The sequence below is a fragment of the Oncorhynchus mykiss genome, chromosome 24 (genome assembly GCF_057628025.1).
Source record: "Oncorhynchus mykiss isolate SJ-2025 chromosome 24, ASM5762802v1, whole genome shotgun sequence".
NCBI lineage: Eukaryota > Metazoa > Chordata > Actinopteri > Salmoniformes > Salmonidae > Oncorhynchus > Oncorhynchus mykiss.
Genome location: NC_143045.1, coordinates 5,819,054 through 5,963,232, shown reverse-complemented (window position 1 = coordinate 5,963,232; position 144,179 = coordinate 5,819,054). Strand labels below are relative to the sequence as shown.

Sequence of the window (144,179 nt, the reverse complement as noted above, 5' to 3'; positions counted from 1 at the left end):
GCCTACCTGTATTTCAATCACAGGCATTTGGGCTCCCTAGTGGCGCGGTGGTGTAAGACACTGCATCTCAGTGCATGAGGCATCACTGCAGTACCTGGGTCGTGCTCTCTGCTCTCGTGCACCGCACGACAACTGGCTGTGATTGGGAGTCCCATAGGGCGGCGCACAATTGGCCCAGATCACTTTTGTGAGCTAACATAGCAACTGTTTAGAGCAGGCAGGCTCCCTATATATGACATATACTGTGAGGTGAGTCAAAAGGAACACACTACAATAATTCACAAGGGCTACATAGGGAACATAACCAATACCATTTTTTTTAATGGATTCTCGTAACAATTAAGTTAACATACGCTACGCAGTGTATGTGAATTGGTGCTCTCTGCTCTCGTGCGCCGCGTCTCTCCGTGTGATTCTTCTTCAGATGTGTTTGAGTTGGGTTATTTCAGTGGTTTTGAGAATCTCTACGTGTAAAAATCTCCCAGTTTGAACTTGATTTTAGACTTTGTAGATTTGCAATGTAACGTGTTACCATGGAAGCATGCATTGAAAATGAAATGAAACATTACCCGTTCAAATAAATTAAATAAGTAATATATTAATGTGTTAATGTTAGCCAATACTATTTTAACACACTATATTGTAATGGTGATTGGCTATTATTCAGCAGGCGTGTTTGGAGTGATGTCCAACCCCCACAGGTGCCATCTTAAATTAGACTGCATGCCCATTGTTTCAGGAGGGTTGGCGGGTCATTCCACGAATAGAGTACATTTTGTGTCTCATTGATATTTTCAGTAGAAAAAAATACTGCACCAATATTGAATTTTATTAGCCTGCAATTCAAAAAATAAAGGCCCCTTTAATATAGACCACGTGGAAAGGTTCCTAAATCAACAGTTTGACATATCCCTCATCATGTCTTTCCAACCTAGGGGGAGATTTTAACCCACAACCCCAACATCTCTTCAAGTTTTCACCATGGTGTGATACCTGAGGTGAGTTCAACAAGGCTTCTGTTTGCGGTGACATGCTTCCAGAGTAACAATTTCAGTTGAGCAATTTGAATGAATGTTCCAAAATGTTATGGTGAAACCTTTTGTAAAGTATTACTGTGTCTTTTTAGTGTAAATAGTCAAACTGGAAAAAGACTTCGCTATTCCTAAATATAGTAGAAAGTCTACATGGCCACTTGATTATTTTCAGAGGTAGTTTAGACCCGAAACAGACACTTATGTTCGTTGCGCACTACCTTCTCAGACTGTTAACTAATGTTAGCGAACGGTCACGGCTAACACAAAACAAATGGAGTATATTATCAGACGTTAGCGAGCGTTTACAAACTATTTCCCTTGTTGAACGCACCTCTGGTGCACCTCTTAGTGTCTGGGGACTGAAGGGAGGGTTCTTCAGCTGTTAACGGCACAATTGGCCGTCTAGTTCACTCATTATAGAAGTTCCACCTGACCTCCTATGAGAAGTGGCTTATAAAGACATGGTCAGTGGGAGTGTGAACTTCAATTGTAGTACCAGCATCCATTCTGAACATGCCAACCGAAGAGGGAGAATTGAATGAGGTCAACCTTGAGCACGCTTTCAGCAATCCTGCAACCTTTTCTGCAACCTTTCTGCAAACAAGCTGAAAATAATCTTAGACCAACCATTTTGGAAGAACTTTCCAATATCACACAGGATAAACTTTGTGGTCATGATGCACATTAAAGCAATCAGACAATGAGAGACTGTAATATGTCCCTACACCATTATGGTCCATCAATTTCAACTGAACCTATTAGCTTTAACATGGTGGATTTAAGTGTCAAAGCTATTGGCATCCCTAAAGATTCTTACAAAAAAACAAAAAACAAATCTGCATTGAAATTCAACTTTTTAAAGTTCCTCTCAGGTTAAGGAACTGTATTGTGGCCTTCAATTGCTTCCTGTTTCGTCGGGGTATAAAAATGAGGTAACACACGTAAAGTCCATTTGTCATCCATCGCCATGGGGAAAGGCAAAGAATAACAGCCATTGTTCAGGGAGGTTGATGATGAATTTTCCCTGATAGTCGGAGGGAAACATTTTAGGACCTACGGTATGATTTATCTGCAGTGTCTGTGTGATTTTAATGTTTAATTAAACATGTTCCTTTCAAATTACAGTCTGGATTAACAATAACATGTTTCTAACTAACTGACCAGGTTCCATTGTTTAAGTCGCTCCTATGGGATTCAATGAATGAATGGCTTTATCACAGACACATCTCTAATTAAGTAGAGGTGTGTGCTATGCATTGATATGACAGATACTTTATGTTCTGTGTGGATATATTGTGGACAGTATGAACTCCTTAATACCTTATCACCTGTGGTTTGTGTTGGTGACCTGCTTCATGACACAAGAACATTAATCTATGACCTCTTTGAGTGTCTTCAATAAGGGTTTGGGGCCAGTCACAGCACTGAAACGGCTCTGGTCAAAGTCGTCAATGATCTCCTACTAGCGAATGGAGAGGACAATGGGAATCACCTGAACAGCCCAGGCCTGTTTCAGGTCCTACCTGTCGGACAGGCATCAGTTTGTGACCCTGGGGGCACTTCCAATCCTGAAGCTGTGCATCAGAAGAGAAAATAACTCATCCCGGCCATGAAAGCTGCAAGAGCGCGTGGGGACATTGCTTACATCCGCTTCGACAGGCTCATTGTCCACCCTCCATCCCAAAACCGTAGAAAGGATTAAAGAGCCAAGCCTATGGGTTCATAGCTTCAACCTCGCAGCAGACACACACACTTACACACACCAATTTATTAATAGACTGCTGAATGTTTGTTTTCTTCTTCTTGCTTTATTATAAAAAAATATATATATTATGTCTATCTTTAGAGACGCTACCCAGGAAACGGCTGAAAATAGCCCATCAGATAACATTCATATATTAGCCATTTCTGAGACTCACTTTTATAATTCCTATAATGATGCAGCAGTAGCAATTCAAGGATATACAATCTATAGAAGAGACAGAAATGTATTTATTTATTTTATTTAACTAGGCAAGTCAGTTAAGAACAAATTCTTATTTACAATGACGGCCTACCAAAAGGCAGAAGGCCTCCTGCGGGGGCTGGGATTATTATTGTTATTATTTTTTTTATAAAATATAAATATATGACAAAACACACATCACGACTAGAAAGACCTAAGACAACAACATAGCAAGGCAGCAACACATGACAAAACGAAGATGGTAGCAACACAACATGACAACAACATGGTAGCAACACAACATGTTAGCGGTACAAACATTATTGGGCACAGATAACAGCACAAAGGGCAAGAAGGTAGAGACAACAATACATCCCGCAAAACATACACAACTGTCCATGATTGAGTCTGTGAGTGAAGAGATTTGAGATTCGACTGTCCAGTTTGAGTGTTTGTTGCAGCTCGTTCCAGTCTCTAGCTACAGCAAACTGAAAAGATGAGCAACCCAGGGATGTCTGTGCTTTGGGGACCTCTAACAGAATTGCTTATGGGGAAGGTGTTGCTATATATATTTATATCCCTGTAATTGTTTTTGAGAATATATAATGTTAAGTGTTATTGAAGTGTTGTGGTTCATCTAAAGCCTATTATTTTGGGGTGTTGCTATAGGCCACCAAGTGCTATCAGTCAGTATCAGAATAATGTGTGTGAAATGCTTGATAGTGTACATTATGTGATGTAAACAGATAGATCTACTTTCTTGGGGACCTGAATATTGACTGGTTTCCATCAAGCTGTCCGATCAAGAGGAAGCTTCTCACTGTAATCCAGTTTGGGTTATTAATCCACCTACCAGGGTGTTTACAAACTACAGGAACAAGAGAATCTGCATGTATTGATCACATTTTCACTACTACTTTTAAACTGTGTTCCGAAGCTGTATGCATAACTATTGGATGCAGTGATCACAATATAGTGGCTATATCCAGGAAAGCCAAAGTTGCAAAACGGGTTCATAAAATAGTGGATAAGAGATCATACTAAAGGTTTTGCTGGGACTCTTACGTGGATGTAAACATGTTTTTTTTTGATCTGATGTGATTAATAAAGAGCATCCAGATGCTGCACAGACATTGCTTCTTCCAATAATTGATCAACGTGCACCTGTTCAGAAACTGACTGCTAGAACTATTAAAGCTCCGTGGATTTATGAGGAGTTGAAAAACTGTATGGTTGAAAGAGATGGGGCGAAAGGAGTGGCTAATAAGTCTGGCTGACTTATTGCAAATTGAGGAATGACGTGACTAAATTTTCCAAGATCAATGACATAAAGAATGATGTACGGGCAGAAAGACAAATTCGTTGAATTTGGCAGCTATCACAAAACCATTTGATGTCTATCACAAAACCATTTGATGTTACCAATTATTTGAATGATTACTTCATTGGTAAAGTGGGCAAAATTAGGCAGAAAATGCCAACAACGAACAGTGAGGCATTGAAAAAAAATGAAGTGTAATTTTGAATTATTGTTATGCTCAATAATGACAATTCTCCTGGCACTGACAACTTAGATGGAAAGCTATTGAGGATGGTAGCTGACTCTATGACCACTCTAATCTGTCATATCTTTAATCTGAGTCTAGAGGAAGGTGTTTGTCCTCGGGCCTGGAGGGAATCCAAAGTAATTCCGCTAGCCAAGAGTGATAAAGCAGCCTTTACTGGTTCTAACAGCAGACCTATCAGCTTGCTGCCAGCTCTTAGCAAACTGTTGGGAAAAATTGTGTTTGACCAAGTACAATGCAGTTTATCTGTAAACAAATTGACAACAGGCTTTCAGAATGCTTATAGAGAAGGGCACTCAACATGTACTGCCATGACAAAAATGACTGATGATTGGTTGAAATACATTGATCATAAGAAGATTGTGGGAGCTGTTCTGTTCATTTCAGCTCGGCCTTTCAGTGCATACAAGGCGCTGATGCGCGCACCTTTGGACCATCTACATTTTTTTTTAAAGTCTAATAAATACATTTAATTTACACCATCACAATGAATCCATTATTTATTTTAGTCAGGTATGAAGAAGATATGTTTCAGAAGAACAGAATAGGAGTTGGCCTACATTGTCTGACTACGCTCCATGCCATAGGCTGTAGGCTTGTTCATTTAGCTGACAAGATATGCAGATATGCGTTATAAGTCCTGTGCCATTATTTATAGTAAGAAGAATATAATGAATGAAATAGAAAGGATATTTTTTCCCATTACAGAGCGACTGCGCATATGAAGTGGCTATGTTGAGCATAAAAGGGATCATTTTAAATAGGTCCTATGCTAAATTTACAGCTATTTATTCAAACGTTGGAATGTCTTAGAAATCAAAACATGAAATCAAAACATGTATGGAATGCATGAGGCAACTATACGGTCTGTTGAGGAGTTGAGAAAGTAGAAGGAAATAAAATGCCTGCGCTCTGTTCCTTCCCTCAGGCTGCACAGCTGTTCTCTTATCAAGTGATCATGTTTTCACCCATCAGACAATTCTCAACTTACTCTCGACTTTACTAATATTTCGATTTAGAATGGCCCGTTATCAAATAGGCAGGAACAGGGACACGGGAAAAGATACATGTCAACTATGTCCTCGGAACAGCGAATGGAAGCCACGTGATTTCCCACCGGTCCAATTTGTAGGCCACCACGGATTTATAGCGGAGGAGCATGTGCTTAATATGAGCAGATGAGAAATAAATATAAGAGAACGTATTTCACTCCACTCGTCAACCACCGTTTGAGGAGCATGCTCTCGCTGCCCCGACAGGTGATATTCCGCCCAAACTCCGTATGCCATGGGCTCTCCAACCTTGTTCCTGCTGCTACCCAGGGCTTAATTTGGGAAACCAAGTAAAGTGTGTTCGGAAACATCGACACTAACATGTTTTTGCAACAAAACATATTTCACTAAACTGTTGAAAGGAATAGGAGAGGAGAGAGAGGAGGAGAGAGAGGAGGGGATGGAAACGCAGTCCACACTCAAAGGCGATTACTCAAATGTGTTTAATTACAGTACAGTACAGACTAGACCAATTATGTACCAAAACATCTTAAATCAGTTTTGGTGTATGATTTATGCCATGCGGTAAGCTATGTATTGTATAATGTATACTTCACTTGTTTTTTTCAGGTTTTGGGCTCATAAACCTATGCATATGCATAAGGTCTAATATCCATCTGGTGTTTCTAATTAATCATCACCTTTGAAAGCGATGTCCATTTCATTGTGTTAGGCTTTGAAACATCATCCATAACAACCATGTTTTACACTGTTTCATCTTGCTGCTGAACTTCTTTCTTCAAATAGATCAGCACAGCGAGGTGAGTTTTAAAAGTACTATAGGCCTACAGATTTGATGATATATGGTGGATGTGATTTTCGAAAGTGTTTGCATTGACGTCAGTGGGACAATAGAGCCCCAAATTCCAGGTCTTTAGGACCTGATGGTCGTTAGTAAGTTGGGTACTACCAAAGCACGTCCAGAGTGCATAAAAGGAGATTTCTGCTGTCATGACTCATGATTGCCAGTGTGGTGGTAACACAGTCACTGCAAAACCTCTAATCATAACCTGTTGTTGAGAAAACGTATGTTTTATGGTTTTTCAACCTCTGCAAAATTGGGGATTCAGAGCTGTCTATATAATAGAATTGAGTTTTTTTTTAATGGAAGTCACTCTAATGTCAAACATGTAGAGCGTGGTGTACCGCATGACAGCTCTCTAGGCTCTCTTTTCTATTTTTACCAATGACCTGTCACTGACATTAAACAACGCCTGTGCGTCTATGACTCAACCATATACAGTGGGGAGAACAAGTATTTGATGACACTGCCGGTTTTGCAGGTTTTCCTACTTACAAAGCATGTAGAGGTCTGCAATTTGTATCATAGGTACACTTCAACTGTGAGAGACGGAATCTAAAACAAAAATCCAGAAAATCACATTGTATGATTTTTAAGTAATTAGAGAGAGGTATATCCATAAAAAAAGAGATGCTTTGCTTTTTTGATACCACAATCCAAAAAGCAGGTTCTGCAAGCTATAGTTTTGTCTTGTATGGATTATTGTCCCGCCATTTGGTCAAGTGCTGCAAAGAACGTCCTTGTTCAGCTGCACCTGGCTCAGAACAGAGCGGCACATCTTGCTCTTCATTGTAATCAGAGAGCCAATATAAATACTATTCATGCCAGTCTCTCTTGGCTAAGAGTTGAGGAGAGACTGACTGCATCACTTCTTGTTTTTATAAGAAACATTGTGTTGAAAATTCCAAATTATTTGCAAAATCAATTTACACACACACTTGCTCCACCGAGCATGCCACCAGGGGTCTTTTTACAGTCTCAAAATCCAGTACAAAACCATGAAGCGTACAATATTACATAGAGCCATTATTGCGTGGAACTCCCTTTCATCTCATATTGCTCAAATTAACAGCAGACCCGGTTTCAAAAAAGCAGATAAAACAACATCTCATGGCACAATGCTTCTCCCATATTTGACCTAGATAGTTTGTATGTATGTATTGATATGTAGTCAATGTGTGCCGTTTTTAAATGTATGTAGTTCTGTCCTTGAGCTGTTCTTGTTTATTCATGTTCTGTATTATGTCATGTTTTATGTGGACCACAGGAAGAGCAGCTGTTGATTTCGAAACAGTTAATGGGGATCCTAATAAATACCAAAATACAAAATCCGCCCATGCTCCTGTCCGCCAGGGGGTCCCCCAAGGCTCAGTCCTAGTGCCTCTCCTTTTCATTATCTATAATCCGACCCCTCTATCAAATCATCCATCAAAACAGTCTCCAATTCCACTGTTACACGAATCTATGTTCACCCCTAACCATCTCTGAGACACTTGAACATCAATAAACTCTCTAAAATAAATACAATCATGGATGAGCTGAAACTTTCTGAAGCGCAACGGCTATAAAACAGAGGCCATGTTGATGACCCCCAGATCGCTCCTGAAGAAGGTGGAGGAGTTTGGCCTTAACATTGACGGCTCCTCTATCAGTCATCCCGCCCCTCAGTTGAAGAACCTGGAGGTCATCCTTGATTCCACATTCTCCTTTGATGTCCACATCAAAGCCATCACAAAATCTGCCTTCTTCCGTCTTAAGAACATCGCCAGTCTCCGCCCCTCACTTACCGACTCAGCTGCTGAAACCCTTACACATGCCTTCATTTCATTATGCCTGGTCTATTGCTCTCCTGTATGGACTCCCTGCCAGCTCCCTCATCAAACTTCAGTATATTCAAAACTCAGCCATGAGACTCCTCACCCACACCAAACCCTGGGAACACACCACACCCTCCACTGGCTTCCAATAAAGCTCCTAACCTACAAATCGCTGCATAGCTTGTCTCCCTCCTATCTCTCCAACATGCTACACATCTACACCCACAGTCCTCTGACTCTGGCGTACTGGTCACCCCCCTCACCAAAATCCACCTCTTCAGACTAGCATTCAACCTCTAAAGCCTGGCAGGCTTTGTCTGTGGGACAACAAATCCAAGTCAGCCCGTGCTCATGGTTCTGACGGGGGAAGTGAAATGATAGGCTACAATGACTTTGCTCATGATGCATGTTGCAAATGACATGTAACAAGACCTTGAGCGCATCGGACACAAAACACTGATGCAAATGTAACAACAGCACAACAAAATAGGTACCTGTTAATTACAGGATAGACACTTGTGGTTTAGCTGCACCAATCCAAGCAGCGAAACATGTAGTGAATCAAGGCGATTGAGGCGATGATGGGGGGGGGGGGGGGGGGGAGCTCAAAATAAGTGAAAATTTACAAATTATCCAATGGATTGTGTTCATTTTCAACAACTAAAAGTGGAGGTGCAAAAGCATAAGTTTGCTCAACCTATTTCAATTTGCTCCATGGCTCAGGTAACCAAGTCTAGGCTATGGAAAAAAGCTATTTGACTCAGCTCATTCGTGACTCGCGAAGAGGAAAAACTTGCAGGTGATTCTGATTAATTAATCAAAAATGCCATGCTGGTGGGTGGCAACATTCAAATAGAATTAATGTTAACTGAAAAGTACTGGCACGTGATGTCATAGGGGAAACACACGGCACGGATTCCCCCCCAAAAAATATAAGTCCCCACTTCAAGCACAAATACATTTGCACGTTTGTCATTCAGCAGACACTCTTATCCAGAGCGACTCACAGTAGTGAGTTCATCCTTTTTTCATAATTGTCCCCCATGGGAATCGAACCCTGGCATTGGACGCGCCGTGCCTTACCAACTGAGCCCCAAGGGAGACCATATCAGACTTTGACTAAAACGATATGAATTCAACTGTTGTACAACATCAGGGGGTAAGCTCTAGGCATCGTATTTCACCTGAGAAAAAAGTGCATTTCCATTTACTTTAAAGTAGCCTCAGGATTTGAACTGCCTTGATAACCTCTCCTCTGTTGTTGTTGTTTTTCCCCCAGGTATTATTGATCTTGCTCTTATTTTTGGTGCCATGTGCCTTTTTTTGTAATGCACTTGGCTTTTGGTATTGTCATGTTTATATTAGCCATTTTCAGTTTTACTCTGTAAGTGTCCTTGGGTACCTTGAAAGGCGCACATAAAATGTATTATTATTTTATTGTTATTATTTGTATTACCATTACTTTCATTATTATTATCTCATCTCTGGATGCGTTGGCTGATACTGTATCCCCCACTAAGAATGTTATATCACAATACTCAAATGTATTCCACATGAGTGATTTTCATTTCAAGAGGTGTAATCCTTTTCCTCCACCCCTCTGTTGATTTCAACAGGCACAGTCAATCCCTCCCAGGTGGTGAAGACAAAGTTAAACATCCATAAATCACAATGCTTTGGGGGGGGGGGGGGGTCAGCATTTTTTTTTTATTATTGGAGAGGAGGATGTAGTTAATGGCTTGTCGTCAGTGTTATGATGAACTTGGAAATGTGGGGGATTTAAAACGAGGGTTTGAATCCGTCTTTGGGAGACTTGTGTAACCGATTTCTGCACAGCTCTGTAATTTAGAATTGCCCGTTTGTATTAATGTAATAGCTTTCTTCTTGTCTTTCCTACCCTCCCCTGACCCCCCTCCCTCATCGACCTGTGTCCCCCCTGGCCTGCGCGACAGCCTTTTGCCATAGCGTTTGATCCGAGAGTGACGGGCCGTGAAATTAAGAGTCACAGTAATGTAGCTGAAAGGTGCCCTGCTCTGAAATGTCTAAAAGAGATGAGTGTGGGACAATTCATAATTCATAGCATTCCTTTGTGTCTGTCCTCTTATAATGGGTCTTTAAACAATGTTTATGGCTTTGAGTGAACACAAGAGGAATATCAGAATGCTTATAGAGAAGTGACAAAAACAGAGCAGGATTGACACACTGCCAGTTTCCTCAGCCGGTCTAGCCTCAGTCAGAAACATGGTTAAGGAGTAATCTGGCATGGGTCATTGACGCAATGATTGATTGTGTTCAGTTCTAATTGTTTTGTCATATGGATAATGGAAGACATTTTTTATTTAGTAAACATTGAATAATGTTCGACACAAAGAAATAGAATGACCCTCCTCCTATGCTGCTTGGGGATGCCGATGCCGTTTCTCACCCTTCTCTGCCTTGGCTGAATTTGCATGTCCCCAGCACTAACCCAGACTGTCAGAGCTGATAAATCACCAAAAAGGTCAGCATAGGGAATCTCCCTGGGCACAGCAGTAAGTGCCCGCTGACTTTCCCTGGAATGCAAAACACTGCCAACAATAACCCAGGAAGCCTGGGAGTTACACTAAGACTGCCTTTCTCTGCCACCTAGGCTGCTGACAGCATCGCGACATTGCCCTGCAGGCCCCGAAGGAGACGACTCAGGGAATCCCATTATAAATGTAAATAAAAACAACTCGGGTCCTGATTCAGTTAACCCCTGTGACAGATTCAAATGTTCCTCATGAACCTTCCCTGCGTGACTGGTTTTTACCATCTGTGGCATTATTCTAAATATTATTTGGGACAAGAGAGAATTTCAGATGTGCAGTCAAAGTTTCTCTGCTCTTACCTCCTATTTGGGAGCCAGTCTTTTGTTTTAGGTTATAGCACTGACTTACCCCAACAGACACTAAATCGTAATTACAAATTCCTCCATTTGTTATGGGATTAGGTGTTTGAGCAGTGCATTCTCAATTAGCTGGAGTAGAGGTGTAGAAGAAGCTAAGACAAAGTGTAATCCGCTATGGCTGTGTGCATCCCACGTTTGCCTCAGTCTCCTAACTTCCACCCAGGATTATTCAAGTTCAACTCATTTAAAATGTGAACCACGGCGTCACATACCAATAACTGGATGAGAATACTCATACAGGTGACAGAACGTTTTAGAACTGACATGGCTAAAGATTGCACTGGAGTAAAAAGAGAATAGGCTACTGTATGAAGTCCAACGTCACAATTTTCAGAACCTACTGAACTCTAAATAAAGTGACGTGTGTGTGTGTGTGTGTGTGTGTGTGTGTTGTCCTCTCACAGAAGAGTAAACAAGACAAAGGCCTTCAGAAGTCCGACTGGAGCAGTATGCATAACTGAACAGGCTCCCAAAGCACTCAAAGGGGCACTCAACAAAGCTTCCTTATTTGGTCTTAGCATGACAAACATGTTATGTGTACATACAGTAGTTCATATGTAAATGAACTGCATTCATCTGGAAATGTATGAGCTGTTATCAAAGAAGATGTTGAAATGTGATCCTAGTTTGAGATTATATAGCATGCTGTTGACTAATTAGCATGGTTCAAGCCATAACACATACACATTTTCACGTTAACACAACACATTCGGGGAGGGTTCAAGGTAAACCTTTGAGTATACCTTGAACCCTCCCCGTGACAGAACTCCCTCTGGTCTTCCCAAGCTCTTAGAGAAATTGTTTAGCCTAATATTACCCAAACCCTATTTACCTTCATTAACTTCGCTAACCAGCCTATGGTTATTCCTCAACGTGGCCCATGAAGTACAACAGTCATATATGTTTTAATTTTTGGGGGGGGTTTTTGCATCTTGTGCTCACGCACAATAAATCACCAGGGAGGTAGACGACCCTCAAATAATAATTCCCACGACCATATTACTGTGAAGCCCCAAGGGATTGATCTGGTACAATGTTCCTGCTTACATTTCCTGAGATCTTGTCAGCTGTGCGTCGTCTGTGAACAAAATTGGTATGATGCTATGTCACTGGATTTGTTTTTCCATACTAGCTGATACCCATAACCATTGATTGTGGTGATGCAACCTCCAATAATGATACCTACTGGAAGAAAAAGCACATTTAGTCAGTGCTACCCCTTTGTCTCTTGCCTCAACCTTTAGTCTGAACCTTTGAGATTCCCACATTAAACCATATGGATGCCAGTGTGGCCAGCAGATATTTTTGGTATCAGAATGTTCTGGCATTTCCACAATAGAAACTTCAGGAGGATGTTTGATATGTTTATTTTATTTTTTTACATTTGTATGGCATCACAAACCATTTGTGAAGAAAACAAATAAGCTCCTTTTTAGACCCATACATCAAGTGCTGCTTAATTGATTTGTATTATTTTTGGAGGGGGAGAGGCGGATTATTTAAGATACTGTTTGATACTGGTTTCAGATGTTTTCGGAAGATGGGCAGGGACGCATCTGTCCCAACTTCAGGGGGAAGCTGCTTCCACCATTGGGGTGCCAGGACAGAGAAGAGCTTGGAGTGGGCTGAGTTGCACTCCCATAGGGGTAGGAGGGCCATGAGACCTTAGATGGCAGAATGGAGTGCTCAGGTTGGAGTGAAGGGTTTGAGCGTAGCCTTAGGGTAGGTAGGGGCAGTACCTCTTGCCGCTCCGTAATGTAGGCACCATGGTCATGTAGTGGCTGCGAGCTTCAACTGGAAGCCAGTGGAGTGTGGGGAGGAGCGGGGTGACATGAGAGAACTTGGGAAGGTGGAAAACCAGGTGGGCTGCTGCATTCTGGATCGTTTGCAGGGGTTTTATGGCACAAGCGGGGAGCACAGCCAACAGAGAGTTGCAGATGTCCAGATAAGAGAAGACAAGTGCCTGGATGAAATAGTACATACACAATTTTGGTATCATTATACTCCATAGTGTGCTCTAAAATATGGAGTCGATTCTGAAGTAAGTAACGTCACAAACCAGCTTGAAGTTTGCAACAAAAAGGGAGACAACGTGGAGATAAATATATTTGTTTTTTCCTTAACTAAAAGTACAAATACGACTAAAAATGTTGTGTGTAGTCAGTGGTTGCGCGCATAAATGTGATAATGAGGGGTGTTGAAAGGTGCCAACGCAAACAAACAAAACAGCCACAAAAACGACAACCAAAATCTATCAGTGTGTCTGCATGGAGAGAGTCTCCTCAATGAACGGCGAAGACGTTTATTTATCCTTGAACACACCCGGGCCCAGGTGTGTCCCATGTCGCTGACAACCCTCCCAATTCCTCCCGCAGATATCCTAATAAGGAAAACAAGAGCACAGAGAAAGAATAAAGCAGACAGAGTGGGAGGGTCGCCACGTAATGGTCAGTCACGTAAACATTCAGAAACGGGGCACATGTTAGCAACAAGCACCAACAAAAATAACTCGGGGTCCTTCTCATTAAAGTTTGGCCACATCAACATAAGACTTTTAAAAAAAACATTTATCACTAATTTCAAACTTAACGTTCAGCAATCTTCAACAGCTGTTCTTTAGTACATAATTCTAACAGTTCCTTGGATGGTAAACAAATTAACTGGTCGACGTAAGACACCATAGTCAGAAGTAGATACTTTTTTTTAGTATCTCGCTCTTCCCCTCTAATGAGCACACCAGACCACAACAAGATAAATGACATTCACACTGGGCACCACAGATATATATATATATATATATATATATATGGAGCTTCCCAGAAACCTACAATTCCTCAATGCTAGTCTTCGTGCGGATTTGCGGTGGGTAATTACGCACTGTAGCCCGCTGGCAAGGAAATAAACCATCCATCACGCTGGCAGATTCCCCCAAGCCATGGATGTGCCCCCAAGACAACTGCTCAGTCCACAGACACCACACAAAAATAACAAACAAAATAATCATGCCCAACAAATTCCAAAGTGAAACACGTCACTAAGCCTAACATGGGGAAAAGGGCTATAGCTCCGGGTAGTAAGTATCACTACCCTACCCAAATCTCCCACTGAGGTACACAGCCAATTGTACTCACCTCAGACCAATGTCCCAACAGCAAGTAGAGCAAGAGTCTCCAGCCTGGGCAGGGGCCTGGAAACGAACCAATATACTCTCTCCAACGCAGCACACAACCAACTATCCACCGCAGTGGAAAGTTTACCAAACAAAGGCAACCAAAACTGGGCACCAAACATTACAACTCAAAACAAAGCACCTACAGAGTTTTCAAACATTAACTCCACGTTTTCTCCCAAACACAATCCATTCAAGATCCCGGACGAGCCCCCACTTGTCACGAACCGGCTCAAAGTTTGTAACAAAAAAGGGAGACAACGAATAACATGATGTATTCATTAACTAAAGTAAACTAAATACAATTAACAATGGTGTGTGTAGACAGTAATCAGTAGTGTAAGTGAGTGGTTGCGTGCAGAAATGTGATAATGAGGGGTGTTGAAAGGTGCCAACGCAAATGAACAAAACAGCCACAAAAATTTGTCACAACCAAAACCTATCAGTGTGTCTGCATGGAGAGAGTCTCCTCAATGAATGGGGAAGAGGTGTATTCATCCCGGGACAAACCCGGGCCCAGGTATGTCCAAAGTCACTGACGACCCTCCCGGCTCCGCCCGCCGACATCCTAATAAGGAAAACAAGAGCAAAGAGAGAGAATACGGCAGACAGAGTGGGAGGGTCATCACAGCGATGTCTAGATTCTGAAATACACATTTTGACGTTAATTAATCAACATTACAAATATTACAATTATCTCAAAAGTACCATTTTCGATATTACACATTGTTTTAAACAAAAGTATATTGCATTTCCAGAGAGAGTACTCTGCTACTTTTGAAGTAAATATCAATGATATGAGCACCACCAACACAGTGAATGGTAAAATGGATTTGCTGAATGTGCAATCCTAAAGGAGGGATGTGATTGGTTAATGACCTATGATGTCAATTTCTATGTATAAAATGTATCATATTTTAAAAAAGTACCAGCTCTGGAAATGTGATGTGTTTGAGGAGTATATTGTTCCAAACACTAATGTCTAAAAACAGGATAATTTTGAGATATGCATATTAATATGTTTAATGTTGGATAAATGTACGTATTTACAGATGTTGTCTGTATGAAGTACGGTTTACGGGTAATAGGTTCTTAAATGATGCATGTATAGGTCTAAAAAGAAATTGTGATACAAATGTAAAAAGCATATCAAACATCTTTCATCACAATGAGGTTTACTATGTGAGAATTGCCAGAACGATCTGAGATACCAAAAATATTTCAGGGCCACGCCGGTATGGAATCGCCCATACATACGCCCATCATGCTCAAGCAGATGTTTATGCGACAATACAGTACATTGTAGTTTTCCATGTGTACATGGTGAATGACTTGACTTATAGATTGCAATTTGGCTTTCAAACCTTTTACGTTCACTAGTTGGCTTTCTGGTGCTGAACCATAAAAGGTATTTCTTCTCTGTACTTTGCCCTTAAGTTTTCTCCTCCTCACCCTGTTGCTGTGACACAAGCTTGGGAAAGGGAAAGGTTTCACACCTCAGGCTATGTCCCCTTATTGAGCTTCAAACATCACCAAGTACACAAACACTCTCTTCTAAAGGCTTTAGGACATTCTCATTTAACATGTATATTTAATTGTTTCAGAATTGTTTTAGCTTAGCTCTTGAGCGGAGCATATGGTGCTTGCCTGTTGCCAGTTTATTGTTTCATTAGAGCATACTTGTTGGCAAACCAAGACATTATACTAGTGTTATTCTATAGTCATTGCTGGATTGTCTTACTGTACCTCAGTCAATGTGGCCTTTTACTTTGGGATCATAGTTTGTTCAACCATCATTGTACATGACCAGAAGCACTGCAGCACTTGCAGCTACCCAGAGAATATGAACCGTATTTTCAGGAAAAACAACACAGATGGTACTTGACAGGGATTGTGGCACTTTCTTAGCATGCCTGACAAGTGTTATGGACATTGCTGTAATCAGGCGGCAAACCTTGTGCAGGATACAAAAAGGCAAGCACGCTAATTATTGACGCAGATCCTGTTGGACTTGGGCAACTGCGATATGACTTGAGAACGTTGGCATCGAGAGAAAGCAAGGCAACAAGCCTCCACAAACTTGTTCCGTTTAATGCATTTGTCCTTCTGCCTTACTGGCTCAAATCAAACACTCATCCCCCGTGTCTCTAAACAATTGTTTGGAGGCTATGCACCCTTTCCGCAAAGTTCTGCCCTCAGGAAATCTTCTCTGGATGCCTCGATAGCTGCGAAAGTGCCTCTCTATAAATTGAGTAAATTGGCAAAGCTGGGAGATAAGATCAACAATGCCGCTTGCCTTTAAATCGCTCAGTTGAAAAATCAAGAGCCTTGAGCTGAAAAACAATGACGAAAATCTACTTTGAAGCTAAAGTCTAACACCGGATGAGACTGAAAGGCCAATGCTGTGAAGACATTACACTTGTGCACAATTACATTTGGTAAACCAGATATCAACTAACTGGCGCCAGGGTTGGTACTTTACCTGTCTTATATCAGCTCGCTTGTGCTGAGGTGGGAGGGGTGGAAATATTTGAGGTGTGTCCTTAAAAACGCATGCCAATGTGCCAATTTCATGCAGCGCTACTGGTGACTCACCAAAAGCTGGTCTTAGCAGTAGCGCAAATGGTTTTGGCATCGATTTTCCCAGCAGAGGGGCACAGTAGCGTAATCAGTAGCATATAACCAATGTTTTGTGAATATATCAAGAGCAGCATTTGACAGGAGTGTGAAGGTGAACGGAAAGGCACTGGAGCAAAGAACCACCCTTGCTGTCTCTGTCTGGCCGGTTCCCCTCTCTCCACTGGGATTCTCTGCCTCTAACCCTGTTACAGGGGCTGAGTCACTGGCTTATTGGTGCTCTTCCATGCCGTCCCTAGGAGGGGTGCGTCACTTGAGTGGGTTGAGTCACTAACGTGGTCTTCCTGTCTGGGTTGCCCCCCCAGTGGGCTATACTCGGCCTTGTCTCAGGATGGTAAGTTGGTGGTTGAAGGTATCCCTCTAGTGATGTGGGGGCTGTGCTTTGGCGAAGTGGGTGGGGTTATATCCTGCCTGTTTGGCCCTGTCCGGGGGTATCATCGGATGGGGCCACAGTGTCTCCTGACCCCTCCTGTCTCAGCCTCCAGTATTTATGCTGCAGTAGTTTGTTTCGGGGGTCTAGGGTCAGTCTGTTATACCTGGAGTATTTCTCCTGTCTTATCTGGTGTCCTGTGTGACTTTAAGTATGCTCTAATTCTCTCTTTCTTTCTTTCTTTCTTTCTTTCTTTCTTTCTTTCTTTCTTTCTTTCTTTCTTTCTTTCTTTCTTTCTTTCTTTCTCTCTTTCGGAGGACCTGAGCCCTAGGACCATGCCCCAGCACTACCTGGCATGATGACTCCTTGCTGTCCCCAGTCCACCTGGCCGTGCTGCTGCTCCAATTTCAACTGTCCTGCCTGCAGCTATCGAACCCTGACCTGTTCACCGGACGTGCTACCTTTCCCAGACCTGCTGTTTTCCACTCTCTAGAGACAGCAATGATCGGCTATGAAAAGCCAACTGACATTTACTCCTGAGGTGCTGACTTGTTGCACCCTCGACAACTACTGTGATTATTATTATTTGACCATGCTGGTCATTTATGAACATTTGAACATCTTGGCCATGTTCTGTTATAATCTCCACCCGGCACAGCCAGAAGAGGACTGGCCACCCTTCATAAACCTGGTTCCTCTTTAGGTTTCTTCATAGGTTTTGGCCTTTCTAGGGAGTTTTTCCTAGCCACGGTGCTTCTACACCTGCATTGCTTGCTGTTTGGGGTTTCAGGCTGGGCTTCTGTACAGCACTTTGAGATATCAGTTGATTTAAGAAGGGCTATATAAATGCATTTGATTTGATTCGATTTTTGTCGATGCAGCTTCTGGGAAAAGCTTGGACTCATTATGCCCACTGTGCATTCAGAAAGTATACAGGCCCCTTCCCTTTTCCTACATTTTGTTATGTTCCAGCCTTATTCTACAATGGAATAAATGAATGTTTTTCCTCATCAATCTACACACAATACCCCATAATTAAAAAGTTAAAAGAGAAATGTTTGCACCTTTATTAAAAATTAAAAAACAGAAATACCTTATTTGCATAATTATTCAGACCCTTTGCTATGACACTGGAAATTGAGCTCAGGTATATCCTGTTCCCATTGATCATCCTTCAGATGTTTCTAAAACTTCACTGGAGTCCACATGTGGTAAATTCAATTGATTGGACATGATTTGGAAAGGCATACACACATGTACAGTGGCTTGCAAAAGTAGTCACCCCCTTGGCATTTTTCCTATTTTGTTGCCTCACAACCTGGAATTAAAATTGATTCTTTGGGGAGTTTGTATCATTTGATTTACACAACATGCCTTCCACTTTGAAGATGTGAAACAAACAAGAAGTAAGACCAAAAAAAAAAACTTGAGAGTGTCTCTGGTCTGATGAAACCAAGATTGAACTCTTTGACCTGAATGCCAAGCATCATGTCTGGATGAAACCTGGCACCATCCTTACGATGAAGCATGTTTTTCAGCATCAGGGACTGGGAGACTAGTCGGGATCGAGTTAAAGATGAACAGAGCAAAGTACACAGAGATCATTGATGAAACCCTGCTCCAAAACGCTCAGAACCTCAGACTAGGGCAAAGGTTCACATTCCAACAGGACAACGACCCAAAGCACACAGCCAAGACAACGCAGGAGTGAATGTCCTTGCGTGGCCCAGCCAGAGCACAGACTTGAACCCAATCAAACATCTCTGGAGAGATCTGAAAATAGCTATGCAGCAACACTCCCCATCCAACCTGACAGAGCTTGAGATGATTTGCAGAGAAGAATGGGAGAAACTCCCCAAATACAGGTATGCCAAGCGTGTAGCATCTTACCCAAGAAGACTCAAGGCTGTAATCGCTGCCAAAAGTGAGTCAACAAAGTACTGAGTAAAGGGTCTGAATGTTATGTAAATGTAATATTGACATTTTCTATTTTTAATACATTTGCAAAAATGTCTTTGTCATTATGGGGTATTGTTTGTAGATTCATGAGGGGAAAAAACAATTTCATACATTTTAGAATGAGGCTGTAACTTAACAAAATGTCACTTTAGGAAGTCTAGTTAGGAAGATCAAGTTATTACAATATACCACTTATTGTTTTTCCTTTCTCGTTTTGTAAAAAAAAATTGCATCTTTCGGCCTTAATTTGTGGGACCTAACTGTCAAATTGCAGTAATTCCAATCTCTGTCCTTGGTACTGAATCAACTTGTACCCTAGGCTATTTTCCTATTCGTTTGTTTACCTTTCACGTGGCAAAGTCACTAACAGGCCATATCAACGGCGATGGAAGGCTAATCTTATTATAACGTTAGGTCAATGTCAAATTTTAAGATATTTTGTTTGAACCTTTTATTTAACCAGGAAGGGATCATTCAGATTTGAAATACATTTTTCAAGCGCACCCTGGCCAGGATAGGCAGCACCTAGTCATTACACAATTACAGAGAGACAACATGAAAAACTACAAGTAATCAAGTAAAAACCATAGACATCAACACAGGAGTATAACGGAGCTTTACCGTTGCATTAGGTTTGTTTAAATAGAGCACGCTATATTTTGGTAATGAAAGCAGTAATTGCAGTTGGTGAAACGCCCCATTCACAATAGCTAGAACTTGCTTGCCATGTATTAATGTGGGTAATCTGCCTTGGAACAGGTCCCTAAATATATGTAATCTAGCCCCTAACCAGAGATTCAGCCAGTCCTCTAACAATATCTGAACGCAGATCCTTCCAGGCATTCAATTAAAAGCAGCTGATGATTTGAAGAGTGTTGTCTGTTGGTCTCATGAGTAAACCAAAAGAAACAGAAAACAGGCCCAAGGGCTGATGGTGTTACAACTGATGAATAACACTGCAATGAGCCTCTCCAACACACCTGCCCCTCCCTGCCTGGCTGCTGACTCAATAGTAATCTAGTCTGTCTCTGCCCTAAGGCTCCTCTCATGACCGATGATCGTCATATAACAGACTCTTTCTCAGTGACCATTCCGGGTCCCTGTCTTGATTTTAATCGAGGAATCAACCCAGGAGAAAAAAAACTATTGCTGGTCTCCTAGAGATTGTCTGAATTTTATGCAAGGTAAACGTGGCAAATTCTCGGAATGAAGCTCCCAAGACGCTCGGATGATATTAACATAATGTTCTTTATGAAAAACTCTTTCTGGACAAAAAAAAACATTTACCAAGAGCAGCATTGTATTGCTGTTGTGTGCACTGTAATGTTGTAAGCACAGAAATCGCTGCAACTTACAAGCATCACATTTGTACCATGCATATAATGACGTTAGGTTTGACTGTTACCCTTTAACAAAATCACCTGAGCTCTGTAAAGGCACAATTCCTGTGCAACATTAGCACCACTGTTTGTCTTGCTCCTAGAGTTTATATGCTCTGTGTAGTTATTGATGGACCGTAGGCCGTGAAGCTGGTTTGATTACCACTGGTGCAAACTTCAGCACGTTGCCATTCTGGAAAGCCAATTTCAGCGTGCTGTGGATGATTAGTATTTCACTGCAGTGAGTTCATCATTAACTATGATCCATTCCTCAGTTCCTCTCCAGCATGGAAACGCAGGCCGTAGCTCTCACAGAAGAGATGCATCTAGATGTGTGTGTCTATGTAATTATGTACGGGCTGCATCCATGTCCATCACTCAGCCTACACTGCATGTAAGGGGAGTTCACCTGGTACCTCACGGCCGAGTATGCATCGAGATAGTTGTTAACGTCATTATATGTTGCAGCACGCACCTTGCCTTGCACTCTGCACGCATACGTTCATGAATCTAAATCAATTTCCGCTCCCCGGAATCTGTTGCATGATCAACATAAACATAGTAATATTAATTTTGCTGCAAGTAATATTTGAAAAACAGCACTGTACTATACAGTAGCCATCCATCACTGAAGTGTAATTAGGCTATTGGCTTGGCTTAGGCTTTCCTGGCTGGCGCACACCCTAGAGCTCAGAGCATGCAGGGCATCGCAATGGATTATGCGTCAAACGCGGACAAAATCCACCATTAACTGGCATGAATTGAAAAGAATAAAGGGATATATGAAAAAGCACCTATGAAAGGCACCTGATCCATGGAATGACCACATTCTCCTAACAAACCCTGTGAGTGTTTCAATGATCATTTTGCCAGGAGGTAGCCATCACGTCTGGCACAACTGATTGACACAATTATATTTTCAGTTTTTAGACATGACACACCCATTACATTGAACAACATTTACAATTATAACCTTCTCTTGACTTGATCAAACAGCAGCTGCACCTACATGACTGTATGATACAGCACATGTGTGTAAGTATCACATTAGACATGCAAACATATAACGAAAATATGTACACTGTATACAATGAATTCTACAATTATGTCAATGTTTTCTTTCCTATTGAAAAATAATAGTTGATCTTCTTTTTCCCCTCATACAAAATGCATTATCAATCACCCCACTTCATTTAAAGTCTGTTCCTCCCTTCTGTCTGTGAGGTTCACCGGAGTGAAAAGCCCTTTGCGTCTTTTGGAGATGAGGACTAGGTTGAGAAAATGTTTCGAGACCAGGTTGGAAAATGTTCCACAGCCTGTTCTTGTTGTGTGAGTTAGTGTTAGTTTACCTTCACAATCTAACTACTAACACACATATATGACACGGGTATATCTGAAGGAGACTTTCGCCATGCTGATGTGGTAGCTTCAATTTCATAAACTCAGGCAACCTTTAGAGAACTGTTCTCACTCCTCAGTATCTGCACTTGAAACAAATATTTTGTGACTTTTGATGTGCTTTACCTTATCAGGTACAGTACTCTACTACACACAACCTTGTCTGGTTCTTGGGAATGTTTCACCGTTATCTATGTTATTCCAGGTTTCACCTTATCTTCCATGTTCTCCTGGGACAGTACATACTTCAGTTAGTCTACTCTTCCTTTATCTTACTCTGGTACAGAAACAATAGTGCAGTTTATTTTTGCCCTTGTCCTGACTCTGTCAGGGGAAACCTTAAAACCTTGTTCCAACTTCCTGATCTCAAATCCAGTATTGACTTTTCCTCACCTCCTTATCTTCAATCAATCACTCTTTCATTGCCCTCTCTGAGATAGACATCCGCTGGCAGAATATCTCTTCCATCTCTTCGTCTTCCATTTTCGGATCTCGATTTTTCACTCTGTCTCTGTTCCTCTCCATCGGACTCATTCCCAGTTTCCCAGGGGTAGAATGAATGACCTACCTGGTGAGATATCGAAAGGTCTGCTGAGTTCAATCTATGTGTCACTGAAGGACACCTTTAAAACAGCTATTGGCTTTCCAAAGTTGTCTGATATTCTCAACATTCCCGAAGAACAAAGTTGAACATTAGGGTCAAGGTATTTTACTCACCACAGACAATTCCTTAAAATGTGTTTGTATAAACAAATCAGCTAGTAATTCAGGAAATTGGCATCCATTCGGAAGGATGTCGGCCTCAACAACTGTGTTGACGCTACAGTATTTTGTTGGAATCTATTTGGGTATGTTGCTTTCACTCCATACCATCCACCGACTAGGCAGAAACTCATGCAGACTCCTGTGGAAATCAATGTGGTTAAAAATAAACGAGGCTAATTCTAAATTGAGGGCTTGAGAAGGGATTGATTGATTTATGGCTCAATTGATTGGCATAGAACCTGATGGAGTATGCCAGAGACAATATGCCTGCTACTAGAGACAGATAGTTTAGAGTTAAGTATTTTTTCCCCCCATAAGTCCAACTGGGACTCGAACCCATGCCCCTCTGGTTTTTCCCAAGCAGACATGTTCTCCACAAGAGTGGACTCCCTTGGGGAAGCTGGTAATGCACTTATAGAGGATGTATATATTATTAATCCCTCTTTCTGTTACTCACTCATATCTTCCCACAAGTCACATGTCCTGATAGCCTCATGCCACTTTTGACACCGATGTAGCAAATCCAGGGAAAACCAGATAGGGACTCAAGCCCAGTCAAGGACACTAATCATAAGCTGGAGAAATTGAATTCAATTGGAGGATATTGGAGCTCACCAATAACGGAGTGATTGTATGCTTTAGCTATAGGTTATGCTATAGCCACGCTTCAACTACACTACACGTGAACATATTTATGTCTTGTGACCAACAATTTAGTCAAATTTCCTAAACAAAACAATCTGATTAATTATACGGTCCTTATGAACTTTGGTCCTTGCTCTGACTCAGTGGGTTACTCCCCACTGACTGTGGTTCAATTTCTGAATCATCATTGTATCAGTGTCTGACGCCGAGTACCTAAAAGCAGTCTTCCCTAAAATGAGATCAAAATGGAGAAGAGCCGCTCTGTCACAGAGGTAGCAGAGGAGAAACGTGTCTGAGTGAGTGAGAGACGTGACCTGATCAGAAAAGATTTTCAGACCTAAATCGTGCTGCTGTCCATGCTACTTTGTGAGAAAACGGTGCTGAATTTCTATGCATGCTCGGCGCTGTCCATGGTGCTGAACTGACTAGTGATACAGCGCTTCTGGACCCTGAAATCATGTTTTTTTTTTACCAGTGTGGTATACTTTCTTAATCAATACTAACTTAACCCTCCTGCTGTGTTCTGGTCAAATTGGACCGAACTACACGTTTTCTTTGAAAAATGTAGTTAATTTAATCTAATTGTTATGAGATTCCATGATTTTGTCTACACAGGGCATCTGAACACACAAAACACATTTTGATGATTTTCATAACATTTGGGTGTTTTATTTAAGTTTTGTACACTTGTCGTGTTCCCGGTCAAAAAGGTTGTTAGAAATGAGTGGGTGAGACTACAATTAGTGCATAAAATTGAGTTCAGGCACATGCCCATTCATCAGATGGACACACTTCCTCTCCCAAACCTCCCACATGCATGTGTGTTTGAGCACACACACACAAACCGCACTCCCCTTTTTTGGCTTCCATGGCAACCCCCTTGGGAACCTTTCCCCAATAGAATCTTTCCCCCAAATTAACCACACCTGTTGGCATTCTCACAAAAAAACGCAACCTTGTTTCAATAATATATAGAACTTTTCTTTGAGCTCTGGTATATAAAGCTTTTTTGAGGCCTTGCTCACAATCCATTCTGTGGCAGAACAATGACCAAACAACATACTGTATGTGAGGCTCATGATCATAACTGTGATCATGACACTGATGAGGAGGAGAAAGTCCTTGTTAAACTTTGACTCAAAGTAGTCTGTGATAAATAGCACAATATGTTTCCTCTGATTATTGTTATAGTCAAAATAAGCCATACATTACGTTTTTGTTTACTTTAAAAAACTGGTTGTATGAGCTCAGGACAATGAGAGACCTACAGGCCATAAATAACAAATAGAAGTTAAATTCTTGTGAACATTACAAGTTTTTAAGTTGATAGATCTTTTTAACACAAGATTAGGTGATAATACATGTATTATTATGGATTTATAATCGGCTATAATGGGGTGGTCATTTTGGACCAGGAACACAGAATTAATTAACATGAAACGAACACAACAGGGGGGGGGGGGGGGGGATAAATATATTAGGCTATATTACATTTATAATCTACATGTGTCAGAAAGGATACACATTCCGACCACATATTTTAGCTAATTTCTGAAACATCGCCATCAAATGGCTCTTTGAAAATATAGCGGTTTGCATGTAGAACATTTCTTCAGATTAATCCTATAATTGCGCACATTCAAATAATCCTATAAAACATGTAAATTGAGCACAGTAATCCACTCCCTGCTGTGGGTTGGTTAAAGTAGACGCTTCGCCAAAGCGCACGCATCATCAATAAATGTTGTGCTCTTTTTTTTTGAGGAGGAGGAGGAGTCCTCTGTTTCGTGATCAAGGCTTCACTGTCAATACAACGTGATCTTTGACAACAGTCAATACACTGTCTCTTAAAGCAAAACACCACGCTCGATGGCATGATTTGAATTACCGATTTGTAATCCCATAAACGCAGTACCATTTTGACGATAGAAGTCGGAGGTGTACAGAGTTTGTTGGCCGGCTGCGGCACATAGCTGTGGAGAGAATTTGCCTGGCTATCCAGACTCTTAGCTCCGGCCAAAAGGTACGCCACGCCCACGGACGTTAGTTTCTTCTCCGCGAACTACAGAGCAGCGGAATGTAGTGTGAGTCGTCCGGTTAGCACCAGACACTACCAACTGAACTTCCAGGTCTTCGCTCAAAGGATGTATACCTGATACGGATATCCCTGCCTCAACAAGGCTACTAACGATCGAAGTCGGGGCTCGGATATGATGGACTCAGCAGATTAATTTACAATCACTGCCACTATTTATAATGTCCGTTGTGTTCTGCAGAAAACATTGGGAAACAGGGCTATTCCGTCTGGGTCGGCTCATTTGAAGCTAAAAAAGTAAGAAATGTCAGACTTGGAAATCGCACGCACAGATGCTACTCATTTGGGTGATAATATATGTGGGAACTAATTGCAACGCAACTGCCCTCCTCGGTGCAAGTGAGTGTTCTTTGCGCACCAAGTCCAGAAATCTTGGCTGGTTGTGTTGCTTCTTCACTCTGTTACTGGGGAAGCAGACCGGCGGCAAATCGATGCATTTATTGTTAAAATCTACTCGGGCTATTTACCTCGTGGCATAGCCTCCTGGAGAGTGACATATAACGGAGAGGCAACATCGGGAATAGAGGTAACCATCTATCATCATGATTTCATTGTTTTCTCATATGCATGATTTTCAATCCGGACAAAACATAGTAAGAAAAAAAGTGAGAATTGTTTCTACATATTGTCACATTGAGCTGTTACGTTATAGTAGAGTTCCCCGTGTAATTTCCCTTTTCATGGTAGGCTATTACGAGCTGTGGATCAGGTGTGGTTTGTTTGACTTGGTGGGAGTCTATAACAGAATGCGGCGTAATGGTCTATGGATAGGCAATTGCACCATTCGTTGGGAGAAAGGTGACTACTCTAGTCTTGTTTGACTGTCTCACGACACAAACAACCACAGGAAATGTAGATATGGTCATTATCAAGTTTGTTCCCCTATCCAGATATTTACCACTTACATTCTTTCATCCAATCATCATCCTTCTCTGCCTTGATTTGTGACAAATACGACATGCACTCTTATAGCACACCAAACTGCTTGGCGACTTTGTGAAATAAGCTTCTTACGATTCGTTATAGCCATTGCATTTTCTAAATCGATTCGATTGGGTGTCAAGTCCACTGTGGCCAATGGAGATGGTAGCCTAGAATGTGAAGAAAGTGTTAATTATGAAGAATGCATTGGAAGTTATTTTAAACAACGTTAACTGAACGGAACCTAGCCAACGTGTTTATTTGTGTTGATCCATTTCAAAAAGACAGAAAAAGGGCGAGACCGTGTCTGTAAAATCGATCTCCAATCACCTTGCAATTCCACACGGCTACACAGCATTTATGTTGGGACACTGATGTTCCCCACAACGTCAAGGAGGAAGTTTAAGAAATGCCTCTGCGTATGAGTAATGTGATGACTAATGTGATGAGCAGTAACACAATTTCGTCTCGTCTACTCACGTCTGGTCTAGCCTTTTTTTTGGTTTTTGTATTGCACCGTGGTGGATCTATGTTTCTTCAATAATTCAAAATGACTTTTAATCATTCGCCTCCCTTGGCATTACATAACACAGGCCCACTTTTAATGAATATGTTCCACCTGAGCTACTTGGCTGTTAGCCTAATGCACGTCGTTGAGCTTGTGCAATTCGGCTTTTGGCCGCCGCCCGAGGTCTCTCCTCTTCATTGCCCACTCATGGCTGTGCATTTTTTTTCTCCCACTGATGCAGCACCTGGTTGTATATCCTTTCTACACCTAGCTGTATATCCTTTCTACCGTAAATCCAGCGAGGAGTGTTCTGAATGTCAAGCTGCAGTGCCTGATAATGTCTTATTTTATACTGCAGGTAGGGGGCCACGGAGCACCAGCGCTTTGCAGCTCCCTCCTCACATGAGCTAAAGTCAGTTATGCTTCACATGGCAATGTCCTTATGTCTGTGGAAACAAAGTTAATATGCTACTAAACCATCCAGGTCAGATAGCACGTGCATGTTTGTCTGGTTAGATACAGGTAACTGCCAAAATAATGGAAACACTTGAGCAAATGAAGGATGCAAAGTGTGTTGAAAAGCAGGGCTGTAAGGCCCTGCTACACTACAGCCACCGGGCGTCCGGCGTTGCCATCAGCCGTCAGCAATTGAGGGAATGCCTTCCTTTGAAGTCAATCGAAGCTGCTGTACTGCCCATGTTGCGCTCGCGTTGCAGCGTCCAAGCTCAAGAATGGCCAAGGTTCAATTCTCGATGGCTGACGCGACAGCTCATCCTGTCATTCCTTATTAAAGAAATAAGGAGAAATAAAGTTGATTATTGCATGGCCTCGAGTAGACACGACTGGTTGTTTTTACTAAGATTTATGAAGTCAAGCCACCTTGACTATGTTCACAATGTAAACAAAATCAACTTGTATAATTAGAAGATAATTTAGTACAACCATTAGCAACAACTGAATGAATACTTGCGAATAACTGGACAAAAGCTATTGCACTTATACATAACGGAACAGTACAATAGGGGAAATATAATCTTTCTCTTTGTTTCTGCTCCTCTTCTCTCTCAAAACAACACATTCCTTGTAGCAGGCACCATAATTTGCAAATATATTCATAAAAAATCCTACAATGTGATTTTCTGAATATTTTTTTCTCATTTTGTCTGTCATAGTAGAAGTGTACCTATGATGAAAATTACAGGCCTCTCATCTTTTTAAGTGGGAGAACTTGCACAATAGCTGACTAAATACTTTTTTTGCCCCACTGTATACATACAAACACACTACCGTTCAAAAGTTTGGGGTCACTTAGACATGCCCATTAAAATAACATCAAATTGATCAGAAATACAGTGTAGACATTGTTAATGTTAATGACTATTGTAGCTAGAAACGGCAGATTTTTTATGGAATATCTACAGAGGCACATTAACAGCAACCATCACTCCTGTGTTCCAATGGCACGTTGTGTTAGCTAATCCAAGTTTATAATTTTAAAAGGCTAAATGATAATTTAGAAACCATTTTGCAATTATGTTAGTACAGCTGAAAACTGTTGCCGATTTAAAGAAGCAATAAAACTGGCCTTCTTTAGTTAGACGAGTTGAGTATCTGGAGCATCAGCATTTGTGGGTTCGATTACAGGCTCAAAATGGCCAGAAACAAATAACTTTCTTCTGAAATTCGTCAGTCTATTCTTGTTCTGAGAAATTAAGGCTATTCCAGGCGAGAAATTGCCAAGAAACTGAAGATCTCGTACAACGCTGTGTACTACTCCCTTCACAGAACAGCCAAACTGACTCTAACCAGAATAGAAAGAGGAGTGGGAGGCCCCAGTGCACAACTGAGCAAGAGGACAAGTACATTAGAGTGTCTAATTTGAGAAACAGACTCCTCACAAGTCCTCAACCGGCAGCTTCATTAAATAGTACCAGCAAAACAACAATCTCAACGTCAACAGTGAAGAGGCGACTCCGGGATGCTGGCCTTCTAGGGAGAGTTCCTCTGTCCAGTGTCTGTATTATTTTGCCCATCTTAATCATTTATTTTTATTGGCCAGTATGAGATATGGCTTTTTCTTTGCAACTCTGCCTAGAAGGCCAGCATCCTGAGGGTTGCCTCTTCATTGTTGACTTTGAGACCGGTGTTTTGTGGGTACTATTTAATGAAGCTGCCAGTTGAGGCCTTGTGAGGTGTCTGTTTATAAGTGACCCCAATCTTTTGAACGGTAGCATATATACAGTGATTTCAGAAAGTATTCAGACCCCTTGACTTTTTCCACATTTTGTTACGTTACAGCCTTATTCTAAAATTGATTACATTTAATTTTTCCTCATCAATCTACACACAATACCCCATAATGACAAAGTGAAAACAGGGTTTTGGACATTTTTGCAAATGTATACAAAAAAAATACAAAAATATACCTTAAGTATTCAGACCCTTTGCTATGAGACTCGAAATTTAGCTCAGGTGCACCCTTGAGATGTTTCTACAACTTGATTGGAGTCCACCTGCGGTATATACAATTGATTGGACATGATTTGGAAAGGCACACACCTGTCTTTATAAGGTCCCACAGTTGACAGTGCATATCAGAGCAAAAACCAAGCCATGATGTTGAAGGAATTGTCCGTATAGCTCCGAGACATGATTGTGTCGAGGCACAGATCTGGGGAAGGGTACCAAAACATTTCTACAGCATTGAAGGTCCCCAAGAACACATCTGCCTCCATCATTCTTACATAGAAGAAGTTTGGAACCACCAATATTCTTCCTAGAGCTGGCCACCCGGCCAAACTAAGAAATCAGAGGAAAAGGGCCCTGGTCAGGGAGGTGACCAAGAACTTGATGGTCACTCTGACAGAGCTCCAGAGTTCCTCTGTGAAGATGGGGGAACCATCTCTGCAGCACTCCACCAATCAGGCCTTTATGGTAGAGTGGTCAGACGGAAGCCACTCCTCAGTAAAAGGCATATGACAGCCTGCTTGGAGTTTGCCAAAAGGAACGTAAAGACTCTCAGAACATGAGAAACAAGATTCTCTGGTCTGATGAAACCAAGATTGAACTCTTTGGCCTGAATGCCAAGCATCACGTCTGGAGGAAACCTGGCATCATCCCTATGGTGAAGCATTTTTATTTACCTTTATTTAACTAGGCAAGTCAGTTAAGAACATATTCTTATTTTCAATGAGGGCCTAGGAACAGTGGGTTGACTGCCTGTTCAGGGGCAGAATGACAGATTTGGACCTTGTCAGCTTGGGGATTTGAACTTGCAACCTTCTGGTAAAAGCATGGTTGTGGCAGCATCATGCTGTTGAGATGTTTATCAGCGGCGAGGACTGGAAGACTAGTTATAATTGAGGAAAAGATGAATGGAGCGGAGAGATCCTTGGTGAAAACCTGCTCCAGAGCACTCAGGACCTTGACCCTAAGCACACAGCCAAAACAACGCCGGACTGGCTTCGGGGCAAGTCTCTGAATATCCTTGAGTGGCCCAGCCCGAGCCCGGACTTGAACCCGATTGAACGTCTCTGGAGAGACCTGAAAATAGCTGTGCAGCGAAGCTCCCCATCCAACCTGACAGATCTTGAGAGGATCCGCAGAGAAGAATGAATTAAACTCCCCAAATACACGTGTGCCAAGCTTGTAGCGTCATACCCAAGAAGACAAGGGTGTAATCGCTGCCAAAGGTGCTTTAAAATAGTTATAAGTAAATGGTCTGAATGTAACACTTCAGTTTTTTAAATGTAATACATTTGCAAAAATTTCTAATGAACTGTTTTTGGTTTGCCATTATAGGGTATTGTGTGTAGATTGATGATGAACAAAAGGATTTATTCAATTCAGAATAACGCTGTAACGTAACATAAAGTTGGTAAAAATCAAGGGTTCTGAATACTTTCCGATTGCACTGTGTGTCTGTGTATGTGTCTGTATATATATACACACAGTTGAAGTCAGAAGTTTACAGACACCTTAGCCAAATACATTTAACCTCAGTTTTTCACATTTCCTGACATTTAATCCTAGTAAAAATTCCCTGTTTTAGGTCAGTTAGGATCACCACTTTATTTTAAGAATGTGAAATGTCAGAATAATAGTAGAGCAAATTATTTATTTCAGCTCTGATTTCTTTCATCACATTCCCAGTGGCTCAGAAGTTTGCATACACTCAATTAGTATTTGGTAGCATTGTCTTTAAATTTTTTTAATTTGGGTCAAATGTTTTGGGTAGCTTCCCACAATAAGTTGGGTGAATTTTGGCCCATTCCTCCTGACAGAGCTGGTGTAACTGAGTCAGATTTGTAGACCTTGCTCACACACTTTTTTTTCAGTTCTGCCCACAAATTTTCTATGGGATTGAGGTCAGGGCTTTGTGATGGCCACTCCAATAACTTGACTTAGTTGTCCTTAAGCTATTTTGCCACACGTTTGGAAGTATGCTTGGGGTCATTGTCCATTTGGAAATTCCATTTGCGATCAAGATTTAATTTCCTGACTGATGTCTTGAGATGTTGCTTCAATATATCCACGTAATTTTCCTCCTCATGATGCTATCTATTTTGTGTGCACCAGTCCCTCCTGCAGCAAAGCTCCCTCGCAACATGATGCTGTCACCCCAATGCTTCACGGTTGGGATGGTGTTCTTCGGCTTGCAAGCCTCCCCCTTCCAAACACTTCTATTTTTGTTTCATCGGACCAGAGGATGTTTCTCCAAAAAGTACGATCTTTGTCCCATGTGCAGTTGCAAACCGTAGTCTGGCTTTTTTATGGTGGTTTTGGAACCGTGGCTTCTTCCTTGCTGAGCGGCCTTTCAGGTTATGTTGATTTAGGACTCGTTTTACTGTGCATATAGATACTTTCGAACCTGTTTCCTCCAGCATCTTCACAAGGTCCTTTGCTGTTGTTCTGGGATTGATTTGCACTTTTCACACCAAAGTATGTTAATCTCTAGGAGACAGAACGTGTCTCCTTCCTGAGCGGAATGACGTCTGATTGGTCCCATGGCGTTTATACTTCCGTACTATTGTTTGTACAGATGAACGTGGTACCTTCAGGCGTTTGGAAATTGCTCCCAAGGATCAACCAGACTTGTGGAGGTCTGCAAGTTATTTTCTGAGGTATTAGTTGATTCCATTTGATTTCCCCATGATGTCAAGCAAAGAGGCACTGAGTTTGAATGTAGGCCTTGAAATACATCCACAGGTACACCTCCAATTGACTCAAATTATGTCAATTAGCCAATCAGAAGCTTTTAAAGCCATGACATTTTATGGAATTGTCCAAGCTGTTTAAAGGCACAGTCAACTTAGTGCATGTAAACTTCTGACCCACTGGAATTGTGATGCAGTGAAATAATCTGTCTGCAAACAATTGTTGGAAAAATGAATGGTGTCATGCACAGAGTAGATGTCCTAACCTACTTGCCAAAACCATAGTTTGTTAACAAGAAATTTGTTTTAATGACTCCAACCTAAGTGTATGTTAACGTCCGACTTCAACTGTATAAATATATATATATATGTGTGTGTGTGTGTGTGTGTGTGCTAAGGTGCAGAGAGTCAGTGAAGGTGGTCACTCCAGTTCAAGTGTTCAGCAGTCTGATGGCTTGTAGATTGAGACGGTCTCTGATCCTGTTGTTATCAGACCTCGTGCTCCGATTATCGTCTCCCTGACGGTGAGGGAATGAGCAGCTCATGCCTGGTGTGTGTGGGGTCCTTGATGAGGATGCTGCAGGCCTTCCTCAGGCACCGTTTCGAGTAGATGTCCTTGATGGGTGGGAGCACGATCCCAGTGGTAGTTCTGGAGCGGCGCCTGAGACTGTGTTTTACACCACTATCAACAAAACACCAAACGATGGAATTTCTCGTGGGAGAATGTTGTCACATTCCTCCAACATTCCTCCAGACATTTGTACAATCTATGCCAACGTGCATTGAAGCTGTTCTGGCTCACGGTGGCTCGACGCCCTTTTACGACACTTCATGTTGGTGTGTTCTTTATTTTGGCAGTAACCTGTTGCCCTCTGCATTCTTGCATTGATCCACTCCCTGTGTGTGTTAATGGGTAGGCTGACGTTGGCTCTGCCGAGGATCTGTGTGCATGTCTGGACTGTTATCTCCCTCCTTTTATCATTCTGCTGTGTGCCCGGAGGTGACAAAAAAACACTTGAAATCTTGAGATACGCTGTCCTCAAATTAACAAAGAGTGTATGCGCTCCCGAGGTATTGTATCTCTCGAGATCTATTAGTGCTGTCTGGCGTCCTTTGTCCCGCGATGATGAATGCCAGATTCTCCCCTCCCTCCTCCATCCCTTCTCCCACCCTCTACCCTTCTGTCTCAAAGACACATGAAATGACAGTGCCCTCCGCCCATGTAGTTTCCATGTTGCTGGTGAGGACATCATACCGCCAGCCTGTGGCTGTCAGTGCGAACATGACTCTATAATACGGCACATGGCTGCCCCATCTGCTCCTGGGTTCACCATTTAAATGTGAGAATAGGCCTGGTGGAACATCTTGGCCTCGGAAGGGTTTGTAAGGATTTTCCCGAAATCAGTTGGATCTTCCAGAGATATGATTTACAGCTAAAACTGTATTTTCTACTTGGAGACCGTAAAACATGTAGCGCAAATCATGGCAAGTCGAAAAGGAACTGTTGGATTTAGTTCCTGAAATGTTCCTCCCAAAATGGAGGAGTTCCTCCCAAAATGGAGGAGTTCCTCCCAGAATGAATGTGTCTAAAATGGACACAGTTGGAACAACATTTCACTATGATCGCAGATCAACTGAACGACGAGAGGTGCATGCGTATTCCATGGTGCATTTTGAAATGAATGGTAAAGCGCAATATCGCTTCTGTGTTGAAAATGAGCTCCGTCGCCATTAGTCTGTCGGAGGGTCTCGTTAACGGTTTTGGGAAAATAATGGTCAGAGTCGTTCTCGGTTGAGCAGTGCCTGTAGGCTACAGTGGCCACCGAGGTGCTAGATTTCAGCAGTTTTGGACCAATCACCTGATCTGTTGATAATGCAAGTGTTGGTTCCAGCTTAGTAAGCACTGATTAAACGTGTGTTCTTCCATCCAGTCCTTTAGGCCACAAAGTCTAGCTCGTAGGCCTGGGCTTATCAACCAGGATGGCGTGTTAGCCAAACACTTCAGCGGGGTAATTAAGTCTCTTCACCCCCAAGGATCCCGGTGTCAGGAAAAACCCAACAATGCTCCAAGATAGAGAAGGGGGGGTAAAAAGACAGAACTTCAGGAATAGCTGTATACTAATGTGAAAACTTGGTGAAGTGATGTGATCCTCAAAATGTGCAAGGTGTTTTCATCACATGTGAAAGTGTGCTGAGATGGATGTGTCAGACATGTTTTAATACCTTTTTCCTGGCTTCCTGTTTTTGTACCTTGATGTAGCTGGCGTCTTTGACGAGGCTTCCTGCCAGCTACGCCAGGCAGCCTGGCCTCCATTAGCTGCTCTCATGTTGATCGTTTCACAATGGCTACGCGCTTACTTGCATCGACAGTCAACAATGTGTTGTTGATTCTGTCCCTGCATCGGTTAAATGAGTCTTTTGGACAAGGCTTTTCCAAATGTGTGTTAGGGTTGGGCCTTCTCCAAAAGAAGAGGGCACAGCACCAAATGTGTTTCTTTGATGACATTTTTTGATGCATTTCTCCCTGGGATTGAGGCAGATATTTCTGCACCGGAGTAGGCCTTGTCGTGAGCGCGGTGCTGCATGATGACGACAGGAAGTCCTAATCCCCGGCGAGCATAGGGAGCGTGATTTACAGGAAGTGTGTTTTATGCATGTATAATTATGTTCTACAAAGACTAACATCACAGCCAGCTCCCAGATCCCTTACTTAAATGACACCGCTTTCCCTGCTCATCATGTATGTCAGCTCCACAGTGCTCATAACCCCACTCCCATCACTAGTGCCACCCCTTAACCCCCCCCCCACCCCATCCACTCCATCCAGTACTTAACACCACTAAGTGTAGCTCTATTGCATCACAATGGTCCTTTTTAGCTATGGGTCCACAATTAGCCCAGCATGTCATTTACCAATTGATCCTTATCAAATCAGAAGTCATATTATTATTAGTCATCAGCCCCCCTGTTACCACCCACTGTGATGGAACAGATTTGCATACCAGGCTTATGACTAAAGTGGGGGTCCATCGCTCCCCCATCTCACGCCAGAAGCCATTCTTCAAGATGGAACCTTGGGCTCTATGGCTATTGTTGGACCTGGGGACTGTAGCCTTCTGCATCTCATGGTGGTTGTTACTGTGGCTGTACAAGAAAAAGAGGGAGACCGTGGCATCTGACAATGTATAATTTTCAAATTTCCCCAAAACTTTTCTATTAACAAATTCGTATTCCATCTATTGTACAACTATTATTATCTCGCTAATTATGCCAGTTGTCTATTTGACCTTTCTTATTCGTTTGGGTGACATCAAAGCGAGAGGATGACACATCGATGGCACCTCACTGTTAAAATGTAAGATTGTAATTGCAATAATTTGCTTGCAACGTTTAGGAAGGATCTCATTTGAATTCCAAATTACTAGGTAGGCAAATGAGGGTCTTTCAGTTCCTTTGTGTTTGCCATTTTACACTAAGGTAGAGGTTAAGTATGGGATAATGGGTGAGGGGTTAGGGTTACCCTAACCCTATCATATCTCACTAGGTTGGCTTGGCTACAGAAGATTCCACGTCATTCGCTGATGGATTATGGGGGTTCAAAAAGTCCCACGGCCTGTTATTACACAAGTCAACCTTAAATTCCTACGCCTCGTTTATTTTATCTCAACAGTTGGCCTTCCTTTGACTTCATATCCTGGCCTGTATTCTGTGCTCTATATTCTCGCCCCACCACCTGTCTCTCTCTCTCTGCTGCTGTAACCACTGCCACAGACTGAACTAATCCCTTTCCGAATCCCCTCCGGGGAACAGATCTGGCTCTGTGGGGCTGTTCCTCCTCCTCCCCGGCTGCCGCATTCCGAGGTGACTCAATCCCGCTGCATCCTGCCTAGTGAGCGGCCAGAATCTCAATCAGCCTGCTTCTGACCTCTGCTGCCAGGCAGCTGGATTGCTGCCACTCACTGCCTGATTAGATGGGGGGGGGGGGGGGGGGTATTAATGGATAGCTACTGCACTGTGCCCGGGCTGGGACAGGCCTCACTGCCAGGTCAGCTCCTGTGCTGTACACGTCCAAAGTCACACATTTCTGTCTGGACTTTTTATATTAGCCCTAGTGGGCGCAGCACTTGGCCAGCAACTCAACCATGACACACAGCAATACCCTGTGAATATCAGTGTTCTCCCAATCCCCCTCCCAGCCTAGTGCAGCCTGCCGGGCGGATGATATAAATAACAATGTTCTCTGTCACCATCTGCATCCTCTCCTATCAGACGGTGGGATCTATGCAGACCTATCCCGCTCAGTGTCAGCAGGCCATGACGCCACATCTGGGCCTGCGTACATCCATCCATCCATCCACATTAGCGTTAGTGCTGCCTAGGTTAGTGTGCCGGTCGGGAGGATTCCTGAGCTAAGACTTTACTGACACATCAGGTTGGGATAAGGGGCGGAAAAGGCAGACGGTGGGGGGGGGGGGGTTGGGGTTGGTTATGATCAGAATTATGCAGGTAGAAACACATTCCCGAACTCATTCACCTCAAAGGTCCTGGAGTAGATTGGTCCAGATCTAAATATAAAACATATAAATAACCCAAAAAGCAGAGGATCTATTCATGACAAGAGGATGAGGGATGGGCAGAAACAGGGAGAGAGGGAGAGAGGGAGGAATAGAGTAAACATGTGAGACAGAGATTGAGAGAGAGTTATAGAGGCCAGAGAGAGAGAGTTATAGAGGCCAGAGAGAGAGAGTTATAGAGGATAGAGAGAGAGAGTTATAGAGGATAGAGAGCGAGAGGACAGAGAGTTATAGAGGATAGAGAGAGAGTTATAGAGGCCAGAGAGAGAGAGAGTTATAGAGGACAGAGAGAGAGAGGACAGAGAGAGAGAGAGTTATAGAGGACAGAGAGAGAGAGTTATAGAGGACAGAGAGAGAGGGAGTTATAGAGGACAGAGAGAGAGGGAGTTATAGAGGACAGAGAGAGAGAGATGGAGGACAGAGAGAGAGAGTTATAGAGGCCAGAGAGGGAGAGTTATAGAGGCCAGAGAGAGAGAGAGAGTTATAGAGGATAGAGAGAGGGAGTTATAGAGGACAGAGAGAGAGAGATGGAGGACAGAGAGAGAGAATTATAGAGGACAGAGAGAGAGAGAGTTATAGAGGATAGAGAGAGGGAGTTATAGAGGACAGAGAGAGAGAGATAGAGGACAGAGAGAGAGAGAGTTATAGAGGACAGAGAGAGAGAGTTATAGAGGACAGAGAGATGGAGGACAGAGAGAGAGAGTTAGAGAGCACAGAGAGAGGGAGTTATAGAGGACAGAGAGAGAGATGGAGGACAGAGAGAGAGAGTTATAGAGGACAGAGAGAGAGAGTTATAGAGGACAGAGAGAGAGAGGACAGAGAGATGGAGGACAGAGAGAGAGAGTTATAGAGGACAGAGAGAGAGAGGACAGAGAGATGGAGGACAGAGAGAGAGAGTTATAGAGGACAGAGAGAGAGAGGACAGAGAGATGGAGGACAGAGAGAGAGAGTTATAGAGGACAGAGAGAGAGAGAGAGTTATAGAGGCCAGAGAGAGAGGGTTATAGAGGCCAGAGAGAGTTATAGAGGACAGAGAGAGAGAGTTATAGAGGACATAGAGAGTTATAGAGGCCAGAGAGAGAGAGAGAGAGTTATAGAGGCCAGAGAGAGAGAGAGTTATAGAGGCCAGAGAGAGAGAGAGAGTTATAGAGGACAGAGAGAGTTATAGAGGCCAGAGAGAGAGAGAGAGAGTTATAGAGGCCAGAGAGAGAGAGAGTTATAGAGGCCAGAGAGAGAGAGAGAGTTATAGAGGACAGAGAGAGTTATAGAGGCCAGAGAGAGAGAGAGAGTTATAGAGGACAGAGAGAGAGAGAGAGAGAGAGTTATAGAGGCCAGAGAGAGAGATGGGGTAGGGGAGGGGACTGCTGCCAGCTGCTCCTCTATCATATCCTTTCTGGCCTTGTCACTTGATAACTTGTTCAATTATTTAGTGCTCGACTAAGAAGGAGAGCTGCTGCTGTGGAAACTTCCCCTCAAATCAAATTGTATTGGTCACATACACATAGTTAGCAGTTGGTATTGCGAGTGTAGCGAAATGCTTGTGCTTCTAGTATGTGAACCCTTTGGATTTACCTGGATTTCTGCATCAATTGGTAGTAAAATTTCATCTGATCTTCATCTAAGTCACAACAATAGACAAACACAGTGTGCTTAAACTAATAACACAGACAATTATACGTTTTAATGTCTTTATTTATTAACACACCATGCACACATTCACAGTGCAGGGTGGGAAAAGTATGTGAACCCTTGGATTTAGTAACTGGTTAACCCTCCTTTGGCAGCAATAACCTCAACCAAACTCGACCTGCACAATGGTCAGGAGGAATTTTGGACCATTCCTCTTTATAAAACTGTTTCAGTTCAGCAATTTTCTTGGGATGTCTGGTGTGAACTGCTCTCTTGAGGTCATGCCACAGCATCTCAATCGGGTTGAGGTCAGGACTCTGACTGGGCCACTCCAGAAGGTGTATTTTCTTCTGTTGAAGCCATTCTATTGTTGATTTACTTCTGTGTTTTGGGTTGTTGTCCTGTTGCATCACCCAACTTCTGATGAGCTTCAATTCTTCTTAACCTCATTGAGCATTCTGCGCTGTGCTCTTGGGCCACTCCTAGGGAGAGTAGCAACCGTGCTGAACTTTCTCCATTCATAGACATTTTGTCTTACCGTGGACTGATGAACATCAAGGCTTTTAGAGATACTTTTGTAACCCTTTCCAGCTTTATGCAAGTCAACAATTCTTAATCTTGGGTCTCCTGAGATCTCTTTTGTTTGAGGCATGGCTCACATCAGGCAATGCTTCTTGTGAATAGCAAACTCAAATTTTGTGAGTGTTTTGTATTGGGCAAGGCAGCGCTAACTGACATCTCCAATCTCGTCTCAATGATTGGACTCCAGTTTAGCTGACTCCTGGCTCCAATTAGCTTTTGGAGAAGTCATTAGCCTATGGCTTCACATACTTTTTCCAACCTACAATGTGAATGTTTAAATTATGTATTCAACAAGGACAAGAACAATACAATCATTTCTGTGTTATTAGTTTAAGCACACTATGTTTGTTTATTGTTGTGACCTAGATGAAGATAAGATCAAATTTGATGACAAATTTATGCAGAAATCCAGGTAATTCCAAATTCTTCACATACTTTTTCTTGCCATTGTATAATATAGGGATGAGCAATGACAGAGCGGCATAGGCTAAGATAATATAGAATACAGTATATACATATGAGATGAGTAATGCAAGATATGTAAACATTATTAAAGTGACATTATTAAAGTGACTAGTGTTCTATTCATTAAGGTGACCAATGATTTCAAGTCTGTATGTTTGCAGCAGCCTCTCTGTGTTAGTGACGGCTGTTTAACAGTCTGATGGCCTTGAGATAGAAGCTGTTTTTCAGTCTCTCTGTCCCAGCTTTGATGCACCTGTACTGACCCCGCCTTCTGGATGGTAGCGGGGTGAACAGGCAGTGCCTCGGGTGGTTGTTGTCGGCCTTCCTGTGACATCCGGTGCTATAGGTTTCCTGGAGGGCAGGTTGTTTGCCCCCGGTGATGCATTGTGCAGACCGCACCACTCTCTGGAGAACACTGCGGTTGTGGGTGGTTTTGAGGGTTTTAGGTGACAAGCAACATTTCTTCAGCCTCCTGAGGTTGAAGAGGCGATGTTGCACATTCTTCACCACACTGTCTGTGTGGACCATTTCAGTTTGTCAGTGATGTGTACGCCGAGGAACTTAAAACGTTCCACCTTCTCCACTGTGGTCCCGTCGTTGTGGATAGGGGGGTGTGCCCTCTGCTGTTTCCTGGAGTCCACGATCATCTCCTTGTTTTGTTGACGTTGAGTGAGAGGCTATTTCCCTGACACCACACTCCGAGAGCCCTCACCTCCTCCCTGTTGGCTGTCTCGTCGTTGTTGTTAATCAAGCCTACAACTGTTGTGTTGTCTGTAAACTTGGTGATTGAGTTGGAGGCGTGCATTGCCATGCAGGGAGTAAAGGAGGGGGCTGAGCACTCACCTTTGTGGGGCCCCAGTCTTGAGGATCAGCAAAGTGAGGTGTTGTTTCCTGCCTTCACCACCTGGGGGCGGCCCGTCAGGAAGTCTAGGACGCACAGGGCGGGGTTCAGACCCAGGTCCTCAAGCTTCATGATGAGCTTGGAGGGTACTATGGTGTTGAATGCTGAGCTATCGTCAATGAGCAGCATTCAATGAGCAGCAAACAGCCTACCCGACCACTAGGAAGCCTCCAAAAACACACAACGCCTCGTTTTGTATCACATTCCAATGATACAACTGGGAGGGGACAAACTCAGCTGACCCCCGGCCCCAGTGAAAGTTGTGCACGTGGTACTCTCTGTATCCCGCTTAACCCCTCCCCCCACAGTGCAACGCTCCAGGACGCTCCACTCTCTCTTTGTTCTACCCCCGGCTTTACATCCAAACAGCTGCTACATAAACAAAGGGCCTCCTGATTGACAGAGTATTTATGGAACAAGATGCTGCTTGCCGAGAGGCTCTTATCATGACAGTCTTTTAACCCTGGCCCCAGTGAGAAATTATGCATGCTGTGTTAGCACACAAGCTTGCACACTCTTACAACAGGTTAAACAATTACACAACCCGCTCCTCAAGCAGCAGTGGAGTGCATTAGAGCGGTGGAGCGGCATTGTCTTTGTTGCCCGTTTTCTGTCTGTTTATGCAGATCTATGTGAGGAGGTGGATGCTGCGCTGGCACATTTCCCTGAGTCAGCGGTTCAATGTTCTCCATAGTGTCTCTGCCCCATCGTCACATTGCCCCAAGCGTCCTGCATATGATCCCTGCAACAGCTGTGTGGCTCGGCATGTGTGTGTGTGGGCAGAGGGTGGGTAGACGCTAGCCAGAGGTCAACCTGAGTGCTGAACATATTGAGGACAACTGCTGTGAGTTATTCCGTGCTGATCCATTATACAGTAGCTGACGTGGAGTGTGGTGATTCTACTGGGTGCTGTAAATTGCATGTCTGTAATTAGGTCTCTTATGGGCCTTGACTATCAGGCAGCAGAGGAGATTACTTGCTTGGGGCCACTGTGTCTAGCTAGTTGGAGAAATTCTTTGTCAGCATCTTTTCGTAATTCTAGTCAGTTGAAATCAATAGCATTCTCTTGTTTTTTTTTTCTTACAATTTGGTAATTAGAGAAAAGATCCAGTCCAGAGCCCTGAGTTGAGTTAGGATAGTTTAGGTTAGGCCAGGGCATCGGCGGTAAGGAGGTTAGTAGTGTTCTTGATGGCTTTCACGGAGAGTCGTGAGATCATGCTCATCCAGAGTATGAGCATAACTAAGTTGTACTATATATAGTGCTGATTATATAGAGCATTTCTAGCCATAATTGTACAATTAGACATTCAGAGTACATTACAGTCAATCACAGATAGTGTCTGCTAGCCAAGCATAATTCTAGGTTTCCCCCTGCAAGCAAAGGTGTGAAGTTTGGAGACACCCAGTTGTGGAAAAAGTACTCATTTCTCATACTTGAGTAAAAGTAAAAGTGAAAGTCACCCAGTAAAATACCTCCTGAGTAAAAGTCTAAAAGTATTTGGTTTTAAATATGCTTAAGTATCAAAGTAAATGTAGTTGCCAAAATATACTTAAGTATCAAAGTAAAAGTACAAATGATTAAACATTCCTTATATTAAGCGAACTAGGCACAAATAATTATTTAAAAAAATAATATATATTACAGACAGCCAGGGTCACACTCCAACAGACGCAATTTAAAAACAAAGAATTTGTGTTTAGTGAGTCCCCCTGATCAGAGGCAGTAGGGGTGACCAGTGATGTTCTCTTGAAAAGTGTGTGAATTGAACCATTTCCTGTCCTGTTAAGCATTGAAAATATAACAAGTACTTTTGGGTGTCAGGGGAAATGTATGGAGTCAATTCTCTTTAGGAATGTAGTGAAGTAAAAATAAAAGTAGTCAAAACTATATAAATAGTCAAGTACAGAGACCCCCAAAAACTACTTAAGTAGTACTTTCAAGTATTTTTTACTTAAGTACTTTACACCACTGGATTTACCAACTCCAGGACACATCACTTCTCTATAGTTGTATTTACAGCTCCCATTGAGTTAGTGTACTGTCAAAGTGACAAAGATCTGTTGGCAGATATCGCTCCCCACATCGATATGGGTAACGGGGGCGCATGGTTAAACAGGCTGATTTTCATACGACTTTCATGGCCAGCCTGAATGGAGAAGCCACATTCCTTCTCCTCTTGATGTGTGACAGTATGTCACATTTCATACCAGTTCTCTTATTTATGTGCCCACGGATGCTCCTGTTCTTGTTGCAGTGTGAGATGTGTTTAAAATAACATTAGCATTTAACAGACTGAAAGCAAATAAATCTTTTTTTACACTTTAGACTTATAAGCCCTATTTTTGTAAGGCAAAATGGAATGGTCCTATTACACTAGGACCGTATTTCACACGTTCAGTTTTTATTATTGTTCCCTCGGCTCAAGTTCGCTATGATAATGTTGATGCTTCGTTTAAACCGGTTCGCCAAGTGCACTCTATCAGGTCTCATAGAGTGGAGGCTGGAATGGAACGCATGGCATGGCGTCAGACACACGGAAGCCACGTGTTTGGCGCGCTTGATACCATTCCACTAGTTCCGCTCCAGCCGTTACCACGAGCCCGCTTTCCCCCCAATTAAGGTGCCACCAACCTCCTGCGGAGTCATACCATTTGAAACTCAACACCTTCACATCTCCACTGTAAAAGGTTCCCGCTAACTCTGGGTGGTTGTCTGCCGAGGGTAATGTATGTTCATGGGAACGCGTTGCATATTTAACAAGGGCCGTGTTTTATTTATAGGGCCCTTAGATATGCATGGTTCCTGAGCGATAGGAGTTAACTTCCCCACTTGTTCTTCCTAACCCATACGTACACCCTTAGAAATAATCGTTTTTTTTTTTTTTGCTTGTCTTGTATAACTAAAAAATTATAAAAACTTTAAATAGTAGGTGCTATCTAGAACCTGAACGGGTTCTTCAGCTGTCCCCATAACCCTTTGAATAACCCTTAATGTTTCTAAGTTTAACCTTTCCACGGACAGGTCTACATCAAAATCAAATCAAACGTCATTTGTCACCTGCGCCGAATACAACGAGTGTAGACTTTACCCTGAAATGCTTATGTACAAGCCCTTTAACCCACAGTGCAGTTCAAAGAAGAAGAACATATTTACCAAGTGGAACCCAAAAAAGGGGTTCACCTGGAACCTAAAAGGGTTCTCCTTTGGGGGAAAGCTGAAGAACCCCTTTGGAACCCTTTTTTTTCTTAGAGTGTATAGTTTGTTTGCTAGGACCTAAAGTAGTTTAACCAACAACATCCGCTCCACTCTCGCTGGCTTAACTCGGCTTAGACACAGGTCTAATGCTGTTAACACCATGGATATCCAGGATCCCCTATGTTGGCCTCACTTCCCTTCTGAAATGGCTCTCACAAACAAACTGAAATGGTAAACCTAAATACGTCATAAATAGTGTCACCTGATCATATAGCCAATGCAGCCAAAGACCAAAGCCATTTCCTGTACTGCACTCCCATTACATGTGACCTGTAGATCACATTGCATCACTCCTCATGTCACGCCCAAACCACATACTTGTTTTTCTCTTCATTTCATCTGACGTCTCCTGTTTCATGGCCATACGTGGCTGGGCTGTCACTGGATCTGTCTGAGCCTTTTCACCTTTTGAACTCTACCCTAAGTGCATGGTAACGTAAGGTCTATAAAATGTGTTTGTGAGTGGGATCCAATGGGTCCTAACGGCTGTTATGTAAGAGTGTGTGTGTGTGTGTGTGTGTGTGTGTGTGTGTGTGTGTGTGTGTGTGTGTGTGTGTGTGTGTGTGTGTGTGTGTGTGTGTGTGTGTGTGTGTGTGTGTGTGTGTGTGTGTGTGTGTGTGTGTACATGACAGGCTCGCACCTTGATGTATTCTGTTGCCTGGCTCCCAGTCCTACTTTCCGATGGGCTTGGCACTAACTCAACTGACCTGAGTCTGTGTGTAGCAGTCACATGACAGTTCTAGTTGTGCTGCTAGACTAGCAGAGATGTGATTCGTTCAGAGGGTGACATCTGTCTGCTTTGCTCCCCAGTGGGAGAGAGGGAGAGGCCGTGGTGAGCGATGAGAAGAGATGAGAAATTTACACTGTGATTTATTTCTGTTTGGGGATATCGCACAGGTTGTATTATTTTGTTTAATGCCCTGCCCTTTTTTTTCACAGAAGTGAAGCTTGAGAAAGGGTTGTTGGATTGTATGTGTTCATGGGTAGATGAATAGGCGGTGTTGAGACCCTGCACTGAGTTGTCAGATGACTGTTTGATCATTGTCTCCAATGCAGTGGCCTAGAAATGCTTTACTACCGTGAAAATGTATAATTTAATGAGTTTTAGCATAACAAAGGTTATGATTAGTGGTAGCAATTCCCATACCAAAAATACAATAATTACTAATGCATGTAGATACATTGAGTGTACCAAACGTTATGAAAGCATGCTCTTTCCATAACATAGACTGACCAGGTGAATCTAGGTGAGAGCTATGATCCCTTATTGATCTCACTTGCTATATTCAAATCAGAGACAATTGATCGAGACATGGATTGTACTATATGGGTGCAACTGAATATTAGGAAGGTGTTCTTAATGTTTTGTACACTCAGTGTATTTGCAAATATGAAATATGCAAACATTCATAAGAAGTGGTTTAATTCCGTGTGTGCTTTGTGGATCATACCTTTGAAACGATTAGTCAGTTTCGCATATGGCTCTATTTTATACTTATTTTACTAATAGTATTACAAAAAATGTTTTGCAGTGGATATTTTTACGTTATCTGCTCACTAACCCATGATGTTAGTGAATGACATCAACGCGAGGTCCATTATAAATGGTGGAGCCTTCTCACTTGTTTTGTTTTCAGACGCCATTATGGTTTGGTCAGACATTCATTAGCTGGCTCCATGTCACCGTAGAGGGACTGGGAGACGGCTTTAAGGCAGACACAGCACAATGTTGTTATCCCTGTAAAATCTGAAGAATACACAAATGGGCTCATCGTGTGATATGATATTCAGAGGAGGTTATTGCTGTCGCATCTGAAATTGCTCCTAAACAATAGACATAAAACAACGTATCTTGTATCGTGAGCTATTTTCCCCTAGAATAAGTGTTTGTCTTTGACACCAACCGGTGGGTTGAGAAAGGTTCGTATCCACATCAATGGGTTTATTGAAGGACTAGCGAACACTACATAATTCATTGTCACATTGAAATACACCTCTTAGTACAGTATTTCTATTAGAAGGAGGGCCACATTTGGATTTTGGATATCCCTCAATTATATTGACTTTGTAAGATCCATTTCGTCTGACAAGTAAGTCATCTATTTTTGGGGGGAGGAAGGATACTTCATGTATATTTGAAATGCGTATCTGAAAGCATCTTTAATTGATCGAAGTTGGCATATTCCCCCACGCCTCCTTTTAAGACTCAATAACGGTTCATCTGTAGGTGCTACAAAGAAAATGTTTATTTGAAATATATGAAGCTCTACTGCTTGCTCTGTAATATATATGAGTGGTATTTTGATTTAAAAAATATATATATTAACTTAATATATTAACTAAATATGAAAATATCTATTTTTAAAATGTCAATATATTGTTGAACATAATATGGGCATATGTAAGTTCCAGAGTAGGATCTCTGATACTTTTAGGGTTATGATTGAATTTGTAAGCATCACCAACAAGAGTGAATGTGAAAATGGGATTCACAATGGTCTCCCTCTGCTGGTGATATGCAGGATTGGTTACATTGCCACCTATGCCAATTTCTCTGTACAAAATGTGACATAACTTTAAAACTAGCAGAGATTGCACTCTGGAACTTTGAGAGGCCTGTAGAGTATATTATATTTAACAATATATTTAAAAAATGCCAAATATACAGTACCAGTCAAAAGTTTGAACACACCTACTCATTCAAGGGTTTTTCTTAATTATTGTACTATTTTCCGCATTGCAGAATAATAGTGATGACATCACAACTATGAAATAAGACATATTGAATCATGTTGAAACCAAAAAAGTGTATTTGCTTTGATGTCAGTTTTGCACACGCTTGGCATTCTCTCAACCAGCTTCATGAGGTAATCACTTGGAATGCTTTTCCAACAGTGTTGAAGGAGTTCCCACATATGCTGAGCACTTGTTGGCTGCTTTTCCTTCACTCTGCGGTCCAACTCATCCCAAACCATCTCAATTCAGTCATCTGATGCAGCAGTCCATCCCTCTCCTTCTTGGTCAAATAGCCCTTGCACAGCCTGGAGTTGTGTTGGGTCATTTTTCTGTTGAAAAACAAATGATAACAAACTAAGCACAAACCAGATGACATGACGTATCTGATATAGAAATGTATATGATGTATAGGTTTAAGGTAATGACTAAGCACATTCCACCCTGTTACTGTATAATGGAGTGAAATGTATTTGAATCATAGGACAAGATAAGGCTTTACAATTTAGCAATCTAGGCGAGACAGTATGTGCATAGGAAAAGATGAACTGTCAACAGACAGCTTGTGACAGACAACTTGTGACCACTGTGAAACTGATAACAGGAAGGAGGTCTCCCCACCCAAGGAGGGGGGAAACTGTTCGATTTGCAGTAGATTGTGTAACATGTTGTAGTAAATGATAAGCTATGTGTGTGTGTGTAGGAGAAGACTGGTAAATAGTATTGACAATGTTAGGAGAAGAGGAGGGGCATTTATGACCAAATGTGAGGTATATAACCCAATGTGCATTGTATGATTTTTAGAGCTCTCGTGAATACACTTTTTGGCTATTGTCTGTTATATTCAACCAGAATCTTACAACCTCTGGGTTGCAGACTGAGTAGTTTAATTGAAGTTCAGTTTTAGAACCTTGAGAACAAAATTCTCATAACAGTATCGCTGCAGAATACTATGGTAGCCATGCTGGTTAAGTATGCCTTGAATTCTAAACTAATCACTGGCAGTGTCACCAGCGAAGCACCCCCACACCATCACACCTCATCCTCTATGCTTCACGGTGGGAACCACACATGCGGAGATCATCCGTTCACCTACTTTGCATCTCACAAAGACACGGCGGTTGGAACCAAAAATCCTAAATATGGACTCATCTGACCAAAGGACAGATTTCCACCGGTCTAATGTCAATTTCTTGTATTTCTTGGCCTAAGCTAGTCTCTTCTTATTATTGGTGTCCTTTAGTAGTGGTTTCTTTGCAGCAATTCGACCATGAATGCCTGATTCATGCAGTCTCCTCTGAACAGTTGATGTTGAGATATGTCTGTTACTTGAACTCTGTGAAGTATTTATTTGGGCTGCAATTTCTGAGGCTGGTAATTCTAATGAACTCATCCTCTGCAGCAGAGGTAACTCTGGGTCTTCCTTTCCTGTGGCAGTCTTCATGAGAGCCAGTTTCATGATAGCGCTTGATGGTTTTTGCGACTGCACTTGAAGAAACTTTCAAAATGATTGACATTTTCCACATTGACTATCATTCATGTCTTAAAGTAATGATGGACTGTCATTTCTCTTTGCTTATTTGAGCTGTTCTTGCCATAATATGGACTTGGTATTTTACCAAATAGGGGTGGTATACAGAAGATAGCCCTATCTTGTCACAACACAACTGATTAGCTCAAAAGCATTATGCTGGTTGAGAGAATGTGTACAGTAAACAGTGTACAAAGCTGTCATCAAGGCAAAGAGTGGCTGATTTGAGGAACACTTTTTTTTACTGGTATAATATGTATGTGTGTGTATATATATATATATATATATATATATATATATATATATTCAGTTGAAGTCGGAAGTTTACATACACCTTACCCAAATACATTTAAACTCAGTTTTTCACAATTCCTGACATTTAATCCTAGTAAAAATTCCCTGTCTTAGGTCAGTTAGGATCACCACTTTATTTTAAGAATGTGAAATGTCAGAATAATAGCAGAGAGAATTATTTATTTCAGCTTTTATTTATTTCATCACATTCCCAGTGGGTCAGAAGTTTACATACACTCAAATAGTATTTGGTAGCATTGCCTTTAAATTGTTTCACTTTGGTCAAATGTTTTGGGTAGCCTTCCACAAGCTTCTGACAATAAGTTGGGTGAATTTTGTCCCAATCCTCCTGACAGAGCTGGTGTAACTGAGTCAGGCCTCCTTGCTCACACACAGTTTTTCAGTTCTGCCCACAAGTTTTCCATAGGATGGAGGTCAGGGCTTTGTGATGGCCACTCCAATACCTTGACTTTGTTGTCCTTAAACCATTTTGCCACAAGTTTGGAAGTATGCTTGGGGTCAATGTCCATTTGGAAGACCCATTCATGACCAAGCTTTAACTTCCTGACTGATATCTTGAGATGTTGCTTCAATATATCCACATAATTTTCCTACCTCATGATGGCATCTATTTTCTGAAGTGCACCAGTCCCTCCTGCAGCAAAGCACCCCCACAACATGATGCTGCCACCCCCGTGCTTCACTTTTGGGATGGTGTTCGTCGGCTTGCAAGCCTCCCCCTTTTTCCTCCAAACATAACAATGGTCATTATGACCAAACAGTTCTATTTTTGTAGGTAGGCCTTGAAATACATTCACAGTTACACATCCAATTGACTCAAATGATGTCAATTAGACTATCAGAAGCTTCTAAAGCCATGACATCATTTTATGGAATTTTCCAAGCTGTTTAAGGCACAGTCAACTTAGTGTATGTAAACTTCTGACCCACTGGAATTGTGATACAGTGAATTATAAGTGAAATAATCTGTCTGTAAACAATTCTTGGAAAAATTACTTGTGTCACGCAAAAAGTGGATGTCCTATCTGACTTGACAAAACTATAGTTTGTTAACAAGACATTTGTGGAGTGGTTTAAAAACTAGTTTAATGCCTCCAACCTAAATGTATGTAAACTTCCGACTTCAACTGTATACATATACAGTGGGGCAAAAAATGATTTAGTCAGCCACCAATTGTGCAAGTTCTCCCACTTAAAAAGATGAGAGAGGCCTGTAGTTTTCATCATAGGTACACTTCAACTATGACAGAGAAAATGAAGAAAAAAAATCCAGAAAATCACATTGTTTAATGAATTTATTTGCAAATTATGGTGGAAAATAAGTATTTGGTCAATAACAAAAGTTTATCTCAATACTTTGTCATTGCCAACAAAGGGTATATAACAGAGGTCAAACGTTTTCTGTAAGTCTTCACAAGGTTTTCACACACTGTTGCTGGTATTTTGGCCCATTCCTGCATGCAGATCTCCTCTAGAGCAGTGATGTTTTGGGGCTGTTGCTGGGCAACACAGACTTTCAACTCCCTCTAAAGATTTTCTATGGGGTTGAGATCTGAAGACTGGCTAGGCCACTCCAGGACCTTGAAATGCTTCTTACGAAGCCGATCCTTCGTTGCCCGGGCGGTGTGTTTGGGATCATTGTCATGCTGAAAGACCCAGCCACGTTTCATCTTCAATACCCTTGCTGATGGAAGGAGGTTTTCACTCAAAATCTCACGATACATGGCCCCATTCATTCTTTCCTTTACACGGATCAGTCGTCCTGGTCCCTTTGCAGAAAAACAGCCCCAAAGCATGATGTTTCCACCCCCATGCTTCACAGTAGGTATGGTGTACTCTGGATGCAACTCAGCATTCTTTGTACTCCAAACACGACAAGTTATATTTTGGTTTCATCTGACCATATGACATTGTCCCAATCTTCTTCTGGATCATCCAAATGCTCACACGGGCCTGGAAATGTACTGGCTTAAGCAGGGGGACACGTCTGGCACTGCAGGATTTGAGTCCCTGGCGGCGTAGTGTGTTACTGATGGTAGGCTTTGTTATTTTGGTCCCAGCTCTCTGCAGGTCATTCACTAGGTCCCCCCGTGTGGTTCTGGGATTTTTGCTCACTGTTCTTGTGATCATTTTGACCCCACGGGGTTGAGATCTTGCGTGGAGCCCCAGATCGAGGGAGATTATCAGTGGTCTTGTATGTCTTCCATTTCCTAATAATTGCTCCCACAGTTGATTTCTTCAAACCAAGCTGCTTACCTATTGCAGATTCAGTCTTCCCAGCCTGGTGCAGGTCTACAATTTTGTTTCTGGTGTCCTTTGACAGCTCTTTGGTCTTGGCCATAGTGGAGTTTGGAGTGTGACTGTTTGAGGTTGTGGACAGGTGTCTTTTATACTGATAACAAGTTCAAACAGGTGCCATTAATACAGGTAATGAGTGGAGGACAGAGGGGCCTCTTAAAGAAGCATTTACAGGTCTGTGAGAGCCAGAAATCTTGCTTGTTTGTAGGTGACCAAATACTTATTTCCACCATTATTTGCAAATAAATTCATAAAAAATCCTACAATGTGATTTTCTGGATTTTTTTTCTCATTTTGTCTGTCATAGTTGAAGTGTACCCATGATGAAAATTACAGGCCTCTCTCATCTTTTTAAGTGGGAGAACCTGCACAATTGGTGGCTGACTAAATACTTTTTTGCCCCACTCTATGTATTTTATTGTTATTATTATTATTTTTTCAATATTCATGTCGATTTTTATTTCCAATATGAATCAATTAACCTTTTCACGTGTGAGTTCCAAATATCTCTAACGGTCTCCCCGGTGTGAGTTTTTTTTTTATGCACGTGATGTCAGAATTCACTCACTGTTCCAACATGTGATTGTTACGCAACAGGACTGTTACCCATGCTGCCCTCAAACCAAGGCATTCTCCCTGCAAATTATCTGTAGGCTATGTTTCAACTTCAATTTCTAATTATTTTTAATAAGTTTGAATTGAGGTGTGTTTTGCCTCCTCATTTATTCACATAGACATTTCACTTTTGCGGACAATTTATGTTTGAGTCTTCACTGAGCTGGACAAACTTCTCTCTTCAACGGGAGCGCAAGCACTTCCCCATTGTTTCCCCAGAAGAATGCAGACACTTGTGCATCCCGAGTCAGAACAGGCCTTGCTCAAACTTTTTCCCCTGGCACCCGCATTGCCTTCATTATTGTTTTCCTTAAAAAAAATAACTTTGGACATGTGTGCGTAGTCATAGTGCCTTGTTTTCTGTATGTTGTTTTGTCATTTGTACTTTAGCATACTGTATGTATGTATGTATGAAGCTTAATGTATGTACTGTTTTATTCATATGTTTTCAAGTACTGGTGACAAATCATCATGTATTGCAATTCTTGCATAGATTGTAATGGACACATACAATGTTTTTTTGATGGTTGTACCGATTTTGATGAGCTAATGCTAAGCTATTTGCCAGCGGCGTGTGGCGGCATGTTTGTTGACATCAAACAATGCATTCTGGTTGTCATGTAAGCTTCTGTCAGACCAAAGATGTTATAACAAAACAAGGTGAAGGGATAGTTCCCTCGACTGACTTATGGTACTTTCAAGACAACTGGGAACTCGGAGGAATATGAGGTAAAATCATGACGTCAGTTATCTTCCGGTCGGAAAGTTGTAGCTCTAGAAAGAGGCCCGAGTTCCAAAGTTGGAAATCAGTTGGATGACCGTTCAAAATGATTTTTCCCTAGTTTTTTTTTTACGAGGTCCCAGTTGTCTTGAACGTGGTATCAGATTGTAAGTATGGTACCTCAGGGTTGCCAGCTCAGACCACCTTTCCAGCTGTTTTATTTTCATTTAGCTTTTAAACTTCTCATGTGTTTGCCTTATTTGTTGTTAAATTCCCCATCATGCTAATATTTCCTGCGTCATATCCCCCCATGTTATCTCTACTTCCGGCGCCGACAGAGATGGCCGCCTCGCTTCGCGTTCCTAGGAAACTATGCAGTTTTTTGTTTTTTTTACGTGTTATTTCTTACATTAGTACCCCAGGTCATCTTAGGTTTCATTACATACAGTCGAGAAGAACTACTGAATATAAGATCAGCGTCAACTCACCATCAGTACGACCAAGAATATGTTTTTCGCGACGCGGATCCTGTGTTCTGCCTTACAAACAGGACAACGGAGCGGATCCCATGCAGCGACCCAAAAAAACGAAAAAGAGGGAAACGAGGCGGTCTTCTGGTCAGACTCCGGAGACGGGCACACCGTGCACCACTCCCTAGCATTCTTCTTGCCAATGTCCAGTCTCTTGACAACAAGGTTGATGAAATCCGAGCAAGGGTAGCATTCCAGAGGGACATCAGAGACTGTAACGTTCTTTGCTTCACGGAAACGTGGCTCACTGGAGAGACGCTATCCGAGGCGGGGCAGCCAACGGGTTTCTCCACGCATCGCGCAGACAGAAACACACATCTTTCTGGTAAGAAGAGGGGCGGGGGCGTATGCCTTTTGGCTAACGTGACATGGTGTGATGAAAGAAACATACAGGAACTCAAATCCTTCTGTTCACCTGATTTAGAATTCCTCACAATCAAATGTAGACTGCATTATCTACCAAGAGAATTCTCTTCGATTTCTAATCACAGCCGTATATACCCCCCCCCAAGCAGACACATCGATGGCTCTGAATTAACTTTATTTGACTCTTTGCAAACTGGAAACCATTTATCCGGAGGCTGCATTCATTGTAGCTGGGGATTTTAACAAAGCTAATCTGAAAACAAGACTCCCTAAATTTTATCAGCATATCGATTGCGCAACCAGGGGTGGAAAGACCTTGGATCATTGTTACTCTAACTTCCGCGATGCATATAAGGCCCTGCCCCGCCCCCCTTTTGGAAAAGCTGACCACGACTCCATTTTGTTGATCCCTGCCTACAGACAGAAACTAAAACAAGAGGCTCCCACGCTGAGGTCTGTCCAACGCTGGTCTGACCAAGCTGACTCCACACTCCAAGACTGCTTCCATCACGTGGACTGGGACATGTTTCGTATTGCGTCAGACAACAACATTGACGAATACGCTGATTCGGTGTGCGAGTTCATTAGAACGTGCGTTGAAGATGTCGTTCCCATAGCAACAATTAAAACATTCCCTAACCAGAAACCGTGGATTGATGGCAGCATTCGCGTGAAACTGAAAGCGCGAACCACTGATTTTAATCAGGGCAAGGTGTCTGGTAACATGACCGAATACAAACAGTGCAGCTATTCCCTCCGCAAGGCTATCAAACAAGCTAAGCGTCAGTACAGAGACAAAGTAGAATCTCAATTCAACGGCTCAGACACAAGAGGCATGTGGCAGGGTCTACAGTCAATCACGGACTACAGGAAGAAATCCAGCCCAGTCACGGACCAGGATGTCCTGCTCCCAGGCAGACTAAATAACTTTTTTGCCCGCTTTGAGGACAATACAGTGCCACTGACACGGCCTGCAACGAAAACATGCGGTCTCTCCTTCACTGCAGCCGAGGTGAGTAAGACATTTAAACGTGTTAACCCTCGCAAGGCTGCAGGCCCAGACGGCATCCCCAGCCGCGCCCTCAGAGCATGCGCAGACCAGCTGGCCGGTGTGTTTACGGACATATTCAATCAATCCCTATACCAGTCTGCTGTTCCCACATGCTTCAAGAGGGCCACCATTGTTCCTGTTCCCAAGAAAGCTAAGGTAACTGAGCTAAACGACTACCGCCCCGTAGCACTCACTTCCGTCATCATGAAGTGCTTTGAGAGACTAGTCAAGGACCATATCACCGCCACCCTACCTGACACCCTAGACCCACTCCAATTTGCTTACCGCCCAAATAGGTCCACAGACGATGCAATCTCAACCACACTGCACACTGCCCTAACCCATCTGGACAAGAGGAATACCTATGTGAGAATGCTGTTCATCGACTACAGCTCGGCATTCAACACCATAGTACCCTCCAAGCTCGTCATCAAGCTCGAGACCCTGGGTCTCGACCCCGCCCTGTGCAACTGGGTACTGGACTTCCTGACGGGCCACCCCCAGGTGGTCAGGGTAGGCAACAACATCTCCCCCCCGCTGATCCTCAACACTGGGGCCCCACAAGGGTGCGTTCTGAGCCCTCTCCTGTACTCCCTGTTCACCCACGACTGCGTGGCCGCGCGCGCCTCCAACTCAATCATCAAGTTTGCGGACGACACAACAGTGGTAGGCTTGATTACCAACAACGACGAGACGGCCTACAGGGAGGAGGTGAGGGCCCTCGGAGTGTGGTGTCAGGAAAATAACCTCACACTCAACGTCAACAAAACTAAGGAGATGATTGTGGACTTCAGGAAACAGCAGAGGGAACACCCCCTTATCCACATCGATGGAACAGTAGTGGAGAGGGTAGCAAGTTCCTCGGCATACACATCACAGACAAACTGAATTGGTCAACTCACACAGACAGCATTGTGAAGAAGGCGCAGCAGCGCCTCTTCAACCTCAGGAGGCTGAAGAAATTCGGCTTGTCACCAAAAGCACTCACAAACTTCTACAGATGCACAATCGAGAGCATCCTGTCGGGCTGTATCACCACCTGGTACGGCAACTGCTCCGCCCTCAACCGTAAGGCTCTCCAGAGGGTATTGAGGTCTGCACAACGCATCACCGGGGGCAAACTACCTGCCCTCCAGGACACCTACACCACCCGATGTCACAGGAAGGCCATAAAGATCATCAAGGACATCAACCACCCGAGCCACTGCCTGTTCACCCCGCTATCATCCAGAAGGCGAGGTCAGTACAGGTGCATCAAAGCTGGGACCGAGAGACTGAAAAACAGCTTCTATCTCAAGGCCATCAGACTGTTAAACAGCCACCACTAACATTGAGTGGCTGCTGCCAACACACTGACACTGACTCAACTCCAGCCACTTTAATAATGGGAATTGATGGGAAATGATGTGAAATATATCACTAGCCACTTTAAACAATGCTACCTAATATAATGTTTACATACCCTACATTATTCATCTCATATGTATATGTATATACTGTACTCTATATCATCTACTGCATCTTAATGTAATACATGTATCACTAGCCACTTTAACTATGCCACTTTGTTTACATACTCATCTCATATGTATATACTGCACTCAATACCATCTACTGTATCTTCCCTATGCCGCTCTGTACCATCACTCATTCATATATCTTTATGTACATATTCTTTATCCCCTTACACTTGTGTCTATAAGGTAGTAGTTTTGGAATTGTTAGCTAGATTACTTGTTGGTTATTACTGCATTGTCGGAACTAGAAGCACAAGCATTTCGCTACACTCGCATTAACATCTGCTAACCATGTGTATGTGACAAATAAAATTTGATTTGATTTGATTTATCTTCTCCCATTTCTACCCCCCATGGACTTGAGAACTCACCACAAATTAAATGACCCACCCCCCCTAAAATTGTTTCATCCATATCTGGCAACCCTGTTTAACTTTCAAACTACGGTTAGGCTAGGCAGTAGGCTTGTATTTCGGGTGATGTGATAACATTTTATTTGCTTTGTGATTTGTCAAAACTGTAAACGACTTGTCAAGTGATGTGCTCCGGTTCTTGTATATACTGTAACAAGTTCTTGGAACATTTGTAATATGCTGAAAAGTGGCCAAACTAAGTTCATATTTTTCAGGCAATGGGCGCAGCCAACTTTGACTTTTTTATTTGCATCTTATAATGAATGGCATTCTGGGATATGGGAGTTTTCGCTTGTCAAACATAAACAAACATGGCTGCCATCATAAGCAATTTAGCTGCTGTTAGCTTAGTTGACACGCTTTTCTAAACAATATTACATTTTTCCCTTGTGCTCACCAAAGATGTGGTACATTGTAAACAAGTCTAACTGTTAGGTCTCTAACTTATGTTTTGTTTTTTGGGCTGTGGATGTGTTCCGTGTGATGCATGGATGATGAAATCCGCATGTATCTTATAAAATAAAAGGTGACATTGAGGAAGAGAGTTGTGAAGACCTTTATTTCCCATCAGTACAAAACATTGTTTCGAGGCTTTTTCAGACAGCAATGCTGTTTAGAAGCGTTTGTTGTATCATACGTTCTGTTTCTACTGTTCCAATCACATATTTGCAATGGCAAGCTGCAGGGACCATTCAACAATGATCACAAATATGTGAGGGTGTACTCTTTTTGTATTTTTATTTCTTTTCACAAAATACTACTCATATTACAGAGCAAGCGGCTAAGCTTCATACGAAACAAATGTTTGCTTTGTAGCACCTACAGCCTGAGTAAGGCCAAGATGTCATAAATAAGCACACTTTAATTCATTATTTCTCAATGCTACTTTCAGATGCAAATGTATAACGTATGTCAACAATCCTTCCTCCGAAGGACTATTCTATGGATTATATTTCTTGAAAATCATGGACTTTTTTTGTCCTGGTTTCGTGATGAATCACTCTCGTATAAAGCTTCATCTGTCTGATTCAACCCTTTTATGTGGACATTTAAAGGAGGACTCTGTAAAAGGGGGGCTTTGTAACTTCTGTAACCTCTACTAATTTACTCCAGATGCATGTCTAGTAATGGACGCTGACACGAAAGTTTGATGTGCAAATCTACGTGGCCTTTTTAAAAAATAAAACAAATATTGATGCACTTGATGTGGATTTAGGGTTTAGGCTGTACTTATGATTCTGAGAAACAGAATAAGCTCTGGCTATCTCTAGTTCTGTGATGGTATGAGAAAATTCACATGAAAAGGACAACTTTGGTATCATCTAGATGCTGAGGTTGACAGACAGGTCCAGCCTGTGGCAGTGTTCCAATGTTTTCTTTTACTAGCGCTGACCCCATTTTGTTGACTAGTCGATTGTTTGGTCGATAGGCGGTTGGTCGAAAGAGATTTTTTTGTTGAGCAGTGGCAAATATATAACAAAAATGTATGGCACACGAGACACCTGTAGGATTGTTTTATGAGAGTTATTTTCTGTTGGTTTGTTAAGAATAATGTGGAATCAGTTATTTGGAATGGTAATTTATTATTGAGTTATTGAGTGTTTACCTGGCAACCAACTTGCTGTTTTGTGATTGGTTGAAGTAAAAAAAAAGGGAGAGAACAGGAAGCACTTGATGAACGTTCAAAGTTCTTGAAATTGTCCGGATTGACTGACCTTCATGTCTTGATGTAATGATGGACAGTCGTTTCCCTTTGGACCTTCATGTCTTGATGTAATGACGGACAGTCGTTTCCCTTTGCTTATTTGAGCTGTTCTTGGCATGATATGGACTTGGTCTTTTACCAAATAGGGCTTCTGTTTACCACCCCTACCTTGTCACAACACAACTGATTGGCTCAAACACATTAAGGAAAAAAATTCCACAAATTAACTTTTAACAAGGCACACCTGTTAATTGAAATGCATTCCAGGTGACTACCTCATGAAGCTGGTTGAGAGAATGCCAAGAGTGGACAAAGCTGTCATCAAGGCAAAGGGTGGCTACTTTGAAGAATCTCAAATATAAAATGTATTAAAAAAAAACCTTTTTTGGTTATTACGTTATCTCATAGTTTAGATGTCTTTGCTATTATTCTACAATGTAGAAAATAGTAAAAAATAAAGGAAAAACCATTGAATGGAGTAGGTGTGTCCAAACCTTTGACTGGGACTGTATATATTTAAGTCCTAGCCTGTATTGCCCTACAGTTGGTTCTGCAATGTGGACTAACATTCAGCCTGAGGCCGAGCAGAGCCAAGCAGTCTCTTTCTATTAGTGACAGGAACCTAGCTCTGCACATTGACACGACTTCTCTGGTGACTTCATCACACTTCTGTACTGTACTAAAACAGAATAAAACTGGTCTCGAAACTACTCTCTTTTCTGTTTTTTTTCCTCTCGAATTAATGGGCATCACCCAGTGACAGGTGAAAGAGACTAAGAAAAGCATCAAATGAAAATCGTTCATCTACAAAGTCTACACACTGCAAACAAAGTGTTTGACGTGTTTGTTTTCTAGGTTATTTTCACACGGCAAACTTTGCAGAGTTCTTACGTTTTCTCGCTGTCACAGCCTTAGTCATTGATTTCATGCGATTTCAAAGGGTCCCGGGCGTTGGTGGTTGGGTGGGGGATGGGTGGAGAATGCTTCCACAGGCTGATCAAAGGGGAGGTGTGTCGTGACGGGGCGTCTGTTAGGAACCTGATCTGTTCCTGGATCATAGGGCTAGGAACGGGCTCTGCCTCCCCAGGAGCCACACGTGTGATGGGGGCTAGCGGCTTACATTGCCGTGACAGCGGTGGCTGACTTGAGGCTCCCAGGGAAGGGGGTCCGTGTTTTTTCTCATACCCCCTCCGCAGCCTGACAATCTCTGCATTTTAGTGGTTTACTACTCCGAGAAGCTGCCTGGGAAAGTGGATAACTGTCACTCGCTTTCATGCTGCTTTGCAAAGCATCAGGGGCGCACGTGCCTTAGTCCAGCTAACGTGTTAACAGTGTTGTGTGTTAATATTGTATTTGGCTTTACCTTTAGCCTATCTTCTCATTTTATCTAGCTCAACCAAGAAAAATGATAAACTGTGGACTGTCCTCGTTTCTTCCCTCTCCCCGTCTCCAGCCGAGTGGAATTTGATTGACGATTCAGATGCTTTTCCTCTGTCTAGTTCTTCTCCTTACTACTTCCAGCCTAAACCACTCACTGTTATCTACTATTGGCCCCTTTTAGAGTAGCACGGTTGGGGGAGAGGAGAGCCTACAATAGCAGTAGATATGGAAGCTATTCTCTGGTAATATTACCATTATGAGGCTTTAGCTTTATTGCTAAAGCTTGTATGAAGACGGCCTGGCTGTGTCAAAATGACGGGCAGAGCTGAGCCGAGGAGATGTCGAGACGAGATGCCCGGTTCGATTTTTCACCAATACACAATTACACCGAAAAGAAGAACATTTTTGGCCTTGGAAATGTGTGACCCGAGCATCGTGGCGCAAACATACCGAATCCTCTGTTGGGCATGTCACAATGAAGCCAATAAGTAGAGGAGCGATTGTTGATGTAAGAAATGAAAAAGTGTGCTCTGAGGCCTGATGTCTCTCTGACTTGACAGTCTGATGACCGAGTCCTTAGGGACAACTGGGAATGAAAGGCCCACATCCCTTTTGAAAGGAGAGATACTGGGATGTGTTGCGTGCCTTAACTCACTCATTACCCCCGGCAGCCCTTTGAGGCATGGCAGAGAGAGGTTGCAATACAGTACGAATGCAGTGTGTGATACGAAATGCTAAGGAGAGGAACGACAATGAAATGACATGACTTCATCCCCTAGTGGGCCTATGAAGCAGGGCATTCTGGTTTCTTCCTGTATCGTTATTGCCATCAGGAGAACCTAGAAGAGCTTGAACACAAAGGCAATGAGAAACCAATGTTTAATTTTTTTTCATGAACCACTGACAGGGTAGCAGTCGGTGGGTGGAGAAGATTGCTCAGAATGGCCGAGATGGTATGGCAAGCACATTCTCCAATTCAAACAAACTCAAAGGCTGCATCTAACATTTCTGACTCTTTGGACTGTCATGCTTATGTCTGTGTTGTCCGATGGAGCCTGTGCATACGTAGCCTTGTGTGGTGTGTGGACTAGAGGTCGGTATGGGAACAGGATTCTCGCAGGTTCTCGCGGGTCCCTTGTGATTCCATCAGGAAAGGGAGTCAATTTTGGGATAGGACTAGACAGGATCGACAGTCCACAGAAACGGACAGTACAGGTATAGTTTTTTTTTTGGGGGGGGGGGGGTTAATAAAAATCGAAACAAAAATAAATGGTCATTCTTCCCTTCCCTTTCCGTCTGCTCACTCGAGTTGTAGACACTGCCGGTGCCTACTTTACCTCAGATGCCAACGTGCGGTCAGTGAATTATAAAACTTTCAACGTCTCATTGCAGCCGAGGACCCATCACTAACATTAGAGCCATTAGAAGGACAGAAATAGTTGTCTTTTAAAGTGCAGCGGTACACGGCTTGTAAAAAAATAAATGCCGCAGTTTAATCAAATACCAACCGGAGAGCAGGACAAGCGGCCTGAAGCAGCATAGCTGCTCTACTACCAACAACAATACCAGTCAAGACCAATTTGCGTATTCAACTGCCATCTGAGGTGAAGAGTAGGGTGGCAGATAGTGCATTTGGAAAGTATTCAGTCCCCTTGACTTTTTCCACATTGTGTTACGTTACAGCCTCATTCTAAAATGGATTAAATGAATTGTTTTCCTCATCAATCTACACACAATACACCATAATGACAAAGTGAATTAAGATTTTTGATCAAATTGATAAAAATAGAAACAAATACCTTATTTATAAGCATTCCGACCGTTCGATGCTATGAGACGTGAAATTGAGCTCAGGTGCATTCTGTTTACATTGATCATCCTTGAGATGTTTCAACAACTTGATTGGAGTCCACCTGTGGTATATTAAATTGATTGGACATGATTTGGAAAGGCACACACCTGTCTATATAAGGTCCCACAGTTGACAATGCATATAAGATCAAATTCAAAGCCATGAGGTCAAAGGAATTGTCCGTAGAGCTCCGAGGCAAGATTGTGTCGAGGCACAGATCTGGGGAAGGGTACCAAACTGAGCAATCGGGGGAGAAGGGCCTTGGTCAGGCAGGTGACCAAGAAACCAATGGTCACGCTGACAGAGCGCTAGAATTCCTCTGTGGAGATGGGGGAACCTTCCAGAAGGAAAAACATATCTGCATCACTCCACCAATCAGGCCTTTATAGTAGAGTGGACAGATGGAAACCAATCCTCAGTAAAAGGCACATGACAGCCCGCTTGGAGTTTGCCAAAAGACACTTAAAGACTCTCAGACCATGTGAAACAAGATTATCTGGTCAGATGAAACCAAGATTGATATCTTTGGCCATCTGGAGGAAACCTGGCACCGTCCCTACGGTGAAGCATGGTGGTGGCAGCATCATGCTGTGGGGATGTTTTTCAGCGGCAGGGACTGGGAGACTTGTCAGGATCGAGGGAAAGATGAACGGAGCAAAGTACAGAGAGACCTTCGATGAAAACCTGCTCCAGTGCTCGCAGGACCTCAATTGGGGAGAAGATTATCCTTACAACAGGGAAATGACCCTCAGCACACAGCCAAGACAAATGAGGAGTGGCTTCGTGACAAGTCTCTGAATTTCCTTGAGCGGGCCAGCCAGAGCCTGGACTTGAACCCGATCGAACATCTCTGGAGAGACCTGAAAATAGCTGTGCAGTGACTCTCACCATCCAATGTGACAGAGCTTGATAGGACATACAGAGAAGGATGGGTTAAATTCTCTAAATACAGGTGTGCCAAGTTTGTAGTGTCATACCCAAGAAGACTCGAGGCTGTAATCGCTGCCAAAGGTGCTTCAACAAAGTACTGAGTACAGGGTCTGAATACTTATGTAAATGTGATATTTGATCTCTTTTACATCTATCTACATTTTTCAACATTTCTAAAAACCTGTTTTTGCTTTGTCATCATGTGGTATTGTGTGTAGATTGATGGGGGAAAAAAACAATTTAATCCATTTCAGAATAAGGCTGTAATGTAACAAAAGTGGAAAAATTCAAGGGGTCTGAATACTTTCCGAAAGCACTGTATGAGTGCCAAATACTTTATTTACATGTTTAAAATACTGTGGAGGAATGGTATGAACTATGAATGTTTTGTTTTTAGCCTATTCCAGTGTGTTTGTTTAGTTGTTATGCTAAACATGTCCTCCATGTTGTTGAATAATATATGTATGCATCGATTGGACATATTTGGCATATGTTATGTCATTAGGGATAGTGCAGGATTAATGATGCCCATTTTCTACTTATCCAGAGTCAGATGAACTCACATATACCATTTTTATTTCTCAGTTTGGAGGAAGTTGCTAACTAGCGTCAGCGCACTGACTAGACGCCTATAGGGTCAGCTAACGTGCTAGCTCATCTCGAAGGACTCCAGTCATTGAGCTAACGCTAGTTAGCAATCACTCACGAAACTATGCTAAATTTCGCTCCATAATGTACACGGAGACATACAGAATTACACATCTCCATATCTATGAGTTTATCATTGACAAAATCTCCTAATGTGTGTGCAGGCAATTTGTCTCATGAGCTCTGAGCAGCAGGCAAACGGAGCAGTTGCTATGGCTACTCACACGCAAAGCGGATGACAGGCAGATGAGTGTCTTACTGAGGAAGTTATTTCTGGTATCTGCGTGTAAAAATGAGTACAGGATGGGACTGCAGGTAGCTTAGCATTGGGTCAGTGACCTAAAGGTTGCTGGTTCGAATCCCCAAGCCAACTAGATGAAAAGTAATCTGTCGATTCTGGATAAGAATGTCTGCTAAGTTACTAAAATGCAAAATGACTGGAGTGATTTTTATAGGGACAGGAAAGTTCCAGGGTTATAGCACTGTTGGTGATCAGGACAGTATGGGAAAACATTTCACAGGAGAAAACGGGACAGGAATTCATTTTCACTAAGAAAAAAGGGTTCCAAAAGAGTTGTTCGGCTATCCCCGTAGGAGAAGTCTTTTTTGGTTCCATTTAGAATGATTTTGGGATCAATGTAGAACTCTCTGTGTAAAGGGCTCTACATGGAACTAAACGGGGTTCTACCTGGAACCAAAAAGGTCAATCAAAGGGTTATCTTATGGGGACAGGCCGAAGAACCCTTTTCGGTTTAAGATAACACCTTTTTTTCTAATACTGTAGTGTGAACTAAATCCACCTGTACTGATGGCAATCGGCTCAGAGGGGTTTGCAATGTGTAGATACTATTAGCCTCATTTGTCAAAGCATTATGTTGTTTGCCGAGACAACATGTCTTCCATGCTGCCTCACCAGCCTATAGCTGTCCCTTCGTGGCAATGAGTTAATCCATGTCAACATCATCTATGTACATCCTTCCATCACCAAACACACAAGCCTGCACACATGCACACACATTCCCATGCTATGATATACACACGTACACACATGCAGGCACAGTGTATGCACACATACACACTGACACTGAGTGTACAAAACATTAGGAGCATTCTTTCTATGACATAGATTGACAAGGGGAATCCATATTGCTTTCACCTGTTAAAATCCACTTCAATCAGTGTAGATGAAGGGGAGGAAACAGGTTAGAGAAGGATTTTTAAGCCTCGAGACAATTGAGACATGGATTGTACTATATGGGTGCAACTCAATATTAGGAAAGTAGTCTTAATGTTTTTTACACTCAGTGTATATGCAAATATGAAATATGCAAACGTTCATAAGAAATTGTTTAATTCACTGTGTGCTTTGGGATTATACTTTTGAAGCAATTAGTCAGTTTCACATAATATGGTTCTATTTTATACTTATTTTACTATTCTTGTCAATCAAGGTTATTTTTGGCAGTGGATTTTGTATGTGTGCCATTCAAAGGTTAAATGGGCAAGACAAAATATTGAAGTGCCTTTGAACGGAGTATTTTACTAGGTGCCAGGCGCTCCGGTTTGAGTGTGTCAAGAACTGCAACGCTCCTGGGTTTTTCACACTCAACAGTTTCCTGTGGATATCAAGAATGGTCCACCACTCAAGGAACACCCAGCTAGCTTGACAAAACAGTGGGATTGGAGTCAACATGGGCCAGCATTAGTCAACAAGGACCAGCATCGCTGTGGATTGCTTGTAGAGTCTATACCCTGACGAATTGTGGTTGTTTTGAGGGGAAACGGGGTTAATAGGAAGGTTTTCCTAATGTTTTGTACACTCAGTGTATTTACGGAAGCAGACTTGCAGAGAAGACCTGCCATCAACACAACACAAGTGAATTGTCATCTGCTCATGCTAACACCCCAGTCGTATCAAGGTGGTTGTTACTCCCTCAGTACCACAGAGACAAGCAACAACAGCTTAAATAAATAGCTAGCTAGAGGCTATAACTTGTTGTCGAAGACTCGAAGTATGTCAAAGCGTTCCTGTTGGACACAGCATCAACCTAACAGGTAGAATGGTAGAATACATAGCTTAGTACGGTCGGATTTTCACCTTCTACCCTATTTTTCTATGTCCCGTTTCTCTCTCTTCCCAACCATTCACACCTGTAGCAGAGCATGCCTAGTAGGACGAGAGGGGACGGCTGGTCGGAGGCAAGGGGGATCGAGGAGGGACAGCGATGGAGCAGGAACACTGCTGTTGTCTGGAAAACATTGTATAATGTCCAAGGCCCTTGTCGCCTACCGGCACTTTGTGTACGTCGATCTGTCATGCGTCCCTTTAATCCTTGCGTCTCCTCCTCTCCCCATCCCTCCCCTCTCTGTCCCCCCTTCTCCCCACTGTCTCAGAGCCAGAATACCATTAACCTTTCACTAATAGTGCTCCTCCAGAACCTGGAACACATGGTCAATCCACAGTTATTGTGTCTGAAGCACATTTCCACAGCACTCTGTTGTCGGGCGGTGGGGTGAACCTTGGGACCTCGCTAAAACATTCAGTGCACAGCGCACAAGCCTCTTTGGTGACACTGTAGCATGCCGCTTCTCCTGTGGGAGAGCACGCCATGGCAAGTTTAGCGAGTGGAACATGCACATGTGTGGACACGGAGCGTTGAAGTCTTATTTTCAGGGCTTATGTTGCACATGCACACTACGTGTGTGTGTGTGCGTGTGCGTGTGTGTGTGCGTGTGCGTGTGTGTGTGCAAGGAGTGAGATGATAATCTTTGAAATCAGAATGCATGCAATATCTAATGAGCAGGGAATTTGCATGAAGCTGGCAGAAAAAAGGAATACATCACCTCGACAGGCTTTAGTATCCCCAACATGTTTCTGATGAGATATTTATTTTTCTATGAGAAAGATAAACACATTATATCAAGGGTTTGATTCGAATCTTACATTTTGCCTGCAGTTTAGATAGCACCACGGATGGTTTTCATGACAGCTAGACACAGAGACCTCTGGATTTCATCCCTTTTGTAGGAGGTGGAGTGCCTCACCTTTCCCCTTTCTTCTGAGTCAGACACAAAGAAACAAAAGCCAGGGGTCCAATTAATCAATCATAGAGGATAAGAGATTGCTAGTATTGTTGTTTTGCCGTGGTCTTGCCGCGGTTGCCTTCTGCATCACCACACCTTTGGTAGCAATCAAACACTTCAAATGTGATTGATCACACCTTCTCCCACAAGCCCAGAGCTGGAGCCGGAAATATCAAAGAGAAGGAGCTCTCTGCTTCACACCACATGGTCTCCTCTTTTCTTTGTTCAAGGGCATCTGTTGGACATGTGGTTTTTGAAGTATCTTGTGTGAATTTAGAGCAAAAACAAAGGTGATTAAACATGCAACACTTATGTGGGGACAATGAAGAGGTCTTTCTATTCTAAAGTAAACGTTAGAAAATGAAAACCGAAGGGAGATATTTATTCCGGCTTAACCTGCACTCAGTTTTTCAACTCCCAAATAATGGTAATTATCAGCCTATTATGTGCACCTAGGGAAATGTTAGAGTAGTATTTCACCATGGTCGCTTTTTAATACTTAAAAGGTACATTTAATAGGTTTAAAAAAAAAATGTAAACGCTCTACGGTTTGGAGTGCAGAATCTAGCTTCAAAGAAGAAGACCTTCCATCTTCCAGAGGTGTAAAAGATGGTGGCAGTAATAACACTGCAGTTCCTCCTAGATTACCTCTCACCTCACTGATCAGTCCCAGCGATCCGATTGGCTGGAAGAAGAGCAGGTGAGAACTCTCATTTCCACAAGGCTCCTGTGGCTGATGGATGAGAGGGGGATTAGGTAAGAGCTCGCAAATACAGTGTAGGTGTTAACAACAGGAGTCCACTGCTTCAGAGATGGGAGAGAGAGCCTCTTAATATCTCCTATGGCAAACATCCTTCACAGGAGGGTATCCCTTAAACAGTAAGCTTGCTCTGAATCATATCAAACTACCAGCTCAGTTCCTACGAAAGGCAGACGATGGACGACTGATCAAGATTCCATACGACGAGCATCGACGTACGCGCTCAGTTTTTGATAATGCTTACATGTCAAGAAGTGGTGCTCAAGGAGAGTTTGAAGCGGCCCGGCCGATATCGGGTGTGAAGTGTAATTTCTCTTCAGAGGTCACATCAAAGCAACCATCTTTTAGCCTTTGGCAGGGGACGGGGGGAGGGGGGAGGGGGCAGGTGAGGTGCATCAGGAGTGAGGTGAACCAGGGGAAACTGAGGAAAGGAATGGGGGTAGGGTTGCCTAAACATCAGACTGTTACCACGGTTACCCCATGGATATCACTCTGTAAAAAATGTGTAATAGCCTCTACAAGGGCTGAATGTTGAATAAAATATTTACACTTACTTTACCGGCCGTACATGCTGTTGGTAATTTTGGTGGTAGGAGGTGGCGATAGGGTATCCACAGGAAAGTGTTGTTTACCCAACTTTTTGTGGCTCCGGTAGGTTCTGTCAATATGTACAGTGGGGCAAAAAAAGTATTTAGTCAGCCACCAGTTGTGCAAGTTCTCCCACTTAAAAATATGAGAGAGGCCTGTAATTTTCATCATAGGTACACTTCAACTATGACAGACAAAATGAGGGGGAAAAAATCCAGAAAATCACATTGTAGGATTTTTAATGAATTTATTTGCAAAATATGGTGGAAAAATAAGTATTTGGTCACCTACAAACAAGATTTCTGGCTCTCACAGACCTTCTTTAAGAGGCTCATCTGTCCTCCACTCGTTACCTGTATTAATGGCACCTGTTTGAACTTGTTATCAGTATAAAAGACACCTGTCCACAACCTCAAACAGTCACACTCCAAACTCCACTATGGCCAAGACCAAAGAGCTGTCAAAGGACACCAGAAACAAATCAAATCAAATCAAATCAAATTTATTTATATAGCCCTTCGTACATCAGCTGATATCTCAAAGTGCTGTACAGAAACCCAGCCTAAAACCCCAAACAGCAAGCAATGCAGGTGAAGAAGCACGGTGGCTAGGAAAAACTCCCTAGAAAGGCCAAAACCTAGGAAGAAACCTAGAGAGGAACCAGGCTATGTGGGGTGGCCAGTCCTCTTCTGGCTGTGCCGGGTGGAGATTATAACAAAACATGGTCAAGATGTTCAAATGTTCATAAATGACCAGCATGGTCGAATAATAATAAGGCAGAATAGTTGAAACTGGAGCAGCAGCACAGTCAGGTGGACTGGGGACAGCAAGGAGTCATCATATCAGGTATTCCTGGGGCATGGTCCTAGGGCTCAGGTCCTCCGAGAGAGAGAAAGAAAGAGAGAATTAGAGAGAGCATATGTGGGATGGCCAGTCCTCTTCTGGCTGTGCCGGGTGGAGATTATAACAGAACATGGCCAAGATGTTCAAATGTTCATAAATGATCAGCATGGTCGAATAATAATAAGGCAGAACAGTTGAAACTGGAGCAGCAGCACAGCCAGGTGGACTGGGGACAGCAAGGAGTCATCATGTCAGGTAGTCCTGGGGCATGGTCCTAGGGCTCAGGTCCTCCGAGAGAGAGAAAGAGAGAAGGAGAGAATTAGAGAACGCACACTTAGATTCACACAGGACACCAAATAGGACAGAAGAAGTACTCCAGATAAAACAAACTGACCCTAGCCCCCCGACACATAAACTACTGCAGCATAAATACTGGAGGCTGAGACAGGAGGGGTCAGGAGACACTGTGGCCCACTCTGAGGACACCCCCGGACAGGGCCAAACAGGAAGGATATAACCCCACCCACTTTGCCAAAGCACAGTCCCCACACCACTAGAGGGATATCTTCAACCACCAACTTACCATCCTCAGACAAGGCTGAGTATAGCCCACAAAGACCTCCGCCACGGCACAACTTAAGGGGGGGGGGGGGGGTCGCCAACCCAGACAGGATGACCACATCAGTGACTCAACCCACTCAGGTGACGCACCTCCTCCAGGGACGGCATGAGAGAGCCCCAGTAAAGCCAGTGACTCAGCCCCTGTAATAGGGTTAGAGGCAGAGAATCCCAGTGGAAAGAGGGGAACCGGCCAGGCAGAGACAGCAAGGGTGGTTCGTTGCTCCAGAGCCTTTCCGTTCACCCTCCCACTCCTGGGCCAGACTACACTCAATCATATGACCCACTGAAGAGATGAGTCTTCAGTAGAGACTTAAAGGTTGAGACCGAGTTTGCGTCTCTGACATGGGTAGGCAGACCGTTCCATAAAAATGGAGCTCTATAGGAGAAAGCCCTGCCTCCAGCTGTTTGCTTAAAAATTCTAGGGACAATTAGGAGGCCTGCGTCTTGTGACCGTAGCGTACGTGTAGGTATGTACGGCAGGACCAAATCAGAGAGATAGATAGGAGCAAGCCCATGTAATGCTTTGTAGGTTAGCAGTAAAACCTTGAAATCAGCCCTTGCTTTGACAGGAAGCCAGTGTAGAGAGGCTAGCACTGGAGTAATATGATCAAATTTTTGGGTTCTAGTCAGGATTCTAGCAGCCGTATTTAGCACTAACTGAAGTTTATTTAGTGCTTTATCCGGGTAGCCGGAAAGTAGAGCATTGCAGTAGTCTAACCTGGAAGTGACAAAAGCATGGATTAATTTTTCTGCATCATTTTTGGACAGAAAGTTCCTGATTTTTGCAATGTTACGTAGATGGAAAAAAGCTGTCCTTGAAATGGTCTTGATATGTTCTTCAAAAGAGAGATCAGGGTCCAGAGTAACGCCGAGGTCCTTCACAGTTTTATTTGAGACGACTGTACAACCATTAAGATTAATTGTCAGATTCAACAGAAGATCTCTTTGTTTCTTGGGACCTAGAACAAGCATCTCTGTTTTGTCCGAGTTTAAAAGTAGAAAGTTTGCAGCCATCCACTTCCTTATGTCTGAAACACATTCTTCTAGCAAGGGCAATTTTGGGGCTTCACCATGTTTAATTGAAATGTACAGCTGTGTGTCATCCGCATAGCAGTGAAAGTTAACATTATGTTTTCGAATAACATCCCCAAGAGGTAAAATATATAGTGAAAACAATAGTGGTCCTAAAACGGAACCTTGAGGAACACCGAAATTTACAGTTGATTAGTCAGAGAACAGACCATTCACAGAGACAAACTGATATCTTTCCGACAGATAAGATCTAAACCAGGCCAGAACTTGTCCGTGTAGACCAATTTGGGTTTCCAATCTCTCCAAAAGAATGTGGTGATCGATGGTATCAAAAGCAGCACTAAGGTCTAGGAGCACGAGGACAGATGCAGAGCCTCGGTCCGATGCCATTAAAATGTCATTTACCACCTTCACAAGTGCCGTCTCAGTGCTATGATGGGCTCTAAAACCAGACTGAAGCATTTCGTATACATCGTTTGTCTTCAGGAAGGCAGTGAGTTGTTGCGCAACAGCCTTTTCTAAAATGTTTGAGAGGAATGGAAGATTCGATATAGGCCGATAGTTTTTTATATTTTCTGGGTCAAGGTTTGGCTTTTTCAAGAGAGGCTTTATTACTGCCACTTTTAGTGAGTTTGGTACACATCCGGTGGATAGAGAGCCGTTTATTATGTTCAACATAGGAGGGCCAAGCACAGGAAGCAGCTCTTTCAGTAGTTTAGTTGGAATAGGGTCCAGTATGCAGCTTGAAGGTTTAGAGGCCATGATTATTTTCATCATTGTGTCAAGAGATATAGTACTAAAACACTTGAGTGTCTCTCTTGATCCTAGGTCCTGGCAGAGTTGTGCAGACTCAGGACAACTGAGCTTTGAAGGAATACGCAGATTTAAGGAAGAGTCCGTAATTTGCTTTCTAATAATCATAATCTTTTCCTCAAAGAAGTTCATGAATTTATCACTGCTAAAGTGAAAGTCATCCTCTCTTGGGGAAACAAAATTGTAGACCTGCACCAGGCTGGGAAGACTGACTCTGCAATAGGTAAGCAGCTTGGTTTGAAGAAATCAACTGTGGGAGCAATTATTAGGAAATGGAAGACATACAAGACCACTGATAATCTCCCTCGATCTGGGGCTCCACGCAAGATCTCACCCCGTGGGGTCAAAATGATCACAAGAACGGTGAGCAAAAATCCCAGAACCACACGGGGGGACCTAGTGAATGACCTGCAGAGAGCTGGGACCAACGTAACAAAGCCTACCATCAGTAACACACTACGCCGCCAGGGACTCAAATCCTGCAGTGCCAGACGTGTCCCCTGCTTAAGCCAGTACATGTCCAGGCCCGTCTGAAGTTTGCTAGAGAGAAGAAGATTGGGAGAATGTTAAATGGTCAGATGAAACCAAAATACAACTTTTTGGTAAAAACTCAACTCGTCGTGTTTGGAGGACAAATAATGCTGAATTGCATCCAAAGAACACCATACCTACTGTGAAGCATGGGGGTGGAAACATCATTCTTTCGGGCTGTTTTTCTGCAAAGGGACCAGGTTGACTGATCCGTGTAAAGGAAAGAATGAATGGGGCCATGTATCGTAAGATTTTGAGTGAAAACCTCCTTCCATCAGCAAGGGCATTGAAGATAAAACGTGGCTGGGTCTTTCAGCATGACAATGATCCCAAACACATTGCCCGGGCAACGGAGGAGTGGCTTCGTAAGAAGCATTTCAAGGTCCTGGAGTGGCCTAGCCAGTCTCCAGATCTCAACCCCATAGAAAATCTTTGGAGGTAGTTGAAAGTCTGTGTTGCCCAGAACATCACTGCTCTAGAGGAGATCTGCATGGAGGAATGGGCCAAAATACCAGCAACAGTGTGTGAAAACCTTGTGAAGACTTACAGAAAATGTTTGACCTCTGTCATTGCCAACAAAGGGTATATAACAAAGTATTGAGATACACTTTTGTTATTGACCAAATTCATAAAAAATCCTACAATGTGATTTTCTGGATTTTTTAAAATAATTTTGTTTGTCATAGTTGAAGTGTACTTATGATGAAAATTACAGGCCTCTCTCATCTTTTTAAGTGGGAGAACTTGCACAATTGGTGGCTGACTAAATACTTTTTGCTCCACTGTATGGTCAATCTGTTGAAGCATTGCACGTGGTGCACAATATGTCAACACTAACCAAATTTAACCAAATGTAGTCGACCGAATCCCATTTCCTCGCAGTCAGCTGGAGCTGTTTGCCTTTCGGTTAGGCTCGGCCATATTGTGCAAGTGTTTGTCACGTGCGAATTGCATCAGTATTGGGAAAGAAAAAACGGAAATACAGACCGGCCCACTGAAGGTTGAGCTGATAACACCACTGTGGATAATTTGTCTCACATTCCTACCTCCAAAGGACCGACCACATGGACAACCGGCAAAGTATCATTTTATTCAGCATTCTGCCTGGTTGAGGTTGTGAGAGCAAACTTTCCTGATCCAAATGCTTATTTTTTGCCCGACGTAGAATTCTATGCAATTCAATGTCAGGTCTTCGGGCTAGAGGATCAAGGTGTGGATTGTACTGTTATGAAGGTGATGCTCGGTAGGTGCGGGTGGTGTAGGGTGCAACGGTGAGAGAGAGGAGGATTTTTGTGGTGTGAAGGGGAGAGTGCTCGTCAGTGTATGGTGTGTGTGAAGGTGAGACTGAACTTGTGACTTAACTTGGAATGCATAATGTGAGGGCTGCTATAAGCCAGGAGGAGGGTGGATTGGGTGAGGGAGAGGAGTTTGAGAAATACTGTGAAGCTATAGGGCAGGGGTGACATGTAAGGAGAGGAGTGGGGGGGGGGAGGTTGCTTTGCATGTATGAGGTGAAGGAGAGGAGCTTGGGCAAGGATATGTGCTGCATTGCAGTGAGGACACACATGAAGGAAGACAAACACACACACACACACACACATAGGCAGAGGAGAGGCTCACTCTCTGACTAATGATTCTCAAATCACATGTGATCCAGCCCGTTTGAAAGGAGCTCCTCTCCCCTTCCCCCATCTCTCTCTCTCTCTCTCTCTCTCTGTCTCTCTCTCTCTCTCTCTCTTCAATAAACTGTATATTTAAGGGCTTTGTTGGCATGGGAAACATTATGTTAACATTGCCAAAGCAAGTGAAGTAGATAATTAGCTAAAGTTAAATAAACTATAAAAATGTGCAGTAAACATTACACTCACAAAAGTTCCAAAATAATAAAGACATTTCAAATGTCATATGTGTCTGTGTATATACCGTGTTGTCACGATGTGCAAATAGTTAAAGTACAAAAGGGAAAATAAATATGGGCTGTATTTACAATGGTGTTTGTTCTTCATTAGTTGCCCTTTTCTTGTGGGAACAGCTCACACATATTGCTGCTGTGATGGCACACTGTGGTATTTCACCCAGTAGATATGGGAGTTTATATAAAGTGGGTTTGTTTTCGAATTCATTGTGGGTCTGTGTAATCTGATGGAAATATGTGTCTCTAATATGGTCTCTCTCTCTCGCTCATGCTCTGCTCCTCTATCATTGTGCCATAGAGGCATGCTGTGCAAACTGGTCTAGATGAGCATTTATGACATCTCCCAAAAGAGATTGCCACTTTAGTGATTTTGAATAATTGATCCATTGGTGATTACCATAATCACATATCAGTGATACTGACATTGACATTGCTTGGTATCAATAGACGGGACCAGAGTAAAAGAGGATAAGATCAGACTGATTAACTACTGACATATCCACTAATAGATTACGGATCAGTCATTTACTGTATAGACCTGATGGTATTGCAGGGGCCAAATTACGATGCACAAATTAAGTGTTTGGAAGACATTGTGAGGCAGGAAATTGAAGTGCTTGGAAGACATGTGGAGCAGCGGATTAGGTAAGCATATTGAAAGTTCTAGTTGGACTTCAGTCAGTAGACAGACCCAAATCTGCCTCGCCTGCCACAAATGTCATGTCTGCCAAACTGTTGACAAGTGGTCCAAGGATTAGCTCAGCAAGCTGAAGTCCCGGAGCAGCAAATTATTTAGAGGAGAAAACAGAAACAAACCCAAAGTGTTTTTTTTCTTCTTTTGATCCATTTTGTCCTCCTCTCAGGGGGAAGACAAACTGTCTGGAAGTAGCCTATTGCATCAATTGACCACGGAGATGTTTTACTTCCTGCCGGTCAAAATACTCAAACTAAATTCTCTTCTTTACAACGCACAGTTGGGCCTTGGAAGTATACACTTAATGCACCCAGGTGAGAGTCATTGCATAGATCCACAACTCATAGTCATGACCGCAGGTGTCACTGTGTAAGTTGCCACAGGCTATGTGCCAGATACACGTGCCTGAGTGATTGATTGCTTCATTACATGTCATGGATGGATTGGCCCAGGAAAACCCATTGTGCACATGTCGTTAATGGTCATATTGCAGTAAAGGAGTTGCTGGATCATAGCAGGTACCTAATGCTAGCTAGTGAGTCAGGCAGGGGATAACTGCTAATCAATGGCCTAAATTAAAACATCTGTGCCTGCAGCCATCTGTAAAGGGAAAATGGTTAACCAATTAGCTCATGGGGATTACACTGCAACTCTTTTTAAAAATGGCTGACAGGGTGAAGCTGCAGTCAGAAACCAATCATGTACAGTGAATTCGCATAGGGATGGATGGTATGGGAATGGGGTGGTGAGTCAGATGAGTTAAAAGATAAACGGCGGCCAATGAGCAATGTGGGATGCAGCGTGCCGTATGAACTCCTGTATTCCCTTCGGAATTGCTCTGTCATCGATGTCTATTGATTCATGTGGTGTCGACTCCCAGCAGGGTTTATTTCTGTAGTGCAGCAATGCCCCAAGGACTGCATTGAGGAAGCTGGTGTGAAGGGAAAGGAGGCAGATGTTTGTTTATTTTATATATTTTTTTGATGTATGAAACAGTCCATTGAGGCTGGAGTGCTGCTGTTCTGGTTTCAGGCATGAATAAAAGAACATGGAGTCGTTTTACAGTAACTTGTCTGTCTTTTCCATGTTTTTTTTTTCTTCTACAATAATCTGGTGGAAATTCGATCATTAGTGAAGGATGATGTTGTCTTCAACATGCGGAAGGGTTGCGAGCCTGAGTGCACAAGACATGACTGTAATTATCTTGTTAATTACGTAAATTATTGTGCTAATCATCTATCACAGTAGACCAATGTTTACTTAATATGATGTGACCGTATACTGTGGGGTCCGAAATTATTGACATCCTTGATGTCCTTGAGCAGAAATTACTGCATGAAATATATCCTTCAAATACTGAGCTATATTGTATGCTCCTAAAAAAAAAAGGGGGAAATTATATGATTTTACACTAATACATTTGCTCAGAGAAAGAGATGTATTTATTTTTTTCTCAAAAAAGGTAGGGGTCAAAATGATTGACACTCCTGTTTACAATACCCATCAATACTTCACACTGCGAGGATTATGGCACTGAGCCTTTTTCTAAAGTGTTTTATGAGTTGAGGAACCCATTGGGAGGGATCTTAGCCATTACTTCAATACAGAATCGGAGAGATGGAGATTATTTTTTTTTAAATGCCAATGAACCATTTCTTTGTGGATTTTGATGTGTGCTTGGGGTTATTGTCATGCTGGAAGCAACCAGGTTTTGGACTAAATCCTGGTACTGGGTGAAGTTCATAATGCCGTTGACCTTAAACAAAGGCCTCAGGAAGTGATCAGGAAAAAGCAAAAGCCCCGTAACATCAAAGATCCACCACCATACTACAGTAGGTGTGGGGTTACCTTCTTCTCATTGGTGTGTGTGGTTGAAACAACTCTGTTTTTATGTCATCGGATCAAAGCACCGGTTCCAATCCAAGTCCCCGATGCCTTTCCGCAAAATCTAGGTGTTTACATTTCTTGGATAACATGAAAATAGAGCTCTTTGGCCAGGCACACCAGTGGGAGAATGCATGAGCAGAAAATAACCCCTTTCCTACTATAATATATGGTGGTGGACCGTTGATATTACGGGGCTATTTTTAAGCTATGGGGCAGCATCTACAAAAGAAAATGTAGAAGCATGCGGGTGTCATCTCCAAATGTCAGTTAGAGGAAAGCCATGCAAACACATCTTTCCTCTCCCTGAAAAGTTCCACTGTCATGCAAATGAAGTGGTGAAAGGCGGATACATATCATATCAGCCAGAGGCCGGTCCCATAGAGGCGCCACTCATCCTGGAAGCATGCGTTCCTTTGCCGAAGCATCTCCTCCCCTCTCCGCTTTTACTGTAGCTCGTTTGGAAGTGAGTAGCAGAGTTGCAGACTGTCACGGGGATGGGTAGTCTCCATTGGGAGCGATCACTCGAGTGGAACACGTTCCCACTACATCTGATTTATCTCTATATTCACCCTCCACCCTCCCCTCCCAACCTCTCCTTGTACTTCTTCACCTCCCCAGAAGAAAAAGAGGAGTAAAAAAAAAAAACGTTATTAGTTCCGTGGCAGGAAGCTAACGGGAAGAATACATAATGCAGCAAGCCTGGAGTTTGCCAGAGAGCATAACAAGGCGAGACGGCCAGGGCTGCAGTCAGACTAATGACATTTTAAACTAGCTGGCTGCTGAGAGAGATAGAGAGAGAAAGAGAGAGCCTGGCTGCTGACAGATGAAACCTTAACATGGCCCTTCAGATGCTCTGCATGGGCCTCAGAGCACCTACTGTTAGCGATGGGGACCAGCACCGTGGCTTTTTTTCATTTTGGGGGGGGGGGGGGGGGGGTTAATATTTAAGCTTTTGACCGAGCTGTATATGAAATTATAAAAGTTGCAAGGGAAAAACTATTTCTTCACAGTGAAAGGTTTGAAACACTACAGGTGGATAATGTCGATGCTCAGAGGTTTTAGTTTTGCCCCATCTGATACAGTTGCATGTACTGTGTAATGTTTGTCTTCCGAGGAAGCCTGACCGCGAGCTGAAGGTTGAACACACCAGCTACGATCTAGCACAAGACTCACACAGCCTCGACCCCCCCCCCCCCCCCCCAAGCCATCCCAGCTGATATGCGAATACGTCCCTCCAGAATGGTAGAACGCTTCAGTCCGTTCTAAGTGAACTTGCAGCCTGGCTGTCTGTGATGTGCCTGCAGTCATAATCAAAGCCAGGGGTTCTGGTTGTGGATTGTTTCAATCTCCGTCGGGGTCCCTTGGAGAAACAGGTGGTTCTCTCTCTGTCTGCTTCACCAATCCCACGGAGAGGAATAGTCTGTCACCCCAGTCATTTTCACACACAATATTGACTTTTTTGTCATTGGAGCATTTCCTTTGTCCCCGACAGCGAGCAATTCTGTGATATATATATATATATATATATATATATATATATATATATATATATATATATATATATATATATATATACATACAGTGGGGCAAAAAAGTATTTAGTCAGCCACCAATTGTGCAAGTTATCTCACTTAAAAAGATGAGAGAGGCCTGTAATTTTCATCATAGGTACACTTCAACTATAACAGACAAAATGAGAGAAAAAATTCCAGAAAATCACATTCAAAAGTAACAGTCAGTATCTGGTGTGGCCACCAGCTGCATTAAGTACTGCAGTGCATCTCCTCCTCATAGACTGCACCAGATTTGCCAGTTCTTTCTGTGAGATGTTACCCCACTCTTCCACAAAGGCACCTGCAAGTTCCTGGACATTCAATCCCGCTCCAGAGTACAGCCTTCGGTGTAACGCTCATTCCTTCCGCGATAAACGCGAATCCGATCATCATCCCTGGTGAGACAAAACCGCGACTTGTCAGTGAAGAGCACTTTTTGCCAGTCTTTTCTGGTCCAGCGACGGTGCCCATAGGCGACGTTGTTGCCGGTGATGTATGGTGAGGACCTGCCTTGACAACAGGCCTACAAGCCCTCAGTCCAGCCTCTCTCAGCCTATTGTGAACAGTCTGAGTACTGATGGAGGGATTGTGCGTTCCTGGTGTAACTCGGGCAGTTGTTGTTGCAATCCTGTACCTGTCTCGCAGGTGTGATGTTCGGATGTACCGATCCCGTGCAGGTGTTGTTAGTCCTCATGCCTCCTTGCAGCATGCCTAAGGCACGTTCACGCAGATGATCAGGGACCCTGGGCATCTTTCTTTTGGTGTTTTTCAGAGTCAGTAGAAAGGCCTCTTTAGTGTCCTGAGTTTTCATAACTGTGACCTTAATTACCTACCGTCTGTAAGCTGTTAGTGTCTTAACGACCGTTCCACAGGTGCAGGTTCATTGAACAAGCATGGGAAACAGTGTTTAAACCCTTTACTATGAGGAGCTGTGAAGTTATTTGGATTTTTACAAATTATCTTTGAAAGACAGGGTTCTGAAAAAGGGACATTTCTTTTTTTGCTTAGTATATAGTTTGTATGGTCATTTTTTGGGGAACTGGTATACTTTTTTTATTTGTCCCAATTTTCTTAGTCCTATTTTGGTCTTTGATGCAGGGCTGACAGATACGTTCCTTACTTTCTCCCCCTTCCACTTACCTCTTCCATTTTTGGTAATGCTGCAATTAATTGGTTGTAATTTTGAAGAGAGCAGACATTTCCATATTGTTTTTAGTTGCATGTGTGACATAACTCCACCAGTCCTGTTTATGACTTAATTTATTTCCCCCAAATATTTTTTTAATCAATTAGTATATTTGAGTTTAACCATAATATTTGTTGGTGGATTAAACTGAAATTCAAACCAACTTTCTTTGGCTTGTTTTGAAAATAGTGATATTTTGGAGATCATTTCATTTTCAAATAACCAAAAGTGAGAGGTTGTAATCTGAATAAAGGGGAAAAGGCCATTCTTGAACATGGGGTGAGACATTCTTACTAATCTCCTAGAGAACCCGTTTGGATTTAAGTATAACTTTTGTATGACTGAAGTCATTAGTGAGAGGTCTAATGCTTTAATATTTCATAATTTTTGCCCTCTGAATTTATATTCATTTTATAAATAGGCCGTTTAGTTTTGTGGGGCTTGCCCTTTCAAATAAAATTGAATCTGTTTGGCTCATATAATTTAAAAACAAGTCGCTAGATAGCCATAAGCAAATAGATCAACTGCGATATGAATAAATTGTTAATCAGATTTTTCCACAAATAGGCAGGTACCATTCCATGGTAGCAAGATCTTATCTATTTTTGCTAACTTTCTATTCAAATGTATTGTAATGAGATAATTTCTTTCTTTCGGTATATGAATACAGAGTATGTCCAGTTTACCGTCAGATCATTTTATTGGTAAACTACACAGTAATGTAAAAGTTGTTTTTTTTGTGATCCAATACGTAATATAGTACACTTATCATAGTTTGGTTTTAATCCAGAGAGGTTAGAAAAATATTTCTTGATCCTCTATGAGGCTGTGGAGGGATACAAATTGTGGATTTAAAAGAAAACATGAATCATCAGTGTACAATGACACATCTGTCTGTTTTTAAGCTCTGGATTTCTTGGCACTTGATATTATTGTTGGATAGTTTGCTCCTCTTGACAGCTTAAGGCTTTCTGAGAAGAGGCCATTATTTACTATTTTACACCTATGGTTATTGTACACAATTTAACCCATTGTAGAAGAGATGATTTTAATTCTAAGTGCTATGCACTTTGCAAAATGTTTTGCATCACAACACTGAAGTGTAAGGGACCTCCATTTTTTTTTTAGTGGACTGGATCTTTATATTTACCACTTGGTTCCTGTTTCAGTAATACTTAAATCAGACCTTCTTGTTGAGTATCTGTTAATCTACCGTTTTTTACCATTTTATTAAAACATGCCAGTAACTGAGTACATCAATAGTACATCAATAAAGTTTTGGTATACCTCAAATGGTATGCCATTCAGCCCTGGAGTTTTCCCAGACTTAAAGCTTTAATGGCATCAAGAAGTTCCTCCTCTGTTAATTTGACCTTATTAATAAGGAAAAATACTCTATTAACTTTATTAAATTAACTTTGGTTAGTGGAGATGGAGGAGACTGATACGAAAACATATGCTTAAAGTACTTTGCTTCCTCTTTCAACATATTGTTCAGTAAATTATTTTTTGGTTGCATTGAATATAAAAAAAAAAACATGTGGCGCATTTTTCCACATATATTCCATCCAGTTCACATTATTTTTGTACTTTTTTTATTACATATAACTTGTTGTTTTCTAGACATCAGTGTAAAATTGCCACTGTCACTTGTGGGCAACAAGAGCAGACAACCAGCGCAGACCTCATGCACTTACAGTGCCTTGCGAAAGTATTTGGCCCCCTTGAACCTTGCGACCTTTTGCCACATTTCAGGCTTCAAACATAAAGATATAAAACTGTATTTTTTTGTGAAGAATCAACAACAAGTGGGACACAATCATGAAGTGGAACGACATTTATTGGATATTTCAAACTTTTTTAACAAATCAAAAACTGAAAAATTGGGAGTGCAAAATGATTCAGCCCCCTTAAGTTAATACTTTGTAGCGCCACCTTTTGCTGCGATTACAGCTGTAAGTCGCTTGGGGTATGTCTCTATCAGTTTTGCACATCGAGAGACTGACATTTTTTCCCATTCCTCCTTGCAAAACAGCTCGAGCTCAGTGAGGTTGGATGGAGAGCATTTGTGAACAGCAGTTTTCAGTTCTTTCCACAGATTCTCGATTGGATTCAGGTCTGGACTTTGACTTGGCCATTCTAACACCTGGATATGTTTATTTTTGAACCATTCCATTGTAGATTTTGCTTTATGTTTTGGATCATTGTCTTTTTGGAAGACAAATCTCCGTCCCAGTCTCAGGTCTTTTGCAGACTCCATCAGGTTTTCTTCCAGAATGGTCCTGTATTTGGCTCCATCCATCTTCCCATCAATTTTAACCATCTTCCCTGTCCCTGCTGAAGAAAAGCAGGCCCAAACCATAATGCTGCCACCACCATGTTTGACAGTGGGGATGGTGTGTTCAGCTGTGTTGCTTTTTCGCCAAACATAACGTTTTGCATTGTTGCCAAAAAGTTCAATTTTGGTTTCATCTGACCAGAGCACCTTCTTCCACGTATTTGGTGTGTCTCCCAGGTGGCTTGTGGCAAACTTTAAACGACACTTTTTATGGATATCTTTAAGAAATGGCTTTCTTCTTGCCACTCTTCCATAAAGGCCAGATTTGTGCAATATACGACTGATTGTTGTCCTATGGACAGAGTCTCCCACCTCAGCTGTAGATCTCTGCAGTTCATCCAGGGTGATCATGGGCCTATTGGCTGCATCTCTGATCAGTCTTCTCCTTGTATGAGCTGAAAGTTTAGAGGGACGGCCAGGTCTTGGTAGATTTGCAGTGGTCTGATACTCCTTCCATTTCAATATTATCGCGTGCACAGTGCTCCTTGGGATGTTTTAAGCTTGGGAAATCTTTTTGTATCCAAATCCGGCTTTAAACTTCTTCACAGCAGTATCTCGGACCTGCCTGGTGTGTTCCTTGTTCTTCATGATGCTCTCTGTGCTTTTAACGGACCTCTGAGACTATCACAGTGCAGGTGCATTTATTCGGAGACTTGATTACACACAGGTGGATTGTATTTATCATCATTAGTCATTTAGGTCAACATTGGATCATTCAGAGATCCTCACTGAACTTCTGGAGAGAGTTTGCTGCACTGAAAGTAAAGGGGCTGAATAATTTTGCACGCCCAATTTTTCAGTTTTTGATTTGTTAAAAAAGTTTGAAATATCCAATAAATGTTGTTCCACTTCATGATTGTGTCCCACTTGTTGTTGATTCTTCACAAAAAAATACAGTTTTATATCTTTATGTTTGAAGACTGAAATGTGGCAAAAGGTCGCAAAGTTCAAGGGGGCCGAATACTTTCGCAAGGCACTGTATACACATTTTTGCATCTTTAAAAATCTCTATATTTTCCACCTCTTAAACATATTCTTGGGCAGTCTGCTAGATTTTGCTGGGCCAACAGTGCCATTGGGCGTATTGTTGTGATCTATTCAAATAGTGGTTGTATGTGGGGGTCGTAAGCAGATCCTTATTTTTGCTTGATTGCAGGTAGGTGGGGTTAAAAATAAAAAGATCCTCCTGTAACTGCTTCCCATTACTCTACTGTTGGATGAGATGTCATAGTTTTCATGGGTGTTATTGACATAGCTTGTGGGCATAAAAACGGCCTAAATTGTGTGTGATCCCTTACAGACATTTTCTTAGGTGGTGGTGCTCGTGTCAACTAGGTCCCCTGAACTCGCCTGAAATGTCATCCCCAAGGAGGTGGAGTATAGCTGTGTGTGTATAAGGTAATTGGCCATCTTGCAGCGAAACTGGATGTAGACACTTTAGCGGTTGGCATGTTGATAAAGGGCTTTTAAGATGTGACATGGTTGGAGGGCTTTGGAAGACTGTGCAATGTTGAACGGCATGTCCTGTAATGGAGGTTTCAGAGAATGTAAATAGCATGTGCTCTAATGCCTGTTTTTATGTCTGTTCCAACACCGCAGCCCATTAGCGCGTCTGCTCACGTTGCCGGTCAGTAATGATAGGGGGCCTCACCAGGGTTCCCTCTCCTCTGCCCGTCAAAGTCCCTATTAGTGGAGCTGATTCTGACGTACGTGAGGCAGAGGACACAGCGCCAGGAGTTAGAGGCGTAGGGGTGTTCGTCAAGCAACCACTCACGTTACATCACGATGGCCGTTCAGGCGGAGAGGATAGCCGGTTGTCACAAAATAAAGAAATGGATAAATTAATGAGTACAAGATGCAGCCGGAGGGGAGGCTGAGGCGAGGGATGGAGTGGGGGAGGGAGGGCCAGGACATTTCAAGGTCAAGCTGTTTGCTGAAGTGAGAGACTGGGACCCAGGAGGAGAGTGAGACAGACAAATAGATATAGAGAGATGGGTGACATGGTAAAAGCAGGAACAACATCGTTGTGTTGTGCCAACATTGAGATGAAGGGGTTTCAGTCCCAATCAGCCTGAGGATCCGGGCTAGCTTAACTCTTCCACCCTGGTACACTCAGTCTTGGAGGGAGAGAGTGAGGCTAAGTGGCTGGCATCCAGCGGACACAGAGCTCCCAAAAGGTCATGAGGATTTGCTCTTAAATATAACCCACGCTGGAGGACCTTGTGCCGAGCCTGATCGAATTAAGTCAATTTAGTGGAAAAATATCACAACACGATGGCAAAGCACCTCCACAATTTCAGGGCAGAGGAAGTCAATGAAGAAAAATAGTCCTACTTTCAAGTGCCCGAACAATACATCAGATAAAGGGTTTCAAGAAGTAAAAGGAAGCTAGAATTGTTTACAATCTCTGGGCTGTACTCTACAGATCGACTGAGGTCCATGTGCCTGGTCAAAGTAGAACCTTAATTAAAGCAGGGCTACTCAAATAGTATTTGAGGCGACCCAGATGGATATAGTCATTTATCAGTGTATTAACAGGGGTGTTAATATACACACACACACACACACACACTCAAAAACCTGTCCATGACACAACTGTTCACACACCTCTTGTTGGCAGAGAGGCAGTGTTGCAGTTTTAATGCTTATTTCCTGCAATTCAAAAAAAAATTGCCATGTCTTTTGTGCGTTCTAATGATGTCTGCACGACTCAAACATTACAACAAAATCAAATGGGGGGACCCCCTCGGAAGTCTAGGCCGCTTGACGCGTAATCTTGCCATCATAACTACAAGGTTTAGATAGCTGGATAGCCTCACTTAACTACTTAGCTAAATCTATTTAGCTGACATGGGCTAGCTGATTTTGAAATTGGGACCTGGTTCATTCTACTATTGCAACCACTGGAGGTTGGTGGCACCTTAATTGGGGAGGACGGGCTCGTGGCAATGGCTGGAGTGGATTGAGTGAGCAGCCTCCACTGATTAGGACCTAGGCTAGTCTCAACAGTAGGTTGAAAGAAAGCGACAGGAACGGAGACCGTCTATTTACTATGGCAGCCTTCAAAAAGAAATCTGGTGTTAAAGAGGGACTGCCTTTACAAAGCAAACACCTCTCTTACAAAACGGCCGATGTGGCATCGATATTACTCAGAAACAGTTCATCGATTGACTGCAAAGTGTGAAAGGATCATTTAAGGCCATAAAGTCAGTCTCGTCTAAAACGGAGTTTGGAAAATCCCTGCGTCACACCGGGTAAATTAAGGTTGAGTTTTGATTTGACAATGTCCGTTTGCCCACTAACATGGGGTGAACAGCTGCAGTGATTGCTCTCGATCCAATCGCATAGACTGTCAAATCAAATTGTATTGGTCACATACACATGGTTAGCAGATGTTATTTGAATATTTATGTAGCAATCACCGTATGCTGTGGAATTTCAGCCCGCTAGCGGGTTCCGTGCGCAGAGAGGTTAATGCTAGTGTAGCGAAATGCTTGTGCTTCTAGTTCCGACTATTCAGTAGTATCTAACAAGTAACAACTACCTTATACACCCAAATGCACACAAATGTAAAGGGATGAATAGAATATGTACATGTAAATATATGGATGAGCGATGGCCGTGCGGCATAGGCAAGATGCAGTAGATGGTATAGAATACAGTACATACAAGATGCGTAATGTAGGATATGTAAACATTATTAAAGTGGCATTATTTAAGGTGACTGGTGATACCTTTATTAAGTCCATTTATTCAAGTGGCCAGAGATTTGAGTCCGTATGTTGGCAGTGATGGCTGTTTAACAGTCTGATGGCCTTGAGATAGAAGCTGTTTTTCAGTCTCTCGGGTCCCAGCTTTGTCGCCTTTTGGATGATAGCGGGGTGAATAGGCAGTGGCTCGGATGGTTGTTGTCCTTGATAATCTTTTTGGCCTTCCTGTGACATCGGGAGCTGTAGGTGTCCAGGAGGGCAGGTAATTTGTCCCCAGTGAGACAGACCTGCCCAGCAGCGCCAACTGTTTACATAGAACGACACCTCACACATTTTTTTACTTGAGAAACACTGCACTAAACACCTTAGTTAGATGTGAAAATTAGCAACTGAAACATCATCGACCAACACGTCAACGTTTATTACAGATTTCTTGAGTTATCTTATCATTCTGGGGATTTTGAGGAAATGAAAGAGGCTTTCCCAATCCACAATGTCTCATGGGGGACAAATCCAGAATCGGTCAAGGAAACACTCCTCAAAGACTAACATCTTGTTTTTATAATGAGGAACAGAAAAAAACGTGTGCGTTTCCAGTGGTTCTTTAAGGCTGGTTTATACTTGGTCTAACAACATGTCCGTAGGCTATTAGAATATAATTTAATTCCACGGTGGAATGTCTGTAGACCGTCCTGCGACTGTTGGTTTTCCATGTCTCAAATGGAAAAGTCTGACCCTGTAGCAGCGTCCGTTGTCATGGTTACCAGCAACGAGACAGTGCACACCCATAGAGAATGATAGAGGCCTCTAGTTACCAGAGGGCCGTTTTAGCATTGACAGCGCCATTGAGGGCTTCCACCATGCTTCCGCCATTTTAAAGTAGTCAAAGTAGTCAACTGGGTGAGGATTCCTAAGGATTGTAGCCTAAATGCTTGTATTTTTAGCTCCAACAGTGCAGTAATACCTACCAATAATAATAAGTTATTAAGGATGAGCCATGACCAGAATATACTGTACCTATAAAGTGGGTAAAACAGTATGTAAACACTATTAAATTGACCAGTGTTCAATGACTCTATGCACATAGGGCAGCAGGGTAGAGTACCGAATGGTAGTCGGCTAGAACAGTGACTAAAGTTCATGGCAAGGTACTGGGCGGAGACTGGCTAGTGTGACTGTTTGATTGATAGTCTTTCGCTCCTAGCTTTGATGCACCTCCACCGTCTTCGTCTTTTAGATGGTAGCGCGGTGAACAGGCCGTGGCTCGGGTGGTTGAGGTACTTGATGATCTTCTTGGCCTTCCTGTGACACCGGGTGCTGTAGATGTTCTGGAAGGCAGGCAGGGCGCCACCAGTATTGCGTTGGGCTGACCGCACCACCCTCTGGAAAGCCCTGCGGTTGCTAACAGTGCAATTACCGTACCAGGCAGTGAAACCGCCCGGCAGGATGCTCTCAATGGTGCATCTGAGATTTTTGTGAGGGTCTTAGGGGCCAAGCCGCATATCTTCAGCCTCCTGAGGTTCAATATGTGCTGTTGCGACGTCTTCACCACACTGTCTGTGTGAAGAGACCATTTCAGGTCATTATCTATCATTATCATTCTGCTAAATATGTGTATGCAATCAATAACATTTGATTTTATTTGATTATCTATCATTATCAGGTAATTATCATTACCTTATAAATAATGACCTTGTTCTGATTTATCTTCCTGTAATAATGAACACAAATTGGCTAAAGTTAAGATGTCGTCAGCTATGCTTTGGTCATTATTTGAACTGGCGAACATTAGGAGATTCCCTAAAAACACGCCACTTCGAAACAGCTACGAATGGAAGTGATTATTTTTAGCAGGTTAGGAGAACTTAGGTTACGTTTAGGAAAAGGGTTGGGGTTAGGTTTAGCGAAAACGCTTTCCTAACCTGCTACGAAAAGCCACTTCCGGTCGTAGCTGCATGGAAGTGGCAGTTTTTTAGGGAGTGCTACCTTGCTAGAAACTAACCAAAAAAAGAAAGTTGCTTTTAGTTGCCTGGCTTGCTACACTGACATATACCAAATGACATATTTAAACAGATGTGTTTATTGGTGTTAAAATACAGCAGTTGTGTTACTTGGGCCACCATGCCGTTGATGTCATTTTGTCTTTATACTTTTACATAACGGCAATGACACGTTTGACGTTGGAAGGCAATCGAATGTTCACGATGTCACTGCCGAGGACTGTCTACAAGCCGAGATGGGAACGGCGTTGACATGAACACGCTGGTGTTCAGAAGATTACATCCGTCTCCGCCAGACATTCTGGATTGACTGCAGTAAGACACAGAGCCCTCGGCGCTATCTGGCAGAAGAACAGGCACTTTCTCCCCCCCCCCCCCCCCCCCTCGTTCACCGCACCTCATGTGCTCACATTTTCCGTTTTCTTCTTTCATCTTTGCCACAACCGTCAAAAACTAGCAACCAGCAAATATTGAGCCTTTCACTCAAACTGCGCCGTTCTTTATCCACACCAACGTGTCTTATTCTGGTACCCGCTGTGGAGTTTTAATGGAAATGGGGTTTAGATGCATGGGTCTGGTGCGGGGAAAAGAGAAAAGGAGGGACACGCATGCAGACTGTCCAGGCAGGCAGACAGACGGTGGGAGGGGGGTTATACATAGACTAAATCGTTAGCGGTGCAGTCAGAGAGAGAGGGGAGGCGAACTGGGCCTTGCTACAGCCGCTGTCGAGACAGACAGAGGATAGGCTGAGAGAGACGCTGACTGCATCGTCTGAAAACAGGCCCGTACCACAGAGGTGTCAGAAACACATCCACACCAGCATTTGACAAATGACAGCCACAAGGAGGGAGGACATTAACTTGGAAGATAATCAGACCAATAATAGACGCCAATAAGCCTAACGCTAGGCCACTGGATGCTTGGATTCTGGGGAGTGAGGGTGTGTCGATATGCGTTTGCATACTCGTAATGAGGAGTAAATGTGATGCCTTTTGCTAAAAACCTAGTTGAATTGTCCCCCTGCTTGCAAAGCAGATTAGTATCTGTTGGCAGTAATGCGGAGAAATGTTCCCTTGGGATTTCGCTAGGCTCACATCTGCCGGTCAGTTATCAGTAGTCTTGCATCTGTCGCCTTGGTACCAAAACTGGAGAGAGAAGATAAGATTGGACCATTTGCATCGCATGCGTTCAGAGACTTTTTAAGCGTGATTTATTGTAATGTGTCGTGGTGAGCGCTAACCCATCAGTTTCACACGAGGTGCCGCACTCCTTCGGTTTGTTTTGCAGTAGAGGCGACAGGGGTGTGTGACTTGGAACGCTGCTGTAATACGAGTGACTGGATTCACACCACGCCGAGGCCTTCGCTCTCCGCCCTGCAGATCGCGAGAGTGGGCTCCAATTATAAAGCGTTCCTTCTGCTCAATGCAAAGTGACATCTCGGCATCTATCCACCCACAGTGCTTCACAGTGCTTTGCCCACTGTTCTGGAATAAGCCACTGGACTGGCTAGAGCCCTCTCCAATCTCCAGACACGGTGACGCACTCAGACTCACAAGCGTCTCACTGACTGCCAATATGAGAACCGACGTGGTTTATCTTTGATGTATTTAAGTGTGTACTATGCATGGACACCGGAATGACTTTCCAGTAGTATTTATGTGGCTGACCGATTCCTTTGTATGTTAAGATGTGTATAATCCTCTCCTCGTGAACAGCTGTGCGAGGTCAGACAGCGCAGCATGTCCCTATGGACAGATTGGTAATTCACGGCTAGGAGACGTGTCAGTGAGATGCGCACACGTATGTGTACTTTGTACACATTCCCCAGTCATGCACTCACACACACATGCACTCACACGTCAGTTTTCACACACAAACACACACTTAAAAAAAAAAAAAAAAAAACATCTTAATGCATTCTCTATTTATTCAGGGTTCTTGGGCCTAAGTGGATATTTCAGACTGTCTCGCAGACACAACAGGCGCGTTTACCCGACACTATCCACACACGCCCCTCATCCACGTACAGCAGCTGCCAGTGTTTCCTGTCTGATGTTTGTGTTGTGGTTTGGAAAATGAACGTCTTTTCCGTCTGATCAAAGTAACCCACTGGTGTTGTTTTTCTGCTGGTTGACAAGGCTGTTGAGCTGACGGTTACATCTGATCACTCAGCTCCTCCATATTTTTTTTGTTTGTTGTATTTATTGAACCTTTATTTAACTAGGCAAGACATGACGCTGTGCTCATCTGGGTCAGGTGAACGGTCACAGAGTTGGATTCAGGTCTGTTGAAACACACAGAGCATGTGGGTACAGAGGGCACACGCCACAGACAAAGGGCCAGCCTGTGCATTTCAGTTCAGGTGACACATCGAGCAGTTTTCAGCTCCAACTTTCAGCTCAGTACATGGAGGATCAAAAATGCAGGAAATGGTAGATCAGGGAAACATGAGCTACCCCTTTACACATGGCTACACTGATGAATTGTTATCAATAATACCATAGGTAGTCTCTTCTCCCTTCCTCTCCTAATTTGAATGTATTTCTGTAAATGATGGCAATGCTTTTTTCGTGGCAACCTATGCCACCACTAAGCCTCTCGCTAGATCATGAAACCAATGGGAGCATATGGGGTTTTGTTATGCAGGCTCTAATGAGTGGTTGTCCAATTACGATCATCATATTGCAGAGCGAGGGAGAGAGGAGAGAAGAAAGCTGGATGGGAAGGTGGGAAAGAGCGAAGGAGTGGAAGACGGGAATGTGTTTGTAGGTAAATACCCGGACGAAATAAAAACCCAATTCCTTCCCGCCTAGTTTGAAAGCAGGTCAACAATGTACATAACCCCAGAGTTAACCATCAGTCTCTTTGTTTGGGTTGTGTGTGAGCGAGTCTGTTATTTTCCTCTCCCTTTTGTTAGTAAGGACTTGACAGTGCATCAGTGTGTTGTTATCATGCACTGTTTTTCCTCTCTGCAATGCAAAATGCAAATATGCTCTGCTACTCTGGGGGCATATTTCCCGACAGCAAAAAGTTCTAAGCCGGAGTGTGAGGCGGCGAGTGGGGCTGATTTGCGAGAGTTGAACTCGGCTCTCCCCCCGAGAGGTCAGCCGGAGAAGGGACCGTTTTAGAGGGGAATAGATCTGTCACGTACTCTCAGATTAGAATACATAGCATAGAATAACGATGAGGATATTATAGTTAAGTTGAGCAGCGCATATATAAGTTGATAGAATAAATCGAATAGATCGAATCCAGTCTGGAATGGGTTAGAATCAATTGTGGAATGTGTTTCGTCGTACCACACAACTGCTCTCTGATTTTGATTTCGTTGTTGGTAGATTGTTCTACAACCTACCCGATGTTAGTGGATCCCACAATTGTTTTCTTAAAACATATCAAGCACGTTACACCAGCTCTTTCCGTGACAGACTGACCGGGTGAATCCATGTGAAAGCTATGATACCTTATGGATGTCACTTGTTAAATCAACTTCAATCAGTGTGGATGAAGGGGAGGATACAGGTTAAAGGATTTTTAAGCTTTGAGACAATGGAGACATGGATTGTATGTATGTGTGCCATTCAGAGGGTGAACAGGGTATGGTAGTAGGTGCCCGGCGCACCGGTTTGTGTCCTGAACTGCAATGCTGCTGGGTTTTTCACGTTTAACAGTTTCCCTTGTGTATCAAGAATTTCACAACAGCTACCTTATACAGACAAGTGTAAAGGGATGAAGAATATGTACATAAAGATATATGAATGAGTGATGGTACAGAACGGCATAGGCAAGATGCAGTAGATGGTATCGAGTACAGTATATACATATGAGATGAGTAATGTAGGGTATGTAAACATTATATTAAGTGGCATTGTGGAGCGCTGCCATGCCCTGACAAATTTCAACTCAATATTGGGAAGGTGTTCTTAATGTTTTGTACAGTCAGTGTATATCATGTGGTGTGTCTCTCTCTCTCTCACCCACAGGTCAATGGACATCCTCCACAAGGGACCCAGTTGTTTCCTTTAGTTCTCAGTACCGACACCCAGATGCTGCTTGGGTAGTCAACCTTACCGCCTGCTCACCGGCACCCTGACCACATAGCTGCCCATGTCTGCCCTCCTCTGCTAGGCCAACACAGCCCACACAGTCTTCATGAGGATCACGACCCTGCCAGACCACACCAGATAGAGGTATGTATGTCAGTGCAGCGTGCCTCGATACATCTCGTATTGAACAGCACTGTGTGCCTAATGGACAGACTTTCCATTGAATATTGTAATGAGGCAGCAGTGGCTTGATGGCAGACAGCTGTCTTGGACTTGGTCTTGATTTCAGAGGCACGAAGGGGGAACGTTGACATATCCAAGACAAGAGACAGCTCCCGCACAATTTCCAATCTGCTGGCCATCTGGCCCATCAATAATGGTGATTTTGATGAGTCCAAATCCCAACCCTAAACCACCAGTTGGGTTTGTGGGATCTCATTTCCAAGAACTGAATTGACAGAATTTAAAGGAAGCCTTTCCCATTCCTATTCGTCTTGGCTGAGGTTTAAGGGCCGGTTTAACTTTTCACAACCGGTTGCCATGGCGGCACCTGCTACAACGTCCCTCTGGGAGAGCTGCCCTTAGTGTGTGGAGGTTTAAGGTCAAAGGTCAGTGTCACAGCCTCTATCAAGTACAGGGACCTGCTGTAGCCTGTCCCCTGAGGCAGCGGCCCCTGTCTGGCCTGGGGTCACAAGTCAACTGTACCTTAACACAAAGTGACTGGTCCCTTAATGGGGCAGAACCTACCACAACATTATACATAAGTCAAATCTGCTTGTACATTAGCACAAACTCAACTACTACTTGTGAAGTTGAAAAGAATACTGTAGCTGTGCCTATGTGCACCCAGGGTTGTCTTGTGTGCCAGTCTTAATTTATTCAGGCACTTTCGATGTTGCTTTAAAAGCCAGTAACATTGATGTGCATCCTACATTTAGCGGTGAATTGATCACTGAACGAGCTGTAACAGAAAAGAGAAATGGGGATAATGCTTGAAGAAAACACAGCATGCAGTCTGAGTGAGTCATTTTGTCATTTGCCTGGATAGGTCTTGCAGTATTTCTCAGCTATTCTGAGACCTTGACATTTCCGTAGAAACACGTAACGGACCCTAAAGTGCCCTTTTTTTCTATTTGCATGTTGTTAAGATTTTTTATTTAAGGAAAACACTGCGCTAGTAATGCCAACAGGTCATTTTGGGCAGGTGGTGGTGTTAAATGTGCATAAATTGATATTTCTACATCTTTGAGTTAATGGAGAAAAACTGAGAAGAATTCCCTTGGAATGATTTGTACATTCTGGAGCCATCTTGAATATTGACTTTACAGAGGGGTGGCTGGTTGGATGGCTGGGTGGGTTTGAGGGTGGATGGATACATGGGTGGATGCATAGGTGGATTGGTAGAATGTTGGATTGGTTGATGGATAGTCTATAGGGTAGGGGATGAAGAGCAGATCAGAGAGGGTAGGATAGCAGGATCCCATATGGGAAAGCTATAGAAGAATTGAACAAGATTCCTGTATGTTTTACCTGGAACTTGTCAGTAATACATATGGCAGCAAATACACTTAGAAGATTCTCGTAATATCTGACTTATACGGGTGGTTAACATTTAGACATAACAGAAATGTTGCATGCGTCATATGAAACGCATAGTGTCTGAAGTCTCACGTACATGGGACATACCCATTTCAAAGCACTTGCATACCACTGTCTGACATCATTGACGCATGCAATGTGACACTTTTTGAAAAAAAGAAGCAGTCTGCAGCGAGCAGGAGGAGGAAGAGCAGGAGGAGGAGAGTTGGAGGAGGACAGGAGGATGATCAGAAGAAGAAGAGGAGGAGAGGAGAGGAGGAAGAGAAGGAGTGAGGAGATGAGGAGGAATGACTTTGATAGCAGCAGTGAATCTATTTGGTTATTAAGTGGAGATCTCTCAATAGCCATTCTCACGATAGCACATTGGTAGTAGTCGGTGACAGATATCAAACCTAAGCAGGGATGGGCTTGATTAAAACCCTGGATGGGAGACCAAAGGCATAGCTGTAGATAAATCAACAGTCCAGTGCTGCCCAACCTTCACCATGGAAACTCATACATGAAAATGTATATGCAAATATATATATATATATATATATATATATTTTTTAATTTGTTGACTTTCAAAAAAACTATGTGAAACCTATTAACGAAATCCTTTATTTTTGTAGAGGTTACATTCTCAGAAGATACTTTTCATAAAATATTTATAGGTGACTCATAATTCGTATACAATATTTTGTCTTAAATATGTCATACCATATCTTTGTTGGCATCATTTCATTTATTCAATTGTGTATGACATATAAAGGCATATAAATCAAAACATATACAAATACACCACTGTCATATAAGGCAACACATACAACATCTTACCAGATTCTTAATAGATTGTTGTATAAATAATCCTCTTCTGCCATATCAGATTATTTCATTCTCATGATTCTTTTCCATATGTTGGAGATTACGATGGATGGATATGGGAGCTGAGGCAAAGGTGAAAGAGGAGAGAGAGAGAGAGAGAGAGATGAAGGGATGTAGATGCGGGACATGTATGGATGGGTTCGGTGGGGGGCAGTGGGAGACAGGGATGAGTCAAGGCAGATATATCCAGGGAGGGAGTGTGTCTTCTCCCAAGGTAATTCACTGGGAGTCGCTGTGAAATGGAGCAAGTCTGCTGAAGCTGCTAGAGATTATTCAAACCCTTTTCCGGGGAGATGTGACAGAAGAGAGTGGCTCTGAAATCGGACTCAATCAAACTGTACTGGGTCCCATCACAGACTGCAGAGTTCCTTTCCCCTTGGGTACCCTTGCAGCACAACTATAATCACATGAACCATAGGCAAAAAAATAAAGGACATTTTCTACTGCGGGACAGGGGAGAATTCATATATTCTCTATGCATGTTGTAGTTTTAGTAATACTAGGCAAACAGTGTAGATTCACATTACGGTATGGCCATGGAATACTTGATTTCAGCTAGTTTTGCATAGGAAAGGTTGATGAAGCATACTCGAGTGGATTTTATAATGCTCTGAGGCTGAAGGACTGGCTCTTTTTCACATGATGGAGGAATAAGAAGTAGGCCAACGGACAGAAATGCAACTTTTTTTTTATCCCAGCATCACACGTGGATAAAATCACTTGATTTCCGTGTATGGTAGTTATAATACCATCGATGGTTTAGAGCATGGTTCAGGCAGCAAGCGGGGTTGTGTGTTTCATTCCCACATGGGCCACATACTGTGTATTGCGTATGTCTTACTGTTGACAGCTTTGGATAAAAGTCTGTTAAATGACCATATTTTGGGAATAGCACAGCATCATATACCACCTTATTCATTGTTATTTAAAAATAAAAAAAACTTTACTTTATGGGAAGCTACGTTATTTTATCTGGGTGAACCACACAGTAATGCAGTGATGTGACAGTCAGACAAAGGCCTCACAGACTTGTCTATGAAGGAACTGTGAGACTTGAGGAACGATCTGACAATTCTAAAACCATTGAATATGTCTCAGTGCCTTTCATCCAAAGTAATAGCAGCCGGGGTGTAGCAGAAGAAACGGCACACGGATTTAAATATGAACCTACTCAGCAGTCTGAAAAGTATGCCAGTCGTGCAAAATCGGGCAGATTGTGATGCGCAAATCTAACCGTGTCTGATTCAATGTAAAACAAAAAACAATATTCTATATGCTTCACATTCTACAATTGCACTATTTTCCTCTAATTTGTCACTATTTTCCTCCATTTCTTTCACCGCAAAGTAAGATGCCAAGAGGGGTTAAAGAAACGGAATATTCAAATGAAATAAAAAGAGCATGATAGCCCCACTTCCGACACCACAAGCAGTGTACACCTCTAAACAGTTTGTCTCATCTCTTCGAACGGACGAGCCCCTAGAGGAACAGCTGCATGTGGCGATCCTGAATCGAGCTCAGTTAGCACGGCTGACTACCAAGTAGGGCCCCCCGCCTAGCCTCTTTTTTCGCTAAAAAGGGTCTTTCAAAGGGAACCCAGCTTGCCGGTGTCACCGTGTAAAGTCCACCGCCGACCGAGTATTTTCTTGGCGCCTTTGATTTCCACTCTCATTTGAGGCCTGCCGCGACTCTGCATGAAATGTACATGCATTCTGACCAGTCGCGTTCGATTAGTGCTGCGGTATGCTTCACGGTCGCGGTATGCTGCGGGGCTATTGCGGGCGGATCATTCAATCGCAGTGCTATGTGTTAGCGGTGGTATCCCCATGACGTGCACTGTATTCCCTGCGCGGCTTAGATCTCAGTAGCTTGTCGCGGCCAATGTGGGGGACGTGTGGCGAGGGGTCCGTCGACTTCGAGGTATAAACGCCCATCGTAGGGTTTCACAGCAAAATGGTTGATCTCTAAAGGCTCCAGTCAAAGCAGGGGGTTTTTTTTGAAGGCTCACTGGGTTTATGGTACGGTAGGTTATACTAAACCCTGAGGTTATTTTGCCTTGCAATAATCACACAATGTCGTACTGTAACTTAACCGCTGGAGCACATTGAATATGGATCCAAAATACCCTCGAGGAAAGTCTTCTCGGTGTCGGGCATCAAACGGAACCCAGTTACTGTGTTATCCATTTTATTTGACGAGCACAGACGGCGAGAAGCTCCTTTTTGCCCCGTTTCCCCATTAATACTGCATAGTTGATGTCACTCAGCGGAGTTAATGATTCAAAGGATACTTTGGGATTTGTCTACTTTGTCTACTTCTCCAGAGTCAGATGAACTCATTGGGTACCATTTCTGTGTCTGTAGCCAGAAGCTAGAGGTAGTTTTGCGAGCCAATGCTAACTAGCGTTAGCGCAATTACTGGAACTCTGTGGGTATCTACTAGCAATACCGTAAATGTACTATATTGGATATGCTGGTATGTTGCCCCTCAGTGTATATGTGTCTCTTGAAATAACTCAGTGGCTGAGACAGTGTGTCAAATGATTGACTCTCTTGCGGTCTCCCTCCTTCTGAGCACCGCCATCTCAATCCTACACAGGCCCAAGCACAAACAAACACAAGTTTCCAAATATACAATTTACGGGGTTTTTGAAACCCAATCTCCTTCTCCTAGACCCCTAGTCTGCCTGTTCGTCTACGGTTGCTATGAGACCAAACACCTCGGAGCACACTCTGAGGGTCACCCCGACCAATAGCAGAGCTGCATGGCACAGCGTCTTGCTGAAGCACTTTGTTTTCTCTCTTTCCAGTCCATCCCTTCATCAGAGGAGGAGAGTGGCGGTGGTGTGTAATGGGATGTGAGAGAGATAGGCCTTTGGTCCGTTGGCTAATGGATGAGCTCCAGACCAGAGCAGCGTTCTGAACAAACACACAAACCAGAATCGTCTACTTATCCCCCAAAAAATATTTGTGGAGCTCTTCTGTTTGAATATCGGCTTCACACCGTCAAGTAGGGGGGAAAAAACACCACTGTGATATTTGTAGCTCATTACGTACCACAGAAAACAATGACATGAGCGCATATCTGTCAAAACATGTCAGCCAGACACACAGGATGTGGTGCCACATTGCTGTGATAAACGAACACTTCATGCGACGTGAGTAAATATCGCGCACCGATGCGATTGTCCTCGCAATGAAGTTCCTGCTCTAAAGGCAGATGGGTTAGCTGAGACAACAAAACGTCTGCGTGTGCCAGATCTCCTCTGTCCATTTATGTGGGTAGGCCTTTCTGAGAAGACTAATTCATCTCCCTTGAAATATATTCCCGTAGTCGTCCTCTATGTGAGGTCATTGGTGTACTACTGACATCACGTTCTACCAGGCTCTTTTCATCTTGCCTCATGTTTCAATGTATACTGTAGGAACTTGGTCATTTATATGATTAAAAAACGAACGATGCTCATGTTTTAACGACTTAGTATTTGCACACGCTTGTAGCCTGTCTTGTACGAGCAAAACCAGAATACATTAGTGCTCCTGTACAACTCTTCAGCATTAAAACATACTGACAGTAAGCAGAAGCTCGACTCTTTTAATAACAGAGGGACAAGCGATCCCGTGTTCTGTTTGTCTCAAGAGTGGAGGAAACGGCAGCCATCAAGTGTCGCCCTGGCTGTGTTTACTCCATGCGTAGTGAACCGCTCTGGGTCTTGCTCCTATTCTCTTCTCCCTTCTCATCGACTGGGCCCTTCCCGGGGCACTGCAGACCGTTCCACTCCACAGCCCGACAGCCTAATCCATCTCCATTGTGGGGTGGCACGGGGGTCAGAGAATTCTGTCAGAGCAGGGCAGAGTGGAGGCTCATCCCGTAAATAAGCTCTGGGGTGTCAACTGTCTCCAGTCTCCACACCAAGATTCACCAGAGAGCTGACGGTTAGCTGCTTGGCATTTTAAGCCCTGTACCTTGGGAGATTTCTGCCCACATAATGATGTTTCCCCAGCTGACGGGGCTGTGGCTTCAGTATATGTGATATGAGAGGAGTTGGAAATCAGGCCCTCATTCTTAGAGCAGATTGTTGACCTTTTTAGATGATGGTGTTGTCTTACAACAGCTTAGCCTGAGAGAGAGAGAGAGAGAGAGAGATGATTAACAGAGGGAAATTTAACAGCGGCCATGTTGTTTTGCCATTTACCCGCATCTCCCCTTATCGAATTGAACGCAACCTGACCCGCCATCTATTCAACAACGGAGTTACACATCTGTATGTTTATTGTTCATCTTTATTTGTATTCACTGCAAAACCGCAATGTACAGTTCCTAATAGCGGTTGACCTGTCGTTTTAAAAGGACGGGATTGCTACAGGATAAGCACTTGACGGAAGCTAAGTTGGATTTTGTGTTGGCTGGCAGTACAGTTAATTCCTTTTTAATTATGAAGAACCAGGAGGTAAACGTTTGCCAGAGGATCCACCCCATTTGATCTACTTACGCTATGTGGGCTATTACGGTATGTATGGCAGCTTAAATGTCTCACACAGTGATTTGACCTTGAGACTAACTGCATCAGTGTCTACCGCACCTCTATTCACTAGATCAAATTGAATGCATGTACAAACAAAAAGTGAAATAAATAAAAAGATTTCAAGAGTTTCAACGTGGTTTCCATGGCTTTACGTCTGTTTGGTATTCACCATAGCATCAGCCCCGTAATCCAAGGTGCAGCTGTGAAATGGGTGGGTGAAATGAGATGCATATGGGCAGCTGCTATGTTTCTGCTGATGCTGTATGGCGGATGGCCACTTGGTCACAGGCGAGAAGCTATTCAATGGCATCCTACATCTCCATTCCAATTCCATTCAATGGTTTCATTCAATTCACAGAGAAGAACATAAGGCCTTTTTAATGGCCGATGACAAATCCCATTGCATGTCCTGGTGCATTGAGTTGTAAATGCTGAGAACTGTAGCTGCAGAAAGGCTGTCGTAAATACAGATAGTGTGTGTGTGTGTGTTTAGGGTACTTTGCCATGAGCAAGGAATTACCACGATAAATACATTCAAGTGACATTTTACGACGAGAGAGATGGGAACATCTCGACCATCGGCAGTTCGCAGCACTTCAAATCTGTCTCGCTACCTCATTTCAGGAAGATCTTTTCCATTTGTAATAGGACTACCAATCGTTTTTTTTTTTTCAGAGTGTGTGTGTGTGTGTGGGGGTTACGCATGCACTCGTGCTGTGTGTTGTGTGTGCATTGCTGTTTTGTGTATTTGCGTGTGTATTGGTATAAAATGAGTTTGTAAGTGTGTGGGTGGGTGGATGACTGCGTGCTTTTGCTACAACTGTATATGCATTCCCAGTTGGTGTCTTCTATACAGATATATTTGTGTTTTCACTCATGTTGGAGATGGAGGGAGCTATGGAAAAATAAAAAATAAAGTGGCTTTTAGATAATCCACAGAAGGTAGACCCGCTGTGGTAAATCCTTAAACTGTGATATGGCAGCCAGCTAACGTTGTCCAGGGATTGCATGTTGAGTTAAATGATTTGCTAAGCTATAATTACACGCACCTATTGTTTGTCCTTATCTCTTCATTGGACATATTGGCATGCCATGTGTATGATTCCCGAAAATCTTCAAGAAGTATCTATGAGGAGGAAAATAAGAAACAAGCCGTGAATAAAATTGGCTCGCTTGTAACGTCACCTCTGCCTTATGCTTCAGTGTGTGCTAAACATTTAATTGAGGGCATTGCCCACTCGTTGAAATGTATTCGCATACGTTTACTGGCTTTGATCATCTGAATGCTCAGATGAACACGGCTGTTTTACATTCCGATCATGGCTGATAGAGATATTTAATCTCAGTTTGACCACTGTAATAGCTCAACGTAGATATAAAATCTTGATTCACCTAGTCAATTCCCCGCTTGGAGTACCACATCCTGACATGTCCTGACTAGTGCCTCTCTCCTTTGCCTTGCAGTTTCCCCAGAACGCCCGAGGGAGGATGGACCGGCTGATCTTCTCCCTGTTGGTGCTGGCCGTCTCCACCAGGGGGCAGTTGTGCCCCAAGCGCTGCATGTGCCAGAACCTGTCCCCCTCGCTGGCCATTCTCTGTGCCAAGACGGGCCTACTCTTCGTGCCCACCGTCATCGACCGGCGCACCGTGGAGCTGCGTCTCACTGAGAACTTTATCACAGCCATAAGGAGGCGGGACTTTGCCAACATGACTAGTTTGATCCATCTGACGTTGTCCCGCAACACCATAAGCCAGATCATGCCTTACACCTTCGAGGACCTCAAGCGGCTGCGAGCGCTGCACCTGGACAGCAACCGGCTGAGTGTGATCAGGGATGACCACTTTCGGGGGCTCACCAACCTTAGGCACCTGATCTTGGCCAACAACCAGCTGCACGATATCTCTCCCCACGCCTTTGACGACTTCACAGGAACCCTGGAAGACCTGGACCTGTCCTACAACAACCTGGTGGACATCCCCTGGGAGACGATAGGTCGTCTAACCAACGTCAACACCCTTAACATGGACCATAACCTTATAGAGCACGTGCCCCAAGGGATCTTCACCAACCTGCACAAGCTGGCGCGTCTAGACATGACTTCCAACAAGCTGAAGAAGATCCCTCCGGATCCACTTTTTCTGCGCATCCCCGTCTACGCGAAAGCCAAAGGATCCCCTCAGTCGTCATTGGTGATGAGTTTTGGTGGAAACCCGCTCCACTGTAACTGTGAGCTGCTGTGGCTGAGGAGGCTGACCAGGGAAGATGACCTGGAGACTTGTGCCTCTCCTCCAGACCTCACAGCCAAGTACTTCTGGACCATCCCCGAGGAGGAGTTCATCTGTGACCCTCCGGTCATGACCAGGAAGTCTGCCAAGACCTTCACCATGGAGGGCCAGCCAACCAGTCTGAAGTGCAAGGCCAACGGAGACCCGGACCCAGAGATTCACTGGATTTCCCCCGAGGGCCGTCTGATCTCCAACACATCAAGGACTGTCACCTTCAGCAATGGCAGCCTGGACATCAACATCACCTCCATGAAGGACTCTGGAACTTTCACCTGCATTGCCTCCAACGCGGCGGGGGAGTCCACGGGCCAGGTGGAGCTGGTGGTCAACCTCCTCCCCCACCTGGCCAACAGCACCAATCGGCTACGGGAGCCCGACCCTGGCCCTTCAGACATCCTCACTTCGGCCAAGTCCACCACGGCCACGGGCAACGACACACGGAGGAACCAGGAGGGAAGGGTGCTGATGGCGGAGCTGACAGCTAGCTCAGTGCTGATCAAATGGCCATATCAGAACCACGTCCCTGGGATCAGGATGTACCAGGTCCAGTACAACAGTTCCCTGGATGACACACTCATCTACAGGTGAGGAGGGATCTGAACAGGGCTGATGGGGTCTCTTGGTTAGAATGAGTTTAAAAACTTTCAAAATGTTTTTTTTTTTTGTGCGTTAATGAGTTACTCAAGGTTTTATGATGAAATTACATTTTGACTCACAGACATACAATTACAAGATGTCTATCAGCTAAACAGTAGCAATCATAAGAACACCAGAAACATTTCATGTTGTATACATTTATGTAATTATAATGAGTTAATAAATTAGGTTGGTAGTTACTAATCGTTATTTGTAAGAGATAAAAAAAGGTCTGATTTTTCATTTGCTTTGAGAAGACATGTTTCTTCTCTTCTCTCCTTGTTTATTATTTCGCTCCTTCGTCCTTGTTCCAAGGTTTATTCTGATTTATTTTCTGTTTTGATGCCTCCCTCATTGCATATGCCAGGTCCAACATCAATTTATATCAATTATTTTGAGTTTGTAGCACTCTGATAGATGCTGATGGACCGTTCTGTAATTTGTGAATTATTTTGGTCATCAAAAAGTGTTTCTTTCCATTCCAAGTCTCACGTCGTTTTACAGGTTCCTGGCCCAGGGCTCCTCACGTCGTCTTACAGGGCCTGGCCCAGGGCTCCTTGCGTCGTCTTACAGGGCCTGGCCCAGGGCTCCTCGCGTCGTCTTACAGGAACTGGCCCAGGGCTCCTCGCGTCGTCTTACAGGGCCTGGCCCAGGGCTCCTCGCGTCGTCTTACAGGGCCTGGCCTAGGGCTCCTCGCGTCGTCTTACAGGGCCTGGCCCAGGGCTCCTCACGTCGTCTTACAGGGCCTGGCCCAGGGCTCCTCACGTCGTCTTACAGGGCCTGGCCCAGGGCTCCTCGCATCGTCTTACAGGGCCTGGCCCAGGGCTCCTCGCATCGTCTTACAGGGCCTGGCCCAGGGCTCCTCATGTTGTCTTACAGGGCCTGGCCCAGGGCTCCTCGCGTCGTCTTACAGGGCCTGGCCTAGGGTTCCTCGCGTCGTCTTATAGGGCCTGGCCTAGGGCTCCTCGCGTTGTCTTACAGGGCCTGGCCCAGGGCTCCTCACGTTGTCTTGCAGGGCCTGGCCTAGGGCTCCTCGCGTCGTCTTACAGGGCCTGGCCTAGGGCTCCTCGCGTCGTCTTACAGGGCCTGGCCTAGGGCTCCTCACGTCGTCTTACAGGGCCTGGCCCAGGGCTCCTCACGTTGTCTTACAGGGCCTGGCCCAAGCCTGTGTGCAGGCGGCCTGTTTAGTTTTTCTGCTCTGATCAATGGCTGCTGTCACTGAGGGGGCATATTGATTTGGGATCTCATTTAGGGTATCCCAAATCAAATGTTATTTGTCACATACACATGGTTAGCAGATGTTAATGCGAGTGTAGCGAAATGCTTGTGCTTCTAGTTCCGACAATGCAGTAATAACCAATGAGTAATATAACAAAGTGAACATACAAGCTCATTTGCAACGGGCCTAATCAGCAGAAGGGTCAAGATCCTGGATGCAAATCCTAGTGACTGAAGATAGGCGGTTCTGTCCCACGGTGGGAAAAAGCACAGCCAGAGTGAGAGAAAGAGGGAACTTCACTCTCTTTGGTGTTTTCAGGGGAAACCTATTCCCCAAGCGGTTTCTGTTACCACTGGGAGTTGGAGGGATGATTTTGAATGCCGAACACGTAGAGGAACGTTGTGCACGGAGGGAGACACAGTTTGGATTGTGGCTGGTTTCAGAGCTGGTACACAGTCTCTATAGACTGATGTGTCTGTGCTCTGATAAACACTCTCTCTCAGCAGATATTGTGGGGAGCCGAAACTAATGAACACGGCAGCCAATTAACTGACTGGGACAGAAGAGATGTTCCTATAGGTGAATTTATCTAGGACTAAGTACTTAAACATTGCTCCCTGTTCTTCATTGACTAGTTGTCTGATTTTATTTACTTGGTCCGGGAAAGCCATGAGCACACACGGATGCTTGCAGACACACGAACATATGCATGCTCGCACACATACACCTATGTTATGTAAACATAGCATATTATGTATCTTGCACTTCTCTACACACCCACTGAAGGGTTATGAGCACATAGTATACTCAAAGATGTTCAATACACTAATACAAACACACACCCACACAAAACGCAAGTACAGTACATTTCTCAAACAGCTCATCATAAAAAAAACAAAAATCTTTCTTTGTTTTGGACGAATCAGAGGTTTTGTTTCGACTCTTGGGCAGAAACGCTTGCTTAAACTCTGCCTCTTGTCTTCCATATTGATTTGGAAGAAGAGAGGAATGTGCATAAAGGACACGTTTCAGAGACAAAGAGCTCAAGCGAACAACAAACACCTTGAAGCTGTAATTTCTAGACAATTTTCGAACGCTGTGCAGAGGAATGGCGTAACAGCCACTGCCAGGTCCCAGTACGCGACACGCTGCAGCCCCAAAGATTATTAAGAGCGAATCAGTATCATGCCCACAGGAAGTGGGTCGACCGAACGAATGGTCTGTCCTGCCAGCTCGCTACGCATTAGGGCTATTGAAATGTCTGTCGGGTACCCTTCTGCTGATTTGGCCCGTTGCAAATGAGCTTCTATGTTCGCTTTGGTTTGGTCCAGCTCCTACTCAAAATGTGTTCTTGATCATTTTAGGCATTTCTGTACAACAATAAAATAAAAGAAAAAACAGGTTCCATCCAAATGTTTCTTGCAAATGTTCATTTTGGCCCAATTAGGGCCTGATAGTCCTTTCCTTCCAGACCACCGATCTAAAATGACTTGACAGATGTATGTGATACAGTGTAAATCAAATCAAACTTTTTTTTGTCCCATGCGCCAAATACAACAAGTGTAGACCTTGTAAGCGAAACGCTTACTTACAAGCCCTTAACCGACAGTGCAGTTCAAGGAAGAGTTAAGAAAAGTATTTACCAAATAAACTAAAGTAAAAACGTGTCAAATAAAAATAACGATGCTAAATACAGGGGGTACCGGTACCGAGTCAATGTGCGGGTACAGGTTAGTTAAGGTCATTTGTACATGTAGGTAGGGGTGAAGTGACTATGCATAGATAATAAACAGTGAGTAGCAGCAGTGTAAAAAACAGTTGGGGCGGAGGGGTGTCAATGTAAATAATCCGGTGGCCATTTGATTAATGCCCTCCTCTCACATGTCAATGGCCAAAAAATAAAATGAGACTATGAAAGGAAGGCTTTTGACAGTATTGGGACACGGCCTCCGCCATTCCTCTGATGTCGGTGAGTGATTGACAGTTTATATCAGACGGATGAGGCTTGAAGCACACGGGACCGGCTGTGAGGTCCGTCAAGGGCCCGCTGTATATTTGCTGGCACAGTCACTCGGGCGGTGCCCATCGATGCCATTGATGGTGTCTCCATGCGGGGTGTCACCAGGAATCAGTTGGACCCAGCTGGACATTTGGCAATAGTCACTCCTCCTCAATTCCCCTTAACGCCTCTACTTTACAGGACTGTGGGACGCGCCGACTCCTCCGAGCTCCTCTCAGTCTCAGTCCCGCTCTGTGATGCGCGCCCCCCCCCCGGTGAGTAAAGGCCCCACCGCAATAGAATGGCACCGTTGCACATGCACATTCATGCTCTACTTTTTAAGTCCCCTCTGCTTGAGGTTCTATTAGGGATGGGTGGAAGAGCACTGTAGGTGGAGACGGTGAAAGAAGGAAAGAAGGGAAGAAGCGAAGAGAAAGATTTGAGGGAGCAGACATTTTGTCGCTGTGATTTTTACACCACTGGTGGTTTTAATACTTTGTGACGACTAATGAGCTCGCCAATCCACTCACTTGACGGTTTTATACCGGAGTGGTTCATCAGTATACATGCAACTTGCATCGCCTGTTTATTTGGGGCCTTTTCGTTGGCCCCTCTGAGCTGACATTTCTGGGTTGCGACAAAGCCAATCCCACTGGGCACACGCTGGTTGAATCAATTGAACCGACGCTGAATGGACGTTTGGGCCCAGTGGGATCATTTGTTATGCAAACGCGTGTCTACTTGAAGTGTACCTGCGATGTCTCTCAGACAGTCCTTATAAGGACTATATATAGTCGAAACAAATAAAAACACGAAATCATAGGGATTCTTCTAAACAAAGGCTTGGCAAAGCAGGATGCGTGGCGCGGAACAGAGCGTGGCATAAGTGAATTCCCCGAATTATGGTTTTGATAAGACTTGTTGCCCACACCCGATTTTTGAACGTGACAGGTAATTTCCTTTTGGTGTTGTACATGACATGTTCACGGCATTGCCTCGTGAGAAATCAAAATAGAATCAAACCGAAGAGCATTACGTTGCTGTACACAGCTTCTCCCGAGCAACGGGTTATACCCTCAACGTGGCTGTCTCACTGTGCACGATTGGTGCAGCATAACACCTGTACAGAGAATGATAGATAAAGGTTAACTAGTTCCCTCGGTTTTGGCCGAGGGAACGAGCCGGCCAACCTTGGTTCTTTTGTCAACGACTCTGCACATTACAGTCTTCGGTGTTATGTTTCATTGGAACTAACCTCCAAACTGGCATGGGCAGCAAAGCTTAAAGGATGACTCATCAGGTTCACATAGTATTGGCTCTCGCATGGAGATCTCGAATAGAGATCCAAGAAAGAGAATGTTGTGGCCTGCCTTTCGACAGCATATTTCAACAAAGAATGGCAACATAACACACATTTTTTTTCTGTCATCAGATGCCAATAACTGTATAACATGAACCGTTGTGTAAGATGTCGATGGGAAAACACGCCTTTGTATAAATCGACTCTCGAAGATTTGAGTCAAAACACACAAATGTGTTTAAAAGCAAAAGGGACCATATGTCCACATCAGTCGATTGAACTGATGAAATGAAACGAACAAAAAGGCTGTGAAATCTCTATTAGACAATAGCTGTTGGTTGTAAGGCCTGCCAATCCAAATGAAACCAGGTGCTGTGTTGAGCATGTTGAGGTGGGACAGATGATTATCCCAACCTGCTCTTCCTCGTCCGCCTACCAACCGGAAACGCTTTATTCAAGGTTACACCCCATGGTGGCATTTTTAAGTTATTTACAGCCTGGAAAAGATGTTGGGGATTCTGATAGGCTGCCATCACGTGCGATATCTCATTTGGATGCGTCCACCGTGCTGAAGCTTTCAGCTAGTGTTTGTGAGATCACACATAATATGCTCATCTGCACATAACCATGTGCACTACACTTATGCTCGTTGTGCAAGCCAATCTCTCACACACACACACACACACTGCTCTTCAAAGTACCATACCACGTCTGACTCTAAATCTATAAGCTTAGCCTTAGAAGTGTTCCTTCTTCCTCTGTGTTGCTCACATTTTCTATGGCTGGCCTCTTAGAATCCGGTGATGTTCCCCTTTTTCCAGGTTTATACATCTTAGTGTATTCTCCTCACGTATGCCTCTGTTGGAAAGGGCAGCGAGGGGACGATTGGCTTTATCCCCTACCAGAAGACCCAGACATGAACCAATCTGGGTGTCTCATCTCCGCCCCCCCAAAAAACTCAACTCCCTAAATGTACACAGGCCTGGTTCTCTGCATGCTACCATGGCTGCATATCAATTACGTGACGATCACGTTGCTGTGGAATAAATAATAGATGACTCTCTGGAAAGAGATTGTAACGAGGTTTATGACGAGACTGCAGAGGGATCAAGTGTTTTAGCTCAACACGAAATGAGCTGGAAATGTGGACCGATTCCTTTGACTTCTCATGTGGGCAATAGAGGATATTTTCAATTTGAAGCCAGACCTTTTATCTCACGTGGTACTATGAGCTTAACCAAGGCCACGCATGGAGATGAGGAAGTGCAGCATGTCATTAGGCTCCAAGTAATAGTTCTGGAAGCTGCACTTCCTCAGAGGTGATTGGCAGACGGTTAATGTGCGAACTGGGAGATAGCATGGAGAAGAGACTCTCCCCTCCAAAACCCCAACATGTAGCAGAAAATAGCCTAGATATATAGTCTTCCCCTCCAAGCCAGTAACTCCCCCATCTTAAATGATTGATGGTATGATTAGCATGACTCTCCTTGCCGGAAGGCTGCAGGGAGTGTACTATGTGGTAAGATGACCCATAACCCTAAAACCACACACTGGTATCCCTGTTTCAACTCTGGAATGATCCAATTATGTCCTGAACTTAAGTTAAAAACATTTAAAAAAAAAGGAATGTTGTGTCATGGTCCGGGTTACAAAGGCAGGGCATATTACTGGAAACTTTCGAGGTTTTACCAGTAAACTACCAGCATTATGGTATCTTTCATGGATTCTACGTAATCTATCACAAAATATCTATGCACTTCAGAATATCAGAAGTGTGTGTAATTATCCCTGGCTCTCTGTGCGGCCTTATCACATGCGATTTAATAAGATGATTTTCAAAGAAAAAATAGGACAAAGCTGTAAAACATTATCCTAAATACAAACCATCAACTTAATTAATACCCGTTGGTGTTTAATATGAGGGCTGCAGCATTAAATAGCCTTCATATGATATTTTTTTTACTATGCCAATATGTATTTGTTGTCAATGTTTTGGCGTCAAACTGGTAACAGCTGTGAAAATAATTCAATAGTTGGGCGAGTTAGAAGGAATTGAAAATAATGCCATTCTTGATCCTTTCTTCATTAATTAGGCTATTTGCAAGTATACATTACAGAACTTACAATAGATTCCCATAGATTTTCTGTTAATGACCAAAATCACTCAAGATTCTGGTAACTTTGGTAAATTACGGGTAGCTTTGTAACCCCAGTCATGGTATGTTTTTATCAATCAATGGGAGAATGTGTGAGCAGTGTGTTTCTCCCCAATTCTTCTACCGAGTCTTGCCTGTAGTTAGTTCACCCACAACTCATGCCTTCCTTATTTAATTTGTTTGTAATTCTCTACTAATATGTGTGCACGCACACACACACATGGCATTACGCACTTACTTAACCATTAGGCTATTGTCTCTTAATTAAATTATTCACTTACTATTAACTAATTGGATAACACCCCCTAGCATCAACTGGGCATTCACACAAGTACCAAAAACCTGCTTCAATGACTGCCAATTGTACTCAAGCCATGAAAAATAATGAATGAATTCAAGGGCGACAGTTCAAAGACGCCACTTGGCTCTAGCTGGTTACATGGGCTTGAGTGAGGCCCTTTTTGTACTGCACAGTCACCGCAGCACTTTTCCCTTTGTCCTCCTCTGGTCCAAATCCAGCCGAGCTCAGCGAAAGGCCCTGTCACCTCCCCAGGCCCATAATCATGTGCTAATCCCCGGCGTCTTGCTCAGAGTTATCATCATCCTCCCCATGCCCCAGATCAATTTTTAATCATGGGCGTTGACACGCCACCTCCTCCATCCCTGAGAGTGTGTCGATTAATTAAGCAGACAGACACGCGACAGCCGTAGCGATAACGAGGGAGGGAGGCGCTGGCCCCAGTTAGTTATTTTTTTAACGGCAGCCGCCGACGGGCCACTCCTGTTGTAAAGGAGTTAATGCAGCGGAATGTAAGAGAGACGCTGGTCGAGTTACCTATTGGTGGATGTCATAACGGAGGTCTACGCCATTGAATGAGGAGGATGGGTCGAGGTGTATTGATGCACCGGAAATGATGGGCGATAAGGCCATGCCTTTTTCATTACCCTTTAGTAATATGAACACTCGCCCTGTTTCGGTGTCTTCATGAACGTCCACCCACGCGTGTGTGAATGCATGCCCACACACACACACACACACACACACACACACACACACACACACACACAGTCGCATGCGCTCTCTCTCTTTCTCGCCCTCGCTCACGCGCTCTCTCATAAGCGCACACACAAACACAAGCCATCCAATTGTCCTCCATGGGATTTTAAAACTATTTGCATTGTATCGTAGGTCAATGCTATTACGTTTTGGATGCTGTTGTGGTGAATTGAATAGACAATCTAATTTGTTTTGGGGGAAAACTCTGCAGGACTCATTTGACTACTTCGACCAAACGAAGCATTACACTAATTTGGTTAGCGGGAATGTTATACGAAGTACGCACCTGCTCTTTTAAGTTACAATCCAGAGCAGAAACAGTTTGATACGTAGGAAGCACACAAGCCGCCTGCACTGTGAAGTCATACAAAAACAAATGAACTTTTTAAGCTGACTTTGTCCACTTCTCCTCTCCCAGAAAGTGTCCCACAATGATTTTCAGGGAGTTTTTCCAAGCAGATTTCATTCGTGAAATACTCAATTTAACTAAGCCAATGTACAATCCCGCTTGTGAGAGGACCACTGATAGTAAATCCATTATATGCTCTTGGGGTGTTTCTTCTCAAAGTCTGTGGCTAAGCCCCTTAGTGATTGTGGATGACTGGGATTTCTCTGCAAGGCATTAAGGTGTTCTGAGCCCCACACTCCCTACACCCTCTTTCAGCTCAAAGCCACTTCATGTAATCGGGCAGATTTGAGGAAGCCACTTGCAGTGCCATATTTATCCCCCAATTCATCAAATCTATCGATTCGCAACTCGTCCATAGAGAGAGGTGTACTGTCGTTGTGTTTTATGTGTCTGTGCAGCTCCTACTGTAGCTCTGACGTTGTACAGTTACGTCTCATTGTCTGGAAACAACGAGAGATAAATAGTCTCCATCTTGTGGCTCTGCTAAAATGTATGGGCAGTTTGAGATGGCTAGAAGGATTTGGTTTTGGGACACTAGGTTTTGTCTGGTGAACATGCACATCATAAGACTGAGTGGTGGCAGGAGTGTGTACCATGGGTTGAGGGCAGCCTAGCAGGGAGTCTCTCTGCCATGTGTAAAGTGATGGGCCACTTATATAGCCTAAGCCAGATGGCCAACAGTGTAAGTGGGCTGAACTAGCCCTGTGTGCCACCTGAGGACCCAACAGAGGGAAGCAGATGCTCCGGACGATTGTGTGTGTGCGTCGGTGTGTGAGTGGATGTGGGTGTGTGTGTGGCACATACAAAAAAATACCTTCTCTGACTCTCTCTCACATTCACACACACACACACACACATAAAACATTGGGGAAGAGTAGAAATGTAGTAACTGCAAGTGCTACTGGACCCAGTGTGACTCAGGTGCTGCAAAGATCATGTCCTGACTTCAACCAAGGGTGGTCACGTGGCTTCTTGCCAACTACTGGTAAAATATTTGCCTTTTATTTGCCATGACTCATGTCATGTGACAAGGTTAGAGGGCTTTTGGAGGGAGTGTGATGTTTTTCTCCGGAGCAGGGCGCCTCTCAAAGGAATGATCAGTGGGGCAGCGTAGAGGCGGATCAAATTAAATAGATTCTTAGTGTTTGTAACGCCCGCCGTTTGGTGAGACGTAGACCCGACGGCAATGGTGTGACTGAGGATACCCTGTCTGTCTTGTTGAGCTTTGACACAGAGTGTCTACCTTGATAAGGTCAGGTTGGGTTATATTTGCTATTCTGTGAGGGCCTATGTTCCGAACCCCCTACATTGCATTTTAAGTTTTCCCCAAATTGTGCAACACAGCATTTAGTCTGCCAGAAAGCCACACGAAGAAGCTCACAGGTTAGAGGTCATTCAAGTGCAAGATGGCGCAAGAAGATGCACATTAAACTCCTCCCTCCAATATCTACTGCCACCCTTTATGGTTTATCCTACAGTTGCATCCATGTTAACATTTTGTTGTTTCATAACCAGATGTTATGTTGTTACATTTTGTGAAATGCTATGGTAGCTACAGTGGGGAGAACAAGTATTTGATACACTGCCAATTTTGCATGTTTTCCTATTTACAATGCATGTAGAGGTCTGTAACTGTGAGATACGGAATCTAAAACAAAAATCCAGAAAATCACATTGTATGATTTTTAATTAATTAATTAATGTTTTATTGCATGACATAAGCATTTGATCACCTACCAACCAGTAAGAATTCCGGCTCTCACAGACCTGTTAGTTTTTCTTTAAGAAGCCCTCCTGTTCTCCACTCATTACCTGTATTAACTGCACCTGTTTGAACTCGTTACCTGTATAAAAGACACCTGTCCACACACTCAATCAAACAGACTCCAACCTCTCCACAATGGCCAAGACCAGAGAGCTGTGTAAGGACATCAGGGATAGAATTGTAGACCTGCACAAGGCTGGGATGGGCTACAGGACAATAGGCAAGCAGCTTGGTGAGAAGGCAACAACTGTTGGCGCAATTATTATAAAATGGAAGAAGTTCAAGATGACGATCAATCACCCTCGGTCTGGGGCTCCATGCAAGATCTCACCACGTGGGGCATCAACGATCATGAGGAAGGTGAGGGATCAGCACAGAACTACACGGCAGGACCTGGTCAATGACCTGAAGAGAGCTGGGACCACAGTCTCAAAGAAAACCATTAGTAACACACTACGCCGTCATGGATTAAAATCCTGCAGCGCACGCAAGGTCCCCCTGCTCAAGCCAGCGCATGTCCAGGCCCATCTGGATGATCCAGAAGAGGAATGGGAGAAGGTCATGTGGTCATCTCTAGGAGACAGAACGCGTCTCCTTCCTGAGCGGTATGACGGCTGCGTGGTCCCATGGTGTTTATACTTGCGTACTATTGTTTGTACAGATGAACGTGGTACCTTCAGGCGTTTGTAAAGTTCTTGAGTTCTTGACTGATTCTATTGATTTTCCCATGATGTCAAGCAAAGAGGCACTGAGTTTGAAGGTAGGGCTTGAAATATTGACTCCAATAGGAGGTGGAGACATGACAAAGACATAATTTTCTGGAATTTTCCAAGCTGTTTAAAGGCACAGTCAACTTCGTGTATGTAAACTTCTGACCCACTGGAATTGTGATACATTGAATTATAAGTGAAATAATCTGCCTGTAAACAATTGTTGGGAAAATGACACCAAGTAGACGCCCTAACCGACTGCAAGTCATTTTTTGTGAAGACCCCTGGCGCTGGGTCAGAACATTAACATGCATCGCTTGCTGTACGGTTTTGGAGATATACCTTCTCTTTCATATCAGCCAGAAATAATGTTTTTTTAAAAAAACTAAAGGTTAAATGAATACACACCTTTTTATATGGTTAATGTTCCCACACGACAATGTCTCCCATGTTGCAGCGTGAGTTTACGGACGAGAGACGGGAGACAGAGGGACCAGCTGTGCTAATTTGCTATCTCGCATGCGCCGAACACCTGTGTGCAACTGAAGGCCATCAGAAGCGTGTTTTCACTGAAAAATACTGTCGGCTGCAACCGTGATAAAGCCGATTTAAAACAGTGTACAATAAGTGTATATATTTGTGAAATTATTTTAAGTTTCTAGAACCGTATCAAAATTGAGAGGTTTTATGTTTCTGGGGCTGTATCCTCCCATCTCTCTGATATAATGTGTAGAAGTGTACCATGTTCACCATCTGTTTTATTGTTAAATGATGACACTACTTTAGACCCATCTGCCAGACAGCGACGTATTTGTCTGGCTGGATTAACAGCAGTCAAGAAGACGACAGCCTCACGTTGGCAGGCTCCGCATTCGTTAAACAGACAACAGTGGGTGCTACCATTCATTTACATTATAAACATAGAAATATCTGTAGCACGAATACATTGGCCGGGTGAGAGAAACAGATCTGCTCTTGCATCAGCATATGACTGTAAAAAAAGACTGCTATCGTGAACCGCTAATGTAACTTTGGGTTTTTGGGAGTCCTGTGGGATGGGAACTGTATGTTTTCTTCGATCTTGTCGCTTGCTTCTTTGTCTATGTGTTCCTGTCTTGTGTACCTTACTAGAAACAATGGGTTAAAAAACATTCAATCACAAAAAGAACAGACACGTTAGTCGTGTATGTTAGTTACATATTAAAGAGATTGTTTTAATGCCGTTGTTCATCACATAATTCAGGGTCTGATGTGTTTACCCAGCCTAATGGCATGTACATAAAGCTTCCTCACTAACTCGCGAAGCGAGGATAGCCAAATGCATTGTCAGCAGGGTCTCTTGCATGCGGTACGGCACACACAGACTTTAATTGCATAAATGCGCCCTCTTAGCATGACCGCCTACAGCGATTGCAGAGAGGAAAGATACATTACTTTTATTCCCTCTGTTGTTCTTAATCTCTCATCCCGCCGGTATGTACTGTATTCTCCATTTTATCAGCTACCGCACACTTAGCACTAACACAAATGTCCTCCTCTTCCAGTGGAATAAAAGCCGGAGATAAGTGTTTTTATTTTACTCTACCTGCCGGGTGTATATATATTATGCGATATCGACGGCGCACAGATGACAATGGATCTGATCAACTTTATTCAGGGAGTTTTCATATGGTGGTAAGGTGATTGCAGGTGATGGTTCGGCTGTTGATGGTGACAACCAGAAGCAGGAAATAGATGACGGGCTTGAAAGTAATGACTGACGTCAGTGATGACATTGTTGGCTTCTATAATTAGGATGATGGCCATGACAATTACAGGAACCTATCCCAAAGCAATACCAGCCTGCTCTGACTCGCTCTGACTTGCTCAGAGTCTGGCAAACGATCCTGCGATTCTCCCCTCCGTATCGGTAACATGTCTGTCCGTGGCAGGTGACGACTCTCCGTCCTCTGCACCATTCCACATTAGCGGGGGGGGGTGGAGAGTTAACTCTTATCAGCGTGGGCTGAGCCCGCAGGACCACAGCATTCTCAGGCCACAGATGATTCACATGGCGGGAGGGGAGGAGTGACACTGGCAGATGGGCAGCAACACACATCCAACCACACATCTCACCCAGATCCCCCAATCTTAAAATTGGCACAAGCACCACCCTTGCCTCTGCCAAAGTCTCTTACTGAAACCAATGTACGCTTTTGTCTTTCAAGTTTGTGTGCCATTGTCATCGCAATCCAACCCACGTAGCCCTTTCTCATGGTCTACTGTGCCAGTCTGCTCTATGGCCGTGGGTTCCGTGTGTTTGTCACTGAGGGGGTTTCTTTAATTCCCTCAAATTAGTCTGGCTCCCCCTGTGAAGATACGAGGCCACACTGTTTACCTGAAGCTAAAATGATCTCACATCCTCCACGTGGGGATTTGTTATCTCTTCCTCTTCCATAAAGACAATGAATTATCCCATCCCTACACCGCGGCGGTTGAAGGCAGCGTTGCGCTGGGAATATGAATAACTCCTAATGTTGGGGCACTGATACGCCATCAAAACTCTATTCAACCTGCCTGTGATTCTCACCCAGTTCATTTTAGCGAGACTGACTGTTGTCGGCTCTATAGAGGTTGTTTTTTTCTGTTTTTTTTGTGGGTGATGGCGAATGACAGTCTCTCATCTGGGGATAAATGCTGAATGGAATCGTCTCGCTGTTAATTTGGGTAGATTGTGGGATCTCAAGGCTGTTGCAGTGGTTTCACGGGTCTCTGATGTTTATCATTGGCTGGCTGGTTGGTTGGTTGCATCGCGGCGTCGTGACAATGGTTGAGTTCGTATTGTGTGCCCCGGGTAGGGAGAGTTTGCTCATTATAGACCATTCCATTGGTCCTTAATTGAAATCTTCAGCCACCCGAAGCACCGAGCCATGCAAAACGACCTCCACCACTGATTCATCGAAGGCTACATGGGGAATGGGCATTCCATTGGATCACTATACAGTATCTCTGGTGCTTTTATCTTCTGGTACACACTAAAGGAATTTATAATAGATGCTTAAACTGCACTGGGAAAAGGACACATGACTATTATGAGGGTAGTACAGATGCCACATTAACATTCGGTAATACCTTGGATAGCTATTTACTGCAGTTTGACGATTTGAGAGTGTGTGTTTAAGACGTACGCGGTATCTGTGTGTTTTACAGATTAGGTGAATGCTGGAGAGTCATAGATAGTCTCCTGGAGGGTCATGGATGAGATCTCGTTAGAAATTATAGCATGTGTGGATAGAAATGGTAGCATGCTGAATAGCCGGTAGAGAGAATGACAAAATAACTGTTTAGGCTCATATACAATAACATAGCATTCGCACACCTACCATCTGCATGGCCAGGGGACTCTGACACCCCAATCTGAGCCAGACCTTCAGAACCAGGTTGCAGGGCAAAGGTCAACATACAGCCATTTTGTGCTGAGTGCTTAGGGAAATTAATTATTCAGACAAGTACATTTTCTAACCATTCATATTTATTCCTATTTACCTGAAGTGCATGGTGTAGAGCTTGAAGAGCCCTGTTGTTGACCCCTGTTGAGCATTGCTCATCATATGATGCAGAGCTGAAGCGCTCACTCTGATTAGCATGGTGGGGAAACCTAGCGTGGTTTATAGTGCTTCCTCTCCACCAGGTAGAGGGCACTGAGGTTAGACCATGAATAAATGATGAAATAATTGCTGTCTGTTTTGAGAGGATGGTCATGCCTGTCCTGCGTGCTGGCTCAGGCAGGCAGTCCTTAGGTGTGTTCTGTATTGGCTAATCTTTCGTGGACAGATTCACACGTGAACAGCGAGAATCCATCAAGACTCATGTCACGTCATGTGAAATGCCATGTTTGACATTAGCACCCCCCCCCCCCCCCCAAACAATAATATGTAGTGCAGATATGTATCAATGTGATGTGTCACTTTTTTATTTGACGTTGGGAAATCGGAGATAACATCGATGCCGCTTAGCCAGTGACCAGCTCTCGAACACTGAGCCATTGACTGCACCAGGTGGCTGTATAATGAGTGGGTTGCTCTTTGACAATAAGACACCGGACTGTCTACATCCATAACGTTTTGAACCTAGAAGAAGACTGAGAGACAGGAGTAGGCAAGAAGGAGTCGAAGGGATTGGCAAGAAGAATGTTGAGTTGTCCTGAAAAGCATGGTAAGCTAACGTTAAGGAGTGAGTGTCAAGCCAGCTACAGTAGCTAGCTAGCTTGTTGGTTATCTAGTTAGCTAGCTAACTTGTTGCGTTTTACAGCCAGAGTCTTTCAGTTTTACACATAGCTGGTTGCAGTAGATGATAAACTAAACTGCCATTATCAAACAATTTATCTATTATCTAGCTACCGACGGTAAGACGTAAAGCAAGAATCGTGGCATGTGTCAAAAGCAATGCATGTTGACAAGCTAATTTCTTCCAACATCACCATCTTTGAGGCAGTTTGTTGAAACCCAATTTGGCAGCCAATCACAGGCATCTAAGTTTACTAACTACAGTCAAATAAGGAGGAGCATGATGTTGTGATGGAATAAATTGAGGTAGCAATTGTTCGTGAGCTGGACCTTGTGCCATAATATAATTTGATTGGATGGCATGCCATATTTTTTTTAAATCAGCTCTATTGTTGTCATTTACAGACATGAATCATGAAATAGGCAAACTAATACATGAACCCTAAATGCAGGCACCATTTTCTTTTGTTAATCTCTTCAGGTTTGTCGTCTGTTTTCTTTGAGCCTGGTGGAGATAGATGCCACCATTCTACAAGGCAGGACATTGTATCTGCATCCAGGTTGAGGTTTGCTACCAGCAGGAACATAGAACAAACACTTTGTCAGTAAGTCATAATATTGTTTTTCTTTGAATTGCATGATGCTGTTTCAGTATCAAGAGTACTAATACTCAACTCATATAAGTGGAGAAGCCCTGTACACCATACACCTGTATAATCCTGGAGTAACTCCCTGTCAGAGAGACTGTGATTCCAGGGTTTAGGAAGAATGCCCTGGGCCAGTGGGAGGTCAGGGGTGAGGACTGTATTTCAAGCACACTCACTACCTCCGTCTCTCTCCAGTTACCATAGCGACAGAATGGTCCAAGGACCTCCAGAGCCCGCTGACCAACTACCTGAGATCTCTCCAAAGCACATAGAAGTAAGCTCCACTCGTAGCAGTACACTTGATTCACTCTGTAAATCTCCTTCACTGTGGCAGTCTGCCGGTGTGATAGCATAGCATATTGTCCTGGGCCACTGGTTGGGATTGGATTTAATGTACTCACTCAAACGCATGCTCTCTCCTCCCTGTAAAAGTTTCCCAGACTTTTATTTAAAAAAAATAACATGTGTCCATCCCTCTGTCCCCAGGCGAGTCTTCTGGGCTATGGAACTCTAGAGCAGCACATCTAAAGACCTGCCACCCTGTTGTCAGCTATCCACAAACAGTTCCCTGAGGAAGGATGCAACTAAGTAACTAACCATTTAATGGCCTAATTTTGGGGGTGACCAAATGCAATAAAGTTTTGTATAAACAACTCATTTTCATTTTTCAATTGATAGATTGCAAACGCACTTTTTCAGAGCATGTTTGGCATACATGGTCTTTATTAAATTGTTTTACTTTACTGTGGTAAGAGCAAAGAGCTTGTGATTCAAAAGAGAGAATACATGTTTATTTATGTATTTCAGACACATCACACAGGCATGTCAACTAAAATAGACTTTATATCCCAGTCATGGTCAAATCAACTAAGTCAGTGCTATTGCCCATAGTTCTTCCCATAAATTGTAGTGGTTACATACGATACATGGTGATGGAATAGCTGTGAGAGAGAGACTGTTGCTGTGCACCCAGCTTATTTTCTAGAAGCCTAGCTCCAGTCCACTTAGCTAGGCTAAGGTGAACTCAACTCAGACTGATGATGGGAATTAACATGTTATACGGTTGAAGACTTAGGTTGGAGTCATTAAAACTTGTTTTTCAACCACTCCACACATTTCTTGTTAGTCGTTTAGGACATCTACTTGGTGCATGACACAAGTAATTTTTCCAACAATTGTTTACAGACAGATTGTTTCACTTATAATTCCCTGTATCACAATTCCAGTGGGTCAGAAGTTTACATACACAAAGTTGACTGTGCCTTTAAACAGCTTGGAAAAATCCATACAATGATGTCATGGCTTTAGAAGCTTCTGATAGGGTAATTGACATAATTTGAGTCAATTGGTGGTGTACCTGTGGATGTATTTCAAGGCCTACCTTCAAACTCAGTGCCTCTTTGCTTGACATCATGGGGGAAAAAATGAAAATAATCAGCCAAGACCTCAGAAAAAACTTGTAGACCTCCACAAGTCTGGTTCATCCTTGGTAGCAATTTCCAAACGCCTGAAGGTACCACGTTCATCTGTAAAAATATAAAAAAAATATGCAAGGAAAACACCATGGGACCATACAGCCGTCATGGTCCCATGGTTCTATATCCATAGTAAAACTAATCCTATATCGACATAACCTGAAAGCCCGCTCAGCAACGACAAAGCCGCTGCTCCAAAACCACCATAAAAAAAGCCAGACTATGGTTTGCAACTGCACATGGGGACAAAGATCGTACTTTTTGGAGAAATGTCCTCTGGTCTGATGAAACAATAATAGAACTGTTTGGTCATAATGACCATTGTTATGTTTGGAGGGAAAAGGGGGGAGGGGCTTGCAAGCCGAAGAACACCATCCCAACCGTGAAGCACGGGGGTGGCAGCATCATGTTGTGGGGGTGCTTTGCTGCAGGAGGGACTGGTGCACTTCACAAAATAGATGGCATCATGAGAAGGAAAATTATGTGGATATTTTGAAGCAACATCTCAAGGCATCAGTCAGGAAGTTAAAGCTTGGTCGCAAATGGGTCTTCCAAATGAACAACAACCCCAAGCATACTTCCAAAGTTGTGGCAAAATGGCTTGAGGACAGCAAAGTCAAGGTATTCCATCCCAAAGCCCGGACCTCAACCCTATAGAAAATTTGTGGGCAGAACTGAAAAAGCGTGTGCGAGCAAGGAGGCCTACGAATCTGACTCCGTTACACCAGCTCTGTTAGGAGGAATGGGCCAAAATTTACCCAACTGTCGGAAGCTTGTGGAAGGCTACCCAAAACGTTTGACCCAAATTAAACTATTTAAAGGCAATGCTACCAAAAACTAATTGAGTGTATGTAAAAAAGCTGAAATAAATCATTCTCTCTGCTATTATTCTGACATTTCACATTCTTAAAATAAAGTGGTGATCCTAACTGGCCTAAAACAGGGATTTTTTCCTGGGATTAAATGTCAGGAATTGTGAAAAGTGAGTTTAAATATATTTGGCGTAAGGTGTATGTAAACATCCAACTTCATCTGTGTATGTATATTTATATATTTATAGACAAATATGATTACACTCAAATATACTAATTGAGAAACTACATTTTTTGAAACAATATGTATAATCTGTGTTAATGATATCATAAATAGGACTGGTGGAGTTGTCAAACTTGCTGTTAACAAAAATATATGGAAATGTCTGCTCTACTCAAAATTACAACCAACTAATTGCAGAATTACCACAAATGGAAGGGGAGAAAGTTGTCTTGTCTGTCGGCCCTGCATTAAAGACCAAAATTGTGATAAATAAAAAAAGTATAACAGTTCCATTTAAGGACAAAAAATTGACAGCTGTGTCAAATCGATCGCAAAATAGTTGGGAAGAAATTTCCGATTTCCCTATTCTATGGCACATGGTTTATAAACTGATACCCAAAACAGTGCCGGATTCAAACTTAAGAGTTTTTCTATTTAAATTATTATACAAAATTCTTGCAAGCAATAGAATGTTATATACAGTAAATGGGGGAGACAACAATCCCAGCTCTGCAGCTTTTCCTGCGAAGAGATCACTTGTTTTGGTACTGTCCATACATATGTAGCTTGTTCACAGGTACAGAAAAGGCTAAAGAATTGCAACATTTACCTGGAGATAACGCTAGCAATGCCAGGTGAATTAAAAAGGCATAGTCAATCAATTAATAACACAATAATACTCTTACCAAAAATATATATATATATTTAATTTACAATATGTAGTATCTGTCAGAATAAGAAGGTTCAGAACTTTTGTGAAACATCACAGCACAGTTGAAAAATATGCCTAAATAGATTTAAAAACTGGATAGTGTTCAGAAATAGATGGGAGGGGTTGAGTGGAGCTGAAGGATGGCACTAAAAACAAGCAAAATATACAAATGTAAACTATACTGTGTCCTTAAATGTATATATAGTATGTATAAGATGGAAGTAGAAGCCTAAGAGTTGTTGTCCATTAGTTTACTCCAATTAGGGGAGGGATGGTAGGGTTAGGGGAAAATATAAAGTACCAGTCAAAAGTTTGGACACATCTCCTCTTTCAATGGTTTTTCTTTATTTTTACTATTTTCTACATTGTAGAATAATTGTGAAGACATCAAAACTATGAAATAACACACATGGAATCATGTATTAACCAAAAAAGTGTTAACAAATCAAAATATATTTCATATTTGAGATTCTTCAAAGTAGCCACCCTTTGCCTTGACGACAGCTTTGCACACTCTTGGCATTCTCTCAACCAGCTTCACCTGGAATTATTTTCCAGCAGTGTTGAAGAAGTTCCCACATATGCTGAGCACTTGTTGGCTGCTTCTCCTTAACTCTGCGGTCCAACTCATCCCAAACCATCTCAATTGGGTTGAGTTTGGGTGATTGTGGAAGCCAGGTCATCTGATGCAGCACTCCATCGCTCTCCTTGGTCAAATAGCCTTTACACAGCCTGGAGGCGTGTTTTGGGTCATTGTACTGTTGGAAATAATGATAATCCCTCTAAGCGCAAAGCAGATGGGATGGCATGTTGCTGCAGAATGCTGTGGTAGCCATACTGGCCAAGTGGGCCTTGAATTCTAAATTAATCACTGACATTGTCACCAGCATAGCACCCCAACACCATCACACCTCCTCCTCCATGCTTCACGGTGGGAACCACACATGCGGAGATCTTCCGTTCACCTACTCTGTGTCACACAAAAGACAGCTGTTGGAACCAAAAATCTCAACTTTGGACTCATCAGACAGAAGGACATATTTCTACTGGTCTAATGTCCATTGCTCGTGTTTCATGGCCCAAGCAAGTGTCTTCTTATTGGTTTCCTTTAGTAGTGGTTTCTTTGCAGCAATTCGACCATGAAGGCCTGATTCATACGGTGTCCTCTGAGCAGTTGATGTTGAGATGTGTTTATTACTTGAACTCTGTGAAACATTTATTTGGGCTGCAATTTCTGAGGCTGATAGCTCTAATGAACTTATCCTCTGCAGCAGAGATAACTCTGGGTCGTCCTTTCCTGTGGTGGTCCTCATGAGAGCCAGTTTCATCATAGCGCTTGATGGTTTTTGCGACTGCACTTGAAGAAACTTTAAAAGTTCTTGAAATTTTCCGGATTGACTGACCTTCATGTCGGACTGTCATTTCTCTTTGCTTATTTGAGCTGTTCTTACCATAATATGGACATGGTCTTTTACCAAACCGGGCTGTCTTCTGTATACCACCCCTACCCTACCAGAATACAGTATATACTGTACATACAGTGGGGAGAAAAAATTTTTTTTTGTCAGCCACCAATTGTGCAAGTTCTCCCACTTAAAAAGAGGCCTGTAATTTTCATCATAAGTACACTTCAACTATGACAGACAAAATGAGAAAATATATGTCTTCCATTTCCTAATAATTGCTCCCACAGTTGATTTCTTCAAACCAAGCTGCTTACCTATTGCAGATTCAGTCTTCCCAGCCTGGTGCAGGTCTACAATTTTGTTTCTGGTGTCCTTTGACAGCTCTTTGGTCTTGGCCATAGTGGAGTTTGGAGTGTGACTGTTTGACGTTGTGGACAGGTGTATTTTATACTGATAACAAGTTCAATCAGGTGCCATTAATACAGGTAACGAGTGGAGGACAGAGGAGCCTCTTAAAGAAGTAGTTACAGGTCTGAGAGCCAGAAATCTTGCTTGTTTGAAGGTGACCAAATACTTATTTTCCACCATAATTTGCAAATAAATTCATTAAAAATCCTACAATGTGATTTTCTGGATTTTGTGTGTACATACGATGAATAAGTGTACATACGATGAAAATTACAGGCCTCTCTCATCTTTTTAAGTGGGAGAACTTGCACAATTGGTGGCTGACTATTTTTTGCCCCACTGTATGTAATACATGACATTATATATATATACTATATATATACATTATATATATATATATATATAATGTATGGTGGATTGGAAGTGATGCAGACAATTACATTGAGGTCACAATCTATCTGCAATATTAAAGCTGAACTACCCCCTAAAAAAAACTGTTAGCCAACTTTCCGTCCAGCAGTTTCAATCTAGCAAACTAGTTAATGCCATTTTCTCAACTTCATCAATCAAATGGATAGTTAGCAAATATATTTTTTGGGCTGCCTGATACAGCTGGCCAGTTGATAGTAATGTAGGATGAATGATACAGCTGGCAAGCCGCGAGTTCATCTGAAATGTATACTCACCGATACGCACTTTGCCCACTGCCAGTCCTATCAACCGCTTGCTGAACATGCTTGCTTGTAGAAATGTTCTCCAAACATCACTTGGTGTGTGTTTCCAGTTGGCAAGCATGCGAAATCGTCCCCTTTGCTAGTCAAACATTTTAAGCATAACTGTTGCTGTGGCTTAAACGACGGGATAGAATGGACACTGCTGAAATTGAAATAGCTGGGTTGAAAACATCCTCACTCACTTCTTCCATGTTTACTGCTTCGCGTGTGTCCACCCGGATCATAAACACAGTTGAAATTAGCACAAGGGAGGGGGTTGGCCCGAGAGTTTACTTTTGCGAGGGAGGAGACTTCCCTTTCTTCCTTCACACAAAATAAATCACAATTTCACAACACATTCCTCCCAGAAGTTAAACTCTTAAGGATCCGCCCCTTTTTTTCAATTTTCGCCTAAAATTATATTCCCAAATCGAACTTCCTGTAACTTAGGCATTGAAGCAAGGATATGCATATTCTTGGTACCATTTGAAAGGAAACACTTTGAAGTTTCTGGAAATGTGAAATGAATGTAGGAGAATATAACACATTCGATCTGGTAAAAGAGAATACAAAGAAAAAAAAACAGATTAAAAAATAATTATTTGAAATGCAAGAGAAAGATGTATTATTCCAGCCCAGGCACAATTTAGATTTTGGCAACTAGATGGCAGCAGTGTATGTGCAACATTTTAGACTGATCCAAAGAACCACTGCATTTCAAAATGTTGTATCAAGCCTGCCCAAATGTGCCTTTTCAAGTTCATCCCTGTGCACTCTCCTCAAACAATAGCATGGTATTATTTCACTGTAATAGCTCCTGCAAATTGGACAGTGCGGTTAGATTAACAATAATTTAAGCTTTCTGCCAATATCAGATATGTGTCAGTATATCAATACTACCTGGGAAATGTTCTTGTTACTTACAACCTCATGCTAATCGCATAAGCCTACGTTAGCTCAACGGTCCGGTGGGGGACCCACCGATCCTGATTAAACGGGAAGTGTCAACTTTCCCCTGCCTGATCCTCACCACAGTGGATGCCATTCAACATCGATAATGCATCAGACCCCTGCTTACAGGTGAATGGGGAGCTTGGCAGGCAGTAGTGGGCACTGCCTTCTCTGCAGATTTTATTTATGACCTGCTTCCTCACCAAACAGGACCTTTTTGTCCTACATACCACATTGTGGGCAGGATTCGATCTGTGCTAAGGATCAGGAGGGGAGAGGCCTAGTTCATCAGTGAATTGGATAGAGGCTCTACCACCCACAGACTGATTGTACCTGGCTGTGCTCTTCGTCCTGGGGCCCAGGGGCAGTGTTTCACTGATGCTGTGAGTGGAATGAATAATGGGGCGTGGCACAGAGTCTCTGTGAAAACCAGGCCTGTCGGCACAATACAGTCCCCTTTCATGCTGTTAGAGAAGCTGGCAGGCAGCTGTGTCTAACTATGTGTGTGAGCGTGCGTGTGTTCATGGATGCGTGCGTGCACCTGTGCGTTTTTATGTATGCGCCGGGTATGTGCGTACCCTTGAGAGCAGCGGCACCAACAGTATTTCATGCTTCCCTCTTTTATCAAACAACTTCTATTTAAATCATTGACTCAACTGTATCAAATTGATGTTTGTATCTCAGTGGAAATGCAGCCTGATGCGTTGAAATTTAAGAATACATTTGTGTTTATGTGTTAGTGTTCCTAATCTGTCCCCAAACAGTGCTTCTCGGTGACCCCAGGCTGGCTAAGAAAATACCAGGGAAAAATAAGTTCAGCCCCATGAATCCAACATTTTTATCCTCAAACTGTGTCAAACTTTGCTTAACTCAACAATACTTGAGAAGTGTATTTTTTATTGTCACTCTTTAATTGAATTCACCTCTGGCTTGTCTATTATCCCAACCTGGTATGAGTAATCCTGTCAAGCTCATTTATTTAACAAAGAGCATTAAATATTTCCCATCTGAATTTCATTCTGGGGCCGCTTGACGTACTTGATATGAATGGGACTGCACAAGAGAGTCAGAGAAATGAAATTGACTGTCACTTATCCTCAACCTTGCTTTTGGAAAAGCCCATTTGGGGAATTATAATAAAAAAACTGCAACCTTGGGGGGGGGGGGGGGGGGGGAGAGAGAGAGAGAGAGAGAGAGAGCACAATGATTCAAAGTTGCATGCTCCACTCACCACCACCCCCCACCCCCTTCCCCCTCAGTCAATGGGGGTTCATTAGTAACCTAGTCGTCAGGTGTGCCTGAGACTAGAGCTAGCTCTGATAATTGTATAAATAAATAAGTTAGGCATACACACCTCACTAGTGATATGCCTTAAATCTCCGCTACATCCCCGATACACCATCATCCACATAGCATAATCCCCCAGTGTTTTCTCCGCCGGACTGCACGCCAATCATTCAGGAAATGATACAGTGCATCCGAGCAGATGGGATTATGTGGGAAGGACATTTTGTGTTCCTCTTGGGAAAACAGAGATTTTAGTAAGCGCTACTACCAATATTATGACATTTTGAACAATAGTGTATGTTACTGATAGAAAGATGGCACCTGTAGCACACATAAACTATCACCTCTCTAAAGAGTCCAGACAGAGTACAGTATATAGAAATAATTTCATTACCTCCTGTCTACGCAATCAAGACTTCTCTTACTACGGGTCGATGTTTGATACCATATGTTGTTGAGAGGATGCATGTGTGGTGCATTTGAAATCAGCGTATTAGGAAATTGTGTTTGAACGCCTACTAAATAAACAGATGTATCAATATTAGTGATCCGCGTGTGCGTTTTGAGATCAACAAGCGGATTGTCGTAGGTATTTACCAAAAAAAAAGCAGCGTTCCATTTCAAGCTCCACTCATCTCATCAGGCTCTTCATTTAGAGGTGTCAATCAGTCTCGTGACGATTGGAAAAAGCAAAAACAACTAGCAGTTTCATTTCTCTGCCCTAAAATTCCCCACAGAGAGAATCATTTCCTCCCCTATTCACAATTGGCACCCGGCTTTCATTGCGGAGTCATTTCATTTTGGGGGGTATCTGCCGCAAGGGTGTTTCAGGAATCAGTCTCCCTGCATCGCTCCAATACCTCCTTTTTCAATTGATTTTTGTAACTGTTTTGTTATGTCGTCCTTGCCCCCAACACATAAAGTGTCTCATGTCCGATAGCCTATTCCAGAGCCACCACGTCCATGATAAGTCCTATAATAAACCAAAGCACAGAAACACCAGATAAAGGTCCTCTGCACAGCCCAGATCAAGGCGACTTTGTTCGGCATTGTGCTATAATGAATCTCCGTAAAGGCAGTCTGGATGTCATCCCTATTCGCAGAGAGAGAGAGAGAGAGAGAGAGAGAGACTCTGGGCTCCCAGTCAAATTAACAGGCAAAGGTGAGGCAAATGAGAGGACTTCAAAGCACCTTTAAAGTGGTTAGACGGAGAGAACCTCCCTCTCCCCTGCCACGCTTTTAATAGGATCCAGGATTGAGATCCCGCCAGCTACTCTCTTCTGCACGGTCATCTTCTTTTTTTCCCTGCAGACCATAAAATTAACTATTAAAGGAGAGAGAGGAAGAGAAAGAGACAGAGAGACACAGAGAGCGAGGGAGAGAGTGGGACACAGAGACCGAGATGGAGAGAGAGAGGAAAAAAAGAGTGCAGACTCGTGGGCCAATTTTCCATGAACCTAGTTGGATTAGGATAATGCTTCCTCTTAACAGGTGCTCTCTTTTTAGTAGTCAATAGGTTGGAGGAGTTACCCAAGCCAAACGGCCACCTCAGGGGACCCGCAATTAATAAACACCGTCTTTCAACAGGAATACACTCAACCAATTCCCTGCCCAACGTAAGTGCGATATTGAGAACGTTGACCAAGATAAATGGAAGCATGCTAAGGGAGCTGAACCCTATTTATGTTCTTCTATTGTTCAATCCCCATTGAGGTGATGTGTTGTATTGTCATGAAAACCCATAAGGCCTTTGTACTACATGTGAACGAGGAAATCCCTTGGACTCAGATTTCATTGTAGCCAAGAGCATCTGTAAGAGCATTAGCTACAATGACTCTTGGGAGAAAAAAAAAGAGGGGGTCAAGACCAAGGCTGAGGTGAACCTTTCATAACCTTGCGATTTGCATGTCACTTCTCTAGCTGGTGCTGGATTGGACAAGACTCTAGAAAAAGATGCAAAGATAATCAGGGTGAATAAAGATTAGGAAGGGGTTGCAGTGGCAGTAATAACATTTCAGGTCGTATGCCGGGGTTACGATTATTGTTATTTCCCCCCATGTAATTCATTTTGTCAATTCACATCAATTCATTCATTTTCGTGTCTGCACTAGATCATTCGGAAGTCGGCGCAAACTACTCCCGAGAATACTTCCTATTTAATTACTGTGTCAATATGTCTGGTTTGCATAACAGATTTCTCCGCTAATATAAAATGTATTTGACCAATGAAAATGACATTTCCATTATTATATTTACAATTTATTGTTAAACTTTCCAACCAGAAAAGTTTGAATATTTCTTGGTTTATAATGAAAAGAGGTGCTAATGATCCCAAGCACCTTGTGATTTAACACTGTACTGAGCCATGCACATTCTCAGTCACTGTGTCCCGGGGGAGGACTTTCCGGGACGGACAGCTCAGTACTGTAGTCACTTGAGTCAATTGAGGGTGAGGTCCTAGCCTAAATCATCCATTCTCTCAACACTGTCAACAATATAGGGTGAACATTCAATTATTGTCATTTCTTTTGCCATGTCCAGGAGAGTTTTCTTAATTTACACCAAGTGTTCTACTGTGTTCTGCCTCAAGCAAGGTGGCTTAATGAGATGATACTGGGCGTTGTTTACAAACTCAGCTTTTTGAACTGTTGATGTGAATTTAAATGTCAAGACTTGTTAGCCAGTTAGTGATACACACACACCATGAAAATGGGAGATTTGGAAGCTTTTGGGAGTTATGCAAAATGGGGACTGACATTAAATCACAGCTCAAGATGTCGCTGGCATCCCTTTGTGTACAGATGATCCACTGCTCACTTACACTGTCGGAAATCACACACATGACCACACACTGTCACGGTGCCTTTCAAGGGTCGACACTACTGTACAGTCTTGCCAAGTTTGTAGATTCTGTCACAACAGTCTGCATATTGTTGTCATTGCAAAGGTCTGATTCGCCAGACTATTATGACAGGGAACGGTGTCGGGCCAAGGACTGCGTAGTTTTATTTCCTCTTTCTTCATAGTTTTTCTGACCCTGCTGTACAGCTGCGTGAATGGGACACGGAAATGGACATAATCTGGAAAAGTGGAGCGTTCCTGATAAATTGAGTCCAATCATATCAAATCCTTTCAGTTTCGTGCTGAAAGGGGTGATTGTAAGAATGAAAAGATACGGTACCAAAAGGAAAAGAGGAAATTGCTCGTGTTGGAGGAGCATACAGTATCTCCTGATGCTGATAGGTTCTACAGTGCTTCTGAAGCCTACATGCACCATATTATCTGGTAGTATTGGCACCTATTGGACACGTGCTTTACTCCTTGGATGGACATTGATCTCAATATGGTCTTTCTCTACAAACTCATTGGACCAGGGTTAGATAGGACCTTTACACTGATTACTTTCACCCACAATACATTCCATGTTATACATTTCTGGTAAATCCATTGTTATGGACCTTTTTAATATAGATTTTTAGGTTAGTCATTTTTGACGGTCCCACTAGTAAGCCCAATAGGCTGTAACAGTTCGGTCGCACCTCAAAACAAGGGGTGTACCATAACGCTATTATAATACTGTGGAAAAATGTCTTAAGATTTAAAAAAGTATGTCTTAGCGGTCTATTTGAACCATCCATATCCATTCTCATAGCCCTATAGACAAGTCTACTTTTTAACACAACTTTTCTTTACCCAGAATGAATCATCTCATCAAAATATTCCCCATCTACAGATTATTAGTTCCTTGTATATACCATGTTCATCATCAATCCTAAGACATGTTTCTCTCTCTTAATCAATAGAATGATCCCGTCTACCAGTCAGGACTTCCTGGTGCGTGACCTGGTGTCAGGGCGCGAGTACGACCTGTGTGTCCTGGCGGTGTACGACGACGGCATCACCTCGTTGACGGCCACGCGGCAGGTGGGCTGCGTCCAGTTCATCACGGAGACCGAGTACAGCCAGTGCCAGGCCCTCCACAGCCAGTTCCTGGGCGGCACCATGATCATCATTATTGGTGGCATCATCGTGGCCTCCGTGCTCGTCTTCATCATCATCCTCATGATCCGCTACAAGGTCTACAGCCACCAGGGCATGGACACAGGCAAGGTGGGCACCCTGGCCAACATCCGTGCCCAGACCAATGGAGGACAGGCTGGGGGACAGGTGTCCCACTCTGGGTCTAAAGTTACAGAGAGTCAGGAGGAGCAGCAGGATCATGCCTTTGCTGGGGTGGGAGTGGGACCAGGGACAGGGTTAGGGGGGTGTGTGAGTGGAGTGGCATCGCCTAATGCCACCCTAAAGAACTCTAACACCATGGCGCTGGTGGTTGACTGTGAGAAGGCGGTGCAGATCTCAGACATGACTGCTGAGGACCTGCTGTCGCCAAGTAAGAGGCGTCACTCCAGGACTGCCTTTGAGATGAAGAGGAGAGCCTCCCTCACACCCAGAGAGGCCACCATCGTCGATGTGGGGGGAAGTAAGTACTTGAGAGAGTGAGACAGATACAGATAGAGAGGCAGATACAAATGATTGTGATTGGGGTGAATGAGAGAGTGACCCAATTTTTCATCATTTTCAATGTGGTATCTCTATGGCATGTCTGAAACAACTGGCATGTAATTCATTTGTGTTCCTTCTGTGACCTACAGTAGGTATCGGCAGCTAGATCCCTGCCACTGAACATGAACCCATAGCATAGCCCAACCCAGCACACCTCATTGCATCACATAAAATGGCAGTTCAGAGACATGTAATTGCTAAGAACAGGGCCATTCAGCTGATTCAATGGGCCACAGCCAGATATATTTTAAAGAACCTCGCCAGAGTGAGAAACTTGGATACATTGTTCCAATTGGATAATTGCACTTTCTGAATGAATGGCCATGGATTTCCAGAGCCATGGTCTTGTAAATCACTAAATCAATATGGTGAATTAAATCAGGGTCAGGGAGAGACAAGGCCCTCTCTTTCAATTCCGTCAATCACCCATGTCAGCTACAACATTGATTTTAGTGGAAAGTAAGGGGCATAATGAACCAAAATGATCCATTTAGGCTGAGGATAATTTTGTCAATGAAAACGATTGAATATGGCTGCCCTTGAACCTGACCAAAACCTTTGCAGTGGGCAACCACATTCTCAAAGTCATTGCTGTGTAAATGCACACTTTGCACTGCAACGCACATATATTCATTCTGAAAAGGTGCTGCAGTGAACAATCACGCTATACACTTACATTCTGTAATCATTCGGTAAAATCACAATTTACTTCCACCAGTAGAATCCTATCGGACACACAACCCGTAAGTGCAAGGCTACCATGTGATCTGAGTCACTTTGCCCGGATTCCAAATCAGATCTGTGCCAAAAACCTGTGGAGCTGCCCTGTGTGAAACAAAATGGTGCCAATTTGGTACAGTTGACACCGGGCCATGAATCACATTCCCGCAGCCATGTCCGCAGGCTCCCTGCTGTGTCCCTGAGACGAGGGGTGATGAACGCACCGCACCGCGTCCAGCTTGGCTGTCACTAACTCTAGCCGCCTCATCCCTCACCTCTATTTGTCTCTCCCACCAGACACGCCAGCGCCCGTGGCCGCCGACGACGACAAGAGGGCTCACCGAGACTGGAGTGACTTTAAAATTTGATGACTTCTTCTGCTTCTTCGGGCGAGAAGCAGCCATCAACCTCCAAGAGTAATGGTTCCCTTCTTTCCCTGTTCCTCTCCATTCATCTACTTGAGAGAAGAATATGAGGGGGGGGGGGGGCTTTAGTGTAAGAGATGGAGAGATGGCCGTGTCGGAGAGAAAATGTCACTTAGTCAGAGCTAACATATTGCTAGCCACGTTACTGCCAGAGACCTCCCTCAGGATTTGGTTCCTATACATATGGCATATTCAGCGAGACTAATTGCAGAGTCCACCCCCTTAACACTCAGTGTTGCCCCTTTGAAAGCAGCAGACATCCAAACAACATAATGCAGGAGCATGACTTACAATTACTTACATTTTCCTCCTATACCAATACACTATAGTAGCAACACAAAACAGATCCTAGCACAGTAGCAATTACAAACAAACACATCATCTGATCCACCTTCCAGTAAATATCATCATTATAAATCCAATTACCATTCAAACTATTGCACATATCTCGAGAACAGTTGTGATTGATGTCATGCATTCAACTCAGTCACTGATTAGTTTGTACATGCATTCCACTCAATCAGTAACCATTGGTCATGTTTTTGTTTTTCAGAATATTCCCAGGATTCCAGGAATCAAGGAGATTGGATTATAAATCAGGAACATTTTTAGGACTCCTGCCAGACATCCTCCTTGCGTCCTCACTAGTTCACACTGTATTTACAGACCCCCCCACGAAAACACCCCAAGATGGATTTAATAAGGACTCAATTCACCATCATAATCTAATGGATTGGAGCTAGACGAGCCAACGGCCTCGCCAGTGGCTTTTGAAACGTATTGCCTTGTAATCCCTCTGTGGCTCAGACTGTCTGTGTGTCCGCTGTTCCTGGCCCTGTACTTGGGACCAGGACTTGCCAATACCTGGACCTGTTCCTGGACCTGCTCATAATGTACCTTACTTTACGTGACTGTCTTCAGACTCAGGATGGGGACCCAGCCAAGGGTGAGTGTACACAGGATTATGTACTCTGTGGGTTGACCAGGAAACACTCCCTGGTCGGGTCACAAGGTCAGGAAACCGCCCAGGGCCTTCCTCATTATTTAACCAAGTTGACCATATATTTCAAGGATGCATGCCACAGATATCTCTAATTTAGGAGATGTGTGTTCTGTGTTGCTTTTAACCAACCATGTTAGAGGCCCCAGACAGGCCCAATCTGATTCGTTTGTGACTACAAACAGGAGAGGGAGGGTGTGGAAGGATAAACTTGGGGTACTCTGGAGGCGGACCCAATCTTTTTCCCAGAGTCATCTCATGTCTGCCTCCCATCTCCTCCTTGTCCACTCTACTGGTTCCTCTGGCTTAACTAATAACATGGCTAAACGGATGGGAGATAATTATGGGTAGACAGGCAATTGAGGAGTCAAATTTGGTAAGTGATCATCAGCTCAATTAGGCCCTGAAAACATTGATGGAGGAGCACAGCGGGAGAGGACCCCAGCCGCAACTCAGGGGTGGGCATTACTAGATCTGTCTGGATTAGGCTACTTTCTCTTAACTCTCTACTATTCCACTCACTCCATTGACTGTTGTCCCCAATTAGATGTTTTTTTTAATTAATTTGTTAGGAGCCCCATTAGCCAACGACAATGGCGACAGCTAGTCTTTCTTTTTCACAATTGACATACATTTAAAAACAGTGCTACATGTAGTGTGTGTGTGTGTCCATCTATCAGTTACAGATACATGTCAGTACATACACACAACAAGTAGGTCACATGGGGGAGAGGCGGTGTGCCGTGAGGTGTTGCTTTATTTGTTTTTTGAAACCAGGTTTGCTGTTCACTTGCGCTTTATAAGATGGAAGGGAGGTTCATGCTCTGTATAATACTGTATGTTTCCTTGAATTTCTGGACCTGGGGACTGTGAAAAGACCCCTGGTGGCGAAAGTGTGTGTGTCAGTGCTGTGTGAAAGTTGACTATGCAAACAATTTGGAATTTCCAACACATTGTTTCTTATAAAAACAAGAAGTGACGCAGTCAACCTTTCGTCAAACCTTAGCCAAGAGAGACTGACGTGCATAGTATTAATATTAGCCCTCTGATTACAATTATGAGCAAGGCGTGCCACACTGTTCTGGGCCAGCTGCAGTTTAACTAGGACTTTCTTTGCAGCACTTGACCATATGACAATAATCAAGATCAGCTAAAACTAGAGCCTCCAGGACTTGCTTTGTGTGGTGTCAAGAAAGCAGAGCATCTCTTTATTACGGACAGACCTCTCCCCATCTTTAAAACCATTGAATCTGTGTTTTGACCATGACGGTTTACAATCTAAGGTAACACCAAGTAATTTAGTCTCCTCAACTTGTTCAACAGCCACACCATTCATTACCAGATTCAGCTGAGGTCTAAAATTTAGGGAATGATTTGTACCAAATAAAATGCTCCTCGTTTTAGAGATGTTCAGGACCAGTTTATTACTGGCCACCCATTCCAAAACAGACTGCAACTCTTTGTTAAGGGGTTCACTTCAATGAAGTGACTTCATTATATGTGGTTCCTGATGCATATATGGTTCAATCATCAGCATACATGGACACACATGCTTTGTTTAATGCCAGTGGCAGGTCATTGGAAAAATAGAAAAGAGTAGAGGGCCTAGAGAGCTGCCTTGCGGTACACCACACTTTACATGTTTGACATTGGAGAAGCTGCCATTAAAGAAACCCCTATGAGTTCTACTTCCTAGATAGCGCTGAATGCACAAATTTGGCAGAGGTTGAAAAGCCATAACACATGCATTTTATCAACAACCGGTTATGGTTAATAATTTCACTGTATCACAATTCCAGTGGGTCAGAAGTTTACATGCACTAAGTTGACTGTGCCTTTAATCAGCTTGGAAGATTCCTGAAAATGGAATTGATTATTCTCCGCACCGCAGCTTTCAAATTAAAATTGGGGAATCGTTGGTTTATTTCGAGGTTTCTTTCTATGCTTTCTAGTATTCATGAAGGACTTTGGCAACAGTAGAACATTAAATTACAGTGAACTCTCCGTTTGAGCTGCAGTCGTTCCATTGATTCCCCTCCAGTTCATGGTCTTTGAAAGATCATGGAAGATTATGTGTGCCATGATCCTCTCACTCTCTTTCACATCACAGCCTCCTTTCAATCCCAAATAGTCAATCTGTAACCACACAGACAACATAAAAGGGACCATAAGATATGTATATTTTACGTCAGTATTAAGCAATTCACTTCATTTTAATAGCCTATTGGCTTGCTGAAAAACTAGTAACTAGTTTTTTTTTACAATATCAAAAACACAAACGCTATCTTAGTTTTGGATAACTAATGCGCCATACAGATCTGGACATTGGTTGTCTTCTGCTAATAACTCCACAAACCTTTAAGGCATAATTATAATGGCTAACTAGGTCAGGAGACGTAAATGCAAAAAAGAGACCAACAATGTCGCTAAACCTTACAGATAAAAAAAACACCTCCAACCAAGGCCAAAACAACAAGCAACACTGGGGACACTTCAATCGCTGTGAGGAGGCATGAAAATATTCAAAAGGTAGCTCAAGATATAAGTATTAAAAATCATAAACAGTGCAGTATGTATTGATATTAATATTGAAGAATACAATTATTTAGCTTTAATTTGTCATGGTTATGTGATCCTCTCTACCAGCACTAAACAGTTAACATAAGACCTGCTGGGCCGATTCAAGCAACAAAATAAGCAACATTCTAACAGTAATTAAACATTCTATACTGTATATTTGGTTGTGTTTAGGAAGGTTTAGGTAACCTTAGAATATAAATATTATTGACATTTACTGTGGGCTGTATGTTGGGTAATGGAGAGGAACAGGTCCTACTGTCAAAAGGAGGGTCAAAAGGGGAACGGCATACACCATTATTATGACATGCCCTACTAAATCTGTTATGTTTGAAACTACTAAACTTTAACAACAAAGACGTAAAGAGGGAGACTTTACCTTAAATGGCAAGTGGCAGACACTCTTCCCGACTTCTCGTCTACACAGTAATGTCAGCTACTTGCTAATGTTTGCCAAGCTAACACACATTAATTAGCTTGGTAACACTAGCCAAGCACACACATATATCTAACGTTCCATAGCACTGTTACTAGACAGCTACAAACATAAAACGTTTATCAAATAGAGTTGGCTATAGTTAGCTAGCTACAGTACTCACCCTTTAATAGCTAGTGTCCTCAGTAGTGGCCTCTTGACAGCTAACTCACACAACCTAAAGGAAAAATTTGAACTAGCTAGTGAGTAACAGTAGCTAGCTACTAACGTTAGCCAGTACACCTGCTCATTTTACCTGGTGTAACGGTTTTCGTTGGTGGAAGGAGAGGAGGACCAAAATGCAGCGTGGTAAGTGTTCATCATGTTTTAATAGAACAAACTGAACGCTACACAAAATATTAACGAAGAGAAAAAGAAACAGTTCTGCCAGGTGAATAGACACTAAACAGAAATTAAACACCCACAACCAAAATGGGGAAAACCGGCTACCTAAGTATGATTCTCAATCAGAGACAACGAACGACACCTGCCTCTGATTGAGAACCATACTAGGCCAAACACATAGAAATATAACAACCTATAAAAAAGAACGTAGACTACCCACCCCAACTCACGCCCTGACCAACCTAACACAAAGATATAAAAAAGGAACTAACCTATAGGGGAGACCAAACACGCTGGACCGGCACAATACACCCTGGCTGGATGCCCACTCTCGCATGGCACTTGCGGGGGGTTGGCCTATAGCGCACCGGGCTATGAGCGCGTACTGGTGACACAGTGCGCTTGACCGCATAACACGGTGCCTGACCAGTACAACGCTGCTTTCGGTAAGCACGAGGAGTGGGCTCAGGTCTCCAACCTGACTCTGCCACACTCCCCGTGTGCCCCCGCCCAAAAAAATTGGGGGCTGCTTCTCGTGCCTGTCGCGCTGCCGTGCTGCCTCCTCATATCGCCGCCGCTCAGCTTTCGCTGCCTCCAGTCCTTCCTTGGGGCGGCAATACGCCCCAGCCTGTGCCCAGGGTCCCTTGCTTTCCAAAATCTCCTCCCAAGTCCATGAGTCCAGAGAACGCTGCTGCTCGATACCACACAGCTTGGTCCTTGGTTGGTGGGTGTTTCTGTAACGGTTTTCGTTGGTGGAAGTAGAGGAGGGCCGAAATGCAGCGTGGTAAGTGTTCGTCATGTTTTAATAGAACAAACTGAACACTATACAAAATAATAACGAAGAGAAAACGAAACAGTTCTGGCAGGTGAACAGACACTAAACAGGAATTAAACACCCACAACCAAAATGGGGAAAACCGGCTACCTAAGTATGATTCTCAATCAGAGACAATGAACGACACCTGCCTCTGATTGAGGACCATACTAGGCCAAACACATAGAAATATAACAACCTAGAAAAAAAGAGCATAGACTGCCCTGACCAACCTAACACAAAGACATAAAAAAGGAACTAAGGTCAGAACGTGACACCTGGGCAGCTAAGGACATGTTAACTTAGATAGCAAGCTAGCGATCACAAAGAACAAGCTCCTCGATTTAGCTCACAAATGTTAGTCAAATAACCGGACACCAAATAATTTCAGTTGACAGCCTACTTGCCAGGTTACCTTGCCAGGTTACCTTGCCTACACTACATTTTCACAGTCCAATTGCAGTTTCATAAGGAACGTATATTATAAACAGCTAGCTAAGCTATATAAAAGGTCAGGTACCGATTTCATGAAGTTAGCTAGCTAGCTAACTAGCTAGCTATTGGATGCAACCGATCCAACAACAGTGTTATTGTCGCATGTAGCTAGCTAGCAATGCTGCAAGTTTTTAACTGATCTTGGGTCTCCTCTCGAAATAGGTGGGGTTTTGCAGTTTAGTTGGTTGTTTATATCATATGACTAGGGGCTGGCGCCAAGAGTTGGAGGTATTCACTTTCAGGTGTCTCTTTCAGTTTTCAATAGTGAAAGTTCGTTGCCTTAAAGATAGTTAAACCCTATTTTATGTTTATTTTATTTGTACTTATATTAAAGCCATGCTTAAGATTAGGAATGGAACCTGTATGGTTCTAAAGAACCATTAAACCAGTAAATAGGTTCAACTTTATATAGCACCAAAATAGGGGGTTAATTTCAATCCATTGTCAAGGCAAGTATGGAAAGTATGTTTATTGTCATATGAAGAACTAGAGTAATACCTTACAATGAAATGCTTACTCCCATGTAGGCCAACAGAACAAAACATACTGATACAAAATCTAAAAGATGAATAACAATGGATCAAAGGGTACAGAGAATGTGCAAACAGGCAGTTAAAAGAAATTAAATATAACAGTGAAATTGATATGTACATATTATAGGGATAAAATATTGAGTGCATATTTAATAAAAAGAAAAAAAGAAATATATGTTGCCATTATATCGCAAGCCACATTCGCCCCAAATTTGCCCTGCCATAATGAATACGGACTCGTTTGCCGTATTTGGCCCACATAGGACTGGCCGCTGCCGAGGCAAAGCCAGCAGTGCTAAACAGTTGAAAGAGCAATTATGGTTAAGTGCTTTGCTCAAGGGCACATAGACAGATGTTTCACCTAGTCAGCTTGGGAATTTGATCCAGCAACCTTTTGGTTACTGGCCCAAGACCCTTAACCACTAGGCTACCTGCCGCTACCTGCTGCCCTATTTTACGTGCTAACATGAAATGTTTTGTTTATTTAAGTCAATTAATACGTTTCTTGGAGGGCATGCAAGTGGGTGGTCATTTCCCGGGAGGCCTATGAGATCATACTTAATTATTCTCAAGTCAATGAAAGGTTTGTGCTTTCTAGAGATTTATCCAATGACCTTAACATAGACCTAAGCCATGACATCTTAGATCACTGCAGTGGTCATGGTATACCGTAGTACAGCCAAACACAAATCAATCCCGTGAACATTTGATCCCACAACTCATTGCAGGTTATTTCTCACCCTCGCCCAGCTTGTGTTCAGACAGGGCTTGGGTGACGGCCATTCTACAATTTGTACGACAAGGTGATTACAAGGTGATCTGGCCCTATCGTGTGGTAGAGAGGAGGGATGTTACAGTGAAAGGGCTTCTGCTATTAAATATCGGCTTTTCTGAAAAAGCAAGGGAGGGAGGTATGCATAATTGATAATTGCAGCTATTTCTCGCCTCAAGACGTAAACCTTGCCATCAATTCCCCTGCGAACTCTTTTCTTTTACCTGCTAACATCTGAGAGCACAGAAGCGTGTCGAGAAGGGAGGGGAAATGAAGAGGAGAGTGCAATGTGAACATGCACTGGAGCATCACTTTATGTCTTAACAAATAGGTTCGCCCTACTCCGACTCTGATGGGTTTAGCCTTTGATAGTTGAGAGTAAACTGACCATCAATATATTTTATCAGCAAACTAATTGTGTGCCTGTCTGATTAATAAAATGTAGAGTGGCGGGTGGACAGGTGCTTTTGTTTGTATTTTTCGTTGGATAGTAATGTGGAGAGGGTTGAGGAGTTGTGATGTGTGAAATCAGGGGACTCCATTGTTCTAAGCTCTCACCGTTCCCAGAGAGGACGGGGACAAATGGAAAGGCTCAGCCGGCTGTCAGTACCTAGGCCAGGGCCATGAAATCACTATTGATAAGACATATCTCACCATCAAGCATGAGTTTGAGAAATGAGACGGGTTTAAGGTTAGACTTGAAAGAGATGAGGCCAAGATAGATGTGTGTGTCTATTTCATTCATCTAAAACCGAGTTCAAACAGCCTGGTATCGTCAGCATTCTGTCTCACAAAATAACATGAAGATTGGAAAAAAAGAACCACTTTAAGAGGATCGTAATTCTGCTGCTGGTGTAATTTCCTAATTAGTGTTTTTGTCTTTTCATCGCCCTTGCTTTGATTAGCAATCTGTAGGATACGTGTGCGGTGTTTTCATACATACGTGTGTGTGTGTGCATGCCTGTGTGTGTGTGTGCGTGTATGTGTTTGTTGTGAGAACAGAACACCATGCCTCTCATATTTACACAAGATTCCACCCTCAGGCCAATTATGGTGCTCCTACAATACATAGACCACACAAACCAAAATCAGATGATGCTTTATATATCACAACCACTGCCAAATGTAATTAATTACTACTGTACCAAGAGGCCGGCAAATGTCAGAGAGGAATTTATTTAGCAAATTTTGCAGCTTTCTTTATTGTCATGGCTGCTTTAATCAGGGACGTAGTTTCTGCTCTCTGTGTGTATGAAGCATTGGGCCTCAGAGGCGTGCTGCAGCTCAATTAAAACTTGGCCCTATTTCCAAACAGTTGCAAAGACATGGATTCTGTTTCTTTTTGTCACACAGCCGGTCTGCGCCCAGAAAAAAATATTTATACATTCTTGTCTCTTCGTGTTTGTATTGAGCAAGAACAGAATCAAGTTGGGGGCTGACATTTTTTGGCTGTATGTGCTATGATCCTTTTTGCTCTGGAGCCCCCCCCCCCCCCCAAAAAAAAAGATCTGCACAAAAACAACAAACAAAATTTGAGATTGCAGCAGACTTTAGATTGCTATCACCACTTTGCTCAAATAGGCCTGGGAGAAATCAATTATGACGTGTTGTATGGCTTGATGGCAACCATCTTTCCATCCTCCCACACTTAGCATTAAGTTGTGTCAAGTCTCCTGCCTCATTTCTCTGGCAATTAAAGTATCGTGATGTGGCTAATCGTTGCTTCAAGCTGATGACGCAGCGAAAAGCCTGTTACCCAATGTATCAGCAGCAGCATAGCGCCTGATGATCACAGGTCCCTGGCATCAATGATCAGGTTGTTTAGAGTGAGATCACAGAGGTCTCCCCACTAATGGAAGTCAAGAACAGCAGGCTAAATGGTCTGTGCTGAACTGTCTGAAGTCTCAGCTATGGCGTCACTATGCAAACATTATGCAAACAAGCTCTGTTATTATTTAGGAGACAGAATGATGTTCGACTCAGATATCATGGGGCAGAAGCGAGGCGGCAGGGGACATTAGGTTGTAGGCTCTATTTGTTTTCATTTTGTCACTTTATCATGTTCTTCTGATCAGGGCAAATGCAGAGGAGGCTACGGGAGCTTCACGATACCACAGTGATGGTTTTATTAAAGAGAATTTGCCAGTTTTGGTGACTAAAAGACACCTAAAACCAAGGGCAAAATACTGCTGTTATCACTCGCCCTCTAGCCAGACAATGTGAAACAGCAACAACATCAACATCCCATGTAAAATGGTGAGATGATGAAAGGTGGTGTGGAGAATAAATTACTGTCTGCCCCCTGAACAGTGTCTGGGTCGGCAGGCATTGGATGGCATTCGGAGAGAGAGATTTGTGTGGCAGACACACTGAGGTGATTAATTTCAGATGATCACTGGATGATTGCCCCAGTGGGCGGATTGCAATCCATAATACAGCCGCTCCCAATTTATATCTCCTGTTCAGGCCACAATGAATTGCATAATCAATAGGTACTGATGAGAAGCAAGGTGTGATGATGGGAATCATAATTAGGGTAGTGTAAATATCATGACACAAGGCAAGACCCAGATGCTGACACAAGAGGCAGATGGTTGGAGTCTTACAATATTTATTAATCCAATAGGATAAGGCAAGAGAATGGTCGTGGACAGGCAAAAGGATCAAAACCAGTTCAGAGTCCAAAAGGTACCGAAGGGCAGGCAGAATCGAGGTAAGAGCAGGCAGAGTCAAGGTCAGGGCAGGCAGGATGATCAGGCAGGCGGGAAAGTAGTCCAGAGTCAATCTGGGAAGACTATCAAAAAGAGAATGGCAAAAGGAGTGCTAGAAAAACACGCTGGTTGACTTGACTAACATACAAGACGAACTGGCACAGAGAGACAGGAAACACAGGGATAAATACACCAGGGAAAATAAGCGACACCTGGAGTGGGTAGAGACAATCACAGGAACAGGTGATACTAATCAGGGCATGACAGTAAAAGAGTCTGACTATGTGTATCGGACTGACCCCTCCTTGGAACATTGTCAAATTTCTCGAACATTTCTAGAGTGGCGGATGCAATGTTGGTCCGGTCCTCATTCAGGTCCAATATCCTTTCTCCCGGATGGTGGTAGAAGATCATAGAAATAGCTCAATGGTGCACGCTCAGCGCAAGGAAACAGGCATTTGTTTGTAAATGGATGTAAACGAAGCTATTTCGTATACACTCGCTAGAAATAGTGTGTGATGCAACACCATGAATGGTTTAGAACAAGTGGCAGGTCTAATGGAAAGCAAGCTACGGTATGACGCTATAATCTAGTGTACAAGTAGGTCTCCCTTACTCAGTTTGATACTTACACGTTTAAAGTGGGTAAGGAAGTACAGAAATATATGTCTGCACTTTTGCAGAATCCAAGCGCTTCGTAATGTCTGGTTGTGCTTCAAGAGAGACTCTCCTGCTGTGTCAATGAGAGAGTAGTAGAGAAGGCAGGTTCTGCTTTGGGTAGATGCTAGCTGACTTTATCAACGCTCCCACGCTGGGAGGGAGTGGCAGAGAACACCCATGGTCACTAAGGTCTTGAAGAGGAATATGTCGCACTTAAAGCCATACATTTTTTCACAGGATAAAGGAATGTTTAAAAAAATAACAATTCAAGTCACTTGTTACAGTACACTTTGTTATTGAAAAGCAAATTGTTTGTTTGAATGCGTTGGGGGTGAAGATGTAATGGCCACCTATGCTTCGAATGGACAATCTACGTCTGCCTCGTGAAGTCAGCAATAATTGACTGAAAACACTGTCATGCAGTTATGTTTTTTTGACATGCTAGTACATACAGCCAACTGAGAAAATAAATAAGCTTGAGCTTAAATAAGTACCCTCTGAACTCCCTCCACTTTATAGGCCTCAGTCCACTCAGTGCTTTCAGCACAAACATGTTAGCCTGATATACAAGGGAACAGCATTTCCAAAATGGCATCCATAATTGTAGCTCTCGCACCTGTTCAGCCTCTTCTCTCCAATTCAAACCACCTGCAGTGCCAGCTAGTTCCAGGTGCCATACACAATGATACGCCACCAGAGAGCTTATATATAGAGGGTAGTGCGTACAGCCCGGTACATCACCGGGGCCAAGCTTCCTGCCATCCAGGATCTCTATACCAGGGAGTGTCAGAAGAAGGCCCAAACAATTGTCAAAGACTCCAGCCTCCCTAGTCATAGACTGTTCTCTCTGCTACCGCACGGCAAGCGGTGCCAGAGCACCAAGTCTATTTCCATGAGGCTTCTAAACAGGTTCTACCCCCAAGCCATAAGACTCCTGAACAGCTAATCAAACGGAAACCCAGACTTATTTTTTTTAACCTTTTTTTTTAATTTTCTTTTTAGGTATTTTCTTAAAACTGCATTGTTGGTTAACGGCTCGTAAGTAAGCGTTTCACTGTAAGGTCCACACCTGTTGTAGTCGGTGCATGTGACAAATACAATTTGAATTGATTTATACAGCAACATTTTTCAAAGTGCCTAGTTCCATGTGTAGACGTAAGCAAAAGTGTTAATTTAAAATGTCTGCCAGGCTCGTTTTCAGCTCACCACCAGCCAGGTATCCATGGCCATGATATGTCCAGCCCGATGCGAGGCTTAGTCAGGCTTGGCTGTCTGAGCTGACCAGCTTAACTCCTATCACTGTTCTGTGGACAGTGCGTGAGACATTGAGGATGAGTCTAAGGCCGAGGAGTCCCAAATGTAATCTTGCGTTATACTGGGGAAAGCATCCGGTCACTTCAATGGCTGTTTAATGGCACTGGGTTGTTGTTTTGTCATCCGGTTTTGTTTCATAGCCACAGCAGGCATGCCCACCACGGTTTGGCCAGTGCTGTGAGGGAGGCTGCAAGTCATGGCAACCAGTCATTTTACATTTGTATCAAACAGCAGTAGAACACAACACTGCGTGGATCCATCCGAGTGCATTGTCCAAGCACGGTGGCCGTATGGCTGCCAGTGTTTGTGAAAGCTTCCTGTGTTTGTATTAAACTGATGTACTTGGGTCTATTGTCTTTATGGACATGTTATGAATGTTCTCTGTTTCATTATGTATATATATACATATATAAAGCCTTAGTATGGCAGGGATTCAATGAATCTAACACTGGTCAAGGGGAACCAGTATCATCACTATACTTCAGGGGCTAAATTGTTGGCTGATCTTTATGAAGCCCTTTCAATTATCAACCTGGATTAAGTGGGGTTGTATGTGTGGTCAACCGTAACCGACGTTAGGCCAGAATAGAACATATTCCTCACTGATTTCCCTGTCTCTCTCTCCCCTCTCTCTGCAGGTATGTGCTGTGTTTCGTCCATCCAGACTCCGAGGACCCAAGGATATATAGGAGGAAGAACTCCAACCAGAAGGGACTAAGCAAACTGAACCGCATGTCTGTGCATCACCACCACCTCTTCGTCACAATGGTCTTCATCACCCTCTCCTCCTGTGTGTTGCGTTTATTTATTTTCTCACCTTTGAGCTGAACCCAGGGAGAACTGAATCGAACAGACAGACTTAAAGGGGAATAAACGCTCACTGCTTGGGGACTCACCTTCTGTGTTCTCCGTCACTTTTTATTTGGCTTTATCTTTTGTATCTGTACATAACGCAATTCCAAATCTTATAGTTTTGTACATGTAATTTTTCTGGTGTGTGAAATTTTTCTAATAAAATAAAAAAGTGGATTCATTCCCTAGAGACTAACAGGCCTGTTTGTGGCTGATTTACCTTCTTGTTACACCTTCTTCTCTCCTGTTTTATTCTCTCCATCCCCTCCTCATTTATTATCCCTATACAAACCTATTACACCCACACCCTATCCCCACCTCGCCTATTTCTGCCTCATGGCACCATGTAGCCAATAACCTGTGTTACCCGATGGTTGTAACACAATGGCAGCCAATCCAAGTTACTTTAGAGGGAAAAAGGGATCCCAGAGGTAAAAAATAAATGAGGTTTGAAAAGTCCAGCTCTCTCTATATATATTACCCCACCCCACCATATATTACCCCATTAGTCCTACAACCTTCTCCTAATGGAGTTATTCATCATTAGTATCGGGGTTAGCCTCACTTCCCTACCTAGTAGGCTTTATTTCTGAAAACTAAATTCCACTGACTTCTTTTTGTGTTTTTCCCCCTGACCCTCAAAGCCGACATGAATACAAACACTGCAATTTGCACAGATTCTCTGGTGGTGTTTTTCACCGTCTGTTGCCTGTGAATCTGATCCAAGTCAGGCATTGAACCAACAGAATGCTTCGTGTGAATGGGATATCTTATTTAAAGTGCTAGACCCTGGTGTTTATGGCTGTTTACAGCTATCCTTAAAGCCCTCCTAAAGGCTTGCTGAGAGATGTGTGCCATGAGAGTAATGCCTGTCTGCCATTGTGCTAAATCATCGTAATGCTGTTATTACATACGTCATAAAATTGAGAAATCATCAGTATTTCCTATTGACAGGAGATCGAACGATCTGACTGTCATCAACACAGGGGAACATTAACGTGCAGAAATAGGTGATTGCCTAGCAGAAAATGAATGCTAACCTCAGTCAATTTGAGAGTCAAAGTGCGTTCGATATGCAGTACCAGTCAAAAGTTTGGAATCAAACGTTTGGACACAGTTTGTTTTTGCTATTTTCTACATTGTAGAATAATAGTGAAGACGTCAGAACTATTAAATGACATATATGGAATCATGTAGTAACCAAAAATAATGTTAACCTTTTCATGTGTGAGTTCCAAATGTCACAGTTTTTTTATGCACGTGATGCTAGAATGTTCTCTCCTTTCCAGAATGTGATTGTTACGCAGCAGTAGATTTAATCCGCGCTGCCCTCAAGCCATTATTTATAGGCTTGTTTTCAACTTGTCAATTTCAAATGATTTTCAAACAAGTTTTTATTTTCTAAGAACAGTTTCAATTGAGGTGTGTTCCGCCTCCTCATTCATATACTGTACATAAAAGTAGTCCTTTTTACTTTCGCGGACAATGAATTCTTTAGACATTTCTGACCCGGACAAAATTCCCCAAGCACTTCCCAATTATTTGTGCAGTTCAAGTCTGCAGACACTTGCGCATCTCTCGTCAGAGCAGGATCTGCACACGTGTTCACATTTTCCATCTGTTGCCCGCATCGCAGTCATTGTTGTTTTCGTTACCAATATTAACTTTGGACATGTGTGCGTTTCTATCAAAGTAAGTGCCTTATTACGTTATAATAGTTTCTGCATGTGGTGTTATGGTGTTTCTACTGCAGCTCACTGTATGTATGGAGCATAATATATTTGTGTATATTCCTTATAACTGCGGACACGCGAGGTAACGTTACTCATTTCATAACCTTTATGGTGTTATATTCAATCGTGCTTATCGTGCTAGCTACAATCTTCTATTAGCTCTGTAAAACAATGCTAATTGCATCAGAGAAGTTTTAGCTTGTGTTGTATTTTGAAGCTACCCTGGCCTTATGACTCCCAAGTGGCGTTTCTATCAAAGTAAGTGCCTTATTACGTTAATAGTTTCTATATGTGATTTGTAACTGTATGTCCAATTACAAAAAATACCTTGTTCAGTAATCATCTCACCTGTTACTTGGCAGTGAACTATGTGGCCATTGAGGGCAGTGTCGGTCAGATGGAAAAATATCTTCTTATACCACTTGGTCGTTTTTCCGAGTGTATTCCACAAAGCTGTTTATCATGTCCGCCTTATCCACTGCCCCCATTTTGAGGTGATAGTCAAGCACACGGTCTGGTTTGATTTTTCTCTCTCCCGTCAGGTGGTCCACCTTCCCTGTGGCCGACATGGTTGCTGTATGGGCAGTCGAGAGGACATGGACGTCTCGTTTGTCATGCCACTTTACTGCCAGCTGTTGACCGTTCTCCTTGAACTCCACCTCCTCTCTCCGCATCTTCCTGCATCTGAATACCGGCATCCCCTTCCTGTTTGACCTGACTGTGCCACAGGCCCCTGTGCTGTTAGAGAGCACATGCTGGAAGAATGTGGGATGCTGTAACAATTGTCCACATACAAAGTGTGTCCCTTGCTGAGATGAAGAGCCAGCATGGTCATCACCATGGACCCGGACACCCCAAGCCCCTCATAATGTTGGTGGACCCTGTGTAAACTATAATTTTATGGACAAATCCTTTCTTCACGTCACACATGACAAAGAACTTGACAGCAAACCTGTGCCTTTTGGAGGGAATATACTGACGGAACGTCAGGGACTCATCAGTGCATAG

General features: G+C 43.1%; 1 protein-coding gene across 2 annotated transcripts; it reads left to right on the top strand.

Moving 5' to 3' along the window:
• Nucleotides 1-25,225: 25,225 nt before the first annotated feature.
• On the top strand, nt 25,226-141,634 carry LOC110503574 (leucine-rich repeat and fibronectin type III domain-containing protein 1-like protein). Of its 2 annotated transcripts, XM_021581973.3 has the most exons (7): nt 25,226-26,087; nt 89,696-89,902; nt 98,211-99,616; nt 126,986-127,662; nt 128,763-128,881; nt 129,444-129,836; nt 141,225-141,634. In XM_021581973.3, the coding sequence occupies exons 3-5, from the start codon at nt 98,235-98,237 to the stop codon at nt 128,831-128,833; spliced, it is 2,130 nt and encodes a 709-aa protein (XP_021437648.3). In that variant the 5' UTR covers nt 25,226-26,087; nt 89,696-89,902; nt 98,211-98,234; the 3' UTR covers nt 128,834-128,881; nt 129,444-129,836; nt 141,225-141,634. The 2 variants fall into 2 exon arrangements, with proteins under 2 accessions (XP_021437648.3, XP_036817374.1); XM_036961479.2 differs by lacking the exons at nt 126,986-127,662; nt 128,763-128,881; nt 129,444-129,836; nt 141,225-141,634 and adding exons at nt 115,030-115,153; nt 115,391-115,469; nt 115,682-117,555.
• The last annotated feature ends 2,545 nt before the right edge of the window (nt 141,635-144,179 follow it).

Bases quoted from the DNA above. Each gene is read 5' to 3' on its own strand.
- LOC110503574 (XM_021581973.3), top strand. From the start codon at position 98,235: ATGGACCGGCTGATCTTCTCCCTGTTGGTGCTGGCCGTCTCCACCAGG. The intron at 99,617-126,985 runs GTGAGGAGGGAT...CTTAATCAATAG, and splicing joins GATGACACACTCATCTACAG to AATGATCCCGTCTACCAGTC. The intron at 127,663-128,762 runs GTAAGTACTTGA...CTCTCCCACCAG, and splicing joins CATCGTCGATGTGGGGGGAA to ACACGCCAGCGCCCGTGGCC.